This window comes from Manduca sexta, chromosome 25, assembly GCF_014839805.1.
Source record: "Manduca sexta isolate Smith_Timp_Sample1 chromosome 25, JHU_Msex_v1.0, whole genome shotgun sequence".
In the NCBI taxonomy this organism is placed as follows: Eukaryota; Metazoa; Arthropoda; class Insecta; order Lepidoptera; family Sphingidae; genus Manduca; species Manduca sexta.
This window is the reverse complement of record NC_051139.1, coordinates 7699906-7820083: the sequence shown is the minus strand read 5'-3', so window position 1 is coordinate 7820083 and position 120178 is coordinate 7699906. Positions and strand designations below refer to the sequence as shown.

The 120178-nt window shown below is 33.6% G+C and overlaps 3 protein-coding genes across 5 annotated transcripts; all 3 read right to left on the bottom strand.

Annotated features, from left to right (window-relative positions):
- Positions 1-23188: 23188 nt before the first annotated feature.
- LOC115450840 (lachesin) lies at positions 23189-46836 on the bottom strand. Its single transcript, XM_030178955.2, has 9 exons — positions 46634-46836; positions 38914-39042; positions 37701-37807; positions 37444-37629; positions 34731-34923; positions 34206-34334; positions 33402-33521; positions 24691-24861; positions 23189-24034 (listed from the first exon to the last, which is right to left on the bottom strand). Exons 2-9 carry the CDS (start codon positions 38978-38980, stop codon positions 23652-23654), a joined length of 1356 nt encoding a protein of 451 aa, XP_030034815.1. The 5' UTR covers positions 38981-39042; positions 46634-46836; the 3' UTR covers positions 23189-23651.
- Positions 46837-47633: 797 nt separating this feature from the next.
- Positions 47634-48563, bottom strand: LOC115450841 (NADH-ubiquinone oxidoreductase subunit 9-like). The gene has a single exon (XM_030178956.2). It carries the CDS (start codon positions 48476-48478, stop codon positions 47690-47692), a length of 789 nt encoding a protein of 262 aa, XP_030034816.1. The 5' UTR covers positions 48479-48563; the 3' UTR covers positions 47634-47689.
- Positions 48564-83072: 34509 nt separating this feature from the next.
- Positions 83073-97730, bottom strand: LOC115450842 (monocarboxylate transporter 9). Of its 3 annotated transcripts, none has more exons than XM_030178958.2 (8): positions 97458-97730; positions 86883-87062; positions 86191-86461; positions 85897-86099; positions 85502-85790; positions 84849-85024; positions 84170-84335; positions 83073-83736 (listed from the first exon to the last, which is right to left on the bottom strand). In XM_030178958.2, the coding sequence occupies exons 2-8, from the start codon at positions 86997-86999 to the stop codon at positions 83384-83386; spliced, it is 1575 nt and encodes a 524-aa protein (XP_030034818.1). In that variant the 5' UTR covers positions 87000-87062; positions 97458-97730; the 3' UTR covers positions 83073-83383. The 3 variants fall into 3 exon arrangements, with proteins under 3 accessions (XP_030034818.1, XP_030034817.1, XP_030034820.1); XM_030178957.1 differs by lacking the exon at positions 97458-97730 and adding an exon at positions 97224-97286; XM_030178960.2 differs by lacking the exon at positions 97458-97730 and adding an exon at positions 96679-96700.
- Positions 97731-120178: the final 22448 nt, after the last annotated feature.

Below are 120178 nucleotides of genomic sequence, written 5' to 3'. Positions count from 1 at the left end.
TGATAGAATCCGAAAAATTAGTTTAATTTCAATGTCTAACATTCGCGTAAACATAAGAAATCTCATTATGCGCGGTAAAAACCAGTACGGACTGAATCCTTGCCAAACGTAAAAATACGCCGGTTTCTTTCGAGAATTTGAAAACCAAGCGCGCAAGATTCTGCACATCATTGAATTGCCGGCTGAAGGAGATGTCGTGACCACAATCTCTATCCTACGTGTGTCGTTTAGTCACCTAAGAAATACATACGAGGGAGCGCTAAAATCTTTAACCAGCGAGTATAAAAAAAAACTGTTACGAGCTACCATACACGAAACACGATCCGACCTCCAGTACATAAATAATTGTGTTGAGATTATATCCAATGAATTGAAGACAGAGTTACATCAGCATTTGATTTTAAAATTGCATCGAGACCTTAAATAAGCGAAACCTCAAAAATATAATGAATGCAAAAATAAAACATTACAATAAAATACAACAAATTACTATCAAATGTCGATAATCTTAAAAACACGAGTGTAGGAATGGAACGTGCGCGACCATAGATAAGATATTAACACCCCGCGCAAACCATGGACAACGCGCAGTAATAAATCTGTCAAAACAAACATTGACGAAAACACACCAGGTTTTATCGAAAGGCTTAAATTTTGCTGTTACCCACGAAGGATACCGTATGAAGACATTATTTGCAATGTTGAGAATAGTCTCTTCAAAATAACTTGAAACAGGAAGATTGAGGCGATACGCCAAGACATTTCGTCAATTTTGCGTCAAAAGAAAGTGCCGAAACCAAATCTTCCAAAACACGAATATATCGCTTTAAAGAACTTGCGATCGATGAAGGACCTTACCATTCTCCGTGCAGATAGGAAATGCGACAGTAGTAATGGATACGTCAGACTACAATAAAAAACAACTTTTATCTGGATACGTATAAAAAATAGTCAAATCAGACCCGACTACTAAAGTATTAAAGGCTACTAGCTCTTTAATAAAAGATTACTCCTGATAAGTTAAATCTTGACGTAAACTTGCTCGTTCCTTCGTGTGCAAAACCACCTAAACTGTAAGGTTGCCGAAATACACAAATTAAATGCCCGCACGTCCCATAGTGAGTCAAATCGACACACCAACCTACAGATTGGCTCAGCACGTAGCAAAAGTGCTTTCACCACTTAGAGGAAACACTAGAGCGTCTGTGAAGGATTCATACCAATTTGTCAGCGATATTAAAGACCCAAAATTAGCTGACAATGAAACTATGGTCAGTTTTGATGTCCAGTCTCTCTTTACGAGCTTACCAGTACAAGATTGCATCAGAATTGTATCTAAGAAGTTAGCAGAGAATAACATTCCTGTGGAATATGCAGAACTACTCCAACATTGCCTTACATCTGGCTATATGTTGTGGAATAATCAGTTCTATGTACAAGTTGCAGGGGTAGCGATGGGCTCCCCTGTATCTCCGGTAGTCGCCGATATATTTATGGAGGACTTCGAGGAGACAGCCCTGAGTACAGCCCCGGTCACTCCAAGGTTTTATAAACGGTACGTAGACGATACTTTCACAATTTTACCATCTGATAAAGTAACTGCATTTTTAAATCACCTTAACTCCATCAACAATAAAATCCAATTTACTATGGAGTTAGAACACAATAAATCTCTTGCTTTCTTAGATGTTTTAATCATCCGTAATCCTAATCAGACCTTAAGTCATACTGTATATCGGAAACAGACCCATACTGATAAATATCTGAACGGTGAATCTCATCACCACCCAAAACAGTTAGCTACCGTGGGCAAATCTTTGTTTCAGAGAGCACAAGGAATCTGTGACGAGAAACACCTGGCCGCTGAGCTGCAACATGTCAAGCAAAGTACTGCGAGACAACAAGCTCCAAATTCCACGCCGCCGTCACAGAAACCGAGTGAAACCAGCCACAGTTGAACGTGTTCCGGTTGTATTACCATATGTAAGAGGAGTCACCGACAAGATTGGCTACATCCTGAAGCGTGCTTCCATAAAAACTTATTTTAAGCCGCCTAAGAAGATTAGTCAATTTTACCACCTGTCAAGTGTCACATACCTCTACAAGAACCGGGAGTATACAAAATAGATTGCAACTGTGGCCTCATCGGGCAAACAAAAAAAAGAAATATAGGGACCCGCGTAAAAGAACATATAGCTGACGTGAAACACCGACTCTCGACGAAGTCTGCAGTCGCTGAACACTCTGAGGGAGGCGCCAATCATTATCTGCGACTAGACAAGCCACAAATCCTCGCCAAAGAACACCGATTCCTGCCTAGGATGATTCGCGAGGCTATTGAAATTAAAAACATCCTAATTTCAATAGGGAAGATGGTTGGAAGCTTGCACAAGCCTAGGGATCCAGTTCTACATTTAATTAAATCGGAACCCAAAAAGACCGGCTGCCAGACTTCAAGACACTGTGAGCTCATTCTGCGTAGATCGGACCACCAACAGCTAAAATTTAAAAAAATTAAAAATGTTGTATAATTGTAAAATGTAGGTAGATATTGTAACTTTGACTTTACGGATGAACAACACCTCAGTCCCCCGTGACCATGAAGGCTGCAAAGTCTTCGAAACGTCGGGAGAAAATAAAATACTAGCACCGCGATAGAATCCGAAAATTAGTTTAATTTCAATGTCTAACATTCGCGTAAACATAAGAAATCATTATGCAAACCAGTACGGACTGGAACTTGCCAACAAAATACGCCGGTTGGAGAATTTGAAAACCAAGCGCGCAAGATTCTGCACATCATTGAATTTCTTGAAGAGATGTCGTGACCACAATCTCATCCCTACGTGTGTCAAGCTATCACCTAAGAAATACATACGAGGGAGCGCTAAAATTCTTAACCAGGCGAGTACAAAACTGTTACGAGCTACCATACACGAAACACGATCCGACCTCCAGTACATAAATAATTGTGTTGAGATTATATCCAATGAATTGAAGACAGAGTTATCAGCATTTGATTTTAAAATTGCATCGAGACCTTAAATAAGCGCGAAACCTCAAAATATAATGAATGCAAAATAAACATATAATAAAATACAACAAATTACTATCAAAATTAAATGTCGATAATCTTAAAAACACCGAGTGTAGGAATGGAACGTGCGCGACCATAGATAAGATACACTCCCGCGCAAACCATGGACAACGCGCAGTAATAAATCTGTCAAAACAAACATTGGACGAAAACACAATTCAGGTTTTATCGAAAGGCTTAAATTTTGCTGTTACTCCACGAAGGATACCGTATGAAGACATTATTTGCAATGTTGAGAATAGTCTCTTCAAAAATAACTTGAAACAGGAAGATTCGGAGGCGATACGCCAAGACATTTCGTCAATTTTGCGTCAAAAGAAAGTGCCGAAACCAAATCTTCCAAAACACGAATATATCGCTTTAAAGAACTTGCGATCGATGAAGGACCTTACCATTCTCCGTGCAGATAAAGGAAATGCGACAGTAGTAATGGATACGTCAGACTACAATAATAAAATGGAACAACTTTTATCGGATGTAAGTACGTATAAAATAGTCAAATCAGACCCGACTACTAAAGTATTAAAGGCTACTAGCTCTTTAATAAAAGATTACTCCGATAAGTTAAATCTTGACGTAAACTTGCTCGTTCCTTCGTGTGCAAAACCGCCTAAACTGTATGGGTTGCCGAAAATACACAAATTAAATGCTCCGCTACGTCCCATAGTGAGTCAAATCGACACACCAACCTACAGATTGGCTCAGCACGTAGCAAAAGTGCTTTCACCACTTAGAGGAAACACTAGAGCGTCTGTGAAGGATTCATACCAATTTGTCAGCGATATTAAAGACCTAAAATTAGCTGACAATGAAACTATGGTCAGTTTTGATGTCCAGTCTCTCTTTACGAGCTTACCAGTACAAGATTGCATCAGAATTGTATCTAAGAAGTTAGCAGAGAATAACATTCCTGTGGAATATGCAGAACTACTCCAACATTGCCTTACATCTGGCTATATGTTGTGGAATAATCAGTTCTATGTACAAGTTGAGGGGTAGCGATGGGCTCCCCTGTATCTCCGGTAGTCGCCGATATATTTATGGAGGACTTCGAGGAGACAGCCCTGAGAACACCCCCGGTCACTCCAAGGTTTTATAAACGGTACGTAGACGATACTTTCACAATTTTACCATCTGATAAAGTAACTGCATTTTTAAATCACCTTAACTCCATCAACAATAAAATCCAATTTACTATGGAGTTAGAACACAATAAATCTCTTGCTTTCTTAGATGTTTTAATCATCCGTAATCCTAATCAGACCTTAAGTCATACTGTATATCGGAAACAGACCCATACTGATAAATATCTGAACGGTGAATCTCATCACCACCCAAAACAGTTAGCTACCGTGGGCAAATCTTTGTTTCAGAGAGCACAAGGAATCTGTGACGAGAAACACCTGGCCGCTGAGCTGCAACATGTCAAGCAAGTACTGCGAGACAACAAGCTCCAAATTCCACGCCGCCGTCACAGAAACCGAGTGAAACCAGCCACAGTTGAACGTGTTCCGGTTGTATTACCATATGTAAGAGGAGTCACCGACAAGATTGGCTACATCCTGAAGCGTGCTTCCATAAAACTTATTTTAAGCCGCCTAAGAAGATTAGTCAATTTTTACCACCTGTCAAGTGTCACATACCTCTACAAGAACCGGGAGTATACAAAATAGATTGCAACTGTGGCCTCTTATATCGGGCAAACAAAAAGAAATATAGGGACCCGCGTAAAAGAACATATAGTTGACGTGAAACACCGACGCTCGACGAAGTCTGCAGTCGCTGAACACTCTGAGGGAGGCGCCAATCATTATCTGCGACTAGACAAGCCACAAATCCTCGCCAAAGAACACCGATTCCTGCCTAGGATGATTCGCGAGGCTATTGAAATAAAAAACATCCTAATTTCAATAGGGAAGATGGTTGGAAGCTTGCACAAGCCTGGGATCCAGTTCTACATTTAATTAAATCGGAACCCAAAAGACCGGCTGCCAGACTTCAAGACACTGTGAGCTCATTCTGCGTAGATCGGACCACCAACAGCTAAAATTTAAAAAATTAAAAAAGTTGTATAATTGTAAAATGTAGGTAGATATTGTAACTTTGACTTTACGGATGAACAACACCTCAGTCCCCCCCGTGACCATGAAGGCTGCAAAGTCTTCGAAACGTCGGGAGAAAATAAAATACTAGCACCGCGATAGAATCCGAAAATTAGTTTAATTTCAATACCTTTTCTGTATTTCATAGTCAATGAATGTAAAACGTTTCTAAATTATATATAAAATTTTCCACCAGAATGTATATTTAAATAGCGCAATATACATCTAGTTTTAAACCGTGGCTCTATCCGCTTAAGTCTTGAGCGAAAGCTTATATTATAAACCGGCGCTACCGGTAAATATTGTATTTCTGTTGTTCAACTGTAATGCACTTTGCTTCAATTTATAATTTATTTTTTATACATAATGTTATCTAGTAACGAATGTTATTCTTTGTATTCAAAACGATAGATAGTAGTCTCTGAATAAAATTAATTCCATTTAGGATAGATAGTCCAAAAATATAATTAACATGTAACATTGCTATTAGAGGAGCAATATGCTTATTCTAAATTTTATTATAATACTAGCTTTTGCCTGCAGTTTCGCCTTTTTTCTAAAATAAAAGTCCTTCGAGTTTTTCCGAGATAAAAGTCCCACTATATATTTTCTCGGCATAAAAACGAGCCTATATCGATCCCAGGGTGCCAAACAATCCATGCAAAATTTGATCAAAATCCGTTCAGTAGTTTTTGAGTTCATCACGTTTAGACAGACAGACGCGACGTGGTCTTTATAATGTGTAAGGATCAACATTATATTTACATTGTTCAAACAAAATACTGAACAAACAAACACAACATCAACGACTCATGCGTACTAGATAAACAATTCGAAAATTTTTGTTCGAATTTTAAACAAATCATAAATCATCGCAGAAATTGGATTACATAAATTTAACCGTTATTAAATGCATTCGGACTGAATTAATAATTTAATGCTTGAAAGATAATTAGCGCAAATCAAACACACCAACATCAATTATCGCAAAATGGCAAACAATCGTTTAATTACTCACTGGTATGGAAACCACCAAATTACGCGACAACCAACTCCCGTGCCGTAAATATAATTAACTTTACAAGCACACCGTTGCAGTACCTACTCGGCAGTCGGCAAATCGAAATAAATTCATTAAAAATACACCAACGCACCCCTTGTCCATGTTCCAATGTAGAGCCAACATTTTAATTATGATATTTTTCTTACAACATTGTTTCAGTTGCATAAATTTCATATATGAATATTTATTAGGTTTCTATAGTTTCCGATACTTCGATTCGATTCGATTTAATTATGAAACATTGAGTAAATCTTTGAACTAGCTGTTTATTGCAATAAAGATTAAGAGTTTTTAAGTTGATTTTGGCTCAAATTTTGTAAACAGTTACAATTATTTGACGAGATCTAGTGCGTTATTATTTTTTAGAATTTCATATTTTAACATATGTTTTCATTTTACATTTAAACTAGTTGTACAGTCAGCCCCAACAGTAGCTGAACAAATCTAAAGTTTCAAGTCGCGTCTACACCATTAACTTCAATAGAAGTATTATTTTTCATTTTAAATAAAGTAAACTCATTGAAGTTTATTGTAGTGAATATATAACTATTCTTTATAAGGTCCCAAAGCTAATGCAATTTCAATTTATTTATCACCTACTTTTGTGGCCGACTGTACTTTAGACATTCCTAGAAATGGTTATCAAAATATTTTCATATTTATCTTTACCTAAGATTATATTTTCTTCACAAAAATCGACGATAAAATGCGTGCATATTGAAGGAGGCTTATTTCCAGCAGTGGATAAAGATATCGGCTGATAATGATAATGAAGATTATGTTAAAATAAAAATTATCGATGTAAATTATACAGACTATATTTAAGGACATTCTCTGAATTTCATCAGAACAGAATAAACACATTCCCATATTTTATAGTACAATACAAAATTCGGATTGTGGGTAATGGAATAGCCTCAAAATTGCATGAGGGTCTTGTTATGAATATGTTAATGTAGTTGTAGGTGCTGTCTGCTATCAAGACTTGTGGATTGAGTAATTCCACTTCTAACTGCCGCTGTGGTAATAAAGCAATAATGGTTTGATTATGAAATTGTTTTGCAACAGCCCGAACGTTTCGCTCATTTGTTGAGCTTCGTAGATTGTTTCGATATAAATTAATGTTTTGCAAATTTTTATTGTGGTTTTCGAACATTGTTTTATGACGAGTTTGATTCATTGTTTGTAAGATATAGTTTATTAATAATTGGTAAAAAAATAGTATCTTTGAGGGATTTTAGTGACATCTTAAACTGCTTATCCACTTTCATTTTTATTTTATAGCAGTATAAAAATTACGTTTGTAACAAAGGCCGCTGCGACTAAAAGATGATGATAAGAAGTTCAAACGAATTACTGTATAGATATCAATCACCTTCAACCATCTCTAATTGTTTGGAAGATTTATGGATTTATGGATTTATGGACTGCTGAAAAATAATGTAGTATTCGAATAAAATATCTGTGCAGTTCATACCACGCCTATTATCATGAGACAACTAAACATTTACATAGAAACGTAACACATCCAAAAATAAACGTGTAATCTATGACCGATGCAAAACGAGAAGAAAAAGAACATTAAATTGCCATTTAGTTGACTAGAAAAAGAAAAAATGCGCAACACGACGTTGGTAGTTGGGGTAAACGTCGTGTCTCGAAGGACCATTAAAAAGGTGTGAGCCCGAGCAACGTACCTCCTACGAATTTGTCAGCCAACGCTGTGAAATTAACACTACGAACATAAGTTAAATGCAGTGTCGGCCTGACGTTTTATCGATGGTAATATTAAAAAAATCTGTTGATTTATCAATATTTATATTGGAGACACAATGATAACTGTCTAGATACAAAGATCACCAAGAAAGTGTACGAATCCAACAGACAAATTTTTAAAGGGTAACAAATTATAATAAGTTCTCTGTTATTATAGATATATTATGTCGGAGTAATTAACCTAAAATGTTTTATTCTGAATTGCTGGCTGCTTATACGGTATATTGAATGATAGAGAAATCAGGTCAATCAGGTGGAATTCAAACGTATCAAGAAAATAAGTTGCGTATCGATTAACGATAAAATTGTACAGAAGAAGCTTTTTTTTTCAATTTCAACATTCCACATTTAGTATATTTAATTTGTAGTCTCTCAACATATAATTAAATGATTTTAAAGCATTCAAAATCCAATACATTCATGCAATGATACAGAAATAACCTTACTTTGAAAACAGCAACATCCTGCTAAAATATGTTTCTGGTATGAAAAAAATCTTAATATGAATAGGTAAAGTATCGCGGGAAGCGCGCGGCTCTAGTCGTTTCGAATGTTGCAATAATTGCAGCGACATCCCTTTCTGTAGCGGCGGTGTTATTAACTTGAACAGGCATTACAGCTATGCAGCTCACTCCAATGCGGTATCCGGGAATACGCAGACTCTCACTGAATTCCTTGTAAAGAAAATTGAATTTTATGAAATGCAACGAAATTAAGCCTCTTAACTAGTCGACAGCGACGTTTTTTATTGTACTTATGAAACTTTTTGAAACTCTAAAAGCTATAATATGCAGTTTACTTTAAAACTTAAAGAAAAGGCAAACTAATCAGAGCAAAGTTTAGTAGGTCCTCTTGTTTTCTATAGAGTTTTTCCATCCGATAACAACAAATCCGTGGAATTGACAGCGCATAAAAGTTTATATTGCAGTGATTATATTAGCTCCCATTTGTGTATAATGCTAAGTTTTTAGTTAAATAGACATGAAATAAAACTATAATAAACATTCCTTAATAGAATTCTAGCACAGATACAACAAAAATGCCGCCATTTATTTTTTTTCTTTTCCCTGTAATTAGTTAAATATCATTCTCTATATGTTTCAGTAATTTTAGTATATACATAGTATGTAGGTACCTATAGACCTACCTACCTGTACTGTGTTTGTAGTATACCCCATTAATATATAAGTATATGAAAATTTTAATCGTAAAGCTGTTTATTAACACACATCAATAGACAAGACAAAAAAAATTGTAACATGAACATCAAGTCCATGGATTTCGATTTCCAACATCTGTAAAAACTTGGTTCGTTTGGTCGAATGCATCAGGAATTTTAATACTTTTCATTGACTTGAACTCTACTTATTACTAGTGTAGCTAGTGGTTCTACCTTTCTTTTTTGTTGTAATTTTTAACTTTATATTACATATTGATGAAGAAATATCTAATAATTATAACGCCATAATGTCGTAAGAGTTGACATATTATTGGCATTTTTCCTTTTTTGAGAGCGAATCCGTCTTTTTGCAATTACCTGCGTTCTAAGAAAAGCACAGCTTTCAAGTCTATTAAATTGATATTTTGACTCTTTTAAACTCTCTGCCCCTCGCTTCGACCCCGCACCTTGCCTTTCAAATTAGATCAATCATTTATTCAATGAATAGACGTTTACAGGCATTTATCTACGTGTTCTTTACATAGCTGTTCACGTGCCACGGGTTTTGCATAATTAAAAAAATATCTGCAATATAATTATTCATATGTGTAACGTATTCTTTTTGCGTATCGTACTTTAATTCCCGTAGACGGAAAAGGGCCCTCTGATTTAATTCAAAATCGAACCGCTTGAAACACTGCCATGATCGATGATTGTTTAGTAAATTCCACAGCTCCTACAAAAGTAATCTTATTTCCATCGACTTAATAAATAAATATTGTAACAGATTAAAAAACATTCTAAAAAATTAAAGCAAAGTAAGGATAGTCAGTTTAACTTTATATTAGTGTTAATTGGGAAATTAAACATATATGTAGTATAAATATATCTACTATGTTAGTTTTATAGAAGTGTATTGAAAAAATCATGGTATAACGTAAACAGTTCCTGTTTTCAACAAAATTCGTAGCTGAGACATCTCGTACAAAATAAAGGCAACATGCATACCGTTTTGGTATGCATGTTGCCTTAAATACAAGTTATACAAAGAAAACTGACACCCTTACTCTAGTGAGTTCAGGAAAATATCTCCAGAGGGCGCCCTCCACGAGGAAAGTAGATAGTGGCTGTAGTGCGTTTATAAAATCACAGATGTCACTCTTTATTGAAATTAAACATTTTTCATTTCTTAAACTTTGCAGCACTTCGTGGTTTAAATTTTGAGAAATTATTTTGTTTCATGTTTTTAAATTTCTATTACATAATATTGGAGGTAAAATTTTAATACTTACTTTTTGGACCACCGAGACCTCAGTCGGTCCCGTGTCCATAGAGTAGTAGAAAGCCTCCGAAACGTCGGAGGAAAAATAAAATTAAAACCAGCGATAAAATTTGTAAAACTATTTTAAATCAAGCAATTCCATTCCATTTGCGTAAACGAAAGAAATCATCATGCCACTCTTCAACCTTGCTTCAGTGAGAGACTTTTCCACCCCTGCTTTTAATACGCTTCCCTTAGCAAGTCGTTCTACTCTTTGAACATAGATGGCAGTATCCCGCAAAAATTCGTTTACAATTTTAAATTCAATATGCTAAAAATTGTCAACGAATAAATGCAATACTACAATAGAAATATTCGACTTCAAATACTTTAGGCCCAATTTACATGTTTAATATTTAGATAGTTTTATCCAAATTGATTGAATTTGTCAATTATGCAGATTTACTCATAATATTTACCTTCCAGGTTAAAGCAAGTGATAGTTCACAAAGAATACTGACATAACTTTAGAAAAGTCAGAGGTGGGTGCCCTTCGATTTTGAACCTGCGAACGTTCGTCTCAGTAATCTGTTTCTGTCCCAACTAGGCTATCTATCGCCGCTTATGCGGGTTATGATGTTGCTTTATCGAATCAATTGAATTTGTTATAGCCAATTTTATGATAAGAACAATTATTAACATAATTTAATGAAAGAAATAGCAAAACAGATTAGAATAAGAAGTTTTACCATTTGAATAATAAATGTATATCCGAAATTTCAAAAATTGTTCATGTGTTGGCAGTAAATATGCAGCTTGTAAAATAAGACAATGCATATTTTCACTACGGGCGCAACGTGTCTGAAAAGTTTGCGCGTGTTGTACCAAGCGCCTGACGGATTGGATTCGTTTTATTTCGCACCAAAAATGTGCATATTGTGTCCTGTATTAACAAATAAAAAAAACTCTTTTATCCTAAATAAGAATGTTCGGAAAGTAGTTACGTAATCTATGTTTTGAACTATATTGTTTATTTTTGATATCTGAAGATGTGTTTAATTTATGTATGCACCAGGATTGAGCGATGTTAGTATTATATTTAAACTCTAGAATAGACTGCTTCGGTGGCGTAGTTGTATTACGGTATGACTGCAGTGCTGAAGTCTCGGGTTCGATTCCCAGGTCGGGCAAAGTGATACTGGATTTTTCTATTCAGTATAAGTCCAGATTCTGAAATGTGTGCCCGATATGGCGATAGGCTCCCCATCTATGGGGCGGAATACGCACAGCAGAATGTGGGTGTCCTCCTTAGGTCTCTGCTTACCTCATTAAGGATAGAAGGCATGAGTGTGAACACACACACGTGTTGAACCTTTAGACCATTGAAAACGTATTCATTATAACCGATTAATTATAATCTTAGATTGTAGGAAACTTAGTAATACATTGATAGTAAATATTTAACAAAATGTCACATAACATGACCGAATGGAATAGCTATATCACGAGGAGTTTTCTATTTTACTGTCTGCGTTGAGACATTTGCGATCTCAAACTCTTTATTCATTTTGATAAGAAACGTAAGAGCGCTATTATTAAATATCAAACCAGGGGTTAAATTTCATTCAACTTATCACTACAATTGGAAGTTTCAGAGAGCGAGTCGATTAATAATAGGGTACCGGACTCATTTTTGTTCTTTACTTTTATCAAATATTTACATAATATAAATTATAACACAGAAGGAATTTTTAAAATCCGGTAAAAAATCAACAAGTTATAAGTCTTTGAATTTCAGTGGAAGGGGTAATTAACAAGAAACAGAAAAGAGACGAAATATCCATGTGACGTCATCGGGAATTACGACGCGTGTGAAAGAAAGAGATGAAGCGATATCCCCACATCGCACCCACTTCTGCACATTACAATATTTTAAATATGAATTACTCGCTCATTTTTTAACCAATTTTTATGCAGTTTTCGCAGGTGTACTTCTTTTTCATATTATTAACCATTACATATAGAATAATGGACAAAATCAAGCATAGGCCGGTCCCCTATTGATATATTTTATAGTATTATTTGTACTAAGACCGTCTACCTCGGTGGCGTAGTTGTATTAGGTATGCGGTACGAGTACGCTGAGGTCCTGGGTTCGAATCCCGAGTCGTACCACAAAGAATGTGACTCAATTTTTATTTTTTTTAATTACTCGGAGTCAGGAAATTTGCAAGATCATGTCCTCGTGCCTAGGAAACTACATAAAGGTAAAGGCATTGGTCCTCCCTGATTACCCTGTGATGATGTCGGAATACTGTGTCATCGAACTATGACAGTGAAAGAACACAGAGTACACATGTGTATTGCGCACACACTTGTGTACAATAACATCTCCTGTGTACTTGGCTTATCTCGATTGAAGCCACCGTGGCAGAAATTAGGGCAGGATTATTAGTTTTGTATTAAAAAAAATATAGTTTTTTAATTTAACTTCAAACGAAGTATAATGACTAAAGAACTACGAATAATGCATTCAAAATTTAAACAAATTCCAATCCTTAGTCTAGGTGCTGAGCTCAATATCGCTGAAATGTAAAGCGTACGCCAATATGCAAGCGACTGCGCGGGGTGTAAATTGCTAAAGTTGGTGTGCCGTTGCAATTTTCACTGCAGTATAAAATATTGTCAAGCACAACCAGATACTGATACGAAGTCGGATGTTCTCTTTGGCTTTTCGGCACGTGTTCGTCAATCGGTTTGTGATAATAGATCTTTTTCTATCGGTCAAACTATGTTGGAATTGGTAGAGCTGTTTGGCTATTAGATGCTTCTTATTTAATGAGATTCTGATTCTGAAAATATAATTATTATCCTGTATTTGTATTGACACGCTGCTGGGCACCAGCTTCCTGGAATATTGAGAGGGCTACAAAGCCCTCTATATACATGTACCATGCTGGCCTATTGAGAGGGCTTTGTATACCATGCTGGCCTATTGCGGGTTGATTCTAAAAATGACCGGAGAAAGCCCAGTTCCTAATAAGACCCACCATCTTTGTTGGTATTTTTACGTTATTATAAAATTTTATAATATGTTGCAGTTTCATCACAGGTTAGGTGAGCTTCAAGGCTTCCTTTACCTAAAAGGTAAACGTCCTAATTATAATGTATGATTACTTAATTTATTTTATATTCAACTCTTAAAACATTATTACTGTCTACTAGTTTTTGCTTAAGTCCAATTATATTAATTAATTACGGATATGGAATTTACACAATAAATATTTATTAAAAATCATTAAGCGTTTTATGCAAGAATTACTAACAATTATGTGAATAAAAAAATATTATATTTACAAAAATTTTTGCTTCTCATTTTAGTAAAAGTAGAACTAATTTTATACTACCACGAAGTAACATAAATTATATTTTGCTTAACGCATTAAGAAATCTAATATAAACAGAATAGTCATTAAAATTATTATCCTAAAATTAAATAACAGAAGTAACAGAAAGAGCAGATCTATTAAAAGTACTCCCTTTTTCGTCCACAGTTATATTAAACTTCTTTTAGGTTTATTTGAGAACTATTTACTTTGGCCGCTTTTTAAATTTTAAATTTCGCTTAAAGTTAATGACCCCTTTAATAAAACCGGCTTATAACTACAGCTATTATAATTTTTCTTGGAAATTTGAATTTTTAAGATCTCTTATATTTTCGTCTCGATTGGTTTAATATTCGAACCGATCCTTTAGAATACGTGCTTAAAGTATTTTCATATTTAATTCTAAGATGGACGCTTAAGAGGGTGAAATATTTTAAAACTACCTCATTTTTTTTCAAAACATACGGTATATCTCAGATTTGTCAGGAAGACGACTTCGATTTAAAAATTTCTAGTGACCATAGGCGAAATATATTTAGAAAGTCAAACGTGTCTCGTTGTAAAGCCTTCATAATATATATAGTAAAAGTTAAGTACTACATAAAATATAAACTGTCCCACTGCTGGGCACGGGCCTCCTCTACTACTGAAAGGGATTAGGCCTTAGTCCACCACGCTGGCCTAGTACGGCTTGAGAAATTTTTATTAGAAAAATTTCTATAGAGAATTTTTCAGGTAGGTATGCAGGATTTCTCACGATGTTTTCCTTCACCGTTAAAGTAAGCAATAATTCACAAAGAATACAGACAAAATTTTTAGAAAAGTCAGAGTGTCCCCTTTGGAATTGAACCTGCGGACTTTCATCTCGGCAGTCCATTCCATACCCAACTAGGTTACCGCTGCTTCAATAATTATTGTTGCACGAAAAATGAGTTTTTCTACGACACGGTCTGATTAGATTATGATACCACAGCATCATTACTCCCAGATTAAATGTAATTAGAATTATGGCAATACGACTGAGTAATTACAAGGAGCTTAGCTATAACAGCCATTTGCCATGTAATACAGAGCAATAATGATAATCCTCGCTAAGGCGATCAAGTCAATGAACAGTGTGTCATCGATTTCAATCAGGCGTTATAAGTTAATATCTGCTTGTATTTAGTTAACTTATCATAAAATTATCATTTGGCTACTCTCTATGGTTTTGTTTGGTCATTATGCTCATCATTCACAACATGTAGAGTCCTACTGCTGGTCCTCTCTCGTCCCAATGCCACCTTTACAGGTTTCGAGCTAATCACATCCAGCTTTGACACGCGATCCTTACAATGTCTTTGCCCTATCTGCCCAACGGCCAACGTTGCATTTGCCCTGTCTTGGCTACCAATCAGCGCCTTACTCCTTTTGTCACTTCGCCTAGTCATACGGCCTACCTAATTGCATTGGAGAGCCATAAACTTGAATATCTGATCGTAAAATTGTTCCACCAACTGCTTGATGAAGTTGCTTCAAGCCTATATTGTGACGAAGACAAGCTTATATTAGACACACTGTAAATCATAAGCAACTTATATATCCTATTCGAAAATATCACAAAAGAATTATAAAGTAACCTTTGAATCTAAACTTACCTATATCTATTCGCGTCATTGGTCAGTAATACAGTGATTACTGAATTACGAACGACACGAAAAAAGCATTACCATTAAAACTACAGGTCATTTGTGAAACAACAAACACATTGGAATTTCAATATTTACAGTAATATTTAGGAGCGTTGGGTACAGCTGTCAGATTTAGGCAAACAATCGTTGGGGCACGTTCGAGCCGTAACTGGGATCCGCTCTGTTTCTCACATTAGTTCAAACCCGATGAATTGGGCCACTTGCTTGCAGAATGGTGGAATTTCGTTAAAGCCTGCGCTCACAGTTACGTACGCCTAAGTATGCAGTACAATTTAATTAAATTACTCAGTTTGTTGTGAGTATGTCTAACAATATGATTTTGAATGTAATTGTATTTCTTTTAATGTTTAAAGATATACATTATAATACAGATACATCAATTTTGACTGCAATTGAAGGTGATTCGAATTGCAATTTAAAATGCTAATATTATTCTAAAGTAAAAACAAACCTTAAACATAAAAGCCATAAAGCCTTATTCGAATTAAGAAATAAACAGCTCAAGTTATTAAGGCAAGTCACAAATTGTTACAACATCATCGAAAAAATAATAATAACTGTTATTTTTTAGTTTTTTTGCAGCACTAACTGTGTGCATATGCAATGAAGGCTGTCGTCGTGTTTGTACTGCACAGTTGCAGCCGAAAAAGTTTACATGACTCTCTTGCATCCAATCGACTTTAGTATGAAAATCTATCTATTTTATAACCAGAATCAAGTTAGAGAGATGTTAATATTTTATACATACAGAATATGTTAATAATTATGCTTATTGGTACTTGCAATTCATTTATATCGTCATATAATAATAGCAAAATATATAATAATATATGTTGTATGTACGTAATAGAAATCTACGAATTGTTCATTAGTCATATTATCTGGTAAAAAGACGCAACTGATTCAAGTTACTTCCCACAATGAACCGCAAATAGTTGTAATATGTCTCTAGTAATTGAACAAGGAATTGATTATGCACGCATTCACCAAATATTCTCTCACAAAGGCTCTAATAAAAAAGGACAAGGAACAAATTGCCTAATTTCTCTTTATGTATACAAAATGAGTTCGAACATGCGCAAATTGGCCGTTAAACACACTAAAACAATTTGGTATGAAGGCGGCAACCTTATTAAAATGTTTAATCTAAAAGGCGACTGAAAGCGAATTCACTTCGTTACATTTTTGAATAAATCTTAAGAATATTATACCCTTTCGTCCTTATAACTCGGAGTTCTTTAATATGATGTTTTAAGAAGATCATACGAATGGAAACCATGTTATATTAATAATATTATTAAAATACTTAGCAAATACGTTATATTAAAAGCGACATAACTCGAAGTCGTCGTAGAATATTTTGTAGTATTTATAGAATGTCATCAGAAGGTAAAGAGTTGCCTATCAACACCTCGCAGTATGTCTGTCGGTACTCAATAGGTGTATCCTCGCTTTGAACGTGACGCCTGAGGCACTAGACAAGGCTTTTAACACATAATTGCATTAATATGTTCCGACGTACGGCTCGTACGAAATGAGTTGGGCCACATTCCTTGCGTATATCTTTCTTTGCTTTTAAAACGTGTGACGGAAAATGTTAACTGAATATCAAAGGATACATTTCGATGTACCGTTGTCATTAAAATATCAAAGTTATTTTTAGGCATATGTTGTGAACTTGAAAGAATAAATAATATGCGACAGAATCGATTGGATTTGGGAAGATATTTTTGCGTATACATTCTTTGATAACTGCTTATACCGTAAGAAAATTGTTGTTGTTATTCAATACGATTAATAAAAAAATAGCAGGTTTAAGATGGCTAAGGACTATAAATGTATAAACTATCAGCATATTATAAATACTAAAATATATATATGATCACTTTAAATGATTTTTCGATTTCGATTCAAATTCGATTTGCTTACTCTTTTGAAGATATTGTATTAAATCAAATTTATATTAGCTATATCTTTTTAAGTCAGAGAGGATCCAAGTTAAGTAACAAAAATTAAGTATAGTATCGATATGCAATACAATATATCCCATTCCTGATCACTGACTTTGATCAGCAGTTGAGGTAAAAAACTATTCTGACATGTATATTGAATAGCATTTGCCCATCGGTGGTTGTTAGTGATGTATCGTGCACTCCAGCGCGTATCGATTTAACTGGACAGGGTACCCTGTTGTTGACATATCCCGTTGCAGTGTAGGCCTGCAGTGCCCACTCTATTTTCATTTTCGATTTGCTGTGTCTAAGAGATATCACATCGGTTGGTAATTGAACCGCGGACGTCTTTGATATATCGGCTCTTTTATCGGATTGGACGGACGCAATAACAGACCGTTGATTGCTTCCAAGTGGACTTGGAAGATTGATTATTTTCTCGTTACTGTTGTCTGTTGTTTTCTCTACATTATCGCTTGTAGCTGGTTAATATTACCTTTGATTTTGATTGTCATTGTGGTTAATGTTTTGGTAGTATTTACTGTTGTTACTCTCATGAATATTATTATTAGGGAGATAAGTACAGATAATTTTAAGAGAATTGGTTGGAAAACAGATTCACAGAATTGGTATATAAATGATAAAAGTTAAAATAAGACAATCAATTATAATAAAATATAATATTAAAACTCTTTATTGCACAACCAATAATACATACAGAAAAATATAGAAGAAAACAAATACAAGACATGATTACACAATGGGAGGTCTTATCTTCACCATGCAACCTTATATTATACCGTAACCATTTTTCGTACTATTTTCAGTATATATATACTTATACAGGTATCTGCATTGCGCCAGCGCCTTATATATTTCCGGCGATTTATATCTTTCAGTTGCCTTATTTAGGTATATGTTGCGGCTTAGATATTTTAGCCGCAATATGCTAGCCACAATATCTAAGCCGCAACATACTAGCCGGCAACTATAGTTTGCGCATCTTATATTTACCCATAGCTTATAAAAATATACAGAACATACTTCCGGGATCTCATATATCTCATTCATCTTTGTCGATTTATTTATTTCCATTTTCACGGTCATTCATTGCATTCAAAATAAGTTTACTAAGAATATTATATTTTATTCTTAATAACATTTATTGTATTGTATTTCATCAAAGTCGACATTCATGATTAAAAGATATAAAATTTGTACCTAATTATAGGTAGTTGGTTGGTTAATAGTGCCCCTTAACGGTCCGTTGCGCGTTTTCTTTATTATAGTTCTGTAAATGACGCGTACCCAATAGGTATAGATGAGCAAAGATAATTCTAAACTCTACCTATCAAACAAACTTGTGGGCACAGATAGTTATTAAAAATAAACATATGCCTCAGTTTCACACAATAACATTCTTATACCCACGCCTGTTCCCCCAAGGATAAGCAGAAGTGCAATTAGTGCACCCTCAGATTGTCGGCCTTATTTCCGTCCCTTAATGAGATACTGGGTGAGCCATTACTATATATTGGCCACAAATACAATCCCGAGTTACTCATATTACTTTCTTATCATAAGTAGTACGTATTTTCATTATTTGGAAATTGAACTCATACTTACCAATGACTTTCAATTACTCGGATGTTGCAACTAAACCTGTGAGATTGACTAAAATAGGTATAAATTAAACAACCTTCATTCTGTTGCATAAAATACCCGTTTTATCTTGAATAACATAGAAACGTGAAAACCAAAATATTTGAATAACTGCTGGATTCGGTGTTTTCACAGACATTTCGTAAATTTGTTATCTGAGGCCGGTGTTTATACGTCTAAATCGGCATTGCAAAGGCAGCTAACATCATTGTAAAAATATTGTCGGTCAAGCCGCCCGTCCGTCCGCCGTGGCCAAAGCTCATAAATAAACAAAACTGGATGCTCTGTCGAAAAGTTCCACGAAAAAAAAACTCGAAAACGCAAAATTTACAACCGGGAATTCAGTCGAGTTTTAATTAACCATACGGCGAGCGCCACACACCGGCATATGCGACATAGATAACAGTAAATACAATAGCTTCATTACACAGCTTAACAGGATACGTTTTTATATTAATGAAATGTAGAAACTATATACGCTCGAATATGGAAAGAGTATGTTATATTTTATCTATACTTTATATTAATAAATAAAGTTGAAGTTTGTTTGCACACGCTAATCTCGGGAACTATTGGTACGAATTTTAAAATTATTTTAGTGTAGGATAGCCCATTTATCGATGGCGGTAACGGGCTATATAACATCACGCTATGATCAAGGAGCGGAGCGTCAATGAAAAATGTTGCAAAAAGGGGCTTTTGAGAGCATACTTTAGGTGTGCTGCGTAAACGTCTAAGTTACGCAATAATTATGTATGACGGAATTGTTTCTTTTCAAAAGTGCTAAAAATATAATAAATAACAAACTATCCCGCCGCATCTCTATTCTTTTTACTTGTCTGAAAGATAGTTCGAGAAAGTGGGACATAGGCTTCTTTCTATGAAAATATATAGCGGGACTTTTATCCTGGAAAACTCTTTCACACAGACGATGCCGCAAACAAAATTATTGGATTGAATTAGCACTGCGCTTATTCCTACATAATTCCCAACAATATCTGATATTGCGACGATGTTTTAGATTTCTTAGGTAAATAGAACTAAGAATTTTTATCACAATCCGGTTTATGGTGGTTAACAAACACGTGTCTCGAACCGCTACACTCTCAGCGTGACTAAGCACAGTTGAAGTATTAACATTTTTGCGTAACCAAAAAGTTTATTGTATGGAAAACTTAGCGCGACTCATTTGCATACATAGCAACAAAACAGACGTGGGAGCTGCCAGCCGTGTGAAAATGGTAAAGTTACTCGTATAGGTAATGAAGATGAACCAAGACGTCGGGTGATCCGCCACGTCGCTGGAAACTTGGTATAACCACAACCAGCGACCGCTTTCCAAGTTAATTTGTTTGAGTTCATACTTATTTGCGGGTTTAAGGTTGCAAAAGCAGTTCGGTTTTACAACGAATTCTTTAGATCCCTTTTGTGTTCAATGAAATTTGGAATCAAAGGATTTAATTGTTATTCGAAATGTTGAAATTTAATTATGCATTTCTGAGGTTTTTTCTAGAAGTACTATACTTAATTGTAGATATTTTGATTATTGCAATAGAGGATAATACTATTTTGAAATAAGTTGTTACCAGCAACCTACTTACATATAAGTAAGTTTCAGGAATTACAATTCAATGGCACTACAATAATGTAGCTTTCGATCATTGATAAATAATTAGAATCAAAACAGAAGTTACAGAAATAACCACGTTTAAACACCAATAATCTCACAAACTTTTGTGAAAGTATAGGTGACATAATAATTAAATATCCACAAAAGTCCATAGTGGCCCACCTAAGTGTGCCGCGTACCGGGATCAGCCTGTGTATATCCGGTTCTAACAGGCCGGCATAATTATGTCGACTCCTGAGGGGTAAAAGTCTCTCGTCAGTCGACAATCTATTGAAACCTATTCCAATTACCATTACAGTTTGTCGATCCCGTACAAAGTAAAATTTTGTTTAAAGTGGTTACTGGTTACTGTTCACGATTTGTACTTAGGCAATAAATAGTCGGGTTTGGTCGAATCTGCGTTGACTTAACGTCATAGAAGATATTAGACCGGTGAGTGACCCTATGTTCAAGGAAGGCAAAGGTCAGGCGAAATGCGAAAGATTAATAAAGAAGACCGACTGTCACACTGGTCTTGAACATAAGAAATATAAAAATACTCCATATAAATTATAAATACTTTTTTGAGGTTATAAATTAAAACGACTATAAATATCTAACAACTTTATTATATCAATTTGTTTATGTGACCTAATAACATTTTTATACAGACTTAGGCCAAGTATTTATAAACAATGTGTAAATTAACATGTAGGACAGATAACAATTATATTTCGCTGCATTGAAGAACGAGAATTTAGTATTAACTAAATATTATAAATACCGAAAAACTGTTTTTTTTTTATTCCAAAAAGGACAAGAATCAAGATTATTTTGCCATCAACGATCTTGTATTAAATAACCTAAAATCGCGAAATAGTTTCTACTGAATGTTGCGGAGGTGCGATACAGCATCGCGGCAACTTCATGCAACTATCAATTTCGGAATGGCTTCATACTAAAAGTATTGTGTGTGTTATGGCCCTTAATGTTTTATACATACTTGTAAGGACTGTACTACTTATATAATAATAATATATAGTGTTTTGTCTACAGTTTAACTTTTTCAGATATTGTTATCATATACTCAAAATATAACGCGTAATACCTTCACAAAATTGAAGACTGTAGAAATGAATTTATAATATAAATACCATTATATTTTGGTATCAATGTGTACATAAACAAATATTTATAAGCCTTACATTTGATGTATCTCTATCATACTATTTTGACATCTTTGACTGGAAAATGGTAAAGAAATATACAATCCCTTGTACAGTCTTCATATATAGATAAAACACTATTTAATTATCGTTATAATTTCATATTAAGTAGGTATATGACGTTTATAAAGGTGATAAATGATTATTATGTATATATTTCATAATATAACGGGTTATATTATTATCACTTTTTTAGTAATATATTATAAATAATGATTCCTTTTGAGTATTAAGAAATCAAAGTATGTTTATCATTGTTTTTGTTTTGTATTTGCCAATAAAAAGGTAAAGCACTTTTTCTGCTCATGTCTCAAATTTAGTTAATCTATAGGTATTCATAAAATTAGGTTTTGATTTTTAATTGCTAAATGAATGTATTGAATTAAGTGATGTATACTCTAGATATATTATAAGTAAACTGTAATAAAATAATGTCCTATTTATTTTATTATTCATTTATTATTATAAAATGAAAAGTTCAAATTTAATTTTTTTTTTGGGCTTCATTCGCTTAACAACAAGTGCAATCAAGCCACATTACTGAGTTACGATAAAAAAAAATGCGAAAAGGTGATATCACATAATAAATATTGTACATCAACTTTAAGATTAAACATAAGTGTTTTTTCGCATTAATAAAAACACAAAACAACATTCTAGCAGTTTAGATTTAGGCCACAATATTATTTAACATCCCTGATCAACTTGATGGCTATTTGGATTTATACTCGCCAATTTTGAGCCACTGTCCACTGTCCAGATATCTCATAGAGTAAGGTAAAGATTGCAGCACTTGTCCTTCATTAGACATCAATTATAGTTTTGCAACTCTTCGAGAGATCAACCACAAGGGTTTACTTATTAGGCTAAGAACGTAAATAATTTTTACTAATGCATTCTGTACCCACCCAGTACGTAGATTCTTCTTGAGGCGCCATATGGGAATTATATCCCAACTCTCGCAAGTACATTAAAATTTGAGTGATATTGTGTAATAAAACAGCTCTTCTATCCATCATTCTACGTAAAGCCTTACTTAAGAATACTTTTTATGTACTGAAATCCAATAACCGATAATATATTTTGGAGCTTAAAAACCTTTATATAAATCTTATATTTGCTAGGTAACATGCTGATATCATCTTGATAGTACATCGGTAGGATATTAATTTTCGTAGCCCCGGAACTCGCTCATCAATATAAATTTTCCTTCCACTACGAAATATTCACATAATTTGTTTAAAACGATACGATACTTCACATATATTTTTAGTTCGCAAACATTATAGAATTATCTAAATTATATTACAGAGGTACATACTGGATATATGTTGATCGTAGGCGTAGTTTGGTATGAACAGCTGAAACGTAGGTTTTGCAATCATTGAAACGTGCGAACTGAAATTGGCACGTCATTACGTATGATTGTTCAAACATTTGCATTAACTGGGGCCTTATTCTCTATCCCGCACATTATTTTGACAGTGCGTAACAAGCACGTAACACAACGCATCATGTTTAGGACTATAGAAATTTGGCTTACAGAATACCATTCCACGCACATTTCTCGAAGATAACATGACACGGCCGCGTTAAGCGTTTACACTATCATACAGAATAAGGGCCCTGAGCTGTAATCATTTACTAGTGGAACAAGAATATGCGTCTCAAAGACTTAACGTACAATGCGCATTTGAATACAATACCAAAATTACAACTATTAGAGCATGTATAGAAGAATGTAATTCAGAACTACTGTTCGTGAATGTTTCGTCTATTTCGAATTTATTAATAATTTTACGTACTTTATTGCTAAGCTTGTGTTCGTGTATAGAGTTTAGTTGTGTGTAGTTAATTGTTCTGTTTCTGTTTGTTTTGACCATGTTTTCGACGGTGTCTGTGACATCCATGACAGTTTCCTTTTCATCTTCGTCATCGGACCTGTCCGCGGAACCAAATTGATTATCGGGACCTTCTATTGGCGTAGAATATTTGTATTCTTCTTTTTTGCCTGTCGCGCTGGTGTTCTTTATAGATGGTCCAGGTATTTCTGCGAAATAAATAAAGGTTTCTTGTATATCAAAAGTAAAATCATGGTGTAAAATGTCAATGTTTCTTCTTAAATAATTCGTAAAATGATTATGAATAACAATAGGAATAAAAATTTGTAGGATTCTTTCCCTAAATACTTGTAAGTACGTACAAGGAAATCATATCGCACGTTGAAAACAAAAGTGACATTATACGAAATTTGACGGTATTGGGTTAGAGCGACATTTTAAATCGCAATAGGTCACTTAGGGTATCACTAGATGACGTCACATGTGTCTCTTCATAATTTTAAGTTTTGTGTTTGTTCGTTAAACATAAAACTGACACTAATCCAGTACGTGTCCAGTCGTCAGCGAAAATTAATTTCTCTCTAATTCAATACCGTCAAATTTCGTATAATGCCACTTTTGTTTTCAACGTGCGATATTTGCTTTTTTTGTAAAAAATTACGCGGTAACATAAATACGACGCGAATCAATGTTTTAAGTGGTAACTTTAAATTATTTATTTAGAACCAACAAAGGTATTAAATAATTATTTTTTCGTCATTTGCTGGTTTTATAAAAAAAAAAAACAATATTTCCTTACTGTATTAAAACGCATCCAATAAATAATAAACGAATAAGTTGAATCAAAGTGAGGAAAGTCACTCACCATAAAGTCGTATTACGCTGTCGACTTCACCCAAAGAGTTCTTAGCGACGCATCGATAGCCTCCAACATCTGTCGCAGTTAAACCGCGGACCGTAAGAGCCATTCTGCTTTCGAACGAACTGATTACAGTATTCACCACTTCGTACTTGCTTGAAGATATCACCATTTCATCTAAAAGTAACAAAATTATTAAAAAATAGCAATCGTGGATGCTATTCGCGGACTTAATGTCCTAAAAGTCAATGCAAATCTAATTATCAGAAATCAAGTTTGATCTAAAGGAATAGAGGGTGTTGCAGGTGATATGATTTTCTCACAGAATATGATCATTTTTAACAACCCTATAAAAATATAGTAACAAAATAATCGTTTGGGACATTCGGGCGGGATAGAATGGGATACGGTTCCGCAGCTTCCTTTTAGAAGTGCGACACATTTCAGGCATGGTTTTATCTTTATTTTGTCTTGCAATAATTTTTCTACAAAACATCCTGAATCTAAACCGGAAAAACGTCAAAGATAACGGAGAAATTAGTTAATCTGTTGTGTTATAACTATATCTGTCAATCATATTATATAAAGGTACGAAAAATAACAGAAAATATGCAAACATAAATATCAAAAAGAAAATTTAAATACAATAAACAAAAGGAATTTTGATTCTAGTCAAAGAAGCCGACATAAGATAAGGTAAACAATACAGCAACAATGGTTCGTAGCAGGGGAAACGATATTTTTCACGGAACGCCAAATCGGCGACATTTCCTGGTAGACCCCTTTAGTCGTAGCCCAAACAATCTCTACATTGGGGCACATAAGTATGTCGTTGGCCGCCTCCGAGCTATGGTAAGCCTCTAGTGCCTGTTGTTCGCAAATGATAAAGCGACTGGCTTTCTTTGGAAAACACTACCGCACCGCCCGTTGTGTTAAACACGCTCTTTTCACCCGCCCCTTTTTATTACTAGCAATAAAATATCTCACACGATACTGCATTGTTCTTACATATTACGATTTAAACACTTTGTTTTTATTGGAACCGTTTAAACTGTTTAACTTATGACTTCACCCATTATGAACTTTGGAAGGAAATGATAATACCAGTAACGCTTTTTCTAATCTTCATTTCGATCGAAACTTCGGTTTGTTTACTCTCCAGTGTACTCCGGCTTTACGACGTGCGGCGAAGATGGCCTTCGAACAAAATTACTCGACAAACCCGAGCCTCCCCCGCCCGTTTCATTATAACAAGAAATTTCATCTCAATTAATGTCTAAAATAACACTGTAACACTCTTAATTACGCTCGAGTGAGGCCTGCTTAATTAACACTTACATGTCAGCCGCCCTAACATAGATTGATGACAAACGAAAATGACGATCCTGTACTGTTTGCCCTTTCAGGCTGGTTTCGCAATGAGCCGGAGTGAAAGCGCCAGTCACTCGACGCAAGTTCGCGGCCGAACAAAGGGCTTTGTGGCCTGACAATACCTACCACGGATCATAACGTAGACGCAAAACAACTTGCGTCCTCAATGCGTTTCCCTCGTTACACAATTATTTCTGAATAAAACCGTCAAACTCCAAAAAAACGCTACTTAAATTTTATCTAGAACCCACTATAGCTTTTATAAATATTATGTGTGGTATTGTAGCTCCAAAAACGTTCTTCACAAGCACTGAAACTAGTTGTGCGAGGTTAGCCTTTGGATATTAGTTGGTTACTAGTATTGTTAGCAGAACACCCTGGAGACATTGAGCAGTGCTCTAAACTGCGCCACGTAATGGACCAGTCGCATACATAGCTCTTACGGTTGCAGGGCACCGCTCCTAATGAAATTACGTCCTCAAAGAGAATGTAGGTAGCTTTGCTCTTGGTGATTAATTTTATAGAGCTATATTTTAGTTTTTTTCTACGTCGCTCCATAAACTAAGCGAAATTGTATTTATGTTTTGCATTCTCAGCCTTAAGGTCGAGAATAATGTGTAACTTAAAATTCCCAGAAGCTCAAAACCCGTTTCTATTGAAAATTAACCCGTAAATTTCACGCGACAACTGCCGAATGGAGAACTTTGCGAAACCGCCGTCGGCTGTGCAATACGCTGGGAATACGAAATAATGCCCACCGTGGCTCCATCTAGCTCATTACACTTCGTTTTCTAGCTGGCTCTGTGATTTCCAGTTACAAGGGATTGACGTGGGTCCATAATCGCTGTGTATTGGCATTTATGAAATACGGTTAATCTATATTTGGAATACTGCGAAACGTGTTTATTATGGATATATCGAGTTTGAGCAAAAATTGTTTTGAAAATATGATTTTATAAAATAAGGTGTAATCGATTTTATTGTTATTATCTTATTAAGGTAATAAAGCTAAAGACTTGCTTTCGTATGTCCTGAGAGAATAAAGATTATCTGACGCTAGCAATACATGTATTCTGAAATTAAGGAAATGTAAGCTGTATATTCAAGATAATATGAATATTGATAATTTATCGGTTTCTCAACTAAAGGATAAAGATTAAGTTATTGTATTATACATCCATCCTTTCTTAAATACATAGGTAATTTTCTAAAACAAAGTCTCCTCCACGTCCATCTGTCGGAACGTGATAAACTCAAAAACTACCAAAGAGATTTCGAAGAAATTGGGTGTGAGGATAATTTAAGACCCAAAGAAGGACATGGGCTACTTTTTATAGCAGGTCTATTATTCAGGAAAAAGGTCTATTATACGCGGGCAAAGCCGCGATCAAAAGCTGGTACATTATAAATCCGAATGTAAGTATATTTATCTGTTACGGTTTCTCGGCTAAACAACTGAAACGATTTCGATGAATTATGTTATGGCGATAGTTTGAGATCCTAGGACGGACGTAGCCTACATTTTATTCCGGAAATTTATATAATAGGAATTTGTTTTTAAACATTTTTCACGTAAGTGAAGCCACGAGAAAAAGCTAAATTGAATATATTCCTTAAATAAACAGATGGATATCTATTTCTATTAATTCAACAACATTCCTCTAAATTTAAAAATCATAATATTGTCTCACATAAACACCACATAAACATTTGTTGTTCAGGAGTTTAACATTAACTTATTTATCACGATGTAAAATCTTTGCTGTGCGATTTCGGATTTTATGGCTCCATATTTTCGTCAAATTTTGTGCTGAAAGTATTTTATTGCTCGAATTTTTATCTCCGAAGCGATAGCTTAGAGTGCAACTAGGGAACCACTGCCACATTGGATAGCAAATTTATATCCACCACATGTGGTAATTTAATCAATGTATTCAATAAATTTAAAATTATAGCTTTTTTTCTGTAGATTACATAAAAAGGGTACAAATTCCAATTCCGAGCATCTCATGTATGTTCTTGGATATTACACAATAGTTACCTGAACTAGGTTCGAGCATGTGAAGGCACGATTTACAGTTTAAACAAGTACCGACTAGAATAATTTAACTACATTCCTTGTTAAACTAAGAAATTCCGAAAACTTATTCCAATCAATTCACTTCTTTTTTCTTTAATGATATCTATATACAATAAGATTATTGCCACAAAACATTCTAATCAAATTTTTTATATAAAAAAAGGTCTATTTCGTCACAAGCAGTACCGTCACTGAAATAAAAACCGGACAATTGCGAGTTGTATTTGCGCATCAAATGAGTCGTAAAAACTTCTTGGTAGGTTAGCTAAGTATTTAAAGTATCTAAGTTCAAACTTGACAAACCTTACTTTGATATTCGATCCATAGACATGGTTATTGCACCAGTCGCAAATAAGTTTATTTATTTATTTATTAATAGTATAATTTAATTTATTTAGTAATAGTTTGTAATAGTAAATTGTTTTTAAAGTATGTATATTTACGGTTTTCAGATTTTTCTTTACATATTGTGCTATAAGACATTGGTTAGTACAAAATTAGATGGTTCAAGGTCAACGGCAAATACCCCATACGTTTAGATTTCCTTGTGTAATCGCAAACTATGCGACACAAAATTATAGAAATATTGAGATTGCGTAAAGTTGCAAGTTTGATTTCACAGCCAAAAGAGACCGTTGACCTGACTATTATTTTTATATTTCAACTTCATACCTCAGTATCTGAGAAAAGGGTGTCAGACGGACGGACGGACAAACAGACGGACAACAAACTGATCCTATAAAGATTTCCTTTTGAGATACGGACTCCTAAACATACAGCGAACCTTCTAGTCATCAAGTCGTTACACATTTCATCCGAGTATCTATCTTGTACAGCGTAATAAGAACGTATCTCGAAGAATATATTGTTTTATTATGTCTAAGCTACTATGGTTTATTTTACGCGTGGGTAAGTGTTAATGGATTTTTCACTACAGGTATCTGCGAGATTTTATTATAACTCTTCAGGGGTAATGTTACCACTTTTCAATGTTATTGGCACACATTTGACTTTATACGCAGTGGTTATGAGGTCGGGCTTGCGTGACGCGCTCGGTTATTGGAAACTTTGAATTTGGTTCTGTCTGGGAATGCCATTTTTTTAATTTTACCATAATATTTGTTGAGACTGGCGCTTTATTGGAATTATTAATTTAGGCCGTATAAGTAGTAACAAAATGTACTGTAATTTGAACTCTATCTACATTAATACATTAAAAAAGTTATTTCATTGTTATTAAATTATCCAAGCATTTAACACGAATTAATTTTTCAAATGCCAGTCCAACATAAAACCTTTTATTAGATAAATGTTGTATGACGTTAAAATGTTTGAATTAAAATTACAATAGATAGAAGCAAAAAGCGTTAAAACTTATCGCTATATTCCTATGAAAGATTTATGTGAGAGGCATGTAATTCTAAAGAATTTTATATGGATCTCAGAGAGGAGTCGCAACTCCTCGTCTCATACATGGCAATATGAATAAAATATGGATTCATCAGTTGAATAAACGAACATTTCGTGCTCGAATAACCTTGTTCGCAGGGGGCGGGTAATGATCATTTCACACATTTGAATATAATGTAAGAATACCACTCGACATGAAATGATAAGTTTCTGCATTTGCGTTATCAAAACAGAATAAATATGATTTATTTTTATCAATATTTTCGTGACTGTTTCGTGGTGTTTGGTCCACGTTTATAAAAATAATATATCCCAAATATTGTGTAGTATGTAGTAAGTTGATGCTAAAATATTCGTTGGTTTATGTTACGTTAGCTTCACAATTTGTTTGCGTTAGAGAATATAATGTTTATGGAATTTCCCACAGGAACCTCATACTTGTCTAAGATAAGAAACATAAAAACGAACTGATATTAAAATATATTTGTCTCTAATGATAGTAGTTTCAGCAAGTTCTAAAGAAAAATATTTGTAAAAAAATGTTATATAATATCTAAAACGCTGTATACTCTGATACTAAAATTATATTAAAATACCATGTTTATTTTTTTTAAATGCCCGAGAAAAATATCATATTTATTTCGATCCCAATGACGGTAAGACATATAAATATATTTACAAGACATACGATGATATTTTCGCTAAAACTTGTACCTCCATTACTTACTAGTTCAAGCGTAATAATCTAATTAAAAACTTTTATGTGCAATAGTTATGCAAAGTTATTACGTAGAAGATTGAATTGCGGACTTCTGTTTATATCTATTTGAACTGGTGCAAAGTATAAAACTCAGCACTATAAGCGGTGAAATGTAAGGATAGTTTCGTATCATGCAGATTTCATTCAAGATGCATTTGCTTTTCGTGCGACGCCTTGCTTTTCATTTTGTGTAACAAAAGATAATCTAAAACTGCACCTTATTATCAGATAAATAGTTAAGTAATTACTTTACTTGACGTTACAGGGTAATAGCTATATTCTTAATCTTAACATTGTTGTATACAGTAAGGAGTGAATGGAGTATACAGTACAATTAAATAGCTTCAATTCTTTTTGATTATTCTTGATTAAATACTTGTATGCATGCATGCATATTGCATGTATTTGTAGGTATTTGTTAAGTTTTTGACTATTTTATTAGTAAAACCGAGATCTGAGTACATATTGCAAATGATTTTGTTACGAACATGGCCTTTTTCACATTTATGTTTTTGTTGCGATTCCCATTTTATAAGTCATAAGTATTCATTTGCTTTACCCCGAAATCTGAAATAATGAGTAAGTATTTAATATTTAATTGTATTTTGTGATAATTTATATGCACATGGCGTTTGTATCGATTAAGTTAGTTGTGATAGTAATCGCGCCAGTGCGGCCGGTTGAGTCGAAACTTGCCGAATCAAAAGCCAGAGTGGAGTTGGTGGAATGTTTGTTTTACCAACGAAACTTGCTTTGCCAGACTGTGTCACGTTAAACCCGGCTGTATAATTACGGCATGTTAGATCAATGATTCAAGTTAAGTGATAATTGATAAAGGTTAAATAATAATAAAATAATATTAGTCCTGTATTATATACTGTTCCACGGCACCAGCCTCTTCTATTACTGAATGGGGATGACGCCTTAGTCCACCAAGCTGGCCTACTGCGGATTGGTAGACTTCACGCATAATCGGAATTCCTATAGAGAATTTCTCAGGTATGCAGATTTCCTCACGACGTTTTCCTTCACCGTTAAAGCAAGCGATAATTCATAAAGAACCCACATAATATTTAGAAAAGTCAGAAGTATGGATGGTCAGGGATTTTGAATCTGCGGACATTCGTCTCGGCAGGCCGTTCCACAATATTTATGAAATAACGCCGGATGACATGTAATTTTATTTAAACGTTTATACTTCTATACAAATGAGTAATGATTTTAAAAAATATTCATCCATGTCTTGAGCAACATCTTGCCAACACGATAAAGTTATAATCGAAACCGACAAGCCGCAAGAAAATATCTCTTTCTAACCAGGGCGAATTTATCCTCGGACCGTCTAATATCACACGTGACAAAATAGCAAGATAAAGATAATGGCGGCAATATCGCACATCCGCAGGAGATAAATTATAAAAGCATTGTCGGCCGCTCAGAGTCGTAAACGCGCCGCGTCCACTCGCACGGAAATAACTAGCTTTGTCTTTACCACAATAGGTCAATTTTCTTAAGACTTAAACCCAACGCACTCGTAAATTAAAGCTTAATACCTCATTACTTGCAAGTACGCCCACGTTTCGTTTCGGTGCCAAAATAATTCTAATTACTATCGGATTAAAATCTTTTGATGTAGCATTTTTTAAATATGTTAGCCGAAACCGTTTTGATATGAGTTATTAATTTTAATAATAATTTCAATTAATAATCATTAAGGAAGGGAAAGGCAGCGGTGTAAATGAAAGTATTATAAAAATTATTAAAATTTCGATATAATATGTGATCTATTAATTTAAATGTCCAGTAAGCTGGCTAATATCCTCGAAACCGGAACCTAACAGTGCATGCACATTGCTGCTTGGCAATAAAATATATATTGCAGTTGTACCTACCTAGATAGCCCCAAGATACGAGAGACATACCATCATGGCACCAGTTTATATACCCTAAATAAGATAATTCTCTTAAACATTCCCGTTTCTTTTCATTTACGACCACAACGTTAAGGTCAATCGCGTGTATCTCTTAATTGTTATAGAATCCGGGCGACAAATTCCCAAAGGCGTGCTAAACTGATTAGTAGACACGAAACGGTTCTTCCTGGCAGAAATTTTTACGTCACGGGTGATTCCAAGCCTTAGGCAGGTTGTTGGGTCATTTAGTCTGTTTAGGAATTTATTTAGAATAGGTATCTTTGTGAAGCCTCCAAAAAGTATTTTTGTTTTTATATAGCAACTAAATAGTTCACTTTATCGTTCAATAATTCGACATTGACATATTAGAATCCTCTTGTAAGTCTGAAATTACTAAGGCATTACGAAAATCTAAATTCATAATTTGGATATTATAATTATAAAGTAAATTGTGTATGTACTTTGATAATATTTTCTCACATATGAAATAACTTATTGATATTTTTTGCTGGGTTGTATGTTTAAGCGGTATATTAAAATGCCGAGTGACGTAATATTTAAAGAAAAACAAGCACAACTTCTTCCTTTTCACTAAGTTGTAAGGAGCTTATTAAAACTGCTGAGCCAAGGGTAAGAAAACATGACAATCAAACTTTATAATAATGTTATGATTTTGAATGGAACAAATAGTTTAACCCTCAAGTTAAATAAATAACTTCTTAACGGTCATTCAAACTTACAGAAGATTCAAATTTTGTTACGGTGTTGAATTTTAAATAATATTTTTTTACGAAGGTAGCAACTAGCAACCCTACGAATAGCTCATCTAATAGGTAATTACTGTCTTCTTATATTGAAAGAATTAGATGAGATTAGAAGAACTGTGACTGCGTTACTGACATTGAAAAAACGTTAAATAGATTTAGAGTTTGGAAGCTGTAACAGGAATCGAACTTTGAATACTAGAAATGTGGAAAGGAAAGTTGGTACTTTACAATGATTATCAGTATCAGGGTGCAATCCATATCAGACCAATTGGCCTATTCCGTTCGCCGCTCTTCCATACATAAAGGGTGGAATGTCATGATAGGTTGAAATATATGATAATTATTATTTTACATACTATATTAGGACATAAGTAAAATATTGTAGTAAATAGTAATAGTAAGATATAGTCACTCACTGGAATCCCGAACCCAGTAGTTTATGGATTTTGGCGAGGATTCGACGTAGCACTCGAGCGTGACATCCGTGCCCAACGGCGCTCCCACCAGCTGATTTGGAATTTGAATAACAGGATGAACTGTAGAAAAATTTATTACATTTAATTAAGTAACAACTCGTAAAGAATAAAGAATGCTCACGAATAAGAATTCCAAATTCTTAACGAGTGTTTAAGAAGACTAATAATATTAAAGTTAAATCTTGCATAAAAGCAAAATGTCCGCTCGAGTTGACGCGAAGACACAAACAGTCTCTTACAGCCAGAAAATAATTAAAAGCTACTACTCGCTGACATTAAATAACACCATTAATAACACGAAACCTCTGAAAGTTGCCGAGATAAACAACAATTACCACGAATTTGGCGAGGACCAATTTCGTCCTCGGACTGAACTTGCCCACAAAAATTTGGGAATATTTAGAAAAAAGGGGTATCGTTAATGATGCAAACTCACATTTTATCTTCTATAGTAATGTTTATTATTATAATCATTGTGTGAAATATTATTATTATAATGAGGCTGCTTAATAATTACTTATTATCTGGCACGGCAGTGACCTAACTGAACCTGTTGATAAGTGCGTAGTCATGTAAAGGCAACGCGAGTTGATGGTCATGCGATTTATGTCGGACTACTGAATTACTTCTTTAATCAACTTAGCGTGTCATATTTTATTATGTAGATATGATGTATAAAAGATTTTTTAATTAGTTATAAGTTTAAGTAAAATACCAGCGGAAATACTAAATTGCTATACTTACAATGTACTTTGATGATAATTCTCTTGCTCACTGTCGGTGGTACTCCATTGCTTGCGATGCAGAGATATGCTCCCATGTCAGAACGGGATATCTTTGCGAGGGTCAACACCTCCGCCTCATAAACGTCCACTGCAAATTACTAAATTATTTTATTTGCCCTATATCATGAAATAGACTTAACTTATAAAATGCGATATTGTAGTTTTTATTTGTTTACATCGCAAGAGTAAACAAATAAAAACTACAATGTCGTGGCTGTGTGTTGTATGGCTGTTTATAAATGGAAAGGACGAAATGATAACGAAATACATACGATAATAATTAAAGTATACGTATAATTAAGTACTAAATAATTTAAATATAGGTACTGGTAACTATTTCGGGATTTGCTAACGTAAAGATTTTCTCCAATTGCCAAGATTCAAGACCTTAATAATATTGTTTCTTTAATTTATTACACTAATTTCGTTTTAATGCCATACAAGACCATAATAAAATTTTGCCTTTACTTTGTTATACTCATACCTTTAGTTTTCACGCCATTTGCATCCCGTAAAACTATATCAGCGCCATCTTCTCTTCGCCACATAACACGTGGTTCTGGCACACCTTTCGCTCGACAAGACACTTTGGCGGTTCCACCTTCTGGCACCATCATGTCACCTGATGTTTCCTCTGACACAAAGTCTGGAGGAACTACTACTTCCAGGTATCCCATCTAGTGGAATTATAGATCAGTTACGAGGATAGCATTGCTTCTGTAGGACTAGAAGGTATACTATCCTTGAATTTAGCGACTTTTATAGAGATTTTAATAATACTTTAAAACAGTTTAGCGATGACATAAAAAAAAACATTCACGTCGAATTGATAACCTCCTCCTTTTTTTGGAGTCGGTTAACAAGCAATGAAAATTAACAACTGAGAATATAAAAAGTAAAAATAAATAAATGAAAGAAGTAATCAATTTATGAACTCTCGTCATAACAACACTATTGGTTTGTAAAACAATTATCGAGGTAAACGGGCCGTCAAGTGGCACCATGCCGCGTCAACGTCGGCGAGACCTACAGTGGCGCTGTCACCGCGGGCGATTTATGCTATTATCAGGCCTGCGTATAAATTACAAACCGGCGCAATAATTTAGGTGCACCATGCACGAATCATTACCCGCTGCGTACCGTTTTACCCCACAGATCTTTCCCGTGAATTTCAATTTGTCGCCTGTTGATACTTTCGTTGACAGAAAAAAAAACAATTTAAAAAAAATAATAAATGTCATAAGCAGAATCGCGTAGGTCAAGTATATTGTGAAAATTTGAAATATACTCAAGTGAAAATAAAATGAAAGATAAAGATACCATTGCAGGAAATATCAGTCCGAATACTAATTGTAGATGGAAAGATTACGGCAGCTACAAACTAATCTTATGGGTATGGATGATGAACGAAACAACACTGGCTTACTCTCCTACTGAAATATCGCATAACGGCTTCTATTTGCACGGAGCCATACATGCATTAGCAATAATCTTTGTGGGATTACCACTAGTGTACTCGGAAATATGTTTGGGACAATACACGAATTGCAACATTATATCTATGTGGGACTTCTTTCCATTATTATGCAATGCAGGGTATGGCTTGTTCTTCTTAATTCTTTTAAAAACGGTTTATTTAATGATATTGACAACTTGGTATTTGGAATACGCGTTATTACGCAGCCCTAGATCCTCCGCCGTGGTTTACCTGTGACGAGTACAATACTACAAAATGTATGGTAAAAAGGACTAATATATCCGTATTTCAACACTGTTTAGAAGCTCAAATTTTATTTGAAGATGACTGCGGCATGAAAACTGCGAGTAATTGTTTTTTCGAACGTGAAATTGGTAACAATACAACAATAGTTTCGCCGCATTGTGTTCATCCAATGAAAGCAATTATAACGAGTACTACAATAGGCTTCATGTTATTTGTATTGACTGTCAAAAAGGAAAAATTTATACAAGTTTACAACAAACTACTATTAGCCTATATTTGTACGGTAATGTTTATATTATTCTGTGTAGCAACATCTACCAGTGGTACGTGGTATGCGACAAAAATAACTCTTCATTGGTATAACTATACTTTCACCAATTGTTTTAACTCATTCATTCGTGGTTTCTTGTCTGTAGGTACAGGATGTGGAATAATAATGTTTTTGTCACGTGATATACCATTTAGAAGTCCAGCTACGATGACCTCTGTATCAGTTCCATTGTTTTCTTTATTTGTAACTGTGATGTATTCGCTTATAGGCTTCGGTGGCGTTAAAACTATGTCTTACTATCATGGAGAAGAAGAAAATGTTATAGAATTGGGTTCAAGTTCATTTTTTTCCATGTTTGCTTCTATGTCCGAAATTTTAATATATTTTGATGGAATGCCAATTTGGGCATTTATGTGGTTCTCCTCGATATTTATTTGTTTGTTTGCAAATTTATGGATACTCTATCTTTATTTAAGAGAATTAATTCTTGAAATGGAGTTACCACGAAAATATCAAAATGTATCCTGCTTTATGCTCAGTATAGTTATATGTGTCTTATCGTTTCCTTTCTTTTGCTCCGATCTGACTAGTATGCTAAAAGATGCAACTGAAGTAATACAGATAATGAATAGCATCATATTTTCCATTGCCCTTTATTGGATTTATGGTTACAATAATCACAATATTGATATAATATTTATGATTGGCATAAAAGCAAGCTATTTTTGGAAAATAACCTGGGTATTAAATCCGATACTTTTGGTTTTAATGCTTTATTTTAAATGGGAGTTTTTGAATATTGAAGAACACGAGGATTCATACTTCATAACAAATCTATCAACATCCTTAGATTTATTTATGTTTTATTTTATAATCGCTATCTACTTTTTTATTTTAGTCGTCGGTATACTGATTCAATTGATAGCGTACTATCGCCGAGATGATATTCGAAATGTACTTTTACCGACCGAGGTCTGGGGCCCAAGGGATAAGATTTTATTTAAGAGCAGAAAAATGTTCGTGCCCGAAATAATGACGAGAGAGTTTCTGTACAGACAAGTACGGATACATGGATATAGTAAAAAGAGAACATCGAATAAAGTAAAAATAAAGAGACAACGGCAATCCTCGGCCGAGGATCCGGAGTGGAGTGCTTTAACGTCAAATTAATGGATTGATGTATTGTGATAGCAATAATCGTACTTGGCTTTTCATTGGATCCGTATTGATTTGACACATGTATTGACCCCGATCCTCCTCTTGAACGTTTCGAATGTGTAAATTCCAAATGGTCTGCCCGTTATGTGAGACGGCAACCCTGTGATTATTTGTTATTACGTGAACATGTATTGCTTGAATCGCTTTGGTATCGGCCTTTACCCATCCTACCTGAAATGTTATTAGATTCTTAATTAAAATTCATAAGCTTCTATAGAACAGCCGTTTTATTTGGAACTTACCCTATAGCCTCCGAGGTTGTGTACAAGACATCTAAAGGTGGCATCTCGACCCACTGGTACGGTCAAATTCATTAAAGGTTCTGCGAATTCCGGTTGAAATGCTTGGCCTGAAATTATCGTTATTTATAAGAATATATCGTTGTTGTAGGTGGAGAACTAAATAACTCGGATTTTGGCCAATTTGGACTTTCATCACTTTTGTGTTGCCCAAAACATGGCGCATATTTTGGCCTAACAAGCATTTCATTATCTTATCCCGTTTCGAAATTATAGCTATTTTTATGTTAAAAGTGAAGAAATAAATATATTCAAATAATATATATTTTGTTGTAGAAAAAGTAAATAATTAAATAATAAAATCAATAAACTGCGACTTATAATCTGTTCAATAGTAAAGAAATTAAATAAAATGAGTTGTTTAATTCTTCCTCGAGTTTATTGTTTATAAACAAAATTAATCAAGTGTGTAGAAGAACTAAACAACTTGATTTGTTTAATTTAGACATTGAACATCCTAATGATATTCACTTTAATAAACTCTATAATTGTAATTATTTAACCTTATAATTACTTTACCATATGGTTTCTAGTGTGGCAAAACTAAATAACTATACAAGTTATTTAGTTTATTTCAGCAAACTTACAAAACATTGTTGTGGCAAAATGAAATAAGAAGTTTTTATTTTTTAAATTTTTATTCTTCAGGTCAGAGTTTTTTTTGTTAATGCATAATATAATACATAATAAGACCCAAGATATATAAAAATACCGACATTAAATTATTCATAGTTTTTTAGTAATGCTTAAAAATAACGAAAAAACACAGTTAATCGCGTTTATCTCGAAACTAGAAATTTAGAGTTATTTAGTTCTCCACCTACAACGACGATATGACTATAGGCATCTAGTATATTTTAGGTGACGCCGCGTTAAGCGACAGCGCAGTGACGTGGCTAAATAATATACATTGTTTCGAGCATTGTGTGCTGCCTTTAATACTTGTGCCATGATATTAAATGAAAGAACTAACTGGTCGCTTTATACGTAGTAGACCAAAGGAAAATGAAAGTGCCGCGCAACACCCTAGCGTAATCGATTACTGCGGTTTTACAATTATTGTAATGTATTTATTAAAATGTAGTAGATACCCTAAAGGTGTTAATTTAAATTCAGAAAGAACTATCACGACGAAGAACGTAGCTTATAGACTCACCAACAAGTTTAGAATCCAGACCTAGCATAAAAATGGCCAGTAAGTATATCGACCAAGGTTGCTGCATATTTCCAGTCACGCCGATGTTCTGCTGGCATAGGAACAAAATCCTGGTATATCCATGTGACTCTGTAAACAAAATCTAAAATATTTACATAAAATATTCTAAACAGCTTTCCAGCGTTTCATTTGTTGACAGCGTAAATATCCAATACAATAAATAAAAATTTGGACATAGCCGTATTTATTAAATTTTTTGTCGAGTTTCTCTTAGCGGGGAAAATAAATGATAGAAATGTCATGGTATTGAAAAGTTTTAAAGCAATATATATAGTGCCTGAGAGTTTATATTGGAATATTTTAGTTATAAGTAAATAAACGTCTAACAACCTTGGCTAACGTCACCTGAAACTATTCGAAAGCAGTTTCTCTCTATAAATCGAGTGATATCAGTATGCGAGCTCGATAGTGTATCGGTCCCTTCCGAGACACTTGATCACTCAATAATGATTCAAAGTTACGACTATTCGCACATCGAGCGCGTTTGTATCGCGTTCACGATGTTCGAATGAGATCGGGCGTCGTCGCCCACCGGTAACTTCGCACGATAACGCTCGAAAAAATCGCAGTGATTCGTAATATTCTGCATGCTATATTATGAGTATTAATAATGATAACACCTTTACATGCTGGGTATTTTATAACGCGATTTGGAGAAATAGAGAATTTTATAAGTTCATGTAAGTAGCAGTCTGTAATACATACCTATGTATTAAAAGGTATTTATCGAATGTCTAGGTAGTTTATCACACAAAATAAAAAACCTTAACCTTTGAGAGTTGTATATTATCATTAAAAGTTAAAAAAATAGAAGAAGAAAAAAGGCTATCTCGTAAAAAGCGACATTATTTCTAATATTATGGCGTTATAGTGCAAAAATATAGTGATTAAATTTATTAATTATAATGACTCATTTTACGACAAATGCTTAATTAAAGTTTTTAAACTGACTTCGTAACTTTTACGTGTATTAATTTTAGCAACCATTCCGTCCTTCTTTCATTGGTCATAAAATATTTTATTTCTTAAATGAAAGCCAATGAAATTATCAACTTATATAGTTGAGTGTCTATAAACTCGACTATATAACTTAATACTTTCTACTTTGGTTGATAGCACCCTATCTCTCATTAAACATCAACTTACGATTCGCAACCAAATGAGATTTATTAAATCAGTAAATATTGTAAATTTATGCAACAATATAATTTTGTTAAATGATATTAATGAATTTAAATAACGAATGAATACATTCCGATTTTCATGTCCTTTCGTGCAATGGGTACGTTTTAATTAATATTTGCACATACTCGTATTATTACGCGGATACAAGTATGAGCTTATTATGACAATGTATCAATCAGATATATTTACATACATGCATGAATAGGTATTTCTGCCAATATTTTTTTTTAAGTTTTATATTATTTATTTGATTATCTTCTTGCTTACTTATTGGGTTTTGTTATAAAGATTCATAACTTCGCTATTTTTTAGTTTAAATAATCCTTCTCTAAATGTTACAGTTTATTTATGTTATTAATTACTTCATATAAGTGCAGTACTTCAATCACACAGGTAGATTATACATAGGAGGGCAACCAATAACCTGAATCATTCAATTGTGACTGCTAATACAGCTAACCTTAATTATTGTTTGAGAATGATTGTTAAATAAACAGATCGCAATATATTGAAATTGAAACATTTAAACATATTATATACTATCAAAATTGTAAACACATAAATTAATGTTTGCTTTTTTACGAAACAAAAAGTTGGACAATATGATTGGACTATAAAACCATTTTTCAAAAATAGGTAATTTTATAATAAGAATATTAGGTATTTTTATACATTTTGGCCAATTCTCAGTTTGGCAAAAAAGAGCAATTTCTGATCAATCTTTCTTATTATCCTTCACATAATATCTCGCCATATCACTTATAAGCATATACGTTATGATAGTTTACAAACTTAAGAGGCGCGTAAGGGTTACGTCAGCGACTAGACACGTAAACAGGATGAAGTGGATCGAAACCAAATGGCTATAAGTTTTTATTACGGGAGTACAAAAGAATAACTTGATTGAATACCGTACTATGTATGTATATATAGCTCAATGGGTGCGCTGTTGTATCAATTCGGTATGTTGTTTAAATGATATTAGGTGCGTTCGGCTAATTTTGGACGGTTTTTCCACGAAGTCTCGAATTTTTTTTTTCTCATAAAATATTTAAGCGGTACCGAAATTTTATATATAAAATGTAGATACAAATTGAAATAGTTAAATTTTGATTTTATATATTATGATATTTTCATATTTAGAATCAAAAACTACAAATAAACCCTTAGTACTTTTTTATGATAGGTATCTATAATACACTTCCTGAGGTACATTTTACAATATCAATGGACACCATGGGCCTTCGAAAAGGTAAAATTAATCGGAAAAATAAAGAAACATAACACACAATATGACGGTCGCGTCAGTTGGACGTCCGCTTCAAGGAATAATCCCCGGGTTCGAATGTTATTAACGCGGCTTGTTATACAATTCGTTACATTTATCCGACACAGATTATTGGCTTGTTTGTAATTATTAATTGAGTTTGAGTCATTAATATTTTAAATGAACATATTGTCAACTTTTAATAATTATCAGTCTGGGGTTTGTGAAACTTAATTTTGTGCTGCAAGTCATAGTTCAGTTATTTTGTGTACAGTTATTCAGCCGGCTTGATACCACTGTGACATAATGACGTAAATTAGTTCAATTATATTTAGGTAGTCAAGAATAAAGTAAGAATTCGAATACATTGACATGATGTTGGTTTTTGACGTCCGAAACTGGCTATTTAATATTCAGCTCGAATTTTAAAATTTGTAATTTTAAACCTTACATTGTAACTTAGTTTATATGTATTTGCATTTATTTAAAATTTATTTCTACCTCTATTCATTTAAAATAGTGGAACCCCGCCCTCATTCGTTCAATCAATTTAAAGTTCAAACAAAACATGTTTGTGAACATTGAACCTCGTGCGAATATAATATTATCATTTATAAAAAATGAAATTGACATCCATCGACGTTATTTCTTTATAAACACACTTAAGATCTGATATTGTCCATCTTCGGATTACTGGTGAACAATGTTTCAAGAGATTTCTTGAATATTTGCTGTCCTTTACCAATGTCTTAAGGACACTATTGCTCATTCTGCGTAGATCGGACCGGCAAGAGCAAAAAAAAATTAAATTTGTATAATTTTAAATTGTTGGTAGATATTGTACCTTTGATTTTACGGATAACCAACACCTCACTTTGCCCGTGGATCACGAGGGCTCCAAAGTCGTCGAAACGTCGGGAGAAAATTATGATACAAAAAACCGCGGTAAAATAGTTTTATTTCAAAGTACAAACCAGTGACTAATGATTTGTTAGTTCATAATCATCCTCAGGTGATAAGCCTAAGTTTGTTGTAAGAAACAGAAGTCCAACTAGAGTCTAGGTCATTAGTGGAGAAGAAGCACCAATAAGCACAAAGCAGTGTATGTACAGGGCTCATATTGCTCATCTGCTTCTTCTTGTAGTGCCTCTCCAACTAGTAAAGATTGGCAGTCAGCTCAGGATATCTTCTTTTGTCCTACTGAGTCATTTCATGAACATTATATATGACTCATAATTCACATGAACAACATTCATGAAATGACTCAGTATTTTTCAAATTACTAGCCTTATCAACAACCGCAACCGAGTGCTTCGCCCTCCATGAGTCTCGAGTAGGACTCGAAGTTAAACCACTAAACGTGATTGCTTCCGATCCGGCAGTCGAATCCAGGTATTTGAACGCGGTGTTTAAATTGCGTGATGTGATGTAAAGGTGGGTCATGAGTAGTATTATCTATTGAATCCTGGTTTCTCCTTCATAATATTATACTGAAAATTGGCCCGATATTTGGTAGTAGATGCTTAACTGTTGAATAGGTTTAGAATAAAGGCACAATTAGATTAATTATGGGTCAACATATTACTATTTAGTTTTTAGCATCACAGAAAATTTCCCAGTGGTGATTTTATTTTGTTTAAAGATTCCTACGCGGACAGAGATCTATACCGACATTAGTTTTATAAATTTCAAAATCTTTTCCTTTCCATGTTTTCATGCTGTCCAAGTTGTCAATAAGAAATTAGCTAGAGTGATAAGACCGTCAATTATACTTTATTTTTAAGTGAATACACTCTCTTTTTTCTGATGTGTATGTACATTATTTAAAAGTATTATGAATAAAAAAATCTCTACTTCTATATTATAGTATAAAGCTGAAAACTTTGTTGTTAATTTGAGCGCGTTAATCTCAGGAACTACAGGTGCGAATTGAAAAAATCGAATTTTAAATTGGATAGCCCATTTACCGTAGAAGGCTATAATAAGGCTATATAATATAACGCTGTCCTTAATGGAAGCTGAGAATCAATAAAAAATATTGCAAAAATGGGGAATTTTTTGTCTCTGATACCCTGAGAACTACATAAGCTTCTTTCTATACCCCGGAAAATATAAAATGGGACTTTTATTCCGGAAAATGTATTCTGGAAAATCTTTTTAATGTGTGCCGCGAGCAAAAGCTAGTATATCTTTAAGTCTCGAAGCTACCAAGTCATTCTAAGATTATAATTATTTAATACATAATGATAAATTTTACCATATGAATAATTATGTTCATGATAATCGAGACGCTTACTAACCAATCTATTTAGTGAACCGTAAGATCTTAATCACGATTTGAGATAAGCCAATTAATCAGAAACTGCATTAAGATATCGAAGAGCATTCACATAACCGAGTAAATCATACTAATATTGTAAATGAGAAAGTATTAGATATTTGTAGGTTTGGAAATACACAGTTAAAGATACCTATAGAAAAACAATTTCCAGGATTGGCTACATTTTTCCATACTGACTGTCTTCTGAATATTCAAGTTGACAAAAAAAAAGGAATCAACAGCTAGCATTGAAATAATATATGGCATAAACAAGTTATGTTTTCCATTGAAGAAAAAATCTATTGTAAGTGTAACGATATATTTGTATATAACCATAGGGTTACTTTGTGGTGCAGTCACGGATGCTCTGCGGCAAGCACAAGACAGAGTGGAGTGGAAGCAGCTCGTAAGCGCCACCATCTAGGCTTACCAAAGCGGGCACGACCTTCAGTCTTAAAGAAAACAACATAGAAGAACTAGAAAACGGTAAGATTAAAATCGATGATTCCAAACTTAAGTTTGATGTGTATTGTCTTGAGCGAGCTGTCTCAGACGAGCTCTAACTTGGCTGCGGAAACAAAGTTTACAAACGTCGGAAATTTCATACCGGACGGTAAACTCACCGTTCCTAAACATTAATACTAACTTCATTTATGATGGACTTACTGTTATATCTGTAGAGTATTTACTTAGAGTTTTTAGTTTCAATTTATTTTGTAGTTTAAAACAATAAAGTACGGGTACGTAACACGTATCCTTCGTACTTTTTACCGCTGCTTACCACAGAAGACTTGATAGAAACTATGGTATTTTTTATTGATGTTGAATACAGTTTTCTATCAGCTGATCAATTGTGGCCTTTTTTCAATTTTGGAATAATACCGAATTTTCCTTTTTGAAAGGAATAGAAGTCGGTTCAGAAGTCACCTAATGGTAAGTCTTTAAATATGCACAATGCCAAAGGAATGTCTAGTGCTCCTCAAATTTGTGCAACATTTGGTTTTTGCGACAGTAGTACAAAAGTGATGGAAGATGTAGACAATACTATATTACAGTTAAAAAATAAAGAAATTTACACCTTCTATATTGCGCCTTATTACTTCACAAACAAGTCATACTTTAAAGCTTTGAAAAATGCTAGCAGTGGAAAATAGAATTATATCTTGAATGTATACGGAAGCTGCACACCGATATTGTGTCGAGTCACAATATAGCGTTACTTTTATACGGAATATTAAAATCGCAATTGTGCTCCTATTAGTTCAACTTTAGTACGCGGTATTAAGGTTGTCAGAGTTTGATAAATGAATGAAATTCTAAAAATCCAAATTTTGGTTAGACATTTTTTCATTAAAGTAGTTTGGCGAAGCTGTCGCCTTGGTCTCGTCCTAGATTAAACCTACAGACTAGAATCTCGTCTTGAATTCGCCTGGATAAATAAAAAACCTTATTTTTTATCGGTGTTGTAGTATAAAACGTAAGTATCAATTATTCACGTTTATATTAGTTTCCATTCGCAAAATAAGCAATAGAACTTATTAATTTTCAGAGCTGCCGCAGTTGAACAGCATGTTTGCTACGCTGACCGATGTAATTTATATAGTCAGTTGGTAAGAATCCGGGATACCATAACTTGGCCTCTCCGTAGCACGTGTTTTATACAACAGAGATGTCGATGTAAAATGGACTTTGTGTCCGTGAGACCGAAACTTACAACGAATAAAGTCGTGGGAAAATATTGTTTAGAATGAACCTAGATCTGGCACGTGGTCTAGAACTGCTGTCGAGATATTCTTTATTACAAAATTATAACAATATGTATGTAAGGTGTATACTAAAATATGAATTTAATGAAATCACGCCAAGAGAACATAATATACTTACCTACTGATCGATACGACACGTTATAATGTCATTATAATGTAAAATGGTAACAAGTCTACCTTTTAAATTGATTATAACTAGTATATTTTACTGGCATTGAAGTATAAGTAGTAATAACTATGAGTTAGGCCTGAATTATTCGGTATTAAATACACGTAAACAACTATTCAGTTTCTATGGAAACGTACGATAGCATCCGAATGTGCGTAATATCTATTATGATATATGCATTACGTACGAGTCGCTAAACCGGCGATGAACATCGTCAAAAAAGCCCTGCACCCATTGCCACTTATTTTTACTTTAAATGAATATCCAAAAAATAACTTATTTAAAAAACGAACATAAAAAAATATACAAAAAATCATCCAGTATTTATAATTTCAATATTGAATTATGTTTGGTATTGAATCTTTTAATTAAATTATTTTACGATCCTGCGTTGAACCAAACACTTATTTAACGTAGACCATAATGTGTACGACTGATAATACTAATTGAAGATAACCAGTTTATTGGTTGCACATAGAGGCAGCCCACTCTAATTAACAGCTGGCGTGTTGAACTTACATTAACTTCACAGGATACTAATATTTATCAAACTATTAGTAAAGGAAGTGAGCAGTTTGAAAGGGTGATACATGATAGCCATTTAAATTAGACTAAGTGATGATGTAAATAATGTAGATATTTGATTATATTTTTATGAATTTTGATATAGAGATGAAGTAATAAATATATAATAGTTAAACATTTAATAATACATGTTATTAAGATTTTAAACTACGATATAGAAACAATAACTATTGAATATTATAAATACGTAAAACTTATAATTAAAACACTGATAATTTTAATTATAAGCAAAAATTATAAATAAAAGCCAACTATAAACTTCTACATAAAGCGAATGAGAACAAAAATTAAACTCTAAACTGTAATAAAACATAAACACAATCAAAAGTGCAACTGGAAAAATGGCAAAAAGTGCAAAATACACTCACCTGAACGTTCCTCCGCCTCAAAAGTTCATAGAATGAGAAGTTTAGTATATTATTTTTGTTCTGGGACCGTAGTGTGTCATTATTTTTGTAGTGTTATTGTGTAAAGTTTGCGAGAGCGCGGCAAGTTTAGGCGGGCCCGTGGGAGCGGCGCGGCGAGCGGACGACAGTGTCGAGGGCGCGCCTCACACTGAGCCGCCCGATTGTTCATTCAGACCTCCACTCTGTCGTTATTCTTACGCAGATGTCCGTATGATGGAGGCAGATATGAAGCCAAAACTGAAAACATATCTAATATTTTTTTCGTTTGGATTTATAGCGTGAGCATTGTATTATCGTGTTATAAATTGTGTTCATTTAAATAAACGGCAATAAAAATGTTACTTACATAAAAACGATTGTTTCTCTACAAAAGCCGTTATCTAAACAATTATTTTTAATACAACATGACTGTAAATATTATAGAAACGCATAATTTTGAAATCTGTTATAAAATATTACGATAATAATTTACGTTAAGACACGGCTTAGCTCTTTGTGATTACAGAAAAAACGGATTGTGGGAAATATCTTTTTGCTTTTATGCATAAAACATCGTATTAGATTTATTCTCATCAACGTCGGATTACTTATGAATCAAGTAATTTAATGAAATTGTGAGAGAATAATTAGTCAGTTCCCAAAATTTTCAAAGTTATTATTAAGTGAAGCGCTAGAGTGGACCGTCATCTGGCGGACTAAGGGGTGCCACAGATCTATAACCATATATGTATATCTAAGCGCTCTACTAAATGACTTCGTCCTATTGTATCAAAAACAAAAGGTCATTAGAGGAAGGGACTCATTCAAGATAAGCCATTCACTTACTAAAGTCCTGCCTTTATAGCAATTATAAAAGGCACAATTTGAAAAAGGAATAAGAAATGTGAAGTAAGCATAATTGTAATTAATTTATTAAATTAAAATAAAATTGTAATTCATTTTTTTAAGATAAGTACAATAAAATGGTTTAATATATTTTAAGTAATTAACACATCAAACAATGAGTATTAAATAGGCTTATTTTTGAGTCTGCGGTGGCTTGGGACAATTGTAGCCTTCATGAAAGTTCTTGTAATAATTCCAAGGTGATTCCAATTGAAAAGAGCGCATCTCTTGCGAGTATTCAACTGGCTCGTAGACAATTTTCTTTAACTCATCGTCGTATCGAAGTTCCGTATACCCGGTCAAAGGGAAGTCCTTTCGCAGCGGATTACCAGTGAAGCCGTAATCAGTGAGAATCCTTCGCAAATCTGGATGATGAGTGAACACAACACCGAACATATCGTACACTTCCCTTTCCCACCAATTACAAACATGCCATAAGCTATAGGCGGAGTGGAGTGGCGTTAGTTCATCCGTATAGGTTTTCACCCTGGTTCTCTCACCAAAACGCAAGCTCAACAAGTTATACACGACTTCAAAACGAAATTCCCTGCTCGGTACATCTATCGCAGTGACACACGAACAATGGCCAAAGCAAGCGTGTTGATGGTTTCGCATGAAACTCAGTACTTGGTATATTCCGTCGGGTGCGACTAAAATTTCTAATTCGTCTGTGTGTTGCATTTGCACCTTTTGCACATATTTAGGGAGGCAGGCGGCGACGTATAAGCCGAATTCGTAGAGACGTTGCCGTTTGCAATTGTCGTGGCGTTTTAGCGTGTGGCTTTGGTACTCTATTGGTTCTAAACAAAACGGATTTCCGAGTTGCACGGACTGTGATTCGCATCTCGAACTGCTTGTTTGGATCCGTTTTGGATGAATTGGTAAATTTCTTCTGACTAACGAAGATATTAGGCGATACATGTAAGAAAACTAATTTTTCAAGTATATAAAATTCGATAGGTGTTGACAGCTATGTGGCAATTTCAATTAAAAGAAAATTGATTTGACGAACGCAAAACGTTTTTATATGAAGCTTGATAATCTCTGTTCATACTAATTGTAGTTTTTATATTATATGTTAAAACTTAGAAATGAAGAGATAAGTGTGAATACACATTTGATTTTATAATATGCTTATATTTCACATAAAAAAATATGTTTTTATCTTTTGTCTAAATATATTATTATATTGGTTATAACATTAACTCTTGTCCACGAGTCTGCCAGCGTTAAAGGCCCTTCTTTGAATAAAACACCAAGCACTGAGAAATTACGGAGATTGATATTCAAACTAACAGAATTTTAGAAAAGGATCAATAATTTCTAAGAGAACTACTTTTATTTTATAATCTTCTTGGTGTAAATAAACTGTAGATTTGATTACCTACTGTAATTTAATAAGAATTTGCGACAATTTTTGTACACAGGCATTCCCTTGGAAAATTACCGTAGACGACAACGCGTTTGGAAAATGAAAACGCACGTTGGATAGCTGTCATATGAATGAACCTTTAATATACGTGTTATTATTTACCACGAAGAAACAAAACTGAAGGTGACATGGTGTAGGTGTATATAATAGGTACATTGGTCAGAAACTTCGAAAATTAGACAAATTCCCGAAGGGTGCTAGATATTTTTTTTTTGTATAGTTGCAATGGAATAGGCGTTTGTCTTCCATCTCACCATCAGGTGAGTCTTCATCTACACTTTCCATCAGGAAAGTGTAGATGAAGACGAAGGTGGTACACGTCCATCCAAAAGAAACTTGTTCACTCTACTCTTAAAGGCTCCAGTGTTCAACTTATCAGGAAAAATTGACCCACGCAGGTCGTTCCAAATCTTGGCGACTCTCACCAAAAACGATCTATCAAACCGTTTAGTTCGACTTTTGGGTATGTCAACAACATATGGATGAAACTTTTACCTGCGCCTAGTAGTCCAATAAAGGAATGGAGATGGCTCAATCAGTTCGAAAAGAGCCTTCGAGCACTCTCCAAAGTGTATCCTATAAAAAACCGATAAGCTGGCAACTCGACGACGATGTTCAAGGGTCTAATTACTTTTTAAGCATGCTTACAGAAATAGAAATAAATAGGTATGTATACAATATCTAACGTAATAAAAAACCTTAATAACAAGCGCCGTATTTGAATACGGACCAAATGAGAATAATTTAAAAAAGAGGTATAAGAATAATATCTAATATAACACATAATAAATACCTATAACAATACTCAACAACACTATATCCGATGCAAATCAATGTTAACAAGGTAATTTTTTATTGAGTCGCCTCACTGTGCTAGAGCAAAGCAAGTCAATATTTAATTCAAGTGAAATGTTATTGAATTTCATGGTACTCCGTGGCACAAATGCATTACGTCTATCGTGCTGGTTTTCGATATTTGTTATAAAGTTCGTTGCCTTAGGCCAATTTGATTAGTGGGTAAGGATATCTTCTGCAGGATTTCAGGACAGTCATCAAAATTTTAGCAACGGAGACGGGCGAAATTGGGCTTGACTGTACACTTATGAAACATTTATAAATATTCTTCTATTTTTATATCAGCCATTAAAAATATTAGATTGTATTACAATGGGAAAATAAAATATGTTTTATTATGAATAAGTAACTAACTTCTGGTATCGGGAATATCAGGCTGTCTATTATTAATATATATTATTATTGTTATTTGCTTTCTGTACTTCTGCGCAATAGAATGTTTTTGGTTTGATATTTTTATTTTAACGACTACGGCTTTTCGAGAATATTTTGACGATTACTGCTTTAATGAACTACCTACGCTTATTCAACAACGGACTTTGATTTCTTGCTTCCTCGACTGATTTTGCTTGTTCTATCGGATTTCAAAAAGATCCGATGAACCATCAACACCATTGTGTTAATTGTGGCATAGCTACATGGCGTTGTAACACTACAGGAATTCGTCCAATTGAAAACGAAATAGTTCTTTCAATAATATAAAAACAGTATAAACCCATGCCCGTTTCCATGAAGGAGTAGATAAAAGAAGATATGCAACGTACACTTAGTTTCATCTTGCGATAAGTAAGTATCTGTATATCGGTCCTCGTCGAACCCATGCGATAATTCCAATTCTGGTTATTATCTAAGCCAGCTGGTCATTAGTCAGTACGGCAATCCAATGGCCAATGATTAGGTGCTGTGAACATCTTGTGCTATCGGGTAAATACGAAGTGATTCACAGAAAAGAGTTTTTTTTACGCTATATTCTATAGCGATTATCTCTTTACTCTCATTGTAGAGACAGATTTTTTTCTAATTTAGAAATGGTTCTATTATTCCTATAAAATAATGCATAAATTATCTCTGTAACACCAGCCCAGGGTTCTATGAAGTTTCGCCCGTCTCCTTTACTAACGGCCTTCTGAGTAAATACTATTCGTCATATAAACATGTATAAACCGACCAAATATAAAAGTCACACTTTAATCCATGCGCTCACATAAATGGTACTCAAATGAATACTGTTTTTATTAGCTGTTTAATATGATAACTGTCGAATAAAATTTACTTAAAAAATATGAAGTTGGCCTTATTTCTGAGCCTTATTATTATATCATAGAGTTATATCAGATATTGACATTATGGTCTATGCATGCTAACCTACGTATTCTTAATAAGTACTTAAATGTTTATTTTTTTTATTTTATATTATATTTAATGTTTGTTAGTTTAATTACTACTAATATCTCAATGGTAGACAACGCACAAATTGAGCCGGTGTAGTAGCTCTACTATACTGTAATCATACTCGAGAGATCCTTAAAAACGTACGAGCAATTAAGGGTGGATATAATATTATGAAAGTATTTTTTTTATTTAATTGGTGCTTCGGTTCAGTTCTATAATTAAAAAATGTTTAGATTTTCAATTTACTATCAGTTAACGGCACATTATACCTCTACAACTCAACACACTTATAAGCATCATTATAAAACATAATCCATTATATTTAATAAAGATAAAGGCACTAGAGTAGGCCCCGGAGAGCGGTACACGAAGTACAAGGCTTTACTCTTCGCTCCTTCGTTCAGATGAAGTTTTCGAGTGCAAGTTGGGACATGTGTCCCGCAAGACTAGCGCGCTACCTACACACAAATACAATTTCAAACTCTCAACTTGAACAGTAACGGAATCAACCTAGACTATACGATATTATAAATTATTACTCACCTGTTTACTATTATGTTATGATTATTTATTCCTTTTGTTAAATTGAACGTGGGTGGAAGTTGAAATCGTATATCCTTTGTTAATAAATTTAGTGTGTTTTAGTTAATTTTGTTATGAATATTAATTATTATCTTTTTACTTTTACGAGCTTCATCGTCTGTTTTTAGGTAGAATTTAAACAAAATCTAGATGTTGGTTTATATGTTTATAAATGATAATTTATTTATAAGTCGATTTTTAAAACTATAACCTATACGCGTATATAATTGATAAATGCAAAAACTAAATAAATAAATACTAAACACGATTATTTTTACACATAAATCCGAGCAAAATAATAAGTGTGTTTATTAAATAGTATATTTTACAATATACAGTTTTAATGTATATTGTATAAGCCATCTTTAGTCAGTGCTTGAATTACTAACATTAACGTATGTATATAGTTCACAATATGTCGTCGAATAGATTATATTTGGATGGCTGGTCTTGACCTTAAGCCTTGGCTTAGCTCGTCTGTTCTGTATAATTTTATCGACAGATCAATATCAAATGCACTTTCCTGATTAAAATAGGTATAAGGCTTATAGTAAACTAGGTTTAGATCATGGCTTCACCCACGCTAAAAGCCTCTCCAGCTATAAAAGTCTTGAAACACAGTACGACGCCAGCTGCACATATTTAAAACCTCAGATTTAAAAAATCGATTACTCCCATGGGGGCAAAATATCGGAATAAAAATTAGCCATGTGTTAATCTAAATCCTATGTATTTTCCTGAGTGCCAAATGTCATACAAATCCGTTCAGTTTTTTTTGCGTTTACTTCTAACAAACATAAATATCTAAAAATTTTCAAGAACTCGTTTTTTTTAAAATACTAATGCATGATATTCATGTGTTATCTTTCATAGTAAAAATAAGCTACAAAACATTATGGATTCAACCATAAATCCCAAAAGTTAGAGACAGAGAGACGCGAACTCAGCACTTCGTTTCATACCGGTTAGGCTACAGTTTTAACTTATTTTTCAGATTAAATTTAAACATTCATTGAGTCAACAATAATTGTAAATAAATGCCTATTAAGTTAAATGCTTACTAAAATATCGATTTTAAGATTATTTTTTTTTAATTCTTTTCTTCTTGACTTCACACACAAAGGAGTGTGAAGCTATTGACGATTTTAACATACTTTTTCGACGTGGTCGCTACGAATTTATTTTATATATAATAATAAATAAAAGTGTAAACATATAATTTATTGTACCGCTTCATTAAGAATATTTTTTTTTTTACTTAAGAATCACATAAGAATATACATAATATTGTCTTATATAACATTAGGTATTTGAAACTAATAGAGGCTTTCAATTGCACAACAAACCGATCTAAGAAAATATTTTACCGATCACACAATTACTTTATGTGTTCTAAGGGGGCCTTTTGCTAGATCGTCGACTCGTCATATGCTGCCTCACGGGGGCGGTTATTTATCTGAAACACACGAGATAAATTAGTATCGTTATAAAAACAATACACTGCGGTACATTTAATACGCTACAGAATCGGTGTTTTTATGTCCATTTGCATGTCCCTAGGCTCGGCTCGCGTCTGCTCAATCTGGCATGAAACAATTGAAAATTGTATTGTCACACAACTACACAGGGCTTCAAAATCTACATAAATATCATTTATAAGCCCGCAGAGGCGAACAATTAACCGAGCCAACTAAAATTACTCTGGTACGGATGATATCAAATGAAAATGTTGCCATTTATCTTTTACAGTCTCATACATAAACCAAAAAGCTCAGGCTGCACTTGATTCAGTGTTTCCCGCCGTCCAACTCCAGATTGTGCGCCGCAACACCACAACTTCCGGCTTCCGGTGGCAACGATGCGCCTGCGCGGTGCGTAACACCGACCGGATGTGACGTCACGCCCATGTCACTTCCGTATGCTATTGCTACACTAGATTTTAAATTGCGAATAAAATGTTATCTCTATTTTACGTATAACTGTACTTCATTGGCGGTTTTCTTTGCATAAAAATGCGGGTTAGACAGGAAATTTAAAATTTTATTTTATCCCTTGGGATTTATTTCTGAAAATCCCTGTTAACATTACTTTATTTAAAATCTTTTAATGTACAAGGAGGTTTAATTGACAGCTTAAATGTATTTCCATACAACCTCCATAGCTCCTTATGCACTCTGACTAATAAACAGACGTGACAATAGTGAATTACCTTGCATATTACGATCCAACACTATTAAAATATAATAGTGTTTGCTGGGATAAAAATACCTATCCTATGTCATCATGGTCTCAAACTATCTTCATACCAAATTTAAGCGAACACCGTTCGATAGTTTTGTGTTTATTGCGTTCAGACATACAGACGCGGCGGGAGACTTTGTTTTATAGTATGTAAGGAAAGATATAGAGCTGGGAACTTTGCGAAGCTGTGAGACACCGATGACAATAAAAATAAATAGTAATGGATAGTCAGCCTCAAAAGTAGCTGAACAAATTTAAAATTCCAAATCGCTTTTAATTTTTTTGTATCTTTATCAATAACCGGATTATGTCTACTAAAATAAATTTAAATGGGTTTTATTTTATCTATAGAAAAAATTATATTTCGATTTAAGTTAATATGTAGAAGCATTTGAAGTTCTGAATTTGTTCAGCTACGTTTCTGGCTGATTGTATATTTTACACAGTAGAGATAATTTACTATTTAATTTACCTACTTGATGTCATACTGCTTTAATATAGTTCTCGAAATCGATATATCCAATTAGGTATAAGAACAAAACAGCTGGGAATCAAAAGGCTCGCGCGGCGTTTAATTTTGGGTTGCAATTCGCTCAAAAGCCACTGAATATGTATGGCAGTTTTAACGTAGTTTAATTAGTTATAGCGATTATGTTCAATGAAAACTGATAGAGAACAACAAGTTAAGCAAACACGAGCAAATTTTTTATCCTGGCACAGAAAAAAAATAATCAGTATCATTGTAAAATATATTCCACTTGGTTCACTGGTAGAAAATACATTTGGTACCAAATCCGCTTTTACATAATTTGTTTAAAACGCAAATAAATACCTAAATCTATACTTATAATAAATCTGTAGAGAGGTCAATTCTGTACATGAAATATATTTCCAAAATAACTATCAGGGGGTGATTAGGGATCGATACTGATGCCAAAAATGCAATTAGTAAAATTTTTGTCTGTCTGTCTGTCTGTCTGTCTGTCTGTCTGTCTGTCTGTATAACCGTTATAGAAACAAAAACTACTCGACGGATTTTAATGAAACTTGGTACAATTATTTTTCATACTCCTGTGCTGGTTATAGTATACTTTTAATCACGCTACAATTAATAGCAGCAGAGCAGTGAAGGGAAATGTTGGGAAAACGGGAGAAGTTACTCCATTTTTTAAGCTTCCGTCGCGTGTGCAACCTTAATGGTTAAAGCTACATAGAAATCATGTATGACGGAAATGTTCTCCTTAAAATTATGTAAAAATATCCCACGACAGCATATGTCTATCTTTTATGGTTGACTCACAATGACACGTGTAACTCCCGATAGCTTAGCAGTTCGAAGCTTTCTCATTATATTTGTTTACTAATCTTAGGAACTATCGGTCCAAACTGAAAAATTCTTTTTGCGTTGGATAGCCCTTTATTTGTGGATTGCTATAGGCTATATATCATCACGCTATACCCAATAGGAGCGGAGCAGCAATGGCTAATCTCTGGAACTACCGGTCCAAACTGAAAAATTATTTTTGCGTTGGATAGCCCTTTGTTCGTGGAGTGCTCTAAGTTATATATCATCACGCTATGACCAATAGGAGCGGAGCAGTAATGGCTAATCTTAGGAACTACCAGTTTGAACTGAAAAATTCGTTTTGTGTTGGATAGCCCTTTATTTGTGGGGTGCTATAGGCTGTATATCATCACGCTATGACAAATAGGAGCGGAGCAGTAATGAAACATGTTACAAATACGGGGACAATTTATTCGTTTTGAGAGCTTCCGTTGCGTGCGCTGCGTAAACGGTTAAAGTTATGCAACAATGATGTACGTCGGGATTATTCCTCTTAAAAAAGTTCTAAAAAATATATTATAAAACAAAGTCCCCCGCTGCATCCGTTTGCCTGAACGTCTTAAACTCAAAAACTACCCAACGTATTAAGATAAAATTTGGTATGGAGACAGTTTGAAACCCTGGGAAGAACATAGGCTCCCAGGAAACTACTACTTTTATAATGGAAAATTTTAGCCTTAAAAACTTTATAACGCGGGCGGAGCCGCGAGCAAAAGCTAGTTAAATAATATAATGTCGATGGACGAATGACTTACGGCCGTATTAATAAATTAAAATTAATTTTGAGTGAGATCTCAAGTAGACACTTAATGTATTGAACTATTATAAAAGCTTGTACTGAATCGCCGTTGTAAAATAAACAAAACTCAGCTGTCAAAATCCGTTGTATGCTTTGACTTAAGATATTCTTTAGGTGTTGTTGACGACATATTCATATTTGCTTGACGTAGCTGAAGAGTGAATTAAGTAAGTCTTAACTTGAGTAATATAATTTAATACTTTATATTTATTTTGCATGCGATCATTAGTTGTTTTATTGTATTTCGAATACTGTAGAATACAACAATGTTTAATATAATATTGTAAATACTGTACACACCTTCAATAAGATGGATCAGAATTTGTCATCTCTTATAACCTTATATTGTGATACACTAATGCATGAGCTACGGTTGGTGTGCTTTCTTAAATAAATAAATCTGTTTATTAAATAGCTACGATGTTAAGATGGTGACTTTAATGTGACAGCGTCTTAGCTAATATTGTACTTCAGAACGAAATTGATTACCATCTATTGCTGCGGCCTATAGCGTCCCTTGTGGTCATCATAGTTGAGTCGCCTGTCTTATTGCATGTATATCGCATACAGGGCTAATACGGTAAACGACTTGTCTGAATGAGGCCAATATTTCACTATATGTGTTCCGTGATCAATATCTTATAAAAGTTTTAGAGTACCTACCTATTTTTAAAAATAATTAGATACTTTTGGCAGCATAATGAATAATCCAATAAGATTATAGGAATATCTGAATCTCTACTTACAATAAATCCTCCATAAAGCTTTGGATTGATAAGTAAATATTTCATAGTTTTTGCAGACGTAATATCATCGTGTAAGGCATTGGCTTTGTGTTTACATCGTAGGTATGCATTTGAATATTTAAAAATGGAACAGTGGTTTACGTAGCACAAAATTTGGGCGAATCTTCCTTTCCGGCCGCAGAAGCGACCGCGACCGTACTACTCTAATCTAAACGGACGTGTTCTTTAAAAATATTAATTTTGCATAGCGCCTCGGTTTACTGGTTTTGATATTATATTAATTTCTTGTTTTGCAGATTGGAATTTCTTTACAATTTACGAGAATTATTGAAATGAAACTATTTTTACAAAGTTAAAACACCGAATACCAGTTGCCAGTCTTCAAGGTACTGTGAGCTCACTCTGCGTAGATCGGACCGTAATATAATATAAAGCACCGCGATAAAATCAGAAAAATGGTTACATTTCTATGTCTAATATTTACGTAAACATAAGAAATCATTACGACAATTAATCAATATAATTTAAGCGTGGAAAGTCCAGCAGTACTGAGGTACTTATTATTAAGTGTCGATAAAATTTATAAAAATAATCCCATTATATTTAGTAATACATGATGTAGGCACTGAACAATATACTCTACAAAGAGCTATGTGACCGTAAAATGCCATAGCCTCGTAGAAAATCAGCATGGAGTAACAGCTTTTATTTTGGCTTTCGTTTGATTACTTGAGATCGCGAATCTTCATTATAGATTCTATCCCTTTCAATAAGGAATTCTAAAAGGATAACATTATTGGGTCTCAGACATTGGGATAAGAGCTATTTGGTTCTACAACCTATAAATATACATACATAAATATGTACATTTACTTTTTTTAATTTCACTCTATAGCCAATGGCAACAATGACGTAGCAGTTAATAAAGCGTTAATTACCCATTATCCATTTAATCCATCCAACATGAATATACAACTTAAAGCCGTTTTCAAGAAACGATCCCAATCTCAATCTCCAAACCGATTTCGAAAATGAACCAAATAAAATAAGTCATTTATAAGCATGTCAAAAAGCTTTGTTCTGATTAATCCATTTTTGATATCGATCGAAAAAAACGGCTTAGTCATAACTTGATGTGTTATACATATTTCAACGGCTAATAAACCGAGTTCAAATGATGATGTTAAATAATATTGTAGTGTAGTTTTTCACGTCTAAAGATTTTATATTTACGGGAATTAGACAATAAAGTCCGTTTTATCTAATCGTGTAAAAATCCGCTAACATTTCTTCCGCATGAGATTTGCCAACGGAATTAAAACATTTCTTGAAGGAAATTAAGCGAGCTACGGCACGAGATTGTAAATTATTTTCAACCTATTCTTTCTCACTAGTTTGATTCATTGTGTACAAATTTTCGCGGATTCAATTTCAAAATAATAAAATATTTACTTGTATTTTTGTTGTTAGAAGAATAATATTGAATATAATAAGTATATGTTTCGTCATAAGCTGGTTTTAAATCATGACCAAAGATAAAAAATAAAAGAATGGTACTAAATAAATTCTTAGTTCCCTAGTAGTTTAAAAAATTACTATTGACATTAGCGACCGTTTTTAGTAAACTTCAAGTTTTTAATCCTAACCAGTACCTAGAGATTGACGGCGAAAATGTACAAATCAGGATAAAGTGTCTTTGGCATGCTCACAAATATATAGGTATATTTTTATTGGTTTATTCTTACCAATAATCCACAGATTGGAACGCCTTTATGGAAATAGGCCGTAGGTAAGTTCAAAAATAATGGATCACATTATAAATTACAAACCGTATATTCAAAAAGTATGCTCTGACGTGGTCGTAATGAATGGCGCATCGAAAAAAGCGCGAAGCAAAATAATATACTGCGTCCGTATCGCGCGGTGAATATGTACGCTTGGTACACTTTTGTTTTGATAGATGTCGCCTTAATAAAAGTTGCACTGCAGCAATCAACGTTCTACGTTATTATAAGCTATTGGTTGTTTGATTTATATGAAAAGGGCATTTAAGTATGTATATCTAAATACTTACGTTAATTTATTGTCTACACAGACTGCCATAAATTTAGAATATTATGGAATTATGATAAAAATAAAAGCCGCAGACCATAAATACTGCCTAAAGTCATTTGAAATTCTTCTAGTCATTCGTAAAATCTTTTTATTTTCCTAAGAATTTTGTGAAGTTAAAATAAATAAAGCAGAACTAAACATCACAGATAACAACTCTACGTGGCTTATTTATAGCTTACTAAATGTGTAAAATGTCCTTCTTCATTTTTATATTACCGGTGCATAGCACGCGACCGTGTACGCTAAAATAAAACTTTTATTATCTTGTTTAAATAAAGAAGCCTACATATTATTACTTTAAACAGCGCTTTAAAGGGGTAATTTGTTAATGGAGAGGCCGCAAATCTGGCGTTATCTGATGCCGCAACGACCTGCCTTTTCGAAACAAGTAAACTCCCCTTGGTATCCGCTTTTTTTCTAAATAATGTTTGCGACGTGGCTTGTTTAGTACCCCTTTCGCGATAAAAACTCTTAAAGAGATATTAAGGGCTTTTAAAGAAATTGTCTGCGGTTTTGTTGAGGGCCGTTATGCGTAATAAGTAATAATTATAAATGCCTAATTCACACGTTTTTAGCGTTTGTTCTAAACTGTTTATTTTATTGAAGTACCGGTGGTTATAGGGTTAAAATCTGGACGAAAAAATACGTTAAAAACAACAATCACACGCATTCTCACCGGTTGTCATCGGTTCATAATCAGAGTAGAATGTTTTACAAGTTCTGTTTGCACCGTCTCGGCTTCCAGTGATTAATCCAAACATACTTAGTCGGAGGGGCGGGTCTGTTTATTTTGAGCCACTTGTTGGATGGCAACGAAACAGTCGAAGGAAAACAAACAACTTTACATATTTGATTGTTAGTTTAATATTTTGAATTCTCTAATTCAGGGTTGTGTATTTATAGCAGAGTTTGTAATATAATTTAGATTTGATAATACTAAACTGGGCTTTCGCAATTATTTCTGTGATATTTTTGATAGCAGTTTGAATGTTTATTATAGTTATAAAATATTTTTTTGTGAGTAAAGTACATACAACAATCTATTGTTTACTTTTTTTTTATAGTGAAAATGACAATAAATAAAACACTATCACCACATCTAACTTAAGACATTCTCGGGGAAACGTTTAAATGTTATTTGTAGTTAGGCTCTTGTGTAATTTTATGATTCGTACAGCGTCTATTTCTACCGCCAAGCAGCAGAGCGCATGCACTGTTGTGTTCCGGTTTGAAGCACCTTGTAGCCTGTGTACTAGGCATTGGACTATTTACACAGTATATTGCAGAGGTTGTCCCGGTAAAGATCTAAGGTTATGGTACCGCGGAGCCGTCTCTAATACGTCGATAAATACTACCGCAGGGTTATAGTCGGTAGGCCGACGTTCATAGCGTGCTGGTAACCCTTATTTTTTTTTTTTTTTTGTTTTCGCGGAGAAAGTGCCTTATGACTACCGCCCAGCCTTCGTGGGGGGCGACTGAGCGGTTATGTTGGGGTCACCGTGCCTTACGACCGACGTTGCGCCGCCCGGAATTGATGTAGACCTTCGGGCGACCGCCGGGCCGAGTCCCTAACCTATGTACCACGCACGGCATACCAACTAAAACTCCGCGGTGGCCCTCTTCGGCGCATTAGGGACGGCTGCAGGCTTCCTCTGACGTTTGTCTAAGACTACATCTGCAGTCGCCCCTGGTGCTGGTAACCCTGACATACTCGCCTAGGTTTTTAGGACTAATGTGGGATGATTATGAGACTTACATCTTATGTGTCCAAGTAATGGGCGCAGTTTAATAACACGTAGTATTTTGTAATTCAAAGTCATGTAGGTATGTTCAAAGTTATGTATGGTGTTGCTACTGTTTATGTGCGGTCGTATTGCTGAACATCAGGGGAATTGCATGCTTGTATCGTCATTAAACTGCTTTAAAAAACTGTTCAAGGCGGCACAATAATAGCATTTATTTTAATACTTTCATAACATAATCAACTTCTTTATCAGGGCATGTGAGTTTTCTCTACGTTTGACTACAAAGGATTTTTTTACATCCACACGTACGTTCAGAATCTACATGTCTATTCGTTAATAGCAAGAAATTGACAAGAAATTTTAGGTAAGTGGCTTTTCTTGAATCGAGAAAAACGCTTCCGTTGCTCTTTTCGTGATTTTTGGGGTGAAATAAGTACCCCTTTGAACGCTCTTATCATGTGGGAATATTCTGTTGCATACACAACTTGGTCCACCATGTATATTTAAAAAAGGAACGTAGAGTTACTAAAGAGTATATGAGAAATATGATCTTTTATTTATGTTTTAGAAATTAAGGTCGAATTAGGAAAAGTACGTCGTAAGATTATTGTCTGTGGTGAAATAATACTTTGATATTAGTTATGTAAATTGACTCTTAGATATTGCTTGGGTTTTGTAGAGTAATCAGTCAGTAAAACTTTAGAGATTAAAATATAATTTTATGTGTATTTTAAAACCTTACATATTATAAAACACATCTTCGCTGCGTATACCTGTCTGAACGCGATAAAAATGAAAACTAACTTACGGATTTCGATGAAATTTGGTATGGGTCGCACCTTTTAAAGAACATTTTTTATACCGCAAAAATATATAGATACTAAGATTTTTATCCCAAAAAAATCATTCACGCGGGCAGACTGTAAGCAAGAGCTATTAACTAATAAAATAAGTGTGCTTCGTTTCTTACCTTTTCATTATGATCATAAGATTCAAGATATTTACAAAATTATGAAGTAAGCATTACCAGCAAGAACCAAAAATTATGATTTTGATTAAGTTATTAGCGAGCAGCGGCAGTTCTTGCATTTAATTTCAACTCCATTATGAGGGTGAGAAGTGCATATTTCATAGCTGCCGGGCCGCTAGCGGGGCGTTAAGTGGGGTATTTTATTGGCTTATTATACAATATTCTAAGCTAAAAATCGTGGAAAGAGTACGTTTTTAATTGGGCAGCGAGCTCGCGTGGTGCTGACACAAGGATTATTCATTGCCGCTTCAGAGCCAACGCTTCGTCGCGCCGTTATTCCTGTTCCACTTTTTTTATGATCGCTGCCCGGGCCAGCCCGATAGAACTTTCCTGTAATATAATAATATATACTCCTTTGTAGCTGGAAACTTTTGAAATCTTATCGACTTTTTGTTGAGCGTTAGTATAAACATGTGGCAAAAGGTATTTTTTCTATAGTTGCCGTTAAGCTAAAAATGTAATCTAGTTTATTAATATTGTACAAATTCTATTGGATTTGATTTATTGCAGTTTGATGTGGTTGTCACACCGCCGCAAAACGTTTTCATGTGATAAATTTATCATTACCTGTACTGTTTACATTTCGAATGTTTCGCTTTGGTTCCATTAGTAATTTCACTCGGTCAATAAATATAAATCGTCGGTTGTGGTATTTAAAACAGATGATATAAAAGTTTTGATACTATAAATAGCTTCGATGATTTCGTACTGCAAATACGCGGGCTAGAATATGGATGTATAATTTTGATAAATTAAACGTATTAGCAATAACTCATAGTGACCGCTGTTATTGGTTTATTATAACTATTAAAATTTAAAATGAAAATTAGTTTTTTTTTTATTTCGCTATCATGTATGATAAGACAGAATTTACTTATTACATGTAGTGAGAATATGTATTATGGACGCAGTTCTGAAGTCCCGGTTTCAAATCCTACATCAGGCAACATGGTATTGGGTTCCTGATTAGGATCAGTCCGGAGTCTGTAAATTTGTGCCCTATATGGCAATAGACTCACCCCCTATCATGAGGCGAAACTCACATAGCGAAAAGTGAGTACTCCAGTTCCACCTCTGCTTACCCCTTCAAGGCTTATTTATTCATTTAAAGAAGCGCCAACAACATACATAATTACTCATTAATTACAATTTCCTATATCTTATGGCGTAATGTGTATTTGTTTTCTTTTTGTTTATACTCATAACCCTTACATCTATTATTCACTGTCAGGAAGTTTCAAACACATAATGTCATCACACGGCATAGTGAAAACCCACAGCATAACTGATATTCATATTATTTCACATAATATTTCAAACAACGCGATCCACGGCCTGGCAGGCTAATTTAGCGTTCCGAGCCAGCGAGCCGCGGCGCGCTGGATTTAAACATTTCTTATAGAAGCTGCGAAGGGCGCACCAAATCTATTTCACGCGCATTACACGACCGACTTATGAGTTATTACTGCTGTAAAACTCAGCACACATCAGTCCATTTACTCCCATTTTTAATAATTTGAATACATTTCTTGTGTCGTGTCTGTCGTATAAGTCGTAAACTTGACATTCACGTGCTCTTTGTCTGTATATTGTGTTCCGGTGTAAAATATCACATTTACTTAGATTTATTTATCACTTTGAACAGTACTAAATGGATACATAGTAATATCTTGAGTTAAGCCTGTATTTTTTTCTTTTTACAGCTTTAAATGACGAGACGAGCTAACCGTTCGCCCGATGGTAAGCGATACGACCGCCCATAAGCAGTAGAACCATCCAACATCTTGAATTACAGTTAAGTTTGGTATTTCACTGCGCTCGTCATCCTAAGACATGAGATCTTAAGTTTTATTATATCTAGTAGTTACACTGGCTACAATGTCCTTCAAACCGGAACACAACATTGAGTACACACTGCTGTTTGGCGGCAGAAATAGACATTGAGGTGGTACCTACCCCGGCGGACTCTCACATATAAGAGACCTACCACCAGTTAGACTGGACTGTTCGACAATAAACTATGTAACATGAATTTGTTTTACTAATAACGTAATCAAACCTTTATTTGCATACATAAATTTATCACCAATATTTTACAATTTAAGTTCCATAATATATTACACAATATGTTACCTGTTAATATAAATTAATGGAAATTCTATACCAGCACTAGAATGTATTGCGAGTTGAGTTAATGGTACAGCTATTGAATGGTCAACTTGGAATTCGAAAGGCATTTGAAACTATTGGCACATGAAAACCGCTTCCCATCCGATCCTGATTCGTTTGGAACGAGCTATTTACTTACGTGATAGAGGAGTCTGGTTACCTTAATTTGGAATGCCGTCTTGACTTTACTATTCCTAAATAATTAATTCCTGTCCAGTACTGTAATAGTGAAACATTTAATTACTCCAGTGAATTCGCTGAGTACAATTAGGTATATAGTGAATATTTAAAACAAACAAAAGTGTATTTAGTACGTAAACCTAAATAATTAATTAATTTTACCGTTCAATTAAATGATTACGCATCGCTTATGGTTACATGTATTATTTAAATGGTATTTAAATAGTAATTGGAGTATGTGATTTCATGTTGTGCAAGTTTTAAACCCGTGTCCATAAATTATATTATTAGGACGCGCAGTGTGCCTGAGCGCGTAGTGTTGGAAATGTCATAGTTTCCTTTAGCTCTATTCATCTTTGTATTCTTGAAAGCCATGTTGTATCTTAGTATTAGCAAATCACAGCGCCGCTATGCCTAAACACAGTGAAGTCGGCAACCCCGAAAACACTAAGAAATAGATTTATTACCATAGCATTGCTTTGTACATAGCTGAGTAAGGAAGTAACGTTTGCTAATATGGACTTTAGACTCCTATTATGTCATTAATGGCCCATGAGTCTTCTTACCAAGATTTTATCATAGTTTATTATATTAATATTAGGTTCTATAACCTGGTATAAAATGGTTTCTTGTACTTATTAATGTCTGGTGCATAATATGTAGGCGTATATTTATTTTCGTAAATCATAAACCACTGAAGAGGCAAGTTCTAATTCAAGTTAGACTGCTACTAGTTCTATATAACCTACATTCAATAGAGCGTGACATAAAGGACATAAGATTGGGGCCAAGTAGTCAACCACCTAATATTGAAAGGAAACTTATGTTAGATTTTACCAGCCCATATGATATTTTCGTATTTATTTTTTAGGTCGTAAACATCTAAGATTTTCGGTCACGTACCTTTAGATTTATTATTTCCTGAATTTTTCGTCTTAATGTTATTTTGTAAATTATATCTAATTTAAGATGTTATCTAGTTAACTCATCGACTTGTAAGGCCCCCGCACCCCGCGAACCATGGGAGTGACACGCACAAGAATACCAGCCTATAGTCTACGTCCTATCATAAAATAGAATATATCTTTGTTTGCCACATTAGTTACTAGATCCGGTGGTTAGACGATAGTGTCGTCACGCGCTTTCAATGTTGTGCGACCATGCTTTTTGTTTCGTCTCTCATTTGTTTCCTAGAGGCTTTTAGACTCCTTTCTGAATTCTTAAATTGGAATCTGCTTTGCTTAACAGCGGTGTTACAGGTTAAATTAGAAAAGGAACACATTTTGCCAGAGTCTTTACGCATAAAGTTGCAAATAAATTGCCTGCATGGTAAAATATGTTATTACGTGTGTAATTCTGCTTAAATTAAAAACTTACTATAGCACCAAATGGTTTCAATAATGCAACTCCGAAAAAAAGGAATTTTAGTCTCTTCCTATTTTTATTAACCTAGTATTTGTAGTTTTCCAAACAACGTTTTAAACCCTAACACAGAAAGAAGATATTAAAATAATTATAACCAGTGCCTGCTTTTGTTGCGGTTTAGCATCCAACCCAAAACTAAATATGAATTTATTTATGAATGTTCAATAGCACTATTTTCTACTCAATTTTATCCTGGTTATTGAGTTTGGTTTACAATTCGTTAACGACCAAGTGGTATGCTATGACTCAGATTACCTTTGAGATTGTACAGCGGGGTGTGATGGTAAAGCGCGAGTCGAGACAGAGCGGCGCCGGTCGGAGGAACGACCACTCAATGGTGGCAGCGAGTGTAGCATCACCAACGGATTTGCTGATGCACACAGGTTGATTTTCTATATGCTTGTTGTCGACTTCCGAGGGGTCCCCATCTCTCATCAGTCGACATTCTATTGGACCCCATTTCAATTACCATCAGGCTATATGCTTGTTGCGACTCCCGAGGGGGTAATCATCTCTCGTCAGTCGACATTCTATTGGATATTGAACCCCACTTCACATCAGGTGCAGTGGCGGCACTTTGTCGTGCACGTATGAAAAACAGATTCGATGATTTCTCAATGGGTATTATTTATTGATTACAATAAGGAAATAAAAATTGAGTGACTTCCAAAGAAATCTAGATAATACTTGAAAGTATTTTAGGTCTTTCCAGAAAGCGTAGTATTGTTTCGTTATTCGTGAGAATAATTATTTTCCACATACCTACATATTATATTTACTTGCTACAAATAATATTTAAATATTGTTGATTATTACATTTATTCTTTTTAATACGCGAGCAATTCCCAGATATGTAGTTGTATTCATATTATTAATCTTTAGAGCAACAATTGAAAAATACTGATAAAAATCAAGTAGTGAGAGCTGCTTCGATGTATTGAACCCTAACTGAAAGGTCAAAGCGGAGGAAGTGCGCTCTACTAGATGGGGAAACATCGGTTGCTTCTGTAAAAATACCTTATGACAGTAACTAATTCATTGGATCATTCGTATTCGCGTTTTCTAGTAGACTATTTCTGTTTTCGCCATTAATTCCACATAAATTGTCGTTGAATTATATTAATAAAAATTTCCAAACATCAATATCAACATCGTAAAATATATAACATAATATTTTTAGTCTTACGCGTTATTCAAAATAAACAACATTTCTCCAATAAAAACACTTCAAAGCTCCACTCAAAAACTGACCTTTTCAATATTGCATAAAACACTCCAGAAGGCTTTGTTAGGGGAAATAGTAAATAATATCAATAGAGGAACCCATTTAGTTGAATAAATCAGGGATCTTTGGAAGGATTCGTTGACAACCTCTATCGAATAATGTCACTCCATTATAACTAGTGTCTCATATCTGGCTGAGTGTTCATACTCGATGTTCCAATAAAGTTTTGTCAGGGGATCTTTGCCGGCACATAATAAAGTATTACAAAAGCCAAAGACCGTCATTGTTGCTGGTACTTCAATCCCGGGTGCTCTGGAGCGTTTGAACCGACAACGTTACTTGAACGATTTCAATATATTCTTATTTTAGGCGGTCATATAAATATCTCGATTTTTTTTAAACAAAATTTACTTTATTGTTTATGTTTGGTGTAATTTTTGGTTAATTAATTCAAAATAAAGTTTCAAAGGTCTTGCAATAACAGAAAAATATCATATGAATATACTCTAAGGTGTAGATAGGCCCGAGTACTAAACTGTTTTATACCAAAATGTCGGTAAGATAATTTTATGGAGTCTACTTGAAACATAGAAACTAAGCACATAATTGAACATTTTGAATCTCGTACTTGATGATAGGTAAACTACAAATCGGAAATGAGCCACAATAAAAATGGCAATTACCGAAAACCCACAGAATACGGTAAATAATATTTTGGAATAACTTTGGCCGTATAAATTGCTATATTTATATTAATTAACTTCATGTTTACATATAAAGTTGTTTCAAATATTGAAAATTTAGAAGTACTTATGTAAACATATAATAATTGGTATGAAACATTTATTTTTTGAATAAAATTAATATAAATCAATATTCCAGTAGTATATTAATATAATAAAATACACGATAGTATAGTTGGAAATAGAAAAGACTGCCGAGAAGATGTTGTGCAGGTTCAAAACCCAAGTCACTATCTGACAGTTAGAATATAATTGTAATATGTGTTTAGTTAATCAATGATCATTCGCTTTAACGGTAAACGAAAACATTGTGAGGAAACCTACATACCTAAGAATTTTAGATAAGAATTTCGAACATATGAAGTCGGCTAACTCGACCTTGGATAGCGAGGTATATTAAGGTCTAAAAATGTCTCTCAGTAGAGAAAGCCCGTGCATACCAAGAGCGCAGTATATAATATCGTTGGACTATTATTACTATATTATTTATATTACTATAATAGGTACTAGTTTTTGTCAACAATACCGCGCGCGTCCTGGCCTTTCTGGATATTAAAATCCCTCTGTAAACACTTGGCTAAAAGTACACAAGTAATATAATACGATTTATACTTATTATATAATTGTATAATTCATTTCCATTAACATTAATAAAATAAAAAATAAACCAACTACGACAATATGATGGGTATAAATAACATAACAGGGTATATTGTTGAGCTTTATATGACTTGCATTCGATCGTTTCTCAACTTGCTTGATATGGTTCACGTTATCGCAGGAAACGCACGTGGCTAAAATGCACCAGTTGTACCTACCTTGCCTATCCCATCGGAATTGAAGGCGTGAGTGTGTTTTTGATATGGCTTCTTATTTTATAACCATCTGTACGAATTATCAAAGATTTTTTACGAAAATAACATCGTAATTACTTGGAAAGTGAGACGGCAATTAGTATTTTAAATATAAGATAGAATGCGTGGATCATTTTGCGAAGGAGGCGCCTTCAATTATATGCGCTCAGTGTTGACGTCGTTCATCTTCCATGTCTCTGCAATTCAATGTTTGAAAAAAAATATATATTACCTTGAAAACATTTTCCTTAATAGATTCCTACGACTAGAGATTGTAGATTTTCAAAGAAAATAAATCTCCATTTGAAAACCAGCAAATATCAAACAATTATCACAAATATACGACAATAACATTAAATTCTAACATTAAGTTCAATATAGTAATGGTGTAGCCACTAAACCGTCCCACTTGCTTTATTAAATTGTTACATTAAAGACCGAATATACTCTAGTAACAGTATCGCAACTAAACCGTGCTACTCGCCCGTTCCACTTAGTCAGCGGCAAGCAATGGAATCATTCCGAGCGCTCCCTGAAGGGAGCAGATAAGGTTTTATGAGCTCGCCACGTCGTTTCTACGCGAGAACAGCGAATGTGCACTGCATAGGTTTGTACAGAAAACCAATTATGTCTCCTTTTGTTTAGTATTTTATTGTTCTACGACTACTATAAACACGACTAGTCAACTATAATTTATATCGTTCAAACTTCTGTATTCAAAGTTGATATTCTGAATGTAATTTTACTGAACACAAATATAAAAAATATGTTGCGTTGTAATGAGAAAAATATCGCTTTATCAATAAAACCGTCGTGTTTATTGTCGGTTTAAGTCAAATACGGTTTAATTATATAACGTAAAATAAAATCATTAAGGTAGTATTTCGAGTGAATTACCCATTAAATCTACGTTAAGAGTATGTCAACGAAGTAAGATATATACGATAGCTTCCAATAAATAAAACGATAAGATGAAACAACTATTCAAACAGAAAACTAAGTATTCACTGAACAGAAAACCATATTTCTTTTCGATGTAGATTGTTATATAAATTTTCTTTGTGTATGTTCGGATCGGCGATAGATCATAAATATTACAATGGTAATATAATCTTGGAGAGAAGGATGATCTTATTCAAAACTTCATGTATATTTTTATTGATATACATAAATAGTCGTCTATTAACATTATTTTATTAACTCTAACTGTTTAAAAGGCTAATTCATTGTGGAAACTTAATTCAGCCATGTACTACCTAATTTGCCTAAAGGATTAATGAAGGTTAAGGAAGCGCGAGAAGTATGCCAGGACCGTGCAAAGTGGCAATCTATAGTCTCTGCCTACCCCTATGGGATAAAGGCGTGATACTATGTATGTATGTATGTATGTAGTTACTCGAGACAGAAATGCCTAAATAATAAATGCAAAACACAAATGAGCAATTGTCTTATAAAAATGTGTAGTCTTAATAGTTACGGTTGAGTTCGCGATTTAAATAAATTCGCTAGTTATCCATCGACCCCAACCCTAAGGGGTTAATTATGTTACCAGCAAAAGCGATTAACTGTTTAATTAATTAGACATAAGGATACATATGGATTACATTCGAGTACGTTATTTACGATGGATTAATATTGGTCCATGTATTGCATGTGAATATGATTTGTAACATTGTAATACAATTCTACTTAATAGAGATAAATGTACCGCAGTTATTAATTAAAAATGAATGGTGAATTGGTAGTTTACTAAAGCTAAACATGCTTAATTGTGGTTATGATTCGAATTTCCAGGTAAAATAGTTTCAAATGAATAGTATTAACATAATCTTATTAAGATTACCTACCTGAAATATGAAAATTGAACTCGGTACCGAAGAGTCTTTATGTTTAGAAAGCAGGATAGAAATTAGTATACAAATTTTTGCTGTATTAAAAAAAACTGTATAATATTACTTGATTATTGTTGTAACAAAGCCTATTGCTGTGCGTTACAATGCAGAGCGGTCGCAGTTGCAAGTAACGTAGTAAGACAAGTTTGCGCCGGAATGACGGCACGGGGTTACGCTCCGAACGTGTCACTTCAACAGCAGTAATGGAATTCTCATGCTCGCTCCGCTCACGGTTTTGTGGCGCTAGTAATACATACTTTAAATTTGCACCGGTAACGCCGCCAGCGTTCCAACAAGAAACTTTTCACAAGTTTTTAAAGGGATCTAAATGGGCCTTATTTTAAACTTCATCTGTCCATCTGTACCGTTGACGAAAAATTTCATTTTATATCCGGCCTCTTGTTAGCGCCGAAATGAAATGCATTACCATCTGAAATTACAGAAGTGGGTCACGGATTTAACCACGACGAGTTTCATTATTTGTATAAGCCACGGTATTTTCAATTTTTGTGTCAGTTTGTATTAATTATGCATAAATTTTATACTCACATGCGTGACATCGATAAATAATATTCGGTGAATGTATATATAATATATATCATTGATAAACCGGAATTATAGTTATTTGTGTTAAAATGAAAGGTTTATTCCATTCTTTGCATGACCAATGTGTGAAAGAGTAACAATTAAAACTAACCCAGTAATCAGAGACGCTTCAAAGTAATAGAAACTTGCTAAGAACCCTAATTGCAATAAAAAGGAACTAGAAATTTATAAAAGTAACAACATTTCCGTTTGTGGAACTGGAATGTTTGCGGCTGATTGGATTTGTTTCGTTCTCCATTCAAAAGCTCCTGAGTTCCAATGGCGGATACTCGTTTTCAGTAAAACACTACGGTTAACCATTGACTGCGAACGTTCCACAATATGCAGCTCTTTTTATTTTCTTCCTTTTATTTGTTTCTCGGTTTAAGCACTCATTTATTGAGCGAACTGAAATTCAACCTTCTTTTTGGCGAAGTAATTAATTTTTATTACTCTTTTCGAGTTTGTGTTATTACTGTTTATGCGAGGATATTAATTAATGAATTGACATATCATCACACTTGTGTCTCTGAAGACTTAAAATATTAGTGCAATATTAAGTGCATTCTGATTGTGCCATCTTTATATTTTGGCTACAATATGGTAAAAACTGTATGACTATTAACTGACGAGTGCTAAATAGGACCCGTTTCGCACTTACACCATAACGTTTGGGACGAAACACTAGTCCTTTGAAATTATTGTTTTTTCTTTTTTATCTAATTGTTTTTCTTTTATGCGTTCTGATGTAAGTGTGATTATTCTTTTGTGTATTTATATTTCTTTATTTTATTGATAATTTATTTGTGTCATGGTGTTGTGCGAATAATTGATTTGTATATGTATTTAGATATTTACTCTGAGACTAAAACATACAAATTAATAAATTGTAACCGCTATTACCTGACACTACACTTTTTTTTTTGTTTCGCGGAGAAAGTCCCTTATTACTACCGTCCAGCCTTCGCGGGGGACGACTGGGCGGTTATGCTGGGGTAACGTGCCTTACGGCCCGGCGTTGAGCCGCCCGGATTTGATGACGACCTTCGGGCAACCGCCGGGTCGAGTCCCTAACCTATGTACAACAAACCTATGCACGGTGCCGCCTTGCGGCCCGTCTCCTATTGGGGCTCAGAAGCCCCCGCGCTCCGAAGGACGCCCTCGGCGTCTGCGGCAGCATGAGGTCAACTACACACTGCCGTCCATCCCGGGACCTGACACTACACCTAGGGCCGTAATTAAGATGTCTTTCTGCGATCGTTAACGTCAATAAAAAATAGAAATCTGTATGGCAATGAAATAACCTATCGATAAGTCTATCGATAGGATTTTATCGCTATTATTTATGATATTATTTTCTACCAACGTTTCAAAGACTTTGTACTCTTCATGGTCACGGGGCAGACTGAGGTGCTGGTCGTCCGCAATTCAAAGTTACAATATCTACCTAAAGTCAAGAAACTATGAGCTCATTTTGCGTAGGTCGTATCATCAATATATTTTTTTTTTTCGTATAATTGTCAAAACTCTTCCCATTTTTAAAAGGCTCGTTAAGCAACACTATTTGTCACTGTAATATTCTGTCTCCTTTTCTTACAGTTTATTACTGTATATTAAGTATTTATTTTATTTATATTTATGTAGTTTTTGTATAGGTAAATATATAAATATGTATATTATATATGTGATATATTATATGTTTTAATACTTTAGTACATCGTTTTTCCAAACCTTTTTATTACATAAATTATGACCGCTCATTCGTTTCATTCCTAGTTATTTTAAATCCATCCAAAGGTTGTCTGGAAGAAATCGCCGATAGCGATAAGACCGCCATTTGTACTTCCTGTTGTTTCATCATCTCTGTTGTATATTTATTTTTCCTTACGGTGTTGATGTACAATAAAGTGTTTAAATAAATAAAATAAATAAATAAACGTCGATTGAAAATAATAATATAAATTACCGCGATAAAACCCGTAAAATAGTTTTATTTCAATGTCTAACATTCGCATAAACATTAAACAAAGATTAGTTAAGTCTTAGTATGTATTTGTAGTTTAGATTTAATAAATAGTTAAATCATCGGAAGTTTTGAAACTCTACCTATTGTAATTACATAAGAAATTTTTTATAATGTGAATTTAGAGATCTAGAAAAAGTAAGCCGTTTATTTATAAAGTTAATAATATTAATTATATATTCATCTTTACCAAAAATCATTTATGTATCTGTATGTTTCCAATAAACCTTATTAAGCGGTCTCTCAATGAGAAACATTTCAAATTTCCCGTCTTAGTAACGAGGGAATCATATTTATCAGTTTAATTATCATATTATAGAAATTTATTGAAATACTAAATAAATAATCGCTTATTAAGTATAATATTTTCTGCTTATGATTTTTAGGGCCCCATCTCAAACCATAGATATTTATTGAGTATAATAAATGATTTTGATATAAATAGACATAGGAAATAAATTTATTATTATATTCCATTGAAAGTTGGATATATCAGTGAATTAAAATTCAATAGAAAATGATATAAATGACGATGGAATTAAATATTATATTATTTATGTATAAATATACTTTTGTCACAAAATGAGTGTGTATTATGAAAATGTAAACATCATCCATTAAAAAAAAATAAAGATAAAAGGTGATCAATTAAGTTTTAAATAAATTATACCTTCTGACCAATAATTTTGTGTGTACTTAATATAAAAACTCAAACTAAGTATATGTAACCACAAAAATTCCATACAAACGTTTCAATTAAAGCTTGAGGTTGATAGTGGAATGTGTTTCGATTAGACAAAGAAGTTGCAAAAGCTTCTCCAGGTAATTAATCCGCAAGGAATTCTTTTACACTGGAGGAAAATAATCACGGTTCAACTTGACAAAGAACCTAACATTTTTCAACGGCAAAGCGTTTCAATGTTTGTAAGGGCGTAATTAACAAGTTTCGAAATGAAATAACAATACTTCGTGTTTTTGCGGTACATTTATTTTCATTTTGAAATGATAGTCATCCATGATAACTATGATGTTTATGCTACCTACAGCTATTGATGTGGAGAATAATAGTTTAAAATTCTACCGCAAGATGTCGCTGTATCATAGTTAGTTTGTTACTAATGGAATTCCAATAATTTCCTTGTTAGATCACTTGGGAGGAAATCCAGCTTGTTTCGCTTTTTGTTCTAATGGCCTCCTGCTGTTGTGATAATGACGAATCAATAATGGTTACTTACATTATTACAACTGCGCTTAAGAACAATAATAGGCTAAGTTATTGAAATCATTGCAAAATTAATCGTACTAAAATTATACATAAATGGAAAGCTTTGATAAGGAATTTGGATAAGTGTTTTTAGAATTGAAAATCAATTTTATTTAGATGAAATGTAACATACGAATATATCTGGGATTGATAATATAGATTATATACCATCTCGAAATATGACGCTGTTACGATTTAAATTCAGAGAAACATTTACCTACATGTCGAAGTAGCCGCGTGTAAAAACTAGACAGAAAAACCTTAAACCAATTAAGACATAACCACCACATTCAAATACGTAGCAAATTAAATTACCCGTAATTATTCTAAGAACTTGAAAACTTACCTTTGTAGACGTTTTTGTAGTTTTTAAGATTATACAACGTTCTGTACTATACAGAAACAAAACAGCCAAGTGAAGCGAAGACTAAAAACCGGATTCCATTGTCACAAAAATAGTGCATGGAATGAACAAAGAGATTCGTAAAAATAAAAAAAATGCACTCGTTCTATGTACAATAAAATTGTAAAGAAAGAATATAAGCGTACACAGCACGGAAACCAAATACTGTTAGTACTCTAGGTTTCAGAGATTTGCGTTTTCAAGAAATCTAGGTTTAAAGAGCATTATTCTCACAAAGATATAATACATTTACTTATAATGAGATACATATATTTATAACTTAAATTGACTTAGAAATCTTATACGTGACGTCCACGTTGCATCATAATTTGAGAGATCAATATTCGGAAGGATAGGTTCGTATTTAAGCCGGAATAATGCTAGTATTAGTACTGATACAGTTATTTAAAACTAACAGTAAATGTAATAAGATCAACTAATTAGTAATCATTAGTGATAAAGTTATGCGATCTAGTCAGACAAGAGCTTAAATTGCCCGTCTCGACCTAATATTACTCATAGATCAATCACATAATTATGTGTTACATTATGTATTGGCCATCGATATATATAGAATATACATCAAGAGTATTGTCAGTGAGATTGTTGAATGTCCATGTTTTGTTATCCAAACATACGTGACGCGATCATGACTCCCGGAATTGGAGTTGGTCGATGGTGATTATTAAGCATTAGTTGAACCATGAGGTCATTTCTCCTTCCACTATAAAACAGTAAACAGTCAGAAAAAATTGTCTTCTGATTCAAATATGTGTTTTTGACAATCACTTTGAGCGCTTAAGTACAACGAATATGTAGACGACAATTTCAACAAAACGATTCGAAAATCGTTACAACTCTTCCCACTATATTTCAAATACTCAGTGTTTTCATTATTTCTTGACAATCTTAAATGAATAAAATTGTACTCGTTGAAAATATAGACAAGTTTACTTTAAAAACATTTGCAAGTAAAGCTTCCGTGCAAATTGTAACAGACAGACTATGCACGCGAACAAGAGCGCACAAGAGAATTGCATTTACCTGACCAAACGCCTTAGTGTTTGGAATAAAAGGAAACATTTGGCTAGTTTTAAAAACAATACATATATTTGTGACATGTATTAAAAATAATAATTATTATTTTTTATTGCTTTAAATGACGGGACGAGCTTGCCGTTCGCCTGGTGGTAAGCGTTACGACCGCCCTTAAACAGTAGAAACACCATCCAACAACTTGAATTACAAAATATTGTTTGGTATTCCACTGCGCTCGTCGTCCTGAGACATGAGATGTTGTCTTATTATGTTCAGTTTACTCACTGCTGCTAGGCGGCAAAAATAGACATTGCGATGTTACCTACCCAGGCGGACTCTCACATATGAGAGTAGTGGTATGGTGGTAACCAGTTATAGTAAAAGGAAACATTTGGCTAGTTTTAAAAATTTTCATCTACTTATGACTTGAAATAAATATAAAAATTAGGTAAAAAGTCCTAAGGAACCCTACACAGTATCAACAATTGATATAAGTAATATGTCAATTTATAAAGAGGTATTTGTTTCGAAGTAATTGTTATTTTCAATCACAAAAGGATAACCGTCAAATGCTCACAAAAAATATCATAGCAATGGAAAATTTTATGTAATAGGAATTGACATGGGAAATATTTATTTCAAAGCTTTACCGACAACGAAAACTTTTCAGAAAATTTTCTTAATTTCAGCTAATACATATTTTACATTTTGTAATGTAATATTTATTGATTTTCACACTTCACACAATTAAAGCACTAATGGCAAATTTAAGTCCATATTGTGCCTTCCCCAATTGATTTGGGCTATTTTACCTTTATTGATGAGTCGTTTAACATCTTACTCCAAGCGCCTAATCGCCAATATATAACCGATGAACCCCCTTAAGCCCGCTAAGTAGAATGGTTGATTGTCATGCAAATTAAAGCAATAGAGTACATAAACGAGTAGATTTCTCTTCATGTTAATTGTAGTCACTTCTGTGTACAAACGAACGATATTATATCCGCACACATATAGTTCTGTTGACTGCTTCGGTGACGTAGTTGTAATACGTACGCGGAACGAGTACTACGACTACTTCTGACGACTACGACGACTTCGCTGACGTCCTGGCTTCGAATCCCGGGGCGGGCCAAAATAAATTGCGACTAGGTATTTCCACCTTAAAAATTACTCAGTCGCAGCCCAAAGTCAAGAAGTTGGCGGTGGGATACCCCTGTGCCGCAGAAAGCACGTAAAACCGTTGGTCCTGCGCCTGATCTCTTTCCGGTCATGTCGCATAGATTATGAGGGTGAAGGAACAAAGAGTGCACCTGTGTATTGCAAACATTTGTGCACTATAATACTTTCTGCGTAACTGGTTCATCTCCGTTGAGATTGGCCGCCGTGGCCAAAATTTGCCTAGGAGGGACATAACTCCCTTAGACTTATTGCAATAGAACGTAATAAATGTATGATCATTCATTACGTTCTGTTGCAATTAGTGCTATACTGTTACATAGGGGTCAATAAATAGATAAATTGGCAACGCGCAGACGCTGCAAAGTGTACACATTCACATTCTACACCAGATTTATAACACAAAATGGCGATAACAAACTATTAATATCTCATATTCATACAAATTATATTCATCACTCCAACTATAGTAACAAAACTTGCATGTTATGAAACAAACTCTTCAAAATAATGTAGAGAGCTCATACTCCGCCGAAGTGTGTGGATGTTGTACCTACTGCGACGTACCTAACAGTAACACCAAGTTATTTGCACGTCAGTACCGAGTTGATACCTTTTAAACCACAAAATGGATGGCGCAGAGAAGTTATAAAAAGAAATACGACATTCCACATCTCTGTTTATTACCGTACATTAGTTATACTGCTTCCGTAGTGTCGTCTCGGCATGAAATGGGAACTAATGAGATTTTGATGTTTTTTTGACTGTGCTTTTATTTTCCCTGGTAACGTAAAGATGTTGTTCGAGCCTCAAGTGTGCAATGTCACTGAGGACAATATCATTTTTACACGTTGTAGACGAAAAACATGTGGTTAACTACACTTTGTGGAACATCGTACGCGAATGGAAGTATGATATCGCGTTTTAACTACGTGTTGTTACTTTTATATTTTAATTAAATTGTTCGGTTGGTATCCTCGTATTTTATAACTAACAGATGTTGTACTGGTGGCAGGTTTTTCATATGTGAGAGTCCGCCTGGGTAGGTATCACCGCTATATCTAATTCTACCGCCAAGCAGCAGTGTGTAGTCAATGTTGTGGTCCGGTTTGAAAAATATTATAGCCAGTGCAACTACTGGACATCATAAGACCTAACGGCTCATGTCTTATGATAGCGACTGCAGTGGGATACCAAAAAATACTTTGTAGTTCGAGGTGTTGGATGGTGTTCCTACTGTTAATGGACGGTCGTATCGCTTACCATCAGGCGAACGGCAAGCTCATCTCGTCATTTAAAGCAATAAAATATATTCTTTTATAAACACTAGAGTATAGGATCGGTTTTATCTTGTAGAAGCTAGTTCAAAAGCAAAGTGAGTATTGCCGCATTAATATTCTCTCCACTAATTAATTTAAAATAAAATCTGCACCAAATGAATCTTATTTTACTGTAAAACCACGACAACCTTCTACGTTACAACAGAAGCAAAACTCATTGTTAATATTCACAAATTGTTTACACAAACAATTGCATACAGCAGAACTGTTCGTATTCCGTTACACAGAGAGTCGACATGTGAGTTTGTCTTACATACGTCCACTCGACATTATCCGCTGTGTGGAAGCTTTAAAATTAATTTAGAACTCTCAATTAAATTATTAAAACGCTACTCTCAGTTCACAGCCAGAATGTGTTATTAGTTTCGCAAAAACCTTTGCCTTTTGAGCTGTAGTTATTCATTTTTATTTGGCAGTAAAAAGGATTAAAAGCTTATGTCAGAGAAGCGTTTCAAAACAACTTCATAAAATTAAATGCTATGAATATTCCATAGATATGCATGTTCGAAATTTAAATTAGAGTCAGCTATTCATTTATTTACTCACGCTAGTTGACAATCAAGGTCTAACGAGTTCTCTAAGGCGCAGACGGCTCAAGATTTAAATAAATAACCTCTGAAATCAAACTCCTTCCAAGATTGAGACCCACGTTACTCCAGTCAATGGCATAGAACTTACATGTCAACCCAAATATAATCTCTGTTAAGGACCGATTCATCAGTTGAGTTATCGGACAAATAAATTATAAATTGAACGAATATGAGTTACAAAACAGGATATTCTTTTCATACTGTTGACATTCTTAATTTGTTTACCTTTTATTCTCTCCTATAAATAACTTATTCGACATTCGAAATTCAGCCTTAATAGTAAGAAATTCAATAAGTAAAATGTGTATGTATTTTTTACGTATCATTGTCTTTTCAAGTTCATATAACGCTCGCACGACACTTCATTGTAGACGAAGAAACAATATTGTGCCTGTTTACAAACGGCTGGCTTATTTGGTGTTATCCGCCCACTGTCTAACACAATACTCTTGCATTGAATAAGCTATGTCTCAACTGTTTATTATAGTCTAAAAGATTTTTTGGTTATAAATAACAGTATTTTTCTTAATACAATTATTTTTTTATACGTGCACGCCAAAGTGACTCCACGATAAGTAGAGTCCAATAAAAAGTCGACTAACAAGCGATGATTACCTCTTGGCAGTCGACAGAATTATGCCGGCATGTTGGAATTAGATAAACACAGACTGTTCCCGGAACGCGACACACTTACGTGGGCTGCTATGGTGGATTTTAACACCTTGTGTACGGTGGTCGCTATACGGGCGGATATAAAATATATCCTTCATGTTAATTATGCATAAAATTGTAATGTAATTGTATCTATAAAAATCGTTGTATTTTTAATTTTATGTCAGAGTTACTGCTATTCGTTTTTACTGTAGGATTAGCATTGCATGCTAGGAGTTAGCTAAAAGTCACATAAAGATTTTTTTAAATATTTTTTATTTACCAACGCTTATATACATGAATCCAGAGCAATTATAGGTAAATACAGCATGCATCCAACAATATTATACTAGGTAATAATTATGTTAAGACAATTTTATGTATTTTATTATTGATTTTTTCTAGACGACAAGGTTCCCATTCATCGAACAATCATTGCTTGTCGGCACAATTCCTTCGCAAATCTTTAGTCCTTTTATTCTCGCTCAATTATCTAATATTTGCCCTCAATCATCTTCTACTTGCCTTAATTCCACACTAAGAATATAATGTCAGCGTAACACATGTTTTTATGCACGTTGCGGAATTTGCAGAGCCATTCGAAAAAGTTTATTATGTCGGTAACTATTTACCTATTCGAGAAAATACTACTCTACATATCTGGAAATTAAACCATATGCCACTTATATTTCGTGTCAATTTCTAACACTCGTTCAATTGATTTCATTCTATCACCGTGCGATTGGTATCAGGTCTTCCGATTCGCTAGACATAACTACGGAAATGACGCGCGTTAGTTCACGCATATGTGAACCGTACGAGTACTAATTATGCTCTATTTTAATAGACGATAAAACGAAAAAAGTCTTAAACAATACTTAAAGAAGTCTTTTAATATGAACACAGCAAAATTACCCCACAGCACTGGGTGACACTTGCAGTGAGGTCCAGAAAGAGTGTTCACCAGATGCGAAGGGTGAAATTTTAAAAGAGCTAACCCAAGGCAAAAAAAAATTGCCTTTTCATTGAATAATGACAATTCAATGACAAAATCTAGATCTTAGAAATTTTTATAGTAAATAATTGGCAGGGTGGTTAGATGAACTAATTGGAAGCGCAACTGCAAGCAGAAGCTAGTCGAAACCCTCGCACTTTAATTAGTAGGTGAGCAACGTAAAATCTAAAATAACTTAAAACCCAAAAGTTGGTCTGCTCTATTCAATAGTTTATGTTTTAACTTTAAAAGTTTCAAGTAGATAAATAACTAGTTGTTTGGTTTGTTTAAGTTTGTATTTTAATTAAGAAAATTTCAAAGGAGAATGTTAAAAGAAAGTAGTTGAATGGTGTAGGTACCTACCGCTGTACTCGACAGGTTAGCTGTCAATATACGCATGGTGGAAAATGTACTATGTAAGTAAATAAGCATTTACCAATAGATGAGTGATGTAGTACATGTCTCATCATTTAGTACAACTTAAAATTAAATTAATTCGAAAATAATAGTGCACCAGTTGCAATCCTTTACACTATATCAGCGTTAAAAAAAAACAGTTTATAATCCATATCTAAAGATAAAAATGAATCTCTATTTACTTTGGAAAATACACACACCGTAAATTGAGAACGACTTATCTGATTTCATTAATTTTTGTATTTTTCTAATACTTGGTAGAAGGTACTCAAGAAAAGAAAAACTTGAAAAATGCGCAAAAAAAATTTAAATTTCAGAAAATTAAACTATTTAAATTTCGTACATAATCTTCTGTTCGTATGTATAACACTAAACTCCTAAATCGTAAGATTGATTTTGATAAAAAAATTGTGTTTTCGATTGGGTCTCTGAATGATTAAGATTCATAATTGGAGCCAATAGGTGGCGCTGTACTCAAGTGTCAAGTAACAGAATTTTATCTCATTTTCAAAGCAGGGTAATGTTTATCAGAGCAGCCAGTACTTAAAATAAATAATATAATGAGTAACTATATATACAAAAAATAATTAACATTAAATCCCCCTTTACATGTTTTGTATGAAATGCAATAAATAAATAAAAAAAAATATATGTCTTATTAGGAACAAAGCACTATAAGCATAGATTTGCTTTAATATTCGTGTAGTCATAAAGCCTTGTTTAACTCTTACAACAAAGTTGAATGTTTACTGCTTTAACAAATCCCGTTGTGGAACTTGTACTTAACATTACGGCATACGGGATTAACGTCGTGAAGTGCTTATGTAAAGGGTTTGTGCTCAGGAACCTCTTTGAGGTAAAATCAATTAATATAGAACATGACGTCTACTGTACAGTTGAGAATGAACTTGATGCAATTCACACGAAGAACAAAATATTATACCACACCAATATTATATACAATCATTTGTGTCAACCAGGCATCTCTAGTATTAAGACGGCTTAGGCTTTAGTCGTCCCTAGTACGGGTTAGCAGATTCCACATGCTTTCGTGATTATTATGTAGAATTTTATAGAAAGAATACAATACGTTATTTGTATTTAAGATAAGTCTAATAATGGATAGGTTATCTAATCTTACTTTTATGGTGGCTGATTGAAAATCTGCCATAAAACCGTCCAAACCGATTTTTGTTTTCTTAAAAAAGTGTGAATATTGTAGTTTCATGCGGAGATTTTGTGATAGTCTTGGTGGTGGTGTTAATTGGGCTGTCGTGTACAAAGTTGGTGAACCTCATGATTTTCTAAATATTGAAGGACTTAATAGTTAGTTAATAATTATAGTTGATAGTATCAAAAATAGGAAGCCTATAATTCTTTTTAAGTAGAAAATTAAAACAAGTAATTATTGTAGAATTAATTACTTTCTCTAAGTAGACATATTATCTCGGGTATTTGTACGTAGTAGTGCTATTTGCATCAAATAATTCCATTGAAATTGTATCAATTCATATTGACCCAGTTCGGGTTATTATGATCTAGGTCTTTAGATAATGGCCGATGTTCATAATTACGATTGTAACAATTCTTACCAGACATTGTAACAGAATGCAATGAATTTGTCGTTCTTAATTATTCACGTAATATCTCCTAGAACGACACAGTCGCCATTTGTTACAATCTACAACCCTTTGACCTTCTATAGAAAATGCACTAACGTGAGAAACCATTCCTAGTGCTTGACGCAAATGCAAATGTCTGTTTCATTTAATTTTAGTTCAAAAGACACTCGATGAATTACAAACATACATCAAACAAACCAAACTAATCCAAACGCGTCAGCCACACTTATAAATTTGGCTTGTATAGGCTTACCAAGCGTGTGGATCTGGCATTATATTTCGAAAACGGAGGAATATCTACATTAAGTAGGGTGACCGTTTACCAGAAGGAGGGACGCGGCGCGTGCGTGCCTGTCTGATACCTGCATTATACATGAGCCTGCAACCGGTCCTAGAATGTCTTCACCTAACCATTTGTCCACTTCAGCCGCATCACGCGATGCTGTGATATGGAAAACGGACGGTGCGTTACTATCTACGACAGAAAAGTGTGAGAGAGATAAAACGATCATGCGGCTTATAAATAAGTAATATTAATAATTTAGAGGGTCTGGAGCGTCGTTTTCAAGCAACCAATATTTTTTTTTTACAAGTTTTTTTCTTATATTATATCGAGGTTGAAGTAAATGAAATATCCAGTAAGTTTTAAATGTCTTTATATTATTAGACTAGAAACATTAAAAATGCATGTAAAAATAAATATATCTGCAGATATTGTCACGAGTCTATTATTTTCTATAGCTTAACATAATGAACAATTACTAAATATGGTTCTTCAATAAGTACTCGAGTAGATTGAAGACGACCATGAGTATGATATTTACAATGTATCATCACAATTATAACAGCTTTAAGTATTCACTAATATTGTAAAACACAGCCACAATTATCATTAATATTTTCCTAATTTATCACGAACACAGCTAAGTCCTGTGCATGATATAATTCATCTATATTTTCTCGTTTTTGTTTATATCTTTTTTATTCTGTTTCTTCTCCTGTAACCATAAGTAAAGCATGTCTGGTATCCACGTGACCAACAGTATGACCAATAAGGCATTTTGTGCTGTTATACACACAACGTAACTGCCAGTGTAGTCTCTGATCCATCCGAGGAAGTAACCAGCTGGTGGTACAATGATGCCCATGGTCAACATTCCCAAACCGACTGCAGCTGGTACCTGATCCATTCTGCAGTTGTCAGATATAGCAATGTTTCTGGCGACAATTATCATACTCCTACCAAATCCATAAAGACATGACATCACCACCAGCGTTTGCAAATTTGTCTGGTACGCAAGAACTGAAAGACAAGTAATATAAAATTATTGATACATTCTTGCGAGGATAGGACATTTCCCTAATCTTGAATTCAAGATTAGGGTTATGATTCTAAGAGAATACACAACGAGGACAAGTATATCAGAGGTGATATATCATTTAAACTCGCAGTGATTGTTATGCCTGCTTTCAAAGCAATTATGATTATTTAATTTTGTATTATAGTCATATATAAAGAATTCAATATAAATTTGTGCAAGTGACTTACATATAATTCTTATGCTGAATATTGTAAATTAGTGAATTATGTAACATGGACATTATCTCTGTTCCAAATAAATAAAATACCTCTTAATGCCTAAATCACCTCTCAAGTTACCTTCGAGGTGTATACCTACAATCTCATCACATTTCGAAAAAAATATTGTATTTGATGAACGGTATAAAATTCTTACTTTGTCTAACCACAATCAGCCAAACACTAGTCATAATTAGCATCCATCTGGCTTTTATCTTATACTTGTCTTGAAATATCGGTAAAATAAGACGACCGACGATGTCAGCGGCAGCGACGGCCGACATACACAATGCAGTTTGATTTTTGTCCATCCCAGCTACTTTCTGAAAAAAATAATAAGAACTACAATAAAATACCAAAGAAGGCTTGCAGATGCGTTATCTAGCTGCTGAGAAATACTACGGTTGTCAGCAACTTACAATTTTATATGAATGTAGTGTATCTATGAAATGACCTGATAGCTCTAAATTTTTTTACAGTCAAGGTAAACGTAAAAACTTATTAACAAAAAAAATATTGACGTATCAAATTAATCAATGATGAATTTGTATATTACTGTGTAAATTGAGAATAAAAGCCGTATTACGAGAGGATATCGCTAAAGTAAAGATAGTGCAGTCGTAAAAAGGCGATAAAGTCCGAAAGGGGATTATCGAAAATGTATTTTATAAATGCGATTTAGTGTAATCACGCTGAGAGAACGTGCATTTTTAGAAGTAACTGTCTTATATGAAATATTTAAGCGATGATTGACTTTGTATCGATATCCATGTATATGGATATTTTCTGTCATAACCCATCTATTTATATGTACGATTTGAATTTTAGTTATATACCTGTAGAAAGAAAGGATACAGCATACTGAAGTTTTGGATCGAAGTAACCGAAAGTGCCGTTCCAAGAAGAATATTCAAAAACCTGGGACTGGTCAGCAAAGAAATATCGAATAAGTCATATATCTTTTTCAATAAAGTCTTCTTTTGAACTGGGGCAGCACCGTGGTCAGCTGCACCTAAAACGAAACAATAAATACTGACAAACTTCGAGACTTAAATGTCTCATCAACAGTAAATTAACACGTGGAACGCTCCCTATCTGTTAACAACTAAGTTACACCTAATTAAAAACAATAAACAACAAACTAATTAAATATTTTATGTAAGCTGTGATAACTATTGGATAACAGATTTAACGTTGTTTTGAACTTATTTATACATAAAAAGGTAGAAACTTACTAAAACCTATTTTCTACTAACTAATCAGAACACGTTTTACAATTGCGGCAAATGTTAGTTATAAAGTTATCGTTTAATTATTTTGTAGTCGTACAATTTGTTTATTTAGGTTTTAGTAAGTTTCTACCTTTTTATGTATAAATAGGAATCATAAAAACGGAGCAGTATTGATATGATTCGGAACGTACTTCAAAGTTAGCGATAACTAATTAATTCATCTCTTTATGAAAGATACAAATATCATTATCACTCACCATTCAAACCGTTAGAGTTTGATGCAATCATTTTTGCTAATTCTTTTTCGCTTCGGGATTTCTTTCCATTTTCATTCAATTCAATCGCTTTGTCTTCCCCTTTTAACTCGAGTTCTGTGGCACGACCGATGTCTTTCAAACCAGCGTCTCTCAGTATTTGAGAATTCTTTCTGATCACAATGTCTTTGTGCTTATCTTGTAATAAATATAATTTTTCATCTACTTCAACTTCCTCTTCTATTTTTTTCAAATGCCATTCAACTGGTTGGATTAGCATAGTACCACAGATCTGAAATATAATTACACGACATAAAATGGTTTGTACTTAATACTACTTAATTTGTTATATGCATTTCTGTTTTTGTTATAAACAATTCATGGAATTAAATACTTACTCCATGTAAGCTCAAAGAGGACAGGATCAAGCATGCCCCTTGAAAACCGTAATTTTCCAAGAGATATCTTACTAAGTGAGGCATTACTGTCTGGCCCACACCTGTGCCCACGTTAGCAAGACCCACCGCGCGGCTCTTCTTCAGTTTAAAATAACTATTTATAGCCACGAATGACGAATTCTGAATGAAACCCAAACCCAAACCTGAAACATAACCATGCAATTAGAAATTCATAGAACAGATTCTAAAAAAGAAAATAAATGAATGAGGTTAATAAAAATATATAAGTCTCACCTAATAAAACTCCGTAAGTTAATACCAAGTGCATGATATTTGTTGAGAATCCGCTGAAGAATATTCCTAGGGTACACGAACACGCTCCTATTACTGCTACAAATCTCGTCGATGTCAATTTGACTATCGCACCGGCAATGGGGCCTCCAAAATTAGTCACAAACAACATTGTGCTCAAAACTATAGCGGCGCCCTGTGTGCTGTGCCCCATTGCTTCTAATGCATCTCCATAGAGCAAACTGAACAATGACAGCATTGATTGATTGAAAATCTATAAAGAAATTGATGGGTTTGATTTTACTTTGGGAAAATCTACAAAAGTTCACGAGGTTACCATCATTATAAATATTTTTCACATATTTATGTATGAAATTAAAGTCGTTTCCATGGTAGTTTACTTGTTATTTAAAAATAATTGATCGATAAGTCTATGACGTAGATTTCGTGCGTAAATATACTAACACCAATGACATATCAGCCTTGAAATTATCTAATAAGGCAATCTTAAAATTATTTGTTACTACATACATGGATTTTATTTATACAAGAAACAATTCCAATAGATTGCGTATAATATAATAATTGTAATTAGTTTTTAACTATCTATTAACCACAATAATCCGTATTTGCTGATGAAAATACGTATTTTTTCCTACAATTTTAACTTGTAAGAAAGGGTATGATTTACTCACATTAGAGAGAGCTGTTCCTATCAAAACCATCCATCCCCAGCCTCCATCTGGTGGCACTAATTTGATTACTTTCTGTCTTTTCGTCGTCGGTACCAACGAGCTTCTTTCTGACGTCATTTTTGCGGTTTCCTTATCTTCCTTCGTATGAATTATTGTATGACATAATAAGCTACTGATGTCCTACAACAAAAGGTAGACTTGTTATAAAAACGTTACAAAATAAATTTATTAATGTATTAGCTACTATAAAACACATTTTGGGTTAAGTATGTTTTTAAAGAATCGAAAGAAGTCTTCTTGTAATTTTATTAGAATTGAAAAAATTGCCCTTGCGTATTTCTGTTGAAATTTGGCATATTGTTATAATTAAAAAGAAACCAGTATCGACATTTACTGTACCTGCAACATATTATTTTTTCACAATATGCCCAATCTATATAGAAGTAAATATTTACTTAACATAATAATGTTTAAAATTACATCATTGTACTTATAAAATCGAGCGGATAGTTTTTTTAAGTTGATACAAAAGTATTTACGCATAACAAACAACGCAAATATTTTCACAACATAATTATAAATAATACAAGATATACATCCGAATAACAATGATGTTATGACTCAAAAAGCAAACAATTAATCATGCTATGAAATCAGAGCATTAATTGCTACGATATGATGCAAGTTACGTAGTTTTACGACCGGGGTGTGTCTATATGTTGGTTGAACGCAGTTCATCACATCTGACCCGCATATCTTAGGCCGAGTCAGTGGAATTCTCCAGATTTTTTTTGCTTCGCTGGGAACGTAAACAGAAAAGTTTTATGTATGAAATCTCGAACGCAAACTTTATCTGTTAGACTTTGTTCCGAACATATTCAGTTAGCAACAGTATTTTATTCACGAAATAAAATTATATTTTTACATGCGTGGAGTTTGCTTCTAAATATGTTTTGAATAGATTTACTAGGCTACTAGACTCGTGAGTCTTATTCATATATAAATATAAGGTTATGTATAGCCTTTGCAGCTTAGAAACAAAAATATATTGAAAAGGAGAACAAGCCTATTTAAAGATACATTAATTACATTAATTACTTAATTGTGGTTTAAATTATAATGTATTTTGGTTAGTATGTCGCACTTTATATTTTAAACCTGAGATAATAAGTTTATTCTAATACTTCAAGAATTTTGTACTGTTTTGGTTTGTAAAGGTCAATTTAAGTTAATTACCACATTACTAAAATAACTGCAACAAGACATGTAAATTGCTTTAATAACATGAATCAAATAATCTATACTATTATATAAAGCTGAAGAGTTTGTTTGTTTGTTTGTTTGTTTGTTTGTTTGTTTGTTTGTTTGTTTGTTTGTTTGTTTGTTTGTTTGTTTGTTTGTTTGAACGCGCTAATCTCAGGAACTACCGGTCCAAACTGAAAAATTCTTTTGCGTTGGATAGCCCTTTGTTCGTGGAGTGCTATAGGCTATATATCATCACGCTATACCCAATAGGAGCGGGGCAGTAATGGCTAATCTCAGGAACTACCGGTCCAAACTGAAAAATTCTTTTTGCGTTGGATAGCCCTTTGTTCGTGGAGTGCTATAGGCTATATATCATCACGCTATACCCAATAGGAGCGGGGCAGTAATGGCTAATCTCAGGAACTACCGGTCCAAACTGAAAAATTATTTTTGCGTTGGATAGCCCTTTATTCGTGGAGTGCTATAGGCTATATATCATCACGCTATACCCAATAGGAGCGGAGCAGTAATGGCTAATCTCAGGAACTACCGGTTTCAACTGAAAAATTCGTTTTATGTTGGATAGCCCTTTATTTGTGGACCGCTATAAGCTATATATAATCACGCTATGACCAATAGGAGCGGAGCAGTAATGGCTAATCTCAGGAACTACCGGTCCAAACTGAAAAATTCTTTTTGCGTTGGATAGCCCTTTGTTTTTGGAGAGCTATAGGCTATATATTATCACGCTATATTCAATAGGAGCGGAGCAGTAATGGCTAATCTCAGGAACTACCGATTCGAAATGAAAAAATATTTTTGTGTTGAATAGTCCTGTTGTTTGTGGAGTGCTCATAGTTATATATCATAACGCTATGACCAATAGGAGCGGAGCAGTAATGGCTAATCTCAGGAACTACCGGTTTCAACTGAAAAATTCGTTTTGTGTTGGATAGCCCTTTATTTGTGGACCGCTATAAGCTATATATCATCACGCTATGACCAATAGGAGCGGAGCAGTAATGGCTAATCTCAGGAACTACCGGTTCGAACTGAAAAAATCTTTTTGTGTCGGATAGCCCTTTGTTCCTGGAGTGCTATAGGCTATATATCATCATGCTATGACCAATAGGAGCGGAGCAGTAATGAAACATGTTGCAAAAACGGGGAAAATTATGAGTTTTGAGAGCTTCCGTTGCCTGCGCTGCGTAAACGGTTAAAGTTATGCAACAATGATGTATGACGGGATTGTTTCACTTAAAAAGTTCTAAATAATATAACAAAAGTCCCCCGCTCCACCTGTCTGCCCTAACGTGTTAAACTCAAAAACTACCTAACCAATAAAGATGAAATTTGGTATGGAGACAGTTTGAGACCCTGGGAAGAACATAGGCTCCCGGGAAACTACTATTTTTATAACGGAAAACTTTAGCCTGAATAACTTTATAACGCGGGCGGAGCCGCGAGCAAAAGCTAGTAAAGTATAAATGGAGATAATTCTTTGTTTACAACTCTAGACTGATATAAAATTAATTAAACCAGCTGAATAATATTTATTTACTAGGTCAAATTTTATAAATTTACGCGATATTTAAATTTTTTTATTACACTTTCTTTGTTGTTAGTTTACAATAAAATTAAAATAACGCTTTAGGTTCCTTCATATGATAAATTAAAGGTCACGTATTATTGAAAAATAATCTTTTATCGAATAGTTAGATATCTAACACCGATAGCCATATCTTCGGTCAAAGACCGTTAGCACATACACGCTGCTGATGTAACACTATCTACTGAAATGATTTTGTAACACTCTTTATCGATCTTTATTGTGTTAGGGTTAAAAATCATTATTGCGTAAAAAGTATTTTTAGTTATTCAACCTATAGCGAACTATGGTTACGCTATTTACTTTATGCTCTTCAAGAAACTTTTAATGAGCGGTATTCAATAAGATAACAGAAGTGAATAATAATAAATATTTATTCTTTAGATTTATTCTTGGCTTCAGGGTAGATACGTTTCTTGTAGATCAAAACTTTATGTACGTAGTACAAATATATCAATGTTTCTGCCAGTTATTTAGATGTTATTTTCGTGTAAGGGGATCCAGAAATCTGATTTACTATTTCAAGAAAGATAATAATGTTGAGTATTTTTTGCCTCTTAACACGATACTGTGGCGGTTTATTGTATGAAACATGTTTGTTTAACGATTTGGACTAGTTTACGAAGAGTCGCGTGACTGACGTCATTTCGGAAGCGCACAAAACGTGTCAGAAAAACCCCGTGACACACGGCTTGAAGATAGATATGCCCAGTCATTCAAAGATAAACATACATTGTAGTATATAACATTTGTGATTAGTGCATTCCATTTCTAATTTTAATAAAATTATATAATATTCTCTTTCTTTAAATAATAAATATCTTTGTTAAAATAACAAATGCGATTTCTGTTTATATCAAATCTATTAATTATTGAGAGTTGCGTATTAATTTGATGATAATTCAAATACAATATTTTAATAACTAACACGAAATACCTAGCAACGTCTGTTGTAAGCTATCAGAATTTTGGTATTTTCCACAGTGGAGACCTCGATTGATAAGATATTATCTGTTTTGTTGTAGGCACCACACTGTTATTTTTTTTGACACAACAGGCAACGTATTGATTAATGCTTTACTAAAGTAAAATTAACGTTTGAATACATGGTCAAACCTTACACAATAATAAGATCTCGTTTCACAACTTCTGAGTGAATGTTACTCGTCACATAAAGTCGTAAAAGTAGACCAAATACACAAGCCAGACTCTAATCTATGCTCCCAAATAAATGGTTATAAAATGATTACTACCTACATTAGTTGTTTAATACGATAACTGTCAAATAAAATTGACTTGAAACTTGTGAAATAAGCCTTAATAGTAACATCAGAATTGTACTAAAATGTGCCATTGTTAGGCACGAACCTACTCTACTAATAAACATTGGACCACCGTGATACTGTGCTGCAAATTTAAACCTAATAATAAAATATATAATTTGATCTAAATCTCTAATACATGCACGATTTCTCGTTGTGTTTCCATCTACTGCCAAAGCAAGCTACTTATTATTAAAAAAAAAAAAATCAAATTCAAATACAATAACTTCCAACGTAGACGAACTTGACACCTTATCTTTATTTTGTGCCACTACCATAGATGTACACTACTATTCCTACACAAAAGAGATAATAATGGAGTCCCTAAATAACGTCATTAAATTGATAATGTCCAAAGTAATTGCAAGAAAACCAATGCAAAATAATATGAAAATATACAAAATGCATAAACTGTCGTATCTCGTTAAGTAAAAAATCAAATATAAAATAACGTTGGAACAAACTGTGGTGATATTTGGTCAGTTTTCAATCTGCTCGAGCCAATATAGCGAACTGATGAAGGTAATAAAGTATCGATAAAAGAGACTTGTGTCGAGGAGATAGAATTGATATTATTTACGAAACAATACAAGCCAGAAAAATATATTTGTACGAAACGCGTCAAAGTCACTGAAATTATGAATCACGGCGCTGATTTGTTTATCTTTAACTATTATAATGGCGAATCAATCAATTGACATATGTAGTACAAGGTCGTTTTAGTATTATTTTATATTATAGCATGTAATTTAATTAAGCGTTCTATTTTAGTTTGAATTTCAAATTCAAATTGACAGAAGCCATGTGGCTTCTGTCAATTTGACCCATGTGGGTCGTATGCGTGCTTTCCCGTAAATGAGGAATAAAAATAATCAATTGTATTTGTTTGTATGTATGGCAACGTATCTACAAATCGCCTCTTTACGTTAATAAAGTTTTAATACGAAAAACATATTTATGTATTTGAAAATTTATAACGTTCGATTTATTTTTTCAAAACAAGTGAATTTTTTTTAGGTACCTATGTAATAGGATTTATAACTTGCATTTAATACTGTAATTAATAAGTAAACAATCCCCCTTTTTGTATAAAATCTATAAAGCGCACGTTGCCTATTTCTATAGGCAACGTGCGCTATATCCTCTTTCATGTTAGAAATGAAAAGAGAAAAAAAAAGTTGCTTCCTTGTTAACTATTTTGATAAACCTCTATGTTATATGTGTACACTCATATCAACAAAAAAAAACGTAATACATTAGAAATGAATTGTTTTTCATTAGTTCGTTAGTGCAATAATTGTATTTACGATGAAGTAAATAATATATTAACAATTTTCGATATCTACGCATACCGATAGCGATATATATGGTCTGTAATTCTGTCTTAGTTTCCATTTCTACTTTACACATAATATTTCCTTATAACATAATATTGCCTTGTATTGGCTATTATAACCAAAGAGTGGGGATTTATATTAGCGAACGTAATCTTTAAGTTATTTTCTCTTATGGACATTAATTTCAATACTAGTGTTGGATGGACCATGAAAGTGACATAGGCATGAGGATATTTATCTGTTTGTTGTACGTATAAAATCATTAAAGGTATCATCACTAAGAATATAATCATGATTTCCTATTTTCAAACAGCTGCAAGAACTATTAGTGGTTTCAATGCTCTGCTTCGTTGGTGGTAGGAAATATTTTATATTCGCCCGGATAAAGACCATCGTACACAAGGTGTTAAAACCCACCATAGTGGCCCACGTAATTGTGTCGCGTTCTAGATCAAACGGTACATATCCAGCTCCGATAGACCGGCATAATTTTGTCGATTGCCGGAGGGTAATCATCTCTTGTCAGTCGATATTATTGGTCCCCACTCCACTTACCATCAAGTGCAGTGGGGTCTCATTGCCATGCACGTTTTAAAAAAAAACAACGTAGCAACGTGATTTGATGCATCTAAAAAGTGCAGTACTTCATAACAATTCGTCATCTTATCGTGACATGTGGATTTAAATTGAGATTTTAGTTCGACAATGTCAACAAAGGTTAAATACAAAACGTATCCTTTTAATATTTATAAGAAGTTTAGTAGATCGTTTTAAAAATTTGGCTTATAAAGTCTTGGCTACGGTAAAATCATTGATCTGTAGATAATGACACCAATGTATTGTTTCGGAATACAATACTCGTATATCGTACCTATATTATTTTATCGAGTAGTTTATTTCTTTTAACACAACACATAAATATAAAAATATTTATGTCTTAATAGCTTCTTGTAGGTTAATTAAATAATGGCTAATTCAAGCATCAGACTGGAAAAAGGTTGAGGTTTTCAAATTAGCTGTTGGAGGAAAATGTTATACATACCATGGACAGCAAGACGCACCAATAAGTTCATCCTTGCCCGGTTAAACATCAAGACTAGGCTCTCCACCATATGCTACCAACGAGTCTTAAGTTATTTTGGCCACATTTTTTTTATGTTATAGGGGGCAAACGAGCATACGGTTCACCTGTTAGTAAGTGATCACCGTTGCCCATGAACATCTGCAATACTAGTGGGCATAGAAATGTGTTGCCGGCCTTCGGCATCACCCGAAAGCAACCAGATAACTTCGAAAAACTTAGTTGTAGGAAAAGTAGATGCTAGAAGACCATGTAGCCGACCACCTACCCGATGATCTGATTAAATAAAAACTATAAGAGTATTTCCTATTACCACGTCCCTGAGGAAAGTTGAAGACGGGAGTGCTTGAAAATAGCACATCATCGACTTAGTCAAGAGATTTCAAAAGGCACACGACCCACCACCACACCACGACACGAAGTAATGAAGAATATAATAAAGAAGAAGAAGGTTAATATTACAACTCAATTGCGATGACCTAACTCTTGTTTATATCTATTAAGGTCCCAGACACAGGTAAATTATTGTTGTGGCTATCAAATTACGTTTTCTAGATTTTTATTATTGCAGGACGGTAGCAATACTAACTACTAAGTGTGTCCAACATGGCGCCCGGTGGTACGATGGTCATCGCTGTTAAAAATACGCCCTTAATACCAGTGAAGTACGTTTCCAACCTTTAAGTACTGCTTCAAGAGTTTGGGAAGCGAGTCAGTATCTCTTAAACATTCTTGACAAATGAGATATAACAACAAAGACAACGCTATGATTCTATTGAAATATTGGTATTCTAAAAGACATAGCTGTACTAAGGCAGGCTGGTGGAAGAACGCCCGGTAACTGATAAGGTTTACCATCTATGATGTCGGCATTTTTTGGTGTTGTAGTGCAAAAACATACGATTTTTTGCAATTTAATCAAAGGTTTATCTTTACATTTTTTCATGAAACAATTTTATTTAGGTGGGCCATTTTTTCTAAAATTAGGTGGGCCTACAATAGATCCGTTACCTTAGTGGAAATCATTAGTGTTAAATCTAGTAAAAAATTACCTACAGCATGGCTAAACAATATCGTTATAGTTGACCTCTACATGGTTAAAAATAATCATTTCTGATAACCCATTGAATTTATATAACTACAAACTACTAAACATGAAATATTTGGACAATTGTAATATCATTTATGTACTTGATATTTTTTAAAACATTGTTCTTTATATTTTTACACTTAAAACGAATGACTAAGCAATATTTGATTAATATTTTCATATTATGATGATGATGATGATGAGTATATTATGACGAGTTGTGCAATAATTGGCTTGTAATTTTCTTTAAACAATTTATGCGAAGATCAAGTTAGTTGGTTGGACTGCTTCGGAGACGTAACGAAATTCAGAAACAAAAATGATGAATTAATTATCGTTTTTTACTGAACAGTTATAAATAACTGGAACATTAAAATAATTCGTTAGACGTCTGAAAAAGACGGGTATTATAAACCTATTTCTTTACCGGTAATTATAAACAATAAAAAGAATAAAATTGTGTTACATAACAAAAGGCATTTCGCGATTGTGTAATATATTAGGTGCGTAATACACACAGTACCAGATGTATACAATGAAAATTATCATAGTAGTAATTGGATGAACACGTTCAATTTAGTATCATGCGCTTGCGTCGAGATTCCCTAAAAAAATTGATATATGCCTAGCAAAGTTTGGGTCATGAGAGTAGTTTACCTAAATCTTGGGATCGATTTGTTAACTTGGCTTTCAGAGTGACAAACGTTAACATACGCTAGACCTAATTATTAAAGAGAATAATATTTCCTTGTTTCATGCCAGTCTAGTAGATACAATTTGTTTGTGACAGTTTTTTTTTTATTTTGGCAAGAAAAAATAAATCTAATATATGAACGATAACCCATCTCTAATGCATCATAAAGATTGAATCATAATATTTGAAACAATTATTAGAATTAAATTTAGTTTGAGCGAATATTTGTCCAATCTCTTTGGTCCAATGAATTATCAGTATAGGGAAGTTAAACCACGATAATTTATTCTAATATCTATACAATTTTTGCTGTTATAGCCGTATTCTGCCTACGTTTAATCACTGCAATCAAATCAGATTACTCACGCCGCTACGTAATTTGCATTTTTAATATAAGATGACGGTAATTGATATTTCTATGTACGGGGAAATTTAAAACCATACAATTTCATAGTATTAGAGTAATGAGGCATTAATAATCAAAAGGAAAATCTAAATAAGAAAGTTAGAGTAATTCAGTACAAATTATATTTAAGAAAAACGTTGGTATCAAATAAAACACATTTCGCAGTAAATGATGTTCATTTGAAAACCACATCTTGAACATTTTTTTTAACACACAAATATAAATTTAATTTAAAGCATTTGTTTTACGGTCGCTATATTTGCAATGTCTCCGAGCTGTCCAAGATTCAAAGAACTAGTTTTTTTTTATTAAATATCTAGATTAAATTAGTTCAACCCACTTAGGATCAAATGCTTTAATGGAATAATTTCCGGAATGTTTCCTTTTCCGTTTATAGAGAAGTGCTCGGTTAACTGGATAAATGTACTTTGACGTAAGATTGTTAATTAAAACCTTTTTAAATACTAAGTACTAAGAAACACTTCCTGAACCAAAGAATTTCCTAGTTTATTGCTGACTTTAATCTATGGGTTTACATTTTCCTATATTATATAGTGTAAATGAAGAAACTGATTGTATGGCTGCTTACTGATCGATATAATGCACAGCCGAAACCGCTGGGTCTAGGACTATGTAAGTATGCCGTAAAAGACGCAAGTGAGCATTAAGAACGGGTTTTTGGAATTTCATTCCCTAAACGTTTAAAAAGGGTATAAACATTGTGTGGAACTCACAAAGTTTTAATCGATTTTGAAAAAAAAGGGGTGTTTAGAGCTATAGGTTACCTTTTATCCCGAAATAGTATTAACGAGGGCGGAGCAACAAGCAAAAGTAAGTCACTAAAAAAACAACTTAAAAAAATAGAATGAATACATGTTATAACAAGACTTGAATTTCCAATTACACACAATACTTTATAATTTTTTTTTTGCTTTTTCGTTTAGTGGTGGCGTAGATCAGCTGTGAAATTGCCTGAAATTTTGGATTTATTTCCCAAAAAGAGCAAACAAACCTTTTGATTTTGACTTGTAAAATTTATCGAACACAATCGACTATATCTGCACGGCACTTCTATCTACCTCTCGTATGCGTGATAATATTAACGTAATTATAACGATTAATACATATGTCTGCTTTTATTTATCATTATCTACTGCGATTATCGTTCGGTTCATTTAGTGATCCGAGGTAGCAACTGTTATATCTAACATCTGATACGGGCTATGGACCATGGAACATATAATATTTTATACATATAAAATATACTATTACGGGTTAGTATCGAATTACGAATGGATATTGAGCAAATTGAAACAATTATTGTAATTGCAATGCAGCTATTTTTATCACCATTAAAATTTAATCTAATCACAACGAATTCCGAACCCAGTGCATTAATTGGATTATTAAATGGTATAAATGAATTCATAACCGCGGAAAAAACGAATATAATATAAGGTTTTTTCTTGTCAAACAAATAATTTTTGTAGCAACTATTTAAAATTTCAGCATATAATAACATAAAAACGTTATAGTCTTGTGATTAAAGAATATTACCTTAGGATTATAATCACGTGTAGTTCCTTCCGATTCTGATCTACACATTCGTGATATTCGTGAAATTTATGACATAATATCGATAATTTACAACGCAATAATAATATTAAATTGATTATAAAAATATCAATTACATTTATCATTTTTAGATTAGGTAACCAATTATTTGCAGAAATCACATAGCAATCAAGCGCAATTTAAATGTCATCGCGCAAAATTGAAACCAAACCTTACCCATTAAGCGACACGTGCATCAATGAACTTGACTTTCCTCACTAATGAACACAATTTTCACTGAATCATCAGTATGTTCCTTTACACGACCGTTCTGTTCGAATACACAAACATCAATGAGTATTGACATCATGTGTCACTACACTCGCGATAATATTAGCCATCTTTAAGGTATCGGCTATCGGACTTTGGGCAATTTTTATTATAAACGGGACAAATACGGTTCACCTGATGATAAGTGAACACCGCTGTCTATGAACTTTTGGGATATCAGGACGCATGGCATCTCTATGCATCGCTAGCCTTTTTGGTGGGAATATGCACTTTTTTGACGTTCGCTAGTTCGTTTTTGCTACCTTGCGTTAACTGTATAGTGATTACTGTGCTCGCGAAACTGGTTCTCGTCAGTAAAAAACGCCGAAGACGCGATTATATTAAACGGCTCGATATAAAATAACAAGTGTCAATAATATCGATGTTTACAATTTTCATGTAATATGTAGTAGTTGATAATGTGAGGACTTTCACCTCATCCTATTTTAAGATTAAAAAACATGCCAAGATAATTTTGATATAATACTTATGATGTTATCGATTTTTGTTTTCAGGGTTCTGTTACTACACAAGGCTTACATATTTTTGAGTGTTTTCGTCAAAATACTCGTCCATACGTCCATTAGATTACTTATCGTAAAAGTGGACATGAGTTAGTGGGTCTACTGATGATAAGTGATATCCAGCGCCCATAAATAATCTTCTTTCCTTACATATTATAAAACAAACTCCCCCAGGCGTGTTCGTCTTTCTGTTCGAACCCAAAAACTACGGGACGGATTTCAATGAAAATTGTATGTATACTTATAGACCCTAAAGGATGTAGGCTAAAAATAAAACTTTGTTAAAAATACAAAAGTATTTATACTTTTGTATTTTTCGCCTTTAGGCGATTTAAAGTTTTAAATTTGTTTAGCTTATGTGGATGGTATATTTTTTTCTATTTTTATATTTTTCTTTCTCTATATTTTTAGTTCCTAAAGGTTCCTAACTTTCCTCAAGGTACGCGTACGGGTCTAAGAACACTCGCTGGAACGAGCTCTTTTATTTAATCTTTCGTTCCCTTAAATTGGTTAAGTTATAGGGAAGATCGGTGAGAACATTCAACTGCTGCGGAGCAGAACGGGTCTTTGAATCTCAATATGAAACGAATTTTGTATGCGCCGTCTGCATTACAAGGAATCAATTTGGCCTTCGAAAATCTCAGTCACCATATAAAATGGAACAACAACCTTTCACATTAGCTTATTAGATACTGGTACTGTCCCTGTAGAATGGATCCATCCATGCTCCGAATGTGAGATAGTGGTAAGGCCCCGGTTGTGAAAACCCATTCATGCTATAGACAATATTGTGCATACCACGTGGCTAGCACTTGAAATATGTTTTATCAAGAAATGTATATATTCAGTGTACAAGAATTTTATACTTGTTTATGAAATGAAATTATTCTTCGTACTTTGAGTAACAATAGTTTACGTCATCCATGACCAGTACTGTTACTATATTAGACTTGCATTAGTCACATCTTGACACGGATTTTCTCATCTATCCTATCGTAGATAGGTAAATTTTGTTTGGATTTAGAAGGTTATTTCTGGAATTTCTAATTTTGAAATTGTCTTACTAATTTTACAACTGATTTATTGGCATAATTTAATTACGGTAAGTGCTGAGGTTTCGGTTTCGAACCCCGGGTTGTGGAAAGCGACGTTGGGGTTTTTTATCAGCTATTGTCTATTCTTTGTATCAGCTCGGACTTTGGAGTTTGTGACTGATATGGTGATAGGCTCGCTTCCTATCATATCATGGGACGAACTACCGACGCTCGGCGAAAAGTGGGTGCAGCAGTTGCGCCTCTGCCTACCCTTTCGGAGATAAAAGGCGTGAATCTGTGCTGTTTGTATTACTAATAATCATACAATTAATTGCTGAATTAGAATGCATTAGTTGCGCAGTAGTATCAGCACACCTATGACCATGTAATATTTTAAATTGGTATCAATTGCAACAGATAACCGAAACTACCTATTTTCTAACCTAACCATATCGTCGCTGTAGGTGGAGAACTAAATAACTTAAAATTTATAGTTTCGAGATAAACGCGATTAACTGTTTTTTTTTTTCGTTATTTTTAAGCATTACTAAAAAACTATAAATAATTTTAATGTCGGTATTTTTATATATCTTGGGTCTTATTATCTATTATATTATGCATTAACAAAAAAAACTCTGACCTGAAGAATAAAAATATAAAAAAAAAACTTCTTATTTAATTCTGCCACAACAATGTTTTGTAAGTTTGCTGAAACAAACTAAATAAGTAACTCGTACAGTTATTTAGTTTTGCCACACTAGAAACCATATGGTAAAGTAATTATAAGGTTAAATAATTATAATTATAGAGTTTATTAAAGTGAATATCATTAGGATTTTCAATGTCTAAATTAAACAAATCAAGTTGTTTAGTTTTTCTACACACTTGATTAATTTTGTTTACAAACAATAGACTAGAGGAAGAATTAAACAACTCATTTTATTTAATTTCTTTACTATTGAACAGATTATAAGTCGCAGTTTATTGATTTTATTATTTAATTATTTACTTTTTCTACAACAAAATATATATTATTTGAATATATTTATTTCTCCACTTTTAACATAAAAAAGCTATAATTTCGAAACGGGATAAGATAATGAAATGCTTGTTAGGCCAGAATCTGCGCCATGTTTTGGGCAACACAAAAGTGATGAAAGTCCAAAGTGGCCAAAATCCGAGTTATTTAGTTCTCCACCTACAACGTCGATATTATACTATTTCACTACCAATAAAAGCCTTAAATACAATTTGATATAATTTTATTGATAAACGCCAAATTTATTTAGTTGTACGAATTTAATAATTTAGAATATACTGCACTTATGGTGCAGGCAATTGTTTATTGTTGTATATTAATATGTTCATGCTGTGACAACCTGTAATTAAAACAGCACTGCAGCAATTACTTACTGAATTGTTAAAAAAACTATGTAAGGTGTATGTTTTGTTGGCTGTTCAAATAAATAAATAAATAATAATATTAATGTAATTTCATTGAAAAGCCACAATTTTATTAACGTGTACAAATTCCATTTATATATTAATATGAATCCTACAGTTTCTACAGCTACATTCAAAAAGCTATCAATTATTGTGGTTTTCAACAAATAGTTCGTAGGTAAAATGAGCACGCATATACTACATGAAAATAATATCAAAATTAAAAATAAAGATTCCATTCCGAAAATACCAGCAAACCGTATTCAGAACCATTAACAATAATTTGTGAAATAATTTTAAAATAAATGGAAAATCAAAAGACCACGATATTAACAGCTTACATGATATAAAATTTTCAGAACCGATATTGCAACATAAATATTGTACTCCCAAGAAAAAACTTTGCATACTCTCATGAATTTATTAAATAACTAGCTTTTGCTCGCGGCTTCGCCCGCGTGAAGGTGTTTTCCAGGATAAAATTCCACTGTTTGATAAAAGTCTTGCTACATATTTTCCCGGTACTTATAGGTTCAAACTAATTTTATCCCCAATATATAATTTCAGTTCAATCAGTCGAAAATCTAAGAACATTTATACAAACTTTCATCCCCTATTTTATCCCCTTAAGGGTAGAATTTATCAAAATCCTTTCTTAGGGGATGCCTACGTCATAGTAGCTTTATGCATGTAAAGTCTTAGCCCGATCCGTCCAATGGTTTGGCTGTTCCTTGATTTATCACTGTCAGTCACCTTTGAGTTATATATTATATTAACAACTGAAGTTAGCTAAAATTGAGTTTCTCGAAGCCGACCACTATTTATGTGTTTCAGAACGCGATATTAGATCCTCCAACGCGCACGCGAATTTGAACTTTATGCAGCGGTAATAAATTACAAATTGACTCTCCATTTTATTTAGAAAACGTTTGTATGGGAAATAGAAAAATGCTGTTTTGAGGATTTTCCCGGCAATTATTCGAATTTTTCTCACCTTTTAAACCTTCCCTAGACCTCCACGAATAATTCAAGACCAAGATAAGATAAATCCGTTCAGCCGTTCTCGAGTTTTAGCGAGACTAACGAACAGCAATTCATTTTTATATATATAGATATTTTAATTCTATAAAATCGTATATGTTTAATGGCGTATATTCAGCCACAAAAATATTTGGAAAACATCAAAACTTAAAAACGCTTTTACATATCAAGTCCAATCGAAATATTTTTTTTCTTTATCTTAAATCAAGTCAACCATTTGATGTTTATTTACTAAAGAAAAAAACTATTGATGATAAGGAAACAAAAGTTTAAAGGCTAATGGAAAATTTTAATTTGTTCGACTACTTAAGTAGATGACTGTAGTTTCGCATTTTCATAATATCTGGTAATTTATAAGTTTCTATAATATTAAATACTTATTAAAACCGATGCCAGTTGATGTTCATCGCGTTGAAGTTTATTTTGTTTCGCTATGTTTATATTTACTTTAGCACTGCCTTCGTCGATAAAGTCCAAAATAATATTACGAATGGCAATACAAAACATTTATTTAATTTCTCAATACCTTCCTTTGTGCCAGTAATTTCTTTTTTTGCATGTCTTTTGATCGCGTAACTTACACTTTTGATTATTTTCCCAACTGAAGTAGTGTGCAGAACCGCGTATTTGATTTACGTGTTCCTGAGAAACAGGGTTTTGACCAACAGACAGGCGGGTCACAAAGTGATCCTATAAGGGTTCCTGTTGAGGCACGGAACCCTAAAAACAACGGAAATCTATACGTAATCCATAATAATCATATGGGTAAACAGCAATATATTAGCTATGTCAATAGTTCAATATTCCACTTGCCCTCGTAATTTTTATGATCAACTCCTGACGTGCTTATCAAATCGATTTACACTAGGTATAAATCATTTTATTAATATTGCATAATATATGGAAGCCAGGCTATTTAAAAGTAACAATATACTCATAGAAGAAACGAAAGAACTGTGCAAGAATTGGGTGAAATTGCAGTCCATACTGTCTGCCTACCCCCATGAAATAGAGGCGTGATATTACGTATGTGTATATGTACATACTCTTCTACTTTGATTAATAATCTCGAAGTAGAGCGTATTAATTATTTGAGACTGCTTGGACCCTGGGTTTGGATAATTTCAACCGAGGATTAATATATTGATTGCAGTACATGTGATTAGAGCAGGTTTCGAGTTTGTGCTCATTATATTATGGCTATAGTAAATTATTGCCCTATTTCATTATGGGATAGTTAGTAAACAAAGCTATTATGAAAACAATATTATCTTAGATAAGACTATAATATTACAACAATATAGTAGTGTATTCTGATTTTTGAGTCAGATAATAAAAATGGTACAATTTACTTAACCGGGCGTTAGTAGTTGAGATTTTAGTTAAGTAGTGTTTATTTTTCTGGTAAATTTCTACCCAATGGCAGATTATTTTTCTACTGTCTTTCTTTCACTTCATTGTGGTCGGCGCAATACAGTTTTTCAGAGGTTGCAAAAGATTTACCGTATTTATTTATAATTTTCCACCTATAATTTACTGTTCTACTACTGGGCACGGGCATCCTCTACAACTAAGAAGGATTAAGCTTTAGTCCACCACGCTGTACTAGTGCGAATTGATAGCCTTTACACACCCTCGAAATTCCCATAGAGAACTTCCCAGGTAGGCAGGTTTACTTCCGATATTTTCCCTCATCGTTAAAGCATGCGATAATTCACAAAGAATTTATATTATTATGAATATATTTATTTATGAAGCCTATAATTTTCTTTAAGCACTTTATGGATCCAGTCCTGGGCACCGTATGTTACGAAAATTGACACAGTGCCCATAATAAATGTAATTCAAGAAAAAATTCAAACTTAGGGCCTTTTTACAAGTTCCAAGTACAATTTATTTGATAATTATAGTATTTAACAGCGTAGATAGTACTCATTTTATTGCCATTTATTTGGGAGTGTAGATTAGTGTCAGGCTTTTATATTTGGTCGATATATACATTTATGTGACGAGTAGCTTATACAGAAGTTGTGAAACAGACCCTTATTAATAGAAATATTTTTACTAATTGCTGTTCAGTCGTTACCTCTCTATATACCCATAAAGTGAAGGCATAATACAGGCAAAATCTATGCACGTTCCTACATAAAGATTGCCACTATCTAAAACGTTGATTCATAAAGAGAAACGGCAGATGCGCTGCAACGATAATCCTGCAGTTAATTTTAGTTCTCTAGACATTTTAAAGGAAAGCCGGAGAGATACGACGTATCCATACCAAAATATTATGACGCTGATCTAAGCGAGTTTTAGATCTTTATGGAATTTTATGGTATTATATTGAGACTAGTTTTACACGCGGCTTGGCTCGTGTCGGAAGTCTTGTTCAAAATTAAAGTGCTATTGATCATACACCTAGGATTTGGTTTATATGTTTACCAAATTTCATCTAAATCCATTAAGCAATGTATATGAACCACGTCCAACTTACTAATCATCTTTTATATTGTTACAGTAATAGGCTAGTATTTTTCTTGTAGGCAATTGACGATATGAATCTAACGCAAACAACTGTTTACAATTTAATACAAGGAAGCATTGATAACAAAGTTCACAATAATATTATGAACTTTATTACGCAATGTTTTAGAATCGGTACTCGGTTGCCGAACGCCAAGCATGCTAGTCATATATCTTCAGATAACAATCTAACGAATTTGAATAACAAATTCCACAGAACACTAGCTCAGATTCGATTTGAACGAAGAAAACAGAACCGCGGAACCATTAGGTGAACGCTAGAAACGCAGAGGTACCAGCTTACTAAGAAAGGGATGTGCCCCGTGACAAGGCTCAAATTAACGAGGCCCGCTCGGCTTGAAATTTACATGGGTATGCATGTTGCGCCAGTTACTAGCACTATCTAAGGATAGCACTGTACTGGCAACTGGATTTAGTGCCACGAATAGTTTTGGAACTCCGGATCTAAGCGAGCTACTTGCATAAGGCACTGTAATTAAAGAAGACTCGAATGAACTGTGACCGAGACTTAATTGTATAAAAGGCTTTTGTTAATTTCGAATTGCGCTGCTTGTGTTAACCGTTGCATTTTGAATGCTTATTTGTGTTTCATTTTGTTAGCAATTATTTGTTAGTTTAGCAAAATTGGTAAATTAAAAATGGAAATAACCGAATTATAAATTACTAAAAATCTTTTAACTGATATCGTGTTTAAATTATATGGTATAAATTGTAACTAGCGACATTTTTATACTCAGTAAGTTATTCCCATGTCAATATCTAGTCAATTCAGTGTCAGTCGGATACATCCTAACATCCCGATATGAAAATTTAATACATAGAAAATCGTGACAAAATGTCCGATGTATTAAGTCATTATTGAATATATTACTTATGCGGGTCTATATTATATTAACAATGTACATCTGTCCGTAATTTTAATTGCCCAATAATTATGTGAATCCAGGCCAGCATAAACCCTAGAAATCCAGTTCATGGATGGCTTTCAAAACCCAAATGGTTATGATGCAACTGTACTCGCCAATCTTCTCACCCAACATCCGATTAATGGGGCCTTTCAGTAATTACAAAAGTTCATACATTAAAAACAAAAAACTTCGCCAGATTACCGACTTAAACCCAAATGTAAACATGGCTTTAATGTACACATTGTTGCGATACTATGTAGAGAGTACATATTTTATAATTATTGAATTTCCGGATAGATACTTAACTCGCTTGTTAAAAATTCAACAAGATGATGATTCCTATATTTACGCTAATGATAGTCATTAAAATAAAATTATTTTTCGGATTTTGTCTCGGGGAGGGAGAAAATTATAATACAAAAACCGCGGTAGAATACCAAAAATAGTTTGATTTTAATTATACAAAATGTTTTTTAATACCTCTGATATGATAATTTACGTATGAACTTAATTGTATTCCTGCGAAACCAGTTTGCTTTGTCTTTTTCTTACGCTAGTGTAATCTCAGATGTTTAATAGCGGTTGTGCAGACAAATCCGACACAAAGAGGTCCAACATAAAAAGAATAAATGGTTACATGAACGCTAGCGTTGTTACATTCTAAGCTTTATAGTTCTGTGGAACGATCATTGTCGATCTTAGAATTGGACTGATTGAAAACGAGTTTTTACGAGAACCTAACATTACTCAATAGCACGTGAATAACATTCCAAAAATAATTTAGTAATCTAATTTAAGTTGAAAATGGACGCCGATAAAATTACATTTAGTTACGGCTGATAATGATTTGTTTTAATTAATATCGCAACTTAAAATCCACATTTTTAGCTTTTGACACTTTAATGCTCAACACTTAAATAAAAACACGCAGAAAGCCTACGCTCACGTTCTATTGGTCTCGAAACGAGTGAAAATAAGTTTGTCTATTTGTAACAAAGTTTGTCGAACGATTTACGAATTCAGCGGGAAACGAAAATTGGCAAACTTTAATTAAAATGAATCTCATCTCAATTCCGGTTGTGTTCTTGATAAGTCAATAATTTATTTAGTGTTATAGGGTAGTGCACATTTGTGTCGTTACGTGCAGTAGGGCATAGTGTAACGCATAGCTCCGCAAAGCGTTTAGTACGGAATTCGATTCAACTAATGCCACCTAATCCGAACCGGAGGCGCACAAATGGCACTGGCGCATTCCGGAAGGCCATGCGCAATTTGCACTTGGTGATAGATGGTAATCCACGATGTATCAATATAAATGAACGTGTGAAGACACTCAGCGTGAACACTGCAGCGATTTGCTCTATATTCAACTTTGTGATGAGCTGCCATTGAAAATACGTCATCAATTTGAAATTTTCATACATATATATGAACCGAAATTATCGAAATATTAACATAGATGATAGACAAAACTGCTATCATAGAATACAAAAGAGATAAATGTATATTGAAAAAGATGGAATCTGTAAGAAGATTTTTTTCTAGCAGTACTTTCCAAGTTCCCGTAATAGCGAACATAAAGTATATCCCAGCAATAAATGAACTAGGAATGATAAACACCAAGTATTTTAATGCGCAATAAAAATGTGCTGTGTTTTATTCTAAATAAATCCCCGTCAGTTCCGGTGTGTAGTGCGGCGGGGCGGAATGGGGAGCGGAAGGTACGCTTCGGAAGCAGGATGGTGTAAGATAAAGAGAACATTTCCTATAGCACGTCTTGGGAGATTTAGCAACATTCCGAGACGGCCTCGTTCTTTTAATGTTCCGTTCCAACTAAATGTAATTTAGTTTTTGCTTCTTAAAATTCGTATGTTTTGTTATATTAATTATATTTTTTTGAACAATGTAGTATTTTCGAATCTATAGGTACTAATATATAAAGCTGAAAAGTTTGTTTCTTTGAACGCTCTAGTGTACTAATTTTATTTTGTATTTTTCACTAATAGGATGTTTCATTACTACTAAGTGCTATAGCGCATTTTATCCCTGGAAATACTTATATTGGAAACACAAGCAAAACCTAGTGGTGCATAAGATTAGATTAGTGATACATTTCATATTGATCGGTTTAAACATCCCCAATTTTATGTTTCATAAATAATGTAGCGATATGTCAAATTCTTATTTTAAGTGCATACTTACTCATAAGGAAATAATTTATCAACTACCAACTCAAAATTTAACTTTCATCAAAATCAAATAAACGTTTCTGAAGTATATCATTGAGTATTATCGAAAATGGATTATATGAGAGCTCTCATAGATAAAAACTGTGGATACATCCGCAAACTTGGAATGTGTTATCAATAAGTACGTAAATGACAGCAGTGTGACGATGCTTCGATTTTAAATTGTTTACCAGCTGTACTAAAGAGTTTGTGAAAAAAAATATTATGTACGCACTAAATATTACATTTACTTATACGTGTAGTAAAGTTTCACAAGACAAATTAATGAGGAAAACTGCATCAAATACTGTTAAGCTGTTATTACATAATGCAAAAAATAAAATCAATCGACGGACAGGACAGTCTCAATTAATTTCTTTGCATGTAATTTATGAACAATAAATTTTAATTTAAAGTTAACTCTTTGTTTGATACGTTTTCTTTATAAAAATTGCTTAACAATAGCCTCTATCATCTCCACGAATGTTATTTTGTTTCATAAATATTTTTAGAGGAATAATGCTCAACATAAGGCATTATGAGGATGGCGTCCTATCTTAATACACCGAAATGCGAGTTGCTGAATTAAGTTAGCCTGTAATAACCAAAGTTTTAGGCTGATGTCTAGTCTTACTTATTTAAACGGCTTGAACTTCACAACAGGAAGGGTTTAAGGCAAAAACAACATTTTCCCCACTATTTATCATTGATAGAAATTACCGCATCCACGTCACTCGACCGCAAAAATCACTTCCTATATTTTGTTATTGTAAACTTTTTCCTACAGGGGGGACGAATTACATATCAAATAGCGAAGCCCCCCCCCCTCCTTTCCCCGCGGTCCCTCACTCTATGTGAAACACATAGTGTAATTTGTTTTTTATAATTTTTGTGACTTAAATTATACTTTGTGAATCAATTGTGAAAAAAAAAAATACTTTTGCCTATTTCACATACGGCCATTTTCAATAAACAATACCAATCGCCTTTTTCGGACCATCTAATAAATTTTCAAATTAAAACAAAGTTTTTTAGACATCCTTACAATGATCATATTTCTATTGGCTTATTCTGGGCGTTGTCTAGAAAATTAAGATTAGTATCGTATATTTAAAACCGTGTAAATAAGGCTTGAGGGACTAATTTCTCCATCATCGGATAAAAAAATTATGCATTATATAAATCAACAGCTAACTGATTTTAAAACTGAGTAATAATTGATATACTTATTTTATGCATAAACCATGTTTTTTATTTAACTTTTATTTTATTACCTTTTTTCGCGGCTTCGCTCACATGACACATTCTGTCCGTGGTGAAAGTTCCGCTATAATTTTTCCAGGATTAAAAGTCTCTTTCCCTTCTCCTTCCCAAGATCTCATACTATCTCCATACGAAATTTCATCGAAATCATTCGGTAGTTTTTGAGTTTATTGCGTTCAGACTCAAAACAGATTAGACAGACAGGGGACTTTGTTTTATAATATGTAAGAATACTACGGACATTTAATTGGTTATTGAAATTTGGCCCTTAACGCCAATGCACACAATTTCTACCCTTTTAGAGTTGCAGGTGGAAATGTACATTTGATTACGCAGGTTATTACTGGATACAAATCTAGTTTGTATCCCCTTAAGACCTTAAAGCGTAGGAGGTTTATTAACAGTCCTGCCGCCTCAACATCCGTATATCATTGAACCACGACATTGTATTACGTAAAGCCCTGGGAGTAATATACTCCAACAGGATACAATAAAATTTCCTAGTTATAGAGTAATTCGTGATGTGTAAAGCAAGCAGTATTGAACAAGACCCGATATCATTGGTTAATGTTTAGTTTATATCAAGAATACGATTGTTGGTGGGTACTATTTTGGAGATATAACTACTTTTAAAAAATAAAAATCGATGCGTGCGTCATCTGTTATGGGATTGTGATTTTTTAAATTCAATACTGCGGAATGCTGGGACGAAGAAGTTAACATATTTTGGTCAGCGTCATGACTGATTGTAGACATCCTCACGAAAATAAATAGGTGTAATTTATTAGTAGTTAAGAATTAAAAACCCGCTCCAGTGCGAAAAGGACTCGTGCAACGAGGATCCCGACTTCCGTATAAACTTGTACATATGGTATCTAAGTATGTATGTAAGTTCAAATTTAATAAACTTAACTTTGCTGTTCGATCCCTAGAGCCGGTTATTGTGCAAAGTACAAATAATAAGTTTGTAATAGTTGGTTCACTTTTTTATTAAAGTTAGTATTTGCGGTTTTTGTATTTACATGTGCTGTAAGACATTACTACTTACCAAATTTCTTAATTTTAGGTCAACGAGAAGTACCCTATAGATATGATTTTCTTATAAAATCTCAAAATATGTGACATAAACGGTCATATCTATTGATCGCGTTGACTTCCAAGATTTCATCACAGCTGTCAGACCGTAGTCCCGAGTATTTGATATAAATTTCAATTGTATAAATCTACGAGTTCCTGAGAGAAGAGGTCTGATATTCAAACCGACAGACAGAAATACGAACAGACAAGCGAACAAAGAGTGATTCTATAAGTGTTCTTTTTGAGGTATGGAACCCGAAAAATCAATTAATCACAATTTCTATGGGCGATTTACAGTTTTGATTTCATAGAACTATTCTTATGGACACCCACAGTTCATCGCGAACATGTAGCGCCAGTGCCTCAAAAGTTTACCGAATTATATTAAAATGATATCAAAACGATCAACTTCCCAAATACCTTAATGAACTTAAATAGATTCGTTGTCGCGATTATATCATCTAATGTCCATAATAAATTAAAACTATGACCAAACGAATTCCATTTAATGATAGTTCATGGTCGTTAAGCGTGAAATGCTGGTTCTCGTCTTGCTGATTTATATTACATTTTAAGTTGAAATTTATATTGTGTGTTGAACAGTTTAAATGTTTATTATTATATGTGTTATCGCGCGGAATGTCTTTCTCACTACAAAAGTCCCTAAAATTCCATTATTTTTCATGGGAGCAAATTATCCACATAGAAAGCTTAGCAACATAGTCATAAGATAAAAAAAGCCTATGTGTTGATCCAAGATATGGTCAATCCGTATGCCATATTTCATTTAAATCCGTTCAGTCGTTACTGCGTTCACTTTTGACAAAAATTCAACAATTTTCACAAATTTTTGAATTAATTTTAATAGTATAAAAATTATAAATTATAATAAACACAAGATGAATGAATGTTGTTGCTTTCCGCTCCGACCGCACGAAATATTTACTTAACGTTTCCAGTTATACCACTATATACTTTTCGGGTAAAAGTAGCATATGTTTTGTAACAGTTATGTAAGTGTGCATTTCTTTCTTTTATAAATCGTCCGCTCTTTTGCGCCCTTCGATGTTTATCGTCGCAGTGTTGAGATAGTATAGTGTTTTGTATCTTATCCGTAGTCAATAAAGAAGTCTAAATACGTAAAATATAAAATATATTATACAATATTTATATAAGGGATTTAGAGAATTGATGTTTGGCAATAAAACTGTAAACATACGTATGCATCACGTAATAGCATGTCACTTAAATACGTGTACACACGTAAATTATATTATTTACATCGATATTTATATATAGAATTAGCTTCGCACGCGTATACGTCCGCATGAAAAAGATTTTCTGGGACAAACGTTCCGCTTTATATTTTCCGAGGATAAAATTAGCACTCAAGAGTAATATAGCTTCTTATTAGTGAAAAAAAAATCAAAATCAGCTTAAAAGTTCCTGCGATTAGCGTATACAAACAAACTCTAGAAATTATAAATTAGTATAGATTATTAAATAATTTATAAATTATTAAAACTCTCTTTATAAATTAGTATAGATTTTTAAATTACATACATAATTAAAACAATTTACCAGACTAAATATACACCACGGTTATAAATTCAAAGTAATAGAGGAACAACTGCAAATTGGAATTAAATCTCGTCGGTTTCCAAAAGCGTCAGTGGCTGAAAGATCCGCGGCTCTTTTGAGTTGCACGCTTCCCATTAATGGTACAGGTACGTTGATGCCGAACTTTTTCAAAGACAAACTTTGCAGACAACTGAGTGTGCATTCGCTTTTCATTTCTACATCACTCATTTGCGCCCTTCGATGATTCGTCGCAATGCTGAGATAGTTTTTTATATCTTATCCGTAGACAATAAATAAGGCTAAATACGTAAATTATACAATATTAATATAAGGGATTACAGAATTGACGTTCGGTAATAATATTGTTAAACGTATGCAGCACGTAATAGCATATCACTACGATACGTGTACATACGTAAATTATATTATTTGCATCAATATTTATATATGGGACTAGATTTCGCTCGCGGCTCAGTCCATGTGAAATGACATTTTCCAGGATAATAAGCCTAGCACTCAGGAGTAATGGTTCCTATTAGTAAAAAAAACACACAATCGGTTTAGTGGTTTCTGAGATTAGCGCGTTCAAACAAACGAACTCTTCATCTTTATATATTAGGATACATTAGAACGTCTAGTATATTACAAAATTGCCTACATGAATAAAACTTTCCAGCAAATCTATTAAACTAAGCATCCTACAATAAACAATGATAGTTCTTGAAAACAAAATCGTATATTTACCTCTAAATTCCTTAAATTACGTTCATTTCCTACCACGATCAGGGTTCTACTTTCTCAGCAACATCCTGAGAATCCGGACAGGAATCAACCGTTGCGTGTTGACTGAGTGGACAATTGACATCGCACGCAACGCTTCGGATGGCTTGAGACACGCAAACTATCGGGGTAAACAAACCTCTGCAAGTACTTTAATTTAAAAGCTAGATAGAGATGTATTGTCAATGTTAGTTCCAATCTTATGAAGTTAAAGTATTTGTTTACTGATCGCGCTCAATCGAATACGTTCAAACTAAGCTCTGGAATTACTGCAATTCCAAAAAATATTTTATTTATAGGAAGCTAAATTATCCCCGAGTGCTCTTATCAAACTTAAAAAATCCTGTTAACAGAATTTTATGTGGCCGGAGCCATTAAAGAAATCAGTGATATGTCGAAACTCGTGATCGTATATCGTGTACGATTTAAAATTCGAATACAAAAACAATAAACAATTATCATTATTATAATATACATGTATGCAACTACATTGAATTGTTCTAGTTTTTGACGGTGTTCAGACGGGGTAAAATCGAACAATTTCGGATATTCTCGAATATTAAAACCAGTATTTACAAATAAGCGACAATAAGCGATCATTTGCAATTCGCATAATGTCAATCAAACATTTTTTATAAATCTCATTATTATGATAAATTTTATTCCTAAACACATATTGCGTTAAACGTATTATATAAATAAAAATCGATAACAAAAGCTTCAAAGCAAAAAACTTATAAAACATTGCTTTGCCTGAAATTTTAATCAAGCACAAGGACTAGTAATCAAAATATTCATCATAAAACTAAACAGAAACCCCATTTAGATAAACCAATTACACTAATTAAGTTAACAATAACATATTTATACTGTAAAATATTAAACAGATCAGTAATGTACTTAATAACGCTGTTTAAAATATTATAAAGTTAACCTTGCAAAATATAGGTATGTAGGTTTATCTTAGGACACCCAAACTACTAGAATCATTATTCTGTAGAGTGTACTCTGGCTAGGTGATCGGGCTAAACGTTCGCCGCTTGGAATTCAATTTCTACCGCCCGCTTTCTCGAATTGTTCTCGCGTCTAACCGAGGTTTAACACGTCAGTCGCCCGAGTTTCTGCAATCAGGATCTTCGATAAACACCAGTAAAGTATTGCAGATAGTTATGAAGTACTTGCTTTTGCTCGCGACTTAGCTCGTTTTGAATTTAGTTTTGACATTTTAGCCTGTGTTATTCTAGGATAATGTGCCTTTTTAATGGTGAACGAAATATTAAAATCGATTCCGTGATTGCAAAGTTTATTGATTAAAGAAACAAGTCTGCTTTTTATTATAGATTAAATATGAAAAGGTTCATTGAAATATTGTGACCTAAATGAAAGCTGATTAAATTCGCACGTATCGAAAAATTCGTTAGGCCACATCTTTTATATGGAATTTCTCGATAGCAAATGTTTATTCCTTAAGGGAAAGTAAAAAATGTTGACTTATTCGTGTTACGTATTTAGTGGGTGCGTCTATTCAAATAAACAAATATATCACCATAAACAGGAAATTATAAATTTTCTATCAATTCATATATAATAGAAAAATATAGAGACGTTCTGATTCGCATAATAATTCTCGTGAAGTCAACATTCGATATTGAATGAAATGTCCAACTGATTGTCCAGATCTGTCATACCAACGTACAAAGGGACTTTGTATTAGAGGGATTGCTATTAACTATTACCGCTTAGTCCATTTTGGTTGTCACGTAGCAATATTCAAGTATATTGTTTCGGTATTTATATACTGCAACGTTATCGTTGCAGCCACAATATTTCCTAATTATTAAGTTTTTACCTCCAATTTTTTAGTCCCAGTGCAGTACACACTGTACACTGTGTAGTAGTTATAAGGCAGTCAGGATGGCCGGTGGTGTTGTTATAGTGGTACTGTTTATGAACCAAATAACAAAAAAAGAGATGCATGTATTCAGGTGTGACGTACCGGGCGTAACGTTGCACACGTAAGAAAGAGACAAGGAAATAACACTACCATGTGCTCACTCTTGCTTGCAATATTCGAAATTTAAATAACAGCCTTATTCTTCAACGAATTTAGATACTGTTTTCACGGATAGGGTTTTATTTCTATTTATTTTTTCTTACACACAATGTACATAAACAAACGGGAAACTAACCTATTGTAAAGTTTTAAGAGTAAGCAAGCAACATGTATGGAGGTGTTTTATAGGAAGCGATCCCTTATTCGAAGCTCCTTCGGTTTCAGCACTGTCAGCTGCATAGCTCCACTTAAGTGATTAGTGCGAGTGTAGACTGCAGTTAACTGCTTCCGCCACGCTCCGAAATTGACGAGCTTGCGTTTGTAACTCGATACTGTTGCAATATATTTAATAGGAACTATGGAATAAGGTATTTTTCCGTGCATATTGACTTTTTTTATTAGTAATGGATTAAGATTCTGTTAACACTTAGGGTTTAGAGTAGGTCATTTCGCCAATTATATTTTTAACTTCTATTGCTACATAGATGCATTACAGCAGTAAAATATAATGAGTTCAACAAAAAACCAAAATCTTTCGTTTTAAAAACACGGAGTGGATTCATTAATTTATTTTAAAATAATTGTACATTATTTTTATTATTTTATAGTAACCACATTAAGGCCTAGGTTTTATAATATAAACATAAGAAATATCAAAAGCAACCTAAAATATATTAAACTACAAATATATCACATGACACGATATCAATTATTCACAAAAACAACTAAAAACTCCAACACTAGAATACTACGTCGTGTTGAGTGCAGTAACCCTAGCGGTTTCGGAGCGCTCCTTACAGTCTGCCACGTATAATTGTAGATCAATGGGCTGGTCTGCAGAATTCTGCTGACACTCCGCTGGGTCTCTGTACATTGTTGACACTGTTGCATGTTGTAACTCGGTTTATTTCCCATTAATGTACGTTAAACAAGCCTATTATAATGGAAATGGTATTTCATATTTCATTTGATTGAGTAACCAACCAACCGACCAGCAAAGATAAGGCATTGGTTGTGTTCTTTAACCAAAGCATAAACGTCTAGAATAATTAAAATAAAACTATGGTTACGGATTTCTGCAGCCGTCTTGGATAGTCAGTCTTCCCCGCAAGCACGATTATAATATTAAAAACCGCGATTAAATTCGTAAAAATTGATTTCTTCTAATGTCTAACATTGGCGAAAACATAAGGAATTATTACGTCAATAATAAGTTTAATTCAGATTTAAACTATAATATTAAAGTCGTTTCAATAACACATAGATTAATTTCGACTGAACAACTGACTTTGTTGTCTCACAAATATGACTATGTTCAACGTTGATAATCTTTGCTTAAATCTAGCATGAAAACTCTATTTATTGTGTATTCACAGAAAATCTACAATGTTAGATCTATAGATTCAGTGTCAGCTATTATTAATAATTTAAATATTAATGTATGCGCCGCGTGAGATAGACTTAGAATATACATTAAAATACTTTTTATAAATGATATCTAAATGTATTCAACATTTCGGAGGTTAATTATAAATAAAAAAATATACTAACGTTGATTAATCGTCTCTTAAAAACGTAGCACATTAAAAATCATATTGAACTATTATATGCATATATTTCGGCCGCGACTACTCTTAATTGTCCAAACTTCAGATTTATGCCAACCACGTGGCTTTTCATAGGACTGTTTTCCACGCAGATTAAATTTTATATTCAGTTTCAATACACCGTAATGACACACACTACATGTTAACACGTCATAAGTTAATGAGACATTATAAATATCATGCAAAATTCCCCTATTGAGCAACGTTATTTATTCATTGATTTAATACGTGTTTTCCTATTTCTTCATGAATAACTATCGACGACTCCCGATATATTCACCTCACTTAAAATTCTGGGTCAAAATTGTCCATTTAGGCCGCATTGTCCTTGCGGCCTTAATGGACATTGAACTTGCACTGAATCTGCAAACTATTATTCATATCCGATTGAGCGGCTGGATGTCAACGATTCGAATAATACTGCATAGCACTCAAAGCAACACAATTATCATACACAAGCAATCCAATGATATAATCCCATCTCCGACATTAACATGCCCCAGCTTCCGAAATCAATGCGTATCAGACAGTGCATGTAATACTGAATTAATTTATAATATACGAAGAATTTGCCACCATATTTATGGACTCGTATCGTCACACTTAAAGTTCAAAATTTAAAATACATCAAACCAGAGAGTGAAACGTGATTAAATTGGACTACAAGAATTAAAAATCGAAATGTCACGCTATCTATAATAAAGAAAATAAGTACCAAATTCATTTTACTTGTCAATATAGGATCAAAAGTTTATACTATCCGATGTAACAAATTATCTCTCTTAAGGACATAGTTATAATATTTATATCGCTGTTTTCCTGCCGTAGTCGGTTACAAAAAGGCCGACGTCGCTCTCCTTTCATGTTTGCTAGCGGTTGGTGTCAAGATGCGCAAAAATTGTTGAACAGGAATAAATCACATCCACTTTAAATATAACCATTATGGTCTGTAATTAAACTTAACCGAAACGTTACTAATAAAGTTGCGTCAATACAGTACATTTTAATAAAGCTGTTGTTTTCAGGGATGTATTGTAAAACTTGTGCTTTACGGCACGCTGAACAAAAGAGGCGGTAATAACTTCTCTCCCTGGACGCCACTCCACGTTCAACTAAGACAACTGAAACAACTACGGACTCCTTAGAAATGGGCGAGTCCATTGATGTCCAGGAAGGTGAGTAGTTTTGGGAGTCATTTTTTAAAACTTTGTTTTAGGTTCGGCGACATAGGTATTCGGGGACCGTTATATTCATACTTTATTTAAGTCAAAGTTAAATTTTGATATGAACGTTCAAATTAAAATGTTTGAAGTATTTTTCAAGACAGTTTAATACTTAATGCTTTTGTTGTAGGTCCTTAATGATCCGCAGACAACTTGAGACTACAAATTACTGTAATTATAAAAAAAAGTAATTATAATAATCAAATCATTAATGTTTTAATAGAAAACAATGTTATTACAATTTCTCACGAAAACTCCACGCATTAATATTTTTTGGAAACATAAAACCAACGTCTTTACGATTTGAGAGAACATAATAAAAATCAATATGAAATCCATCAATAACAATGTTTATTTATCGTATCTCACAAACAGATAAAATACGATAATTCAAATATCGAAACACGATACCGGCCAGACTTATATTAGAATTGGACAAATATTTCTATTGATGTATTTGTGTAAATGTGTTTTATTAACATTTCAGTAAATCGTAAAGTATTGTAGAAGTTTTCGAAGCACCAGTAATATTGCAGTGTGTTGAAAGACGTAACGTTATTACGTTATAAAACTATAAGAATTCCCGCAACGGAGTGCACTTGGAATAGTTGAGTTTAACTTTTGAACGATCCGCAAATATGAACCGAGACGGTTACTACCTTTTGTGAAGAGTCGGTCAGCATTCGACATGATACTTGAAATTGCTATATATTTCATAGTTCGGAAAGCGTTTCTTTGCACTACGAACTTAGAAAATTAAAGTTTAGTATGTCCTCTTATTCTTGTCGACGATTTGACGACGAAGAAGAAAAAGACATGAGTCATAGTTTAAATGGTCATGATGCCTACAATTCTAGTGTTCGATGAAACTCAACTGTAAATACGAATACTTCTAGGAATGGAAAACAAGATGTAAAATCTCTGACGACATCGGAATAATGACTTCTAATGCACGTAATCCGCTACACAGAAGCGAACTACATCGTCATACTAGGAAACACCACAATGACTTCACCGCGTGGCTAATAGAATAAATCTTATACAGAACTATTATAATGTAGTAGTAACGCGCATTAGAAGTCATTATTCCGATATCATAATTGCAATAACTAATCCCAAATCATTGCTGGTTCATAGTAGATTGCAAAAGTCAATGATATTTTGTAATAAATGTTATGAATGATATATGTTAATATTATATTACGGATTGCCAATTTAGGCTTCGCGCAAACGCTAAAGTTGCTCATACACGTCACTTTCATCGTAGTGCAGTGCTTCTTGGTAACAAGTTGACAGCATCTATACCGTTCTTTAACTATATATTATTTTTATCGGACATTTATCCGTCAATTTCACTATTGAAGTATAATGTCTATGTGTATGTCTTTGATTACCTTTCCTTATTTGCAGTAAAACATTTTACTAATTTAATAAGTATTTTTTCACATTCTATAATATAAGTATAAATGAAATTGATATAAGTACACACAAGTCTAAACTCCTTGCTATTACCCGTCGCGGTATCGCACGAGCCAATTTAGGATTATGACGATAAGATTTTAAAAGAAGGTTGAAAAATAATTCCGGTAGCGAAATTGTTTTTCCCATCTACTTTAATTCTTCTTGTTTTCAAAGTGAAACCTTTCAACCTGACATTTGAGACTGTTTTGCTTTATATGATTCTAATTTTAGCTCAATGAATCAATTAGTTCCACGAAGCAGTTTATTCAGCGGTCGTAATCACCTTATTTCTAATAAAGTTTCTGTAACATTATATTAATTATTATTTTCTTATAATCGACTACTTCGTGAAATGTGGGTATAATGAATTGTAAACCAAAAGATCAAATTATCATTATTTCGTTCCATTGGCATCCGACAGTACTATGGGTAAGTTTTCCTTATGATTTTCCCGGTTTTTGGGTATGTGGTTTTATGTCTGACCGGTCGTATAACTAACTAAAATAGTTCAGTAATTTTTGTAAAAGAGTACCCAACCTAACTCAATTTTAGAAGGTATGAGAAGCAAAGAGTGGATTTTGTTCTTTAAAAATAGACAATAATCACATACATACACTATACCACAACTTCAGAATTAAAACCAAATATTTTCAAAATCTCAAATATAACTTTATTATTATTGGAGCCAGTTACAATATAGCAACTACCTTATGACCCAATTATAAATAAATATTCAATTCAAAGGTACTTGTGTTATTTGATCATATTCCTTAACACGACCAAGACATAATCCTACTCAAGACGCCATACAGTCTCACATTATCTCGACGAAAACCAGCTTATAATGAGTTCATTATTAACTTATTACTGACGTGTGACTTACACGGATAACCTAAAGGGATTCAGACACAACATAACAGCGGTGTTTACGCTCCAATCCTGATCCGTGAGATTAACATAGTCTATTAATTTAGGCACACAGTGCGGGTCTCAGATGGCTTGTAGTGGTCGTCCATTACCTAACAAAGCTGAGGATAATTCTATCATAATGCGACACGTTGTACGATAATGTACTGCAAATTACATGTCATTAAACAAGCTAGGTATATGGCCAATTAGTCTCCCATACACCGGTGTCGACTAATTTGTTAATTGTTCATTTATATTGCTAGCATTTCGTTCAATCAAAACGCTTAAATTAATGTTATGTAATGTCTCGTATTGGAATATCATTAAGGTTGATTATCGTAATCCTACTACATATATCTACCTAGTCTTGCCATAAATATTGTAATAAAGAAAAAAGAAAATTGTTAACTGCAAATAACATTTATTACTTTTACAGTGTGTCAGTTTAATACATAAATATAAAACAATTAAAAATATAAAAAGCTTATTCGAAGTGGTCTCCATTGGCTGCAATACAGTCCTTTAAACGATGAGGCCAGTTATCAATAGAAGCACGCACTCTTTCCATGGGAAAATTCTTCACTGCCAATCGTATAGATTGTTTTAGGGACTCCAAATTATCATGGCGTTTAGAGCAAGCTGTACTCTCTAAAACTGACCACAAATCATAATCCAGCGGATTAAGATCGGGACTAGACGACGGCCAGTCTTCAGCTCTGATGAAGTCCGAAACGTTCGATTCCAACCAAGACTGCGTGGACCGAGCTTTATGACCCGGCGCCGAGTCTTGCTGGAAGGACCATACTTGGTTATTGAACATGGTGATGTTAAGGGGCTTAACTACCTTCTCAAGAATGGTATCTTGATACACTTGTGCCGATGTTTTGATACCTTTTTCACAAAAATATGGCTCAGTCACTCCTTCATAGCTAACACCCCACCAAACCATCACTGA

What these genes read in the sequence shown, in the direction of transcription:
- LOC115450841 (XM_030178956.2), bottom strand. Translation starts at nt 48,478, where the DNA reads ATGTATCGCCTAATATCTTCGTTAGTCAGAAGAAATTTACCAATTCAT.
- LOC115450842 (XM_030178957.1), bottom strand. Translation starts at nt 97,271, where the DNA reads ATGTGTAGATCAGAATCGGAAGGAACTACACGTGATTATAATCCTAAG. An exon ending in CCTCTTTGAGCTTACATGGA is followed by an intron (nt 85,791 to 85,896) that starts GTAAGTATTTAA and finishes ATTATATTTCAG; the next exon opens with ATCTGTGGTACTATGCTAAT. An exon ending in GCTGATTGTGGTTAGACAAA is followed by an intron (nt 83,737 to 84,169) that starts GTAAGAATTTTA and finishes CTTGTCTTTCAG; the next exon opens with TTCTTGCGTACCAGACAAAT.
- LOC115450840 (XM_030178955.2), bottom strand. Translation starts at nt 38,980, where the DNA reads ATGCAGCAACCTTGGTCGATATACTTACTGGCCATTTTTATGCTAGGT. An exon ending in CTACTGGGTTCGGGATTCCA is followed by an intron (nt 24,862 to 33,401) that starts GTGAGTGACTAT and finishes TGTTACTTTTAG; the next exon opens with ATGAAATGGTGATATCTTCA. An exon ending in CAGCGTAATACGACTTTATG is followed by an intron (nt 24,035 to 24,690) that starts GTGAGTGACTTT and finishes TTTATTTCGCAG; the next exon opens with AAATACCTGGACCATCTATA.